Source organism: Sander lucioperca, chromosome 14, assembly GCF_008315115.2.
Source record: "Sander lucioperca isolate FBNREF2018 chromosome 14, SLUC_FBN_1.2, whole genome shotgun sequence".
In the NCBI taxonomy this organism is placed as follows: domain Eukaryota; kingdom Metazoa; phylum Chordata; class Actinopteri; order Perciformes; family Percidae; genus Sander; species Sander lucioperca.
Window position 1 is genome coordinate 22090839 of NC_050186.1, and position 113484 is coordinate 22204322.

Genomic DNA, 113484 nt, shown 5'->3' on the forward strand with positions numbered 1-113484 from the left:
TACAAAGAATGATTTTACTGATGATGTATGTATTATTGGTGTGGTATAATAGTATAATATAGATTCATTTCAGTTCCCATAATGGTGGGTCATAACGCTTTACTTTTTCAGTCATGGCATGCACAGCACAGTTCTTAACTCTCTGTAATGGTGGAGAGATCATCTGCAGTCTGTGCAGCTGGCTGAGTCTTTAGAAGAAGCTTGTATTCACAAGAAGCTGTTTTTATGTGATGAACTGGAGTTTGTTCTTCACTTAAAAATAATTCCAGTCAGACATCATGTGTAGCCTAAATATAAAATATAAAGATGAAAATAATTATGTAATCTGAAGTTGAAAACTGTTTATTTGAATTTATGGCTGATTTTTATTTATCAGTTTTCTTTGAGATGTTCTGTCATTAAAAGTGGTTTAGTGTGTGTGTGTGTGTGTGTGTGTGTGTATGTGTGTGTGTGTGTGTGTGTGTGTGTGTGTGTGTGTGTGGTGAGATTATTGAGGACATTACTGTATCGAGTGAAACATCTAACATTTTTACTACAATTTGCACGGATTATAGTTTTATTCATGAATATTTCTGGAATTATTATTAATAATTATTTTATTCTGAAAAAAAAGAGTTTAGAGTTTATTTGTAGTTTGTTGGAGTTTCGTAATTGTTTCATAACATAAAATGATTTTTCATGAATTCCTCTTTGTTAAAGGTATTTTCGGTTTAAGGGAGCAGTGAGGCTGTTCATTAGGCTGTCACTAAATACATTCTACATGGATTTGATTTCATTTTATTGATCTTAATTTGATGAATACATATGACCAGAGTCATGGATCATCAGCATGTTTTAACAGACCAGCAGATAGTCAGGTCCAATCATCAGGAGTTCAGAGGAGACACCTCAGCACATTTACTCACTACAACATCAATGAAAGCCCTCTTGGATTTGTTGTTTGTTGTCGATATTTTTGATCAGGACTGTTTTCAATCAGCCACACAGAACACAAGAAGAATAAGACACTACTGCACCCCCACAAACTGTAGAGTATCTGATCTGTAGCTGACAGTGACCTCTGACCTCCCACAAGATTTAACACATGTCTGCACATTACATTACATTATATTACATTATATTATATTACATTATATTATATTATATTATATTATATTATATTACATTATATTATATTATATTACATTAGCCTACAGATCATTCTAGAAGATCTGAGCAGCAGAAGGTAGAATACTCCTTTCATATGTGAACAAAGCTGAGAAACCAGAATAAAGTCCCGCATGTCTCCCCCTCCTCTCACACAGGCTGAAATAACAACATTTTACTTTCTCTTTCGTTTATATCTCAGTGGGTCAGTTTCACCAAGTAACGAGTGACGTTGATGCTCAGTCTAAATTCCCATTGGCTCAGATGATGACAGCGCTCTTCCTGGTTTTATCCTCACTTCACCCTGGATCCTTGAACTGGAAGCACGGTGTATGTTCCTCTGGAGAGTCAAACATAGAAGTTGTTAATAAGTCTATCAAAGGTTAGAAGATACAGCTCACAATGAAGACCTTGGTTGTTCTTCTCCTCCTGGGCATCGTGGTACAAGACGCGGCGGCAGGTCAGTTAAGACTTTTTATGGTTAATTGTAAAAAATGCTTCTTGTCTTTATAAACTTCATTCATATTCATGAGTTTACAGTTCTTTTGGTGTGTTAGTTCTAGGACTTCTTTGCAGATTATAGAAATGTTAGAAAGTAACAAACCCATTATCTTAACGTTAATGTTAGTAAATCCTGTCTGTAGCTAAGTCTTTGGTTGGTTAGCCTAAGTTATCTAGGCCTATTTGTTTAGAGCCACAGTTGACTTTTTGTCAAGAACGATTGCCTATTTCTGAAAAAGAGCAGACGTGTATTATTTATTTCGACCATTATTTGATAATATCCGGAGCATTAAGACCAAAACTGTCTGTTCGATCTTAATGTTAAAATGGCGGCATGACTACGCAGAACAGCAGTCCGACACACTGCGAGAAGTCAAATAACAAGTTAAAACAAAGAGTTTCTGCTCCAAAACTAGATTTACTGCACGTGCCAATTTCAATCTTTAAATTGTTTTAACTGTTTTATGTAAAACGTGTGTTGTCGTTAATTTAGTGTTATTAAAATGATGTTTTTCTTACAAATGAGGCTACTTCTTTATATTGAACCTATTCTATTCTGCCACTGTATTTGATCTCCACATCCGGACAGGCTGCTGTGTAGGTTTAGATCAGAGGTGGCGAACCTGTGGCTCTTGAGCCGTATGCGGCTCTTTGCCTGCTCCTGTGAGGCTCTTCCTGTGTGGCTGGGGGCTGTGTCATTGGTTGATTGTTGTTTTTAACTTTTCTGAAACATACAGTATTTCAGATAAGTAAAAAAAAAAGCACATTTGAATGCATCTGCCAATACTGCCAATACATTTACCAATTATTTTAAAATGGAAAATAATGCAGCAGAGTTTTGAGGACAGATTCTGCAACCTGAGGAAAAACAGCGGCCACAGATCACCTTCCTCGTTAACCCTTTCACTGCTGAATCCGATTGTTTGAAAGCCCCTTTAGTGACAGATGAGTGAGAGAGTTGCTTCAAGTGGCCACAATCGAGTTCAAGCAAGACCTGAAAAGGATTGTGGATAACAAAGACTGTCAGGTTTCCCACTGAGTCAATCTAAGTGAGAAAAAAAACTATGAAAACTGCTATGTATTATGACTGTCATCAGATCTGGAAGACACTGTTGCTGTTGTAGTGTGGACGTGCATGTGTTGTGTGGCTTTTTGCTATGGTGCGGTTTTTTTTGTGGCTCTTTATACCTAACTGGTTGGCCACCCCTGGTTTAGATGTTTATTTGGAACCAACCAGTCAGCTGGGGTCGTTGTTTTCCTGCTGTAGCCAAACAACTTCCTGCTTTGTTGATTCAATAGTTCCCATCTTTCACTAATGTAAACTCCATTAGTGACATTGTAACAGGATACAGGACTCATTAATGATCTCAGTCACTTCACACCAAATATATCAACTGTCATCTGGTACCAAATAAAACAGGTTTCCAGATTGAAAAGGAGCAAGGAGAAAATAATAATAATAATAATATATTATATAACCTGGCTCCCTCTCATAATAAATAAATAACAAATATTTAGAGAATAATTTGACAAAATGTGAGCAGAGAATAACATAAATACATAATCAATAACAGCCTTTTGAATTTAAACAGTAAGTTCATATCGTCTGTTGTCTGATCTCTATATTGACTTGAATTATATAATAGGCTATTTAAGATATGTTTTAAGCTTAAAAGTCTTTATATGTGCTCAGGATTAATGTATTTATTTGTTATTTAATTTGTTGATTTTCAATCGTATCCTGAACTTAAAATCGTGAATCGGATCGTGAGTTTAGTGCATCGTTACATCCCTAGTTATATAAAAACTGACATTATTACATTCATATTTTCTTACAGTGACTCACTCTCTGAAGTATTTCTACACCTCGTCTTCTGGAGTCCCAAACTTTCCAGAGTATGTGTCTGTTGGATTGGTTGATGAAGTTGAGATGGTTCACTATGACAGCAACACCAAGAGACAAGAACCCAAACAGGACTGGATGAGCAGAGTCACAGCAGATGATCCTCAGTACTGGCAGACGCAGACTGAGGTCGCTGCGGGTCACCAGCAGACCTTCAAAGCCAACATTGAAGTTGCAAAGCAGCGCTTCAACCAAACTGGAGGTTTGTTTATGTTTCACTTTCTACTGATAAAATGTTGTTTATATTTTCATCCTTTTATTTTAGTAAACATATGTTAACACACACACACACACACACACACACTAGGGATGTAACAGTATAAAAATTTAACCTCACGGTTATAGTGACCAAAATTATCACGGTTTTCGGTATTTTCGCGGTATTTTTAGAAGTGTGTTCAATATGTTCAGAAAGCACTGATAGGCCTACGCAAGCTGAAATTGTTTCAAAAAGTGTAACAATGTTTATTATATTACAAAAATATAGGCAATAGGCTTGTAAAAACTATTGAAAATAGGCTGCTGAAACACCGGCCCACTGTAGGGGGTCCGGTAAGAACTTGAACCACAGATGTCTGACTTTGAGATCCAGGAAGATTTATTTACAACTCCAACATGAAGTTAACTATGAAGTTGGATTTGACGTTACATGTGAAGTTGGATGTGGTTCTGAAATATAAACAAATAATAATGCACATTAATAAGCGTCTGACTTACTATGAACATTATTTACCAAAACTAAATGTTATACCCACCAGCATATAACAAGAAACCATACTAAGAATTACGTTCATTTCTCTGTAATAATTAACATAAATGTAACATATTGCTCAGTAACACAAACTGAGAATAAGCCACATCTATTACAGCACACGTATCCATAACGGAGCAAACAGTGTAATACACCTTTAATAGCTAAGCACATGGCTCCACAGCGCTAGTCTGTTTACTGGTGATTGCATTGCTAGCAAATTGCCCTAACACAACCTGAATATCAACACGTGGCTGCACAAGTAATATTAAACAATCTGCAAATCTATCAGCTATGCAATAAGAAACACAGCAACAGCAATATTATCAAGGCGATAATATATATATATCTCTCTCTCTCTCCAAATAAATGTCATGTCGTACCACGGGCTAAACTTATCCACATCGTAGCAGAACACTTATTGAAATATGAATAAACGTAGCTTTAACGTTTACACAGATAACGAGGCAGTAAAACCCATGACAGTTTAGCAAGCTACAGAATAGTTTTAACTTACGTTCTGGGCTACACACAAGACTTCAACAAGTCCGAAAATGGGAAAGGAATGATAAAGAATAAAAGTCTGTTTACAGCTGCTACATTCTGTCCCCTTCTCCTGTCTGAGCGCGGGTGATTGACTGGAGATCAAAGCGAAGACTCTTGTCACTGATTGGTCAATCATCTCAAGAGAGAGAGCAAGTGTTACTATGGCCTTTTTTACAAGGCTGATAAATGTCCTGAGCGCTGTCATCTCCTTCTTTCCGCCATGATTTCAACTTCAAGAAACGCACTGTAGGCTACGCAGTGCGCCCGCGCGGCAACTTCAGGAGCCTCAGATGAAGCTGGGAAGGATTAAACACGCGGTTTCCACACCGTGGTAATCCACCGTGATAATAATGATATTTTAAATGAAAACGATAATTGTTATCGTCAACATTTTTACCGTGGTTTACCGTTACCAGTAATCGTTACATCCCTAACACACACACACACACACACACACACACACAGATTAAACAGTTTGATGTATTTTCTTGGCTGAAACACAGTCTGACTCAACAGAAACATTACTGAGACTGAGTGGACTGGATGCTGCTATACTACACTGATCCAGTGTTTCTGTCCATCCCATAATAAGCAGCAGAGACCATTACCACTTCATCTCCACTAGATTAGATCAGAATAAGTGGAGTGGAGCGGCCACAGTGAGCTGGTCCAGAAGAACTCTCCTGCAGGAAACCAGTTCATCCCAAACAGTTTGACAAACACACAGCTGATAGAGGAACATTACTGCCTGGTTTCTTAAACTACGGAGCAATTCAATTAAATTTTATTTATAGTATCAAATCATAACAAGAGTTATCTCAAGACACTTTACAGATAGAGTAGGTCTAGACCACACTCTATAATTTACAAAGACCCAACAATTCCAGTAATTCCCCCAAGAGCAAGCATTTAGTGCGACAGGGGCGAGGAAAAACTCCCTTTTAGGAAGAAACCTCAGAAACAACCAGGCTCTTGGTAGGTGGTGTCTGACGGTGCTGGTTGGTGGTGTGATGAACAGTGGCAATAACAGTCACAATAAAGATAATGGAACAGTGACTAGAAATAGTAGTTGTAGTAGTTCATGGCATAGCAGGGCACTGCAGGGCACTACAGGATGTAGCAGGGCATAGCAGGGCGTGCAGCAGGACCATGGTGATAGCTGCAACCATGATTTTGGTGTCACCCTAATCCAAGGAAACATGCTGGGCGAAAAAAACCATAAGGACTCCGGGGAATAAGCTCCCCAGAGCTAGGTTAGTAACAGCAGACCTGTAAACGGGCCACAGGCTGCTTCTGCTGGGTCCTCATATGAGAGGAGGAGCAGGATGTTTTAATGAAGCTGCTGACAGGAGCGCATGCTGAATGTCTCCTTCACATCTCAGGTTTAAAAGGTTCAACAGCACCACTCACTGTACTGACCTCAGTCTGGACATCCCATAATATATATATAGAAATATAGAAGAACTACAGATTAGATCAGAGGTGGCGAACCTGTGGCTCTTGAGCCGTATGCGGCTCTTTGCCTGCTCCTGTGAGGCTCTTCCTGTGTGGCTGGGGGCTGTGTCATTGGTTGATTGTTGTTTTTAACTTTTCTGAAACATACAGTATTTCAGATAAGTAAAAAAAAAAGCACATTTGAATGCATCTGCCAATACTGCCAATACATTTACCAATTATTTTAAAATGGAAAATAATGCAGCAGAGTTTTGAGGACAGATTCTGCAACCTGAGGAAAAACAGCGGCCACAGATCACCTTCCTCGTTAACCCTTTCACTGCTGAATCCGATTGTTTGAAAGCCCCTTTAGTGACAGATGAGTGAGAGAGTTGCTTCAAGTGGCCACAATCGAGTTCAAGCAAGACCTGAAAAGGATTGTGGATAACAAAGACTGTCAGGTTTCCCACTGAGTCAATCTAAGTGAGAAAAAAAACTATGAAAACTGCTATGTATTATGACTGTCATCAGATCTGGAAGACACTGTTGCTGTTGTAGTGTGGACGTGCATGTGTTGTGTGGCTTTTTGCTATGGTGCGGTTTTTTTTGTGGCTCTTTATACCTAACTGGTTGGCCACCCCTGGATTAGATGAACTTTACTGGACCACAGTGTGTCTGTGTCTAATAAACATTTATAGTGCTGAAACAATCAGTCAGTTACTACATCTGGTGATTACAGAATATTGATCCATCATCAACAAGATCATTATAATCAGATCATTATTTTAGTCTTTTATTAAGAAAAAAGTCAGAATATTTTGTAGTTCCAGTTTCTCAAATATGATAATGTTCTGCTTTTCTCTGTTTAATATAATTTAATATGAAATAGAGTTGAGTGTTGATCAGACAGAAGAAACTATTAGAAGATTTCATCTCACACTCTCACAACTTCTGAGCAACAGTTTTCAACATTTCATTTTACATTGTAAACAATTTTTTTAATCCATCAAAAATAATCCTTACATAATCAATAATGACAAGAATACATATTTTAAACACTAAATATTTAGCAGAACTACAGATTAGATTAGATTTAATTGACCACAGTGTGTCTGTGTCGTAATAAACATATAAAGTGATGAAACTATTAGTCAATAATCTATTAGTTGATTACAGAAAAGTCTTTTATTAAAAAGAAATGTGAGAATTTTGCTGCTTTTCTTTGTTTAAATTTGTTTGGTTAATTGATTAATAAAAATAATTCTCTCTCTCTCTCTCTCAGGTGTCCACATTTACCAGAGGATGTACGGCTGTGAATGGGACGATGAGACTGGAGAGGTTAATGGTTTTATGCAAGATGGTTATGATGGAGAAGACTTCATATCATTTGACCTGAAGACAGAGACATTCATCGCTCCAAAACAACAGGCTGTCATCACCAGACACAAGTTGGATCATAACAAAGCTTGGATAGCTCAGCAGAAACACTACCTGACCCAGGAGTGTCCTGAGTGGCTGAAGAAGTATGTGAACTATGGGAGGAGCTCTCTGCTGAGAACAGGTAGAATCACATGACCTGATGGAGTTTAATGGACACAACAATGTTAACATTCTTTTGTTTCTAACCAACAGTAACATTACTATAAATATGGAACAACATATTGATCATATTAACAGTGATTGCTATCATAATCTCATCTCTACGTTCTGTGAATAATTTAAACTAGGTCCTTGTTGTCCTGTGTTGTAGTGTGTTTTTTAGTGGTTGTTTTAATGTAATAATGATGCACGGCAATGTATAGCTGCATAAGCTTTGGGTGGACTCCAGGAAGAATAGCCTATGGCCCCAGCTAATGGAGATCCCAATAAATCAAATCAAATCAAACATATAGAGACCCACTGCGTCACAGTTTACACACGTTTATCTTTCTCTCATGTTCTCACCTCTCTTCATCTCTCTGCCTTCCTTTACTCTATTTTCTCTGTCACTTTCTCCTTCACACTTATCACCACTCTGTTTCTTCATTTTCTCTCTTTCTTTCTGCCGTGTTTCTATCTGTCTGTTTTTCTCTTTGCCTTTCTCTGTCTTTCTCACACCCACTGTCCTCCATTTGTAATCCATCTCAGTTACACTTCAATGAGAATTATTTGCTTTGAATACATATATATAGTGTATGTGTTACTAATATATACATGACATCAAACAGAATGATACTATTGATATAGGCTACAGTAAATATTAATAAAGAACCTCTAAACTGTCTTTGTCTTCACTGTGCAGAGGTTCCCTCAGTGTCTCTCCTCCAGAAGTCTCCCTCCTCTCCAGTCAGCTGCCACGCTACAGGTTTCTACCCTGACAGAGTCTTGATGTTCTGGAGGAAAGATGGAGAGGAGCTTCATGAGGACGTGGACCTCGGAGAGATCCTCCCCAACCACGATGGATCCTTCCAGATGAGTGTTGACCTGGACCTTTCATCAGTCCCAGCTGAAGACTGGAGGAGGTACGACTGTGTGTTTCATCTCTCTGGTGTGGAGGACGACATCATCACCAAACTGGACAAAGCAGAGATCAGGACCAACAGAGGTGAGACTGGAATCAGAAGTGAGGAAGGAAACAAACATCTAGTTTACTCTAACAGTCCTGTAGTTCGTGTATTTTATGTGTTGGATGGGAAGTTTTGTTTCCTTAAATGGTTTTGTTGTCACTTTCTTTTCTTTCTTTTTTTTAAAATATATAACTTTAAGGATTAGGTCATTAAACCAATCTTTACTTTTACAGTAATGTAAACTAAAAGTTTTAAACTGCTTTGGAGAAATGATGGTTGTCCACCACCATGATGTTTGTGCTGTCTGCCCACCGGTTATATAGCTTTGATTTAATGAAAAACCTTCTAACTGCTTCATCTGTTCAGGTTGGGACTATTGTTGTTGTTTTCTGATCAACAGAGAATCCTGACGTGAACACTGACATGACCATCCCCATCATTGCTGTAGTGGTTGTTCTGGCTCTCGTCCTCCTCGCTGTGATCGGAGTCCTAGTTTACAGAAAGAAGAAAGGTGAGAGACTCAAACAGAAAGATTTTCTCATTTCTTTCTCAGTATTTAGATTTTAGACTTAAAATGAATCATTTGATTTTAAAAGTGAAGCGAACTCCAAACTTGAGCAGTAAGTGGTGTGAGGCTCAGTGCATATCATTATGATATGACTAGAAGAGACAAATATATATTTTAGTTAAACGTTCATTAATATTTATGTGTTGATATTTCTTCATATTTGCTTCTATTCTTCATATATAATGTTTAATGTGCGTTTACTTTTAGATAATCCAGTAGTATTTTATTTATTAGCGTTACTGATAATCCACTCAGAGACATTTCTGTCCCTTTAAGTCTGACCGGCAGTTTGATGGCCCTCAACCAACAGCTGAGTGTGGATAGTGTTTGGTTTGGTTTTGGAACTTTAGGAGTGCCATAAAGAAGAATAAATATGTAAAAGAAAGAGAAACTAAAATGTTGAAATATAAAGAGTAATGGGCAAAATAAGTAAATAAAAAGAATTGGAAATATAAAAAAGAAATAAAAGTGTGTGTATGTGGTTATTGGAGCCAGAATTATGATTTTGATATTAACTTATTTTTGTGCATAAACTCATTGATATTGAGAGTAAACCAGACTCATTATGAACTAGTCAGTTGTGTTAATTGATCTTGTTACGTGGCGTATCGTCACAGCCTTCTGACAGTCAGCTGATTGAGGCAGTGATTGTATCAGCTGGTATAGAACAGCTGAGCTCTCATTCACTTTTTCTTCTTTGTTTGTAGCCACACGGTTTTTGACCACTGTACCGCTCAGTACTGCTAAGGGATTGTGAATTTAAGTTTTTTTTTAAATATCTTTAATGTTTTGCTCCGTTGTCAATCCCTGTACGCCAAGGACAGTTTATTATTTGCTGATGGAAAAGAAAGAAATCGTATCAATACGAATTCTGAATGATAAAGGAAAATAAATTTGACAAACAAAAGAAATCCGTGGTTTCTGAGTGATGTTGAAGCCAAGGGACAAGAAAGAGAACAGATCCACTGCGCCTCTAGTGGGAAATATAAAGAGAAATAACTACATATAAAAGAATAATTATAAGCATTTTCTTTTATTTTCACATTAATTTGTTAATTTATTTCCATAGCTGTATATTTATTTATTCATAAATTTTTGGACGTTTGGAAAGTTTTTTTGTACTAGGGAGAGTGGATTAATAAAAACCTTTTTGAGAGATGTGTGCTGAGGATAAACACGTATCACCTTAAAGGTTTACACTCTGGAGCTGCTCTTGGATCCTACAATGACAATAGCATGATGATGTAGTAATAATAATAATAATAATAATAATAATGACTTAATTCAGGACACAAATGGAAGGTCCATAGTACAATAAAAAAAGGACTATTTACCAAAATATAGCAATCAATATATAGTACAATTCATATACATTAATAAAAGTTCAACAACCTTCAGCTGTAATATACAAACAGGAGCACCAATGTCTCCACAGTCTAGATGTTTACCTGATTATTTATGTATAAGACTTGGCAGATCCACTCAGCTATTCTTCAGGCTGCACCATGTGCTGCTTTGGTTTTCCCTGTAGAAACCATAGACTGTATACAGTCTATGGTAGAAACCTGTTGCACTGAAATCTGCCCGGCAACCGATGACATCACAGCCAACTGGAAAAAAAAAAACAGTTCTGTGGCTCCTCCAAATCAACTCTGTTTAGATGTAATGTGCTGTAGGTTATACCACCTACAGTATACAATACCCCAAATACATACTATATATCATTAATATTGCCGTGGTAACATTTTGGGTGTTTTTTTATGGTTATGTAATTAACAGAGCTAAAATCAATGTGGGCTAAAGCTGGTATCATTCTGTTTTCTGAGACTGACATTCTACACATATATTAATAAATAAGGTTTCTTATTAAGGCAGAACAGGTAGGCACACCAACACTACCAAAGATTTGGCTATCACTATACCATCCTGGTTGTTTCAGAAGCAGTTTCATGCCATCATTATACACTACAGTCAGTCTCTGCATGTTCCTCTCCTTCTGGAAGAGAGAAGTGATAGGAAAAGAAGTGAAGTAAGATAAAAACAGAAAGGTAGAAGAGATTTGAGTGACTAGAAGAGGGGATAATATCCACTGCCAAAAATAATAATAATAAAAAATAAATGACTTATTTTTGCTTTTTATTTCAGCCAAATGCCCTCCATCTCCTGACAGCTCTGAGGTCAATGAGAAACTGAATCAAGAGACTTAATCCTAAACCCATCACCCTGAACACAGTGAGTAACTTCATACGGGACATGAACTACTATCAGCTGTTGTTAAACAGAGCTGCCTTAAACTCTGTGAAACCTTCTGGGATTGGTTCTTCATCCACTGGGAAACCTCTGGGACACGTTGGAGCTGTAAAGAACATCTCTGACTTTCTGTTGATTTTCCACAACAAAGGGAAACTGTTTAATAAGAAGTGAAGTCAGATTATTAAGAGAAAGGAACAGATGATTTCAGAAACCTTCACATCAGCAGATAAAGTCTAATATTACCTTAAATATGAACCTTTAAAAAAAAGTGACACTATTTTTTTAAAATGGTGTCAAACCAAATTAAAATAAACAATTGTACAAAATGTTATAACTTACATGACTGAATAGTGGATATATTGGGTCTAAATGATACTGTATTTATGTGGCTTTGTGGAATTAAACTCCAGATATTTTTGGTAAATTATTTTGTTTTCTATTTAATGTAATTTATTTTTAAGTAATAAGTAATTTTTTTGTGTCTTTAGGTTTATGGATACATGTTGCAGTGGATCAATCAGCGGAGCCACGTTCTCCTCCATAAACTGAACTCATCAGTTCTTCATCATCAAATCATAAACTGGTAGAATCAGGGCTGGGATCTAGTTGGAGATGTTCATTGATGGAATACAAAGAAAACTAGTTTGAAAAATGAGTTGAAAAATATTTTCCAAATATGATCAAAATGAAATGATGACATTAAATTATTTGGATCATTTAGTTTAATTTAAAGTGACGTTTCCTCTGATAACATATTTGTTTAAATGTTGGTTAATTTAAATGAGGATGATTATTTTTGAAGAGAAGTAAAAAAAACCGAGATTCAAATCAGTGAAAGCATCCCAGCTCTCTTCATACATGATAAAGATCTGTGTGTCTATCTAAATGAAATCCTCCATAGTTACAGTTTGATACTTCTGCTGTCGGGCTTTTCTGGTTAAATCAATATTAATAACATGTTAACACATTGTTACACATAAACACACGTACATACATTCATCTCCATACATCCACTCCTAGGGTGTGGCAGAGATATGATGATATCAACCTTGAGATAACAGATATTTGTCAGCCTGTAGAGTTTTCTTTACTATTTCTAGTGAGAAAGTCATCCTTTGGTTCTCTGGTTGGATCAGATCACCGGGGGCAACGCTGCAAATCAGTCAGCAACATCAGTCAGCAACACCAGTCAGTCAGTAACATCAGTCAGTCAGCAACATCAGTCAGCAACATCAGTCAGTCAGTAACATCAGTCAGTCAGCAACATCAGTCAGTCAGTAACATCAGTCAGCAACATCAGTCAGTCAGCAACATCAGTCAGCAACATCAGTCAGTCAGTAACATCAGCCAGTCAGCAACATCAGTCAGCAACATCAGTCAGCAACATCAGTCAGCAACATCAGTCAGTCAGCAACATCAGTCAGTCAGCAACATCAGTCAGTCAGCAACATCAGTCAGCAACATCAGTCAGTCAGTAACATCAGTCAGTCAGTAACATCAGTCAGTCAGCAACATCAGTCAGCAACATCAGTCAGTCAGTAACATCAGTCAGTCAGCAACATCAGTCAGCAACATCAGTCAGTCAGTAACATCAGCCAGTCAGCAACATCAGTCAGCAACATCAGTCAGTCAGTAACATCAGCCAGTCAGCAACATCAGTCAGCAACATCAGTCAGCAACATCAGTCAGCAACATCAGTCAGTCAGCAACATCAGTCAGTCAGCAACATCAGTCAGTCAGCAACATCAGTCAGCAACATCAGTCAGTCAGTAACATCAGCCAGTCAGCAACATCAGTCAGTCAGCAACATCAGTCAGCAACATCAGTCAGTCAGCAACATCAGTCAGCAACATCAGTCAGTCAGCAACATCAGTCAGCAACATCCAGAAACATGCTGAGGAGATTAGACACCAGAAATGTCCCAGAGGTGTAAATGTTCTCTATCTGTTTTCCTCCTGGACGGAGTTTTGCATCACTAGTGAATTATATCATAACATGAAATCACAGATAACAATGATAGGTTGGATCAATGTTGCCCGCCCCTCTGCACACACACACACACACACACACACACACACACACACACACACACACACACACACACACACAATGTTAGCTTCAATTCAACATTTATTTTCCAGTTGTGTAAATATTTAGTTTGTTTATTTCTTTAAAACTGAAGATCTTGTTTTGATTCCAACTAGGCTGAAGTAAGAAATAATTTATGTCTTTCAGATTTTTCTTAATTAATCAGGAGTGCGTTGTTGTTTTTGTTTCATAATATCTATCTTTTGATCTGTTTTGAAACATTATTATATTTTAATTTTAGCTGAGATTCTAAAAGGGTTGTGGGATGTTTTCAGTTTCTCAGCTCACTGATAATATTTGTGTAAATATCTTGTGCTAGTATATCGGGACGAGGGACGTTTTCTCTCTTAGTTTTATAAACATAAATAAATTGAAGAGCGATCCCAAAAATCACTTCTTGTGTTGGGTTAAGTAGATGAAGTTGCGTTGCTATTTTATTCATTTTCTATTGATGTTTCAATAAAGTGCCCAATAATCCACATTTCTGTCTTTTTTTGATTCAACTAATTAACTAGTTCAACTAAAGAGCCGAAAGAACAAAATCAATCTCTACAGATAACGTTAGGGGGATTTGACTTTTCACATGACAAGAAAACAAACAAAAGAGGATTTAGTTTGTTTCAGACCTTTTTTTGTGAAACTGTTCTGCGTTCTCTCTCGTATCGCCCTTTTCTAATAAGAAAGGTCTTGGCACAAAATTAAAAATGTTTCTCATAGAAGGCATATAGGCTTATTTATGAAAAATTGTTTTATAAAGTAGAGTAAAATAATCTAACTGTAATGTCATACTGTCATTTGCAATTCTTCATTGTTTTTTTATTTGTTGATTATTTATGTATAAGACTTGGCAGATCCGCTCAGCTATCTTCAGGCTGCACCATGTGCTGCTTTGGTTTCCCCTGTAGAAACCTGTTGCACTGAAATCTGCCCGGCAACCGATGACATCACAGCCAACTGAAAAAAAAACGTCTGTGGCTCCTCCAAATCAACTCTGTTTAGATGTAATGTGCTGTAGGTTATGCCACCTACAGTATAAAATACCCCAAATACATACTACTATATATCATTAATGTTGCCGTGGCAACATTTTGGGTGTTTTTTTTTTTTTTATGGGTATGTAATTAACTGCTAGCATCCTGTGAGCTTCACAGAGAAAACAAACATCCTCACACCTGTAAAGATGAAGTTGTTTAGTTCAAAGGTTAGCTTCATATGTAGCTAAAGAAATGGTTGAAGTAGATTGACCAACAGCATCAGACATTTTGGATCAAAGTCAGTGACCTCAGTTGATCCCTGCTAGATCATCAGTCAGACCATATCTGAATGTTTTTGATTATTGTGCAATTCAAGAACAATATTTTTAAGTTCTATGCAAGAATGTGCATGTAGTTTAGTTTAACTTGTAATTCCATAGCGAGAATTCAGCGTGTGTGAGTTTTATATACCGGTCCAGTTGGCTCTGGTTGATTCATACAGTACTGTGGGATGCAAAGACATCACTTAAAAATGACTAAAATTAAACTATTCAGGTATTACTGAGCATGTTAGTTGTGAATGTGTTAAACTGGTTAGACGTGAGAGGCCTTAGAGTTTTTCTAATCACATATCAGTGTCTGTTGTGTCTATTATATTCTGGTTAAGCCACTTGACTGCACGTTGATGCAGTGCATCAAAGCTTCCTATGGTGGGGGTTGGTTTTTATTGTTTGAGCCGCCCTGGAAAGTCCCTGACTACCAACATGTTTTCTTTCTGTCAGTGAGGCTTTATGGAAAGTTGCCTGGTGATATGTGTCATAAACACCAAAGGTAGGCTAAACTATACTAAATCCTTAAATTCTTAAGTTCAAAGCCTTTATATGGATATGTTTGTTTGTATAGACTCAACTAAATGTGCCATACTATACTGATACAGAGTTTCTCTCCATCCCATTATAACAACCACACTTTATCTCCACTAGCTCAGATGAGAATAAGGCCCTGTTTACACGAAGGGAAGACGCAGATATTTTCCTGCGGTTTGGCCTCTCATTTACACGAAAACCCCGTTTTCATCACAGAAAACGATTATTTCTAAAAACTCTGGCCAAAGTGGAGATTTTGGAAAACTTCGTTTGCATGTAAACTGAGACAAACAAGAGACAAGGCTATAAAGTGGCATTCACCAGTCTTCTCATATTTCTCTCTTCCAGAGCATCATCTACTGTAATCTAAAATATCTCTGTGACTGTCTCATGACCACCTCTCATATTAGTTAAGAACCGTTTTGCTTTAGAAAAACATTATTTAGCATCTCATTTTAGATCATTCCCTCTTTATTTCTGTCCCACTGTACACAGTTGTACTGTTAATATTTACTAACTGCTTCAGGTCTTCTAACAGCACTACACTGACACTGCTACAGTTGATGCTGGTTTAAACAGCAGGACTTGGAGCACTTTCTTTTTACTCTTTGGTAACATTTTGTGACTTAAATGTTCTCACGAGCAGAGCGGAACAGTTCAACTTGTACGGTGATTTTAGATGCTTCAATTAATGATGAAATCTCATGAACACAAACCTCCCCATAAACAGCTTGTGTTCGTCAGGCTAAAACAAGCCATTTACAAGAAATGTGTCCAGTTAAGAGAGTTGGTGATTTTGAACACTTGTATGAGCAAACCTCTTGGAAAACAAGTAAGAGAGATTTAGGATAAAAATAGGAAAATGTTCTTACATGAAGGCCATTGACTGGTTTATTTCTGCTGCTTTTTGACTCTTCAAAACCCTCTGAATGATGCAGTACAAGGTCAATAATGCAACACACAAAACATGATTTTTTGGTTTATACTTTGCTAAATTTAAGAGGACGTTAGCTTTGTTAAATTTTTTTTTTTTAAAAAGCTGGTTTTGCTAAAGTTGTTTCTGTATTTCCAAATGATTATTTCTGCAGTTATGAATAATAAAACAATGAAAGATTTTACTGTAATATATTTTTTTACAGAGACACACTTTAAAAAAAAAAAATTCTGCTCAACAGAGAAACCCGCTGACTTGACCGTCATAATGATCTCTGCTGCAGTGGCAGTGGTTGTTCTCTCTCTCGTCCTCATCGCTGTGATCGGATTCATCATTTACAAAAAGGAGAATGGTGAGAGAACCAAAGATTTCCACATTTGACTTTTCCAGTTCTTCCTTGATGTTAGTCTTGAGTAAATGGTTTATCCAGATTAAAAAGTGAAACGAAAGTGATAAAATAAAATCTAAACAGAAATGTAGAAGGAATTTGATCCAACTTGAGTGAGTAGGAGGAAATCAGTATCCTTGCATTTGCACTTTGACAACTGAAACAATGTCTTTTCTTTTTTACAGTACAACTTGTTTTTATAATATTTGACTTTTTTAGATTTTGAATTGATTTTCAAAAGTGGCTTTCACTGAGTGCTAAAGATGATAACGGATTAATAATTCCTAATTCACAAAAATGTGAAGCAGCCAGCCATGGGATGTTGGGCTCAGAGCCACAGTGCCCCCTGCTGTTTTAGTCACTAACCAGCCATGTCTGCTGATCATCAGCAGCTCTCTCCGGTAGTTTACAAAGTCTGGGTAAATGTTGATACGCTGCCTAAATTCATCAAAATTGTCATTAGATGAGAGTTGATACTCTCATCAAAATTGAAACAAGGGTTAGTTCAAGGCACACCAAAATCTGAAGCAGCTACCAGTGAACAGTATAAGCGCATCATGATAATATGACCCAAGCTTTATGATGTTAAAGAGAAGTATAGGAAAAGAAATGAAGACCTTAACAGAACTGTAAAAGGTATTTGTAACCAGTGTAAGTAAGTGGTAGTGAGTGTTAGATTTAGTGGAGAAGAGATGTTCTGGCATTTGCAACTTTGGCATCTAAAAATCATGTCTTTATATTTCAGCTACATCCTATCAACAAGGTAAGTACAACTTGTTTTGATTGTATTAAAATGTTTGTTCTCTGGATAGATGCTTGTGTATATATATACACTGAGTGCAAAAATTAAACTATCTTTGATTCCTAATTCACCTAAATTTAAAGCAACTATGCCAACCACACATTCAAGTAAGCCTATTTTTTCAGCTACTGCTGTCAGTCACTGCCTTTATTCTGAAGTGAGACTGAAGTGAGAGAAAGGATTCTGTCTACCCTTCACAATAAAGCTCCATGTTAAATTCACCCAGCATTTTGCTAAGAGTAAACTCAATAAAAAACCTATTTCTACCCTTCATAAACCCAACCTTCACCTAACCCTAAAGCTGGGTTTCCACAGGCAGCGTTTTTCAACTAAAACTCCGCTGTCTCGGTCACTATCAGCGGAATTGTGTCACCACAACATGATGCCGACCGTGTAGACGTTTTTCAGACAATGAGTTGTTGGTGTGGATATACGTTTTCTATCAGTTTATATCTGGCCTAACACAACTGTGTGGTAAATGTTCTACTCCAGTCACACACGTTGCTGCTTAAAAAGTTGTGTTTAGTTTAGTTTGAATAATGTTATCTCACTAGCAATAAGCTAGTTGTCATTGCAACAATGCTAACGTTACTACACATAACATTACTGCCAGCAAAATACCCCTGCGAATTAAATCCATACTTCAACGTTAACACTCAAGCCACTAAGCCCTGTTTGGAAATGAACACCTCTGCTGAAGTGTTAAATTCGTTGATGAAAGGTTATATCACGAGACAGCACCGCCGCCATTAAACTCTGACTCTGGCGATATCAACATGCAATATCGCTGACGAAAAAGACAACACTAAAATCTAGTTAAGAAAAACTCTTTATTTGCATTGCCTTCCACCTTTTCCTCTGCCCTAAATTCAGAATCTGCCACATCTGTCAGGTAAATGTGGTAATACAATGTTTTTCTCTAAAGCAGGAGTACACTGTAAGTTAGTAGTAGGACATACAGCGTGGTTGCTAAGTGGTTTGGGGGCCTGCTGTAAGTAATTTAGGGGTACAATGGTTTCTGGAGAAAGCTTCAAGCAGCAATACCACAATCTGCTCGTTCCAAACAGGCACATTTTGAATGGGCACTGTACTAGTAATTATCAAATCCATTTCTGTTCTACTTGATTATTGTTAAAATGATTTTGTGTTTTGTTCTTCTCAGAGTCAGAGACTTCTTCGAGTGCTTCTCATACAGACAGTGTAAACAGCTACACAGCATTGATCAAAAGGTAACTAATGGCTCTGTCTGTCTGAAATATCACCTGTATTAATGCATATTCTGAAAACTTACTATTTTATTGTCTGGACAGTTGCGAGTGAAAGTGTGAAGAGGAGGATGAAGTCCACTTTGTAAGAAATTGGCAACATCTACAAAGTTTCTACACGATCTGTAATCCATACAGAAGGGCCACCTCACCAGCGAAATGGATTGAATATCACTTGTTTTATGTGGTCAAAAAATTGCAGTGCAGTGTGGCAAAAACTTATCAAATGACAATGTGTAATGTGAAAGGTAACACTTGTAGTGACAAGCCCACCGAGAATTAACATCAGTTCATGTTTATGGATAAATTCTGAACCGGAAAAAGGAGCGGTGCCACCACATTCAAAATTTGCAAAGTGATAGATTTAGGGTTGGGAATTTAATAGTAGAGGCTCATCGATTGGAATACAGAGAAAACAATGAGTTAACAAAAACATCACAAATATTCCAGAACATCAAATGAGGATGATCATTTTTAAAGAGAAGTAAAACACGATATTAAAATCAATGAAAGCATCACAGCACTCTTCATACATACATGATCAAGATTTGTGAGTTCATCTAAAATAATCCTCCATAGTTACAGTTTGATACTTCTGCTGTTGGGGTTTTCATGTTTAATCAATATTGGTAACACAAATGTAGATATACACATATGGACACACAAATTTACACGCACATGCATTTCCATCTCCATACATCCACTCCTAGGGTGTGGCAGAGATATGATGATATAAACCTTGAGATAACAGATATTTGTCAGCCAGTAGAGTTTTCTTTACTATTTCTAGTGAGAAAGTCATCCTTTGGTTCTCTGGTTGGATCAGATCACCGGGGGCAACGCTGCAAATCAGAACAATAAATGTTCTCTATCTGTGTTCCTCCTGGTGACTGCAGCTCTTGCCCAGTGACAGATACAATGATAGGTTGGATCAGTTTGCCCACCCCTCTGCACACACACACACACACACACACACACACACACACACACACACACACACACACACACACACAAAATATAAGCATCAGTAGGCTACAGCATTTATTTTCCAGTTGTGTAAATAGTTTGTTTATATATTTCCTTAAAATACAAGTCCCCAAAGGGAAATTTGTTTTACTTATCTGTTTTGAAACGTGATATTTTAATTTTAGCTGAGACTCTAAAATGGGTTGTGGGATGTTTTTGGGCTTCTCGCCTCACTGATAGAAATGTTCTTATAAATATTTTCTGCTAGTATTTTGAGAAAAAATGTTTTCTCTCTTTGTTTTGTAAACATAAAGAAATGTAAAAGTGATATAGCGTATGTTGAATGATGTTGCCTTGCTATTTTGTTTCATTTTCTATCTGTGTTTTGCTTTTCAATAAAGTGCCCAATACAACAATACATACAATTTCGGTCTTTTTGTGATTCCACAAACACATCTGACTATGACTGGAGCTACAATTATATGGATATTCCCTAAGTATTCACTATTGTCACAGAGACTATATTATGTTTATCTGACCTGTAGATGGTAAACTAAAGAGGGGGAATAAATGATTTTGGGGCACTTACAATTCTTTACAGATACTGCAGGGGGAATTGACTTTTCACATGACAAGATAACAAATGGGATGGTTTTGTTTGTTGCAGATCTTTTTTTTGAGAAAGTTTTGCATTCTCTCATTTGTATCTGCTTCCTCTAAAAAGAAAGGTCTTAACACAAGTTCTGAGTTTGATCCTCATAGGAGGCATATAGATGATAGCAGATCAGACTATTGTAAAAGAGAGGCTTAAGACTCAGACATTGATCAGCAGAGAGCAGAAAGAGTTTAAGCCTCAAAAGTCACAAACAATTTAAAACCACGTTTTCTGGATAAAATATGTGATACATATTGATTTGTTTGTGTAATAACCATGAATAATAATGTCTCAGATGTAGAAGTTGGAACAAAAGATCTGAGTTTTCTTATTAAACAGAAACTCTATAATGTTTTATAAAGAGCTTCAGCAACAATAAGTGAGGATGGAAAGAGAGAATAAACAGCACCAAAGCAAGAGCAAAATGAAAACCAGCATCAGGTGTTCAAACATCAACAGAGGTGTTCCATTTCTCTTGTTGAAGCAGTTTTCAGCGTCCACAGCTCCAGATCAGTTCAGGAGCATTCAGCCTGTCACACACAGATCACCTCATCTCATCTTTGGCTTTAAGAAGCTCTCAGGGGCACCTCAGCACATTTACTCACTACAACATCAATGAAAGCACTCTTGGATTTGTTGTTTGTTGTCGATATTTTTGATCAGGACTGTTTTCAATCAGCCACACAGAACACAAGAAGAATAAGACACTACTGCACCCCCACAAACTGTAGAGTATCTGATCTGTAGCTGACAGTGACCTCTGACCTCCCACAAGATTTAATACATGTCTGCACATTACATTATATTACATTACATTACATTACATTACATTACATTACATTATATTACATTACAATACATTACATTACAGATCATTCTAGAAGATCTGAGCAGCAGAAGGTAGAATACTCCTTTCATATGTGAACACAGCTGAGAAACCAGAATAAAGTCCCGCATGTCTCCCCATCCTCTGAAGGCTGAAATAACATCATTCTACTTTCTCTTTCGTTCATAACCTCACTGGGTCAGTTTCACCGAGTAACAAGTGACGTTGATGCTCAGTCTAAATTCCCATTGGTCAGATGAAGGTGATGACAGCGCTCCTCTTGGTTTTATCCTCAGTTGACGCTGGTTCCTCGAGCTGGAAAAATGCTATCTGCTGGTTATCAAACATAGAAATTGTTAATTTTAAAATCTATTAAAGCTTCAGAAGCGACAGCTCACAATGAAGACCTGTCTTGTTCTGCTCCTCCTGGGAGTCATACAGGACGCCGCAGCAGGTCATTTAAGACTTCTTTTTCTTCTTTTGAAGTTGGTTGATTGTAAAAGAACAAATGCTGTATGTCTTTAGTCTACTTCTTTTTATAGTCTTTGATAGTTCCAGCAGGACTTCTTTGCAGATTATAGAAATAGCCTAAATAAAAAGACAAAACCCAAACAAATCCATTATCTTAAAGTTCACGTTAGTAAATCCTGTCCCTGCAACTCTCTCTGATTGATCCCTATAGGTACTGTTAGCTAGTCACTGATGTTTGGCAATACGGGTCAGGGTATTAAAGGAGGCCGATAGCCTTCTGAAAGGGGCAGAACTGTAGGGTATAATATCTCCAATTTTAGGATAGACTAAATACAATAGGTATTTGTACATTAGATTGTTACTGTTTTGTTCACTGAAAAATAAAGATTTGAATTCAAATCCGTAATTTGTTATGAGTTAACTCATACAAAACTAAATATTTGAAGCCATTCATCAGATAATTCCACAGTTTGACTCCACAAACTGAAACATGAATATAGTTGACTGAGTTTAGCTGTTTACAGCTTGAAGATAAATCCTCCATCATATTATCAGCTGATATCATCTTATTGCAGATATATTGGTATCAGTGGATATGTTGGCTGATAACAGGAAACAGTAAACTAGGTCTGAGCTCATTTAGAAACACAGTCATCATTACATAGTTTGTCCACCAGAGAGCACAAGTTGATCTTTAAACTGGGAGATGTTCTGATCAGTGTGGATCTGGGTCACACTCATTATTTATGTCATGTGTCCATATCTATATTTTAAAGACCATCGACTGTTATATCAGATTTTAAAACCAAACTAAAAGTATTGATATCAGTATCAGCCTCAATGATCCAGCATCACCGAGCTCTACTGTTGTTTAAATATTAATCTATTCATTCATTGATTCTGGGACAGATTTGTAAAAGATGTTTTGGTGACTAGAGGAGAATTGTAAAGAAATGTGATGTGTGTTGATTCAGAGAGCAGAGGACAGTGGAGGATTCTGAAACAGACCATCAGAAACTCCCAGACACCTGCAGAAAGTTGACTCTGTTGATCCTGAAAATAATGTAGAATAAAGTTTGAGAGTCAGGACTGAGAGAGAACAAACATCAGTTGATGGTGGAGGAAACATTTTTATGAGATCGCCTTTAAATTCAGAATTTTTTTTACTTATAATTGGTTATCAGAGATATTTAGAGTTAAATTAAAATATAGTTCTAAAGTGAATATATAATATATAAACATAAAGATTAAAATAAGAAACTGAGTCAGATATTTATTTATTGTTATTCCTACATTTAAAATTCCCAAACCCTCTGACAACAACAACATCCAAAATATATAATCCATTCTTACTTGAATATGAAAAATGAAAGCAGCAAGAAAAGAGCAAAGAAACCCATTTCTGAACCGTATAAAGAGAAGTTCTGCAAGTTTTACCTTCAAAAACCTCTCTCCTTAATAATCCCCTGTGGGCCTCATGTGGACTTATTTATAAACGTGCAATAACAGTATATTTTTCTTTTTTGATATTCAATTCAATTCAATTTTATTTATAGTATCAAATCATAACAAGAGTTATCTCAAGACACTTTACAGATAGAGTAGGTCTAGACCACACTCTGTAGTTTACGAAGCCCCAACTATTACAGTGGTTGCCTCAAGAGCAAGCATTAGCAGTAGCTATTGCGACAGTGGCAAGGAAAAACTCCCTTTTTTGTTAGGAAGAAACCTCGGACAGACCCAGACTCTTGGTAGGCGGTGTCTGACGGCACCGGTTGGGGGTGTGATGAATGGTGGCAATAATAGTCATAATAAAGATAGTGGAACAGTGACCACAATGGTAGTCATAGTAGTTCATGTCATAGTAGGGCACAGCAGGGCGTTATGGGGTGTAGTGTGGCACAGCAGCCTGGGTGGACGCGGTTGGACGCAGCAGGACGCAGTCGGGCACTGCGTGGAATCGCAGAGCGTAGCAGGGTGTAGTAGGTCCATAGCGTCAGCTGCACCCAAGACCCCGGTCTAGGTGCCACCCGATTCCAAGGCGATGTTCTGGGTGAAGAAGAAGCAAAGGGACTCCGGGGAGAAAACTCCCCAGAGCTAGGTTAGTAACAGGCATTTCTGGGACTAAGATGCACACAAAAGGAGACAAGTGAAAAGAGAGAAGAGGGAGCGGCTCATTGTGTCCTTGGAAGGAGCTTCCCACAGCAGTCTAGAGTTATAATAGCATAACTAAGAGAGACAGGCTAAAGAGAGGGGCCCTGGACCGGGCTCGTACTCTCCCCTGCCGGAACGGGCTTGTACTTCCTGCCTCCCTCTACTCTACTACGCTGCAACTCCTCACTCCCTAACTGGGTCAAGATTACAACTGGTTGAGATTCTTCTCTAAATGTCCTAAAGGTCCTGATCTACTTTAGATTTCACTTCTTTGACTTCAGACGTTACTACGGGTTTTTAAGTTTTTTTCTAGTTATTTTGAGATGGGATTTGTTTTAAAAATCTAATTATTACATTGTTTATTTTTTTATTTATTTTCTATTTTTTTTTGTTATTTGAGATAGAATACAATTTCAGTTATATTTTTGATAAGAGGACACATCTGTTGTTTTGTAGTTTATATAAAGGAATATTTCCCAGTCATTTATCTGCAGCTCCTTCTGTTAACACATCGTGACAAAATCGTATCCTGGAGTTAAAATCGTGAATCGGATCGTGAGTTTAGTGCATCGTCACATCCCTAGTTATATAAAAACTGACATTATTACATTCATATTTTCTTACAGTGACTCACTCTCTGAAGTATTTCCACACTGGATCTTCTGGAGTCCCAAACTTCCCAGAGTTTGTGGTTGTTGGATTGGTTGATGACATTCCGATAGATCACTATGACAGTAACACCAAGAGAGACGAACCCAAACAGGACTGGATGAGCAGAGTCACAGAAGATGATCCTCAGTACTGGCAGAGGAACACTGACCTCCGTATGGGTGCCCAGCAGGTCTACAAACCCAACATTGAAGTTGCAAAGCAGCGCTTCAACCAAACTGGAGGTTAGTTTATGTTTCACTTTCTACTGATAAAATGTTTATATTTTCATTCTTTTATTTTAGTAAACACGTCTAGGTTTTTTATTGAGTTTACTCTTAGCAAAATGCTGGGTGAATTTAACATGGAGCTTTATTGTGAAGGTTAGACACGGAAGAGCCAGCGTTATGGCAGGGCTTTTTTTTCCGCGGCCTTTAAGTTTTATTCACAGTTTATTATCCAAATGCTGTCCAAACTGCTCCAAATTCCAGACCCCAAGTTCATTGGGTACCCAGGAAAGCAAGCGAGAAGTAGATTGGATGAACGGTTCTCTCTCACACACACACACACACACACACACACACACACACACACACACACACACACACACACACACACACAGATTAAACAGTTTGATGTATTTTCGTGGCTGAAACACACTCCGACTCAACAGAAACATTACTGAGACTGAGTGGACTGGATGCTGCTATACTACACTGATCCAGTGTTTCTGTCCATCCCATAATAAGCAGCAGAGACCATTACCACTTCATCTCCACTAGATTAGATCAGAATAAGTGGAGTGAAGCGGCCACAGTGAGCTGGTCCAGAAGAACTCTCCTGCAGGAACCCAGTTCATCCCAAACAGTTTGACAAACACACAGCTGATAGAGGAACATTACTGCCTGGTTTCTTAAACTACGGAGCAGGGGCCTGTAAACGGGCCACAGGCTGCTTCTGCTGGGTCCTCATATGAGAGGAGGAGCAGGATGTTTTAATGAAGCTGCTGACAGGAGCGCATGCTGAATGTCTCCTTCACATCTCAGCTTTAAAAGGTTCAACAGCACCACTCACTGTACTGACCTCAGTCTGGACATCCCATAATATATATATATATAGAAATATAGAAGAACTACAGATTAGATGAACTTTACTGGACCACAGTGTGTCTGTGTCTAATACACATTTATAGTGCTGAAACAATCAGTCAGTTACTACATCTGGTGATTACAGAATATTGATCGATCATCAACAAGATCATTATAATCAGATCATTATTTTAGTCTTTTATTAAGAAAAAAGTCAAAATATTTTGTAGTTCCAGTTTCTCAAATATGATAATGTTCTTCTTCTCTCTGTTTAATATCATTTAATATGAAATAGAGTTGAGTGTTGATCAGACAGAAGAAACTATTAGATTTCATCTCACACTCTCACAACTTCTGATCAACAGTTTTCAACATTTCATTTCACATTGTAAACATTTATTTAAATGTATCAAAAATACTCCTTACATAATCAATAATGACAAGAATAATTACTTTAAACACTAAATATTTAGCAGAACTACAGAGTAGATTAGATTTAATTGACCACAGTGTGTCTGTGTCGTAATAAACATATAAAGTGATGAAACTATTAGTCAATAATCTATTAGTTGATTACAGAAAATGAACTGACATCAATGTTGATAATCAAATATTTATTTAAGTCTTTTATGAAAAAGAAATGTGAGAATGTTGCTGCTTTTCTGTTTAAATTTGTTTGGTTAATTGATTAATAAAAATAATTGATAATGAAAATAATTATTATTTTGAGTTAACTGTTAACAGATGTCTCTCTCTCTCTCTCTCTCTCTCTCTCAGGTGACCACATTCTCCAGTGGATGTACGGCTGTGAGTGGGATGATGAGACTGGAGAGGTTAATGGTTTTTGGCAGTATGGTTATGATGGAGAAGACTTCATATCATTTGACCTGAAGACAGAGACATGGATCGCTCCAAAACAACAGGCTGTCATCTCCAAACACAAGTTGGACAATAACAAAGCTCGGATAGCCCAGGACAAACACTACCTGACTCAAATTTGTCCGGAGTATCTGAAGAAGTATGTGAACTATGGGAGGAGCTCTCTGCTGAGAACAGGTAGAATCACATGACCTGATGGAGTTTAATGGACACAACAATGTTAACATTTCTTCTTGTGTTTCTAACCAACAGTAACATTACAATAAATATTAAACAACAGAGACCCACTTTGTCTCAGTTTACACACATTTTCTCTCATGTTCTCACTTCTCTTCATCTCTCTGCCTCCCTCTCCTCTTTGCATTTATCACCACTCTTTTCCTCACTTTTTTCTCTCTCTTTCTTTCTGCTTTGTTTCTGTTTGTCTCTCTGTCTCTTTCTGTCTTTCTCACACTCCCTGTCCTCCCTTTTTAATCTATCTCACCTCCCTTTTTTACACATCAGTGAGGTTTATTTGCATTTCATAAAAAATGCATTTACAGGGCTCCAGACTAAGTTTTTGCCTTGGTTGCACTGGTGCGCCTAACTTTTTTATTCAGGTGCACCAGCACAAAATTTAGGTGCACCCAAATTTTTCCTTGCGTCGCCGTTAACGCTGAATGGGGATACACGATATATAGCTCTGTACTTTTTTACCAAGTGGGCTAAATGTTGAGTTTTAAGTCAAAGCCACTTTTCACAAGCTCTTTTATTAAAACAGATTGTGATTAAAATAAAATGCAAAGACAGGGTTTCCTTTACCAGTTTGAAAATATACAGCTGCAACACATTCAGAAAGTTATCTGAAATAAATAGCTTAGGATATATTAAAAAATATATATATCTCTGAGAAAGCTCCTTCACTTGTTTTCAACAACAATAACAGACTGATTAAAAGAGAGAGAGGACGCCCGGATAGCTCAGTTGGTATATATAGAGGTTCGACTGCGACCCTCTCCTGCATGTCATTCCCCCCTCTCTCTCCCCTTCCATGTCTTCAGCTTTCCTATCAAAATAAAGGCCGAAATCTTAAAACAGAGGGAAAGGGGAGTGCGATGGACTGAAGCGTATACTACTCACAGAGTGACGGCTGGCTGGGTCCAGCTGGGTCGAATGCGCTTTGGCGGGTCAGCGGCGTTACACGTCTTGTGTAGGCTATGAAATGTCTGTATCGTCACTGCGCTGCATTTTTATGAACTATGATATTCTGGCCATGGGTCACATCTCTCGCCCAGGTCCAGCAGGCTCCATCTCACGCTATTACTCAACGAATTGAAGTTAGTTGCATTTAATAACTTCTAATGTGTTTTTCGCCGTGGCGGCCGCAATAACAGAGAGTTACCAGCGGAAACACTGGTACCAATACAGGTTTTCCTCTCATACTTAACAATATATAGCTGTGTTAATAACAATTAAAACTGCTGCAGGGGTGCCGTGTGTGAGTGAATGGGGGCGGGGCTGCGCGGAGAGAGATCCAAACACAGGCACGGCTTTACAGAAGGAATGGGTCACGTAACGCAACATTAAACCATATCGATATAAACGACATCGCTTCATTAGTGCAGAGGCAGCGGATGCGAGGACGTTAGGTGCACCGGTGCGACCTAGGAAAAAACGCACCCTTACAAATTTTGGTCGCATGTGCGACCAAAATGGTCGCACTCTAGAGCCCTGATTTAAAATACATTACATCAAAAAGGAAAGATAATATTAATCTCCAGTAAATAATAATAAAGTCTTTGTCTTCACTGTGCAGAGGTTCCCTCAGTGTCTCTCCTCCAGAAGTCTCCCTCCTCTCCAGTCAGCTGCCACGCTACAGGTTTCTACCCTGACAGAGCCATGATGTTCTGGAGGAAAGATGGAGAGGAGCTTCATGAGGACGTGGACCTCGGAGAGATCCTCCCCAACCACGATGGATCCTTCCAGATGAGTGTTGACCTGGACCTTTCATCAGTCCCAGCTGAAGACTGGAGGAGGTACGACTGTGTGTTTCATCTCTCTGGTGTGGAGGACGACATCGTCACCAAACTGGACAAAGCAAAGATCAGGACCAACAGAGGTGAGACTGGAATCAGACGTGAGGAGGGAAACACACATTTAGTTTACTGTAACAGTCCTGTAGTTCATGTATTTTTATGTGTTGGAAGTTTTGTTTCCTTAAATGGTTTTGTTGTAACTTTCATCTAGTTTTTTTTATATATAACTTTAAGGTTTAGATCATTAAACTCCACCTCTGGACCTTGACAAGGGAATCAGCAAATCTTTTAATCATAACCTTTAATGTAAAGTAAAAGTTTTAAACTGCTTTGAAGGAATTATCATTGTCCACTACGATGTTTTTGTGTTCTGCCTGTCCAACGTTTACTTAAGGCCGTTTTATAGTCGTGCGTAGAATCGACGGCGTACCCCCACAGACCCCTCTGCGTCTACACCGGACCCTACGCCGTAGCCTGACGTGCACCTCTCGAAAAATGTAACTACAAGTCGCAGCCACGCGCGTCGCTCGGCCGTGGCTTGGTAGCGTTGCATTTCCCCCGACTCATTTCCTGGTTCTCCTTCTCCATAAACAACATGAAATCAAGGAGAGGGTTAACTTTTTTCTGCTACAGATTTCCCACCGTGGTCAGAAAGCACCGGGGAGACACTTTGTTTCTCTCACTATCACTCTAGAGTCACAACTTGCTCCGAAGACAATTGCCGTCACTCTCTCACTTTCTCCCTCGCTCTATCACCCACTCCCCCCACACACACACACACACACACACACACACGCCGGCTCGAGGCACACACCAACGCACAAGTAAACAAAGAATTTCGCGATTGACCCTCCAGAAACCACACACCCTCTAGCGTTCTGGTGGTGAAATGCACCGCGATGCAAAGAAACGCGCTCAACCCCGACGCAGAACTCCTAAAGGGTCACGACGCCGTAGGAGCGACGCCGTGGAGTTTGCGCACAACCATAAAATGGCTTTTAGCTTTAAATTTGAAGAAAAAGAAAAATTTCAATAATGAAACATACAAAACACTATTTAATTTAAATCCTTGTAAAAGGTTATTTTACAATCTTTTATTGCTGGTTTGTCAGCTTTTTTTCAGACCTTGTCTTAGCTATGTTATTGTGTGACCACAGTTCAGAGATTATAGGCACTGTATTGATCAGTAAATTAGTCAGAATAAAGTTAATTGGCCAAGTATGCTGACATTTAAAAAGGAGTTTGAACATGATTGTCAGAAGCTCTCATTGTGCTAAAAACCAACATTTGGGACAGAAACCAACAAACAGTTAAACAAAGACAAAGCTGGATAGGGATACAGACAGAGATGATAATTTAAATCAACAACAGCAGCAGGACAAACCACCAGACAGTGTCTGTATAGAGGATTGTGGTCTGGTTGATGAAAGGATGTTCTTCTCTTCTAACCTTCTATTGTTGTTTTCTGCTCCACAGAGAAACCCGTTGACATGATCATCCCCATGGTTGCTGCAGGGGTTGTTCTCGCTCTCGTCCTCATCACTGTGATCGGAGTTGTCATTTATAAAAAGAAGAATGGTGAGGAACCAGGGTTAATAGAAACATTGTCTCTCTTTTTTCTCTCTCAGTATTTTAATTTTAGACTTTGACTTGATGTTTTTATCCAGATTGCAAAAGTGAGATACATTTTATTTCCCAGTGACACACCAAAATCTGTTTTCCTAGACTGCATGAGTGCAACATGCCATGAGAGGGATGAGTGAGCTTATAATTTTAAAGTCCTCTGTCACGCACAGATTTATTTATTGACCAGTGGACGAGTGAAGCACAATTTAAAAAGGAATCTTGAATCACTGTAAGACTCAGACACAGTTTTGTGATAATATGATGACAGCATGATGATGTCACGGAGAGATGATAGGAAAATAAATAATCTAAAACAAATGATGGAAAGGACTTATTTCTGAGTTTGAGTGAGTAGAAGAGGGATCATCACTGGAAAGAAGGTGAAAAAGTCATTTTTAACTGTAATAACATTTATAATTTATTTTCTTTTTATTTCAGAAAAACACCCTGTAAGTACAACTTGTTTTTCCTCTATTTTCTCTGACTTTACATCACTCTGTAGATTTAAAATGTTTCTGGATGTTGTGCTGAAGAACTGTTTCCTACAGTGTTAGCTGTCTGTAAAACAGAGAGTCAGTTCAGAGCAGGATGTGGGCTAACAATGTGTTTCTGACCTTACAGATATGGACAACCGTGAGCTCTCAGACAAACTGAATCCAAATACCTAACTCCTAAACCCATCACCCTGCACCCAGTGAGTAGCTTCATACAGGACATGAACTACTATCAGCTGTTGTTAAACAGAGCTGCCTTAAACTCTGTGAAACCTTCTGGGATTGGTTCTTCATCCACTGGGAAACCTCTGGGACACGTTGGAGCTGTAAAGAACATCTCTGACTTTCTGTTGATTCTCCACAACAAAGGTGAAACTGTTTAATAAGAAGTGAAGTCAGATTATTAAGAGAAAGGAACAGATGATTTCAGAAACCTTCACATCAGCAGATAAAGTCTAATATTAAAAATTTAAATATGAACCTTTAGAAAAACAATGAGACCAATTTATTAAAATGGTGTCAAACCAAATTAAAATAAACAATTGTACTTCTAAAAAATATAAATACTTACAAAATGTTAACACTTAAATGACTGAATCATTGATATTTTAGGTCTAAATGATACTGTATTTATGAGTCTTTGTGGAATTAAACTCCAGATATTTTTGTTAAATTATTTTGTTTATTATTTTATGTAGGCCTAATTTATTTTATGTTTGTGTCTTTAGGTTTATGGATACATTTATCAGTGGATCAATCAGCGGAGCCACGTTCTCCTCCATAAACTGAACTCATCAGTTCTTCATCATCAAATCATAAACTGGTAGAATCAGGGCTGGGATCTAGTTGGAGATGCTCTGGTCTAAAATCATCTGGCCAAAGGACTATAGTTGAAAATTAGCCGGCTGGCTAACACTGGCACATTTACAGAAATGTTGATTAATGTGTGTTGTCCTTTATAAAATAAAGAAAGAAAAAAGAATTGATGGAATACAAAGAAAACTAGAACTGCAAGCAGTTATGACGGGGCCCAAGCCACCCACGCCAGTCGCCCCCGACGCCCCGGGGGAGTGCACGAAAGCGGAACCCGAAGCCGGGCGGCGGGGAGGCAAACGTCGCTAAACATCGAGAGGCGCGAGCCGCGACGTCTGCGGTACGTCGCTGTTGCAAACGTAGCGGTCACCAGTTCACCTCCACGCATATACGGACCACCTTTAAGAATTATCTACAATAAACAAACTTCTTACCCCCCTGACCGCAGGAGAGAGCAGAGAGAAATGAGAGAGTGACTGAGAGGGTGGAGGGGGGAGGCAGGTGTGGTGGTTGAAGGAGCAGGGGAGGTGGTCACGTTGCAAACGGCGTCATAGGCGCCGATTTATGTTTTCCTCCGTGGGTGCTTCGTGGGAAATTAAGAATCAATGACACTAACATAACCAATCACGCTATGACAGACTCTCCACTTAGCACCAACTGCAATGTTTAATTGCACGGTATCGGCTCCTATGAATGGTGTTGATTTTGGATTGAAAAAGTGAGAGAAAAGAGTTGCATTTGTCCATTGTGAAGGTTTAGCAACTTTGTCAAGTGGGTTAAGAAGTTTGTTTATTGTAAAAAACCAGGGGAGCACAAAAAAGGAAAAAACAAAATGTAATGGTAGGAGGCAAACATCAGTAAATATTGAGAAGTGTGAGCTGCAAGGTCTGTGGTACATTTCCATTGCAAATACCCCATTAACATTGAGTAAAAGTGCCAAAACTGGTCTACGTTGATTATAGCGCCCCCTAATGGCCGATCTTCGCCAAATTTGGTACAGCGCCTCAGAGCCACATGCCGAACGAGCACCACAAGTTTCGTGTTGATTGCTTTTACTGTGGCAGAGATATTGCATATGCAAATTTCCCATTTAAATGCATTGAGTTATTGGCCAAAACAAATAAACGTTGCTTATAGCGCCCCCTAAAGGCCGATCTTCGCCAAATTTGGTACAGAGCATCATAGTGGCATGTTGAACAAGGATCCCAAGTTCCTTGCTGATAACTTGTAATTTGGCCGAGATATGATATGATACGTGTGTGGTAGCTAGCTATGAAAATTTGTTTGGTCGTCAAATGCGCATACTTTAACATAGCAAAATTCCTTGAATAACTTTTGGTCAGGTCCATCTGGAGATGCTACCTACCAGGTTTCGAGCTGATCCGTCGCACGGCCTAGGACGAGTTCGAAAAAGTTGGTTTTGCGCGTGGGGGACCTCCAGAGGGGTCATGTCAAACAAGAATCTAAAGTTTGGCATTGATAGCGTTTATTTTGGCTGAGATATGGCAAAGTTGGTGTTTTAATCGTTAGCTACACAAATTTGTTCGTGCGTAATATGCGCAATTTTTATCCTATAAAAAATCTTTTTATTAACTTTTTGTCAGGTCGATCTGGAGATGCTACGGTCCAAGTTTCGTGCAGATCGGTCGCACGGTCTAGGAGGAGATCGAAAAAGTAGGTTTTTGATAAAAGTCTAGGCGGAAATGGGCGTGGCCTATATCACGTGATTCAGTTGGATCCAGGGAACACGTGGATATATGGGTTTTAGATGTGCGGTGTACGGTGTGGGAGTTATAGGGCCAAACGCGTTTTTTCTGCCATAGCGCCACCTAGTGGTGGAAGTGGGTCAATTTTTGCGCCTGAGGTCCTTGCGGAGTTTTGGACCATTCCTGTAAATGCCAACCCCCCACCATGTACGGTTTAGGCTGTAGTCGGAGTTTTAGGCGGAGAAGAATAACAATGAAGAGGAAAAATCAGTAGAAAAACAATAGGGTTCTACAGCCCTGCTGTATGAACGGCATAGCTTTGCTATTGCCCGTTCTTACAGACTCGGGCTTGGACCCCTAACTAGTTTGAAAAATGAGTTGAAATCTCTGGTTGGATTAGATTACCGGGGGCAACGCTGCAAATCAGTCAGCAACATCAGTCAGCAACACCAGTCAGCAACATCAGTCAGCAACATCAGTCAGCAACATCAGTCAGTCAGCAACATCAGTCAGCAACATCAGTCAGTCAGCAACATCCAGAAACATGCTGCGCAGATTAGACCCCAGAAATGTCCCGAAGGTGTAAATGTTCTCTGTCTGTGTTCCTCCTGGTGATAAACTGGACTAAACACACACACAAACACACACACAAAATATAAATATGTGTTAAATAAATATAAATATTTTCCAGTTGTGTAAATAGTTAGTTTGTATATTTCCTTAAAACTGAAGATCTTGTTTTGATTCCAACAAAGTAAAAATAATTTATGTCTTTCAGGTTTTTCTTAATTAATCATTAGTGTGTTGTTGTTTTTTTATTTCATAATATCTATCTTTTGATCTGTTTTGAAACATTTTAATTTTAGCTGAGATTATAAAAGGGTTGTGGGATGTTTTCAGCTTCTCAGCTCACTGAAATGTTCTTGTAAATATCTTGTGCTAGTATTTTGGGACGAGGGACGTTTTCTCTCTTAGTTTTGTAAACCGAAAAGCGATGAATGTTGAATGAAGTTGCCTTGCTATTTTTTCATTTTCTATTGGTGTTTTGCTTTTTAATAAAGTGCCCAATACTCCAAATGTCTGTCTTTTTGTGATTTCACATAAACCTCTGTGACTCTAGCTATAATTATATGAATATTGCCTGAGTATCCACTAGTGTCACAGAGACTAAATTAATGTTTGTCTGACCTAAACTAGAGAGCCAGAAGAACAAAATAATTCTTTACAAATAACTAAAGGGGGAAATTGACTTTTCACATGGCAAGAAAACAAATGGTGTAGGGACCCTTGCTACTCGAAAACGTCCACTACGTGGCTGGGTGGATAATTTAACTATTTAAGACGCGTGCACTATGTGAGCCAATGCCAAACATCGCCAGTAAGCATTTATTTTACAACTTAGGCCATTTCGCATACATAGAGTCCATTCATATGTGTAAACATCATACAAAAACACATTAATTCCACTTTTCTTCTTCTCGTAACATACTGCACGTTCAAAAAACTGTTTGCTCCCTTCTCTTCCCCACCTGTGCCCAATTGGCCATTGATTAAATCACCTCTGTCCCAGCCAAATGGACAGCGCCCTGGCTACCCCCAGTGGCGGGAGGATTAACAGCAACAAATAATAAACAAACCCAAATGGCTCTCACACACCGGCCCCTAATTGTTTCTGGCAGAAGACAAAACAATTCATAACTTTAACACAAGGAGCCCCTATATGTGAAACAACTCTACCGATTGAAACATTCAACTTAAAAGAACTCCCCATAGTCCATAAACGAATATTCCTTGGCCTTCCCTTGACCACAGGTAGAACTTCCATTAGTCTGTTGCTTCACAAAGAAGACAAATCTTTGTCACCGGTCTTTCGATTACACTGGTCTTGGTTTTAAGACGGACAGAGCGTACAAGTCCTTTCCTATCAGGAAATGTCTGCAGTATACGTCCAAGTACCCAGGATCCACGGGGTGCTGCTGAATCGACGACAACAACTACATCTCCAAGTACGAAACTTCTTTTCACTTTATTCCATTTTTGTCGTTCTTGCATCAATGGTAAATATTCTTGCGTCCATCGCTTCCAGAAGAGATCAGCTATGTACTGAGCTTGTCTCCATCTCCTTTTAATGTACAGATCTCTTTTTTCAAAGAGTCCAGGTGGAAGAATAGGCTTTCCTTTCATCAACAAAATGTGATTTGGTGTTAATGGCTCAAGATCATTGGGATCTTCAGACAATCTTGTAATAGGACGATCATTAAGTATGGCTTCCACTTCACATAACACAGTGTGAAATCCCTCATCGTCCAAACACTGCTGACGAAGAACGGTGTTCAGAATCTTTTTGACCATACGTATGATCCGTTCCCATACACCACCATGATGGGATCCAGCAGGGGGGTTGAAACTCCATTTTATTCCTTCCTGTGCCAAAGTCCTTTGAATTTTGTCCTGGTCCATTGAAGCTAGAGCTTCCCTGAGCTCTCTTTCAGCTCCTACGAAATTAGTTCCGTTATCTGATCGCATCTTAGAAACTTGTCCTCTACGGCAGATGAATCTTCTCAATGCATTAATACAAGAATCTGTATTAAGTGAGTAAGCGACTTCCAAATGGACTGCTCTACTTGTCATGCAAGTGAAAAGTACTCCGTAGCGCTTTAGGATATTACGACCTCTCTTGACGTCAATTGGCCCAAAATAATCCACACCAACATTTGTAAACGGTGGAAGATCAGGCACAATTCTTTCCGTGGGTAGATCCGCCATTTTTTGCTCACCCACTTTACCTCTGCAACGTCTACAGAAGTAACATCCAGCAATTACTTTCCTCACCGCTGAGTTGGCGTTTGTAATCCAATATTTTTTTCTTAGAGTAGAGAGTACATGATTTCTACCACCATGGCCCAGTTGCTCATGAATATGGCGGAGTAAAAGAGTGGAGATATGTTGTTCTTTGGCTAAAATGAGTGGGTGCTTTGCAGCTTCAGGCATGCACGCTTTGCTTAGCCGTCCTCCAACTCTTAAAAACCCTTCTTCATAAACTGGGTCAAGTTTATAGATGGGGCTCTCTTTCTTTACTTTGGACCTTCCAGATGCTAATGCATCAATTTCGTTGTGAAACCTTTCCCATTGACTGAAACGAACAATCGAGGTCTCGGCTTCAACAAGATCCTCTGCAGACAACTTTTGCTCACCTAAGGTGGCTTTAAATTTCTGCATGCCCACATTGACAGTCAGTTGACTCGTATCATCACTTGACGACAGTAACTGCTTCCTTTCCTTACTTAAAGCAGTCAATATCATTCTTAACTTTAGAATCCAACCTACGGCCAGTTTCAACCTTTTCCAACTGGAAAAGTAAGTGATCAGTTTATGCGTGGCATTCGAGACGTCTTCAATGACCACTGCATTCACTGTGAAGTTCCTTTTAACTTCTGGGTCATCATCAATGTCTGTATCCAAAGTATGTGCTGGCCACTCATTTTCTGCTTTCCACAGAAACCTTGGACTTTCAATCCATCTCCCTTGAATCAGATGTTCAAGTTTGAGTCCCCTAGAGGCGTCATCTGCTGGGTTTTGTGCTGAAGGAACATATCTCCACTGTGCAATATCTGAGGCGTCTCTGATGGTTGCTATTCTGTTTGCAACAAACGTTTTGAACCTTTTATCCTCATTCTTTATGTATTTTAATACTGCTGTACTGTCCGTCCAGAATTGTGATTTCCCCAAAGGAAGCTGTAGCTCTGATCTTAGCATCTTATCCACTTTAACAGCAAGAACTGCACCTGTCAGTTCTAAGCGAGGAATAGTCATTTGTTTTAGTGGAGACACCCTCGCTTTGCCAAGTATGAAAGTAGTATGGACCTCGTTCTTGTTGTTTTGCAACCTGAGGTAAGTAACTGTGCCATGTGCAATCTCACTGGCATCAGAGAAGTGATGCAACTGAGCAGAAGTTATCTGTCCGAAGTCTTCTGGCTTGTAACATCTACTGATCTTGAATCTTTCAACATTTTCAAGATCTTTCCACCACTTGTTCCACCTTTGTCGAAAGGATTGGGGTATTGGATCATCCCAACCGTACTTCAGTCGACATAGGTCTTGCAAAATCATCTTAGCTGGGATTGTGAATGGGGCTAAGAAACCCAAAGGATCATACACAGAACTAATCATAGATAACATTCCACGCCTTGTATGAGGTTGATCTCTGATGTTAAATTTGAACTTGAAGGTGTCAGTTTCGCTGCACCAAAGTAGTCCAAGAGCTCGTTCAACTGGTAACTTGTCTCTGTCCAGATCCAACTCCTTGAAGTGCTTGGATTTCTGTCCTTCTGGAATTTGCAACAACACTTCACGATTGTTACTACTCCATTTCGTGAGATTGAAGCCTCCCAACTTGCAGATAGCAGTAAGGTTTCTGACCATGAGCGTAGCGTCTTCTTTAGAAGGTAAACTCTTCAGAAGGTCATCCACATAGAAATTTCTTGTGACTGTGTCAATTACTTCTGCTGAAAAACGGGTTTGATTGTCGTTAGCGGTTTTTCGCAGAGCATAACATGCACAGCTAGGAGAAGATACAGCTCCAAATAAGTGAACAGTCATACGATACTGCACAAGTTCCTTCTCCAAGTTTCCTTCTGGCCACCACAAAAACCTCAAAAAGTCCATATGTTCATTATCAACCTTGACCTGATGGAACATTGACTGTACGTCCGCCATGATTGACACGGGTTCCTGCCTGAACCTTGTCAAGACTCCTAACAAAGAGCTTGTCAGATTTGGTCCTTGCAGAAGCTCCTTATTCAGCGAAACACCTTTATATTCTGCCCCACAATCAAACACGATGCGCAGATTCCCTTTTTGTGGATGGTACACACCATGGTGAGGGAGATACCAGATTTTTCCCTCAGAGCGCTCCAACTGGCTCTCTGGTACCCGCTCAGCATATCCTTTGTTGATGACGTCAGTAAGGAAATCTGTATATTCCTCGTGAAATGTTTCATCCTTCAGAAGTCTCCTTTTCAAAGCACTGACGCGCTGCTTAGCGACAGAAAAGTTGTTTGGCATGTTTATATGTGGTGTCCTGAAAGGCAGTTTCATCGTGTAGTGGCCATCTTTAAGTTGCACTGAACTTTCCACTATTTCCATAAATTTCTTTTCCTCTCTTGACATTTCCTCTTTGTCATTAAAGAAGTCCTCATTAAAGTCATGATTGTACTGCCTTATCAGCAGCTCTTCCAACCTGTCAACACCAATCCGATTAGCAGTGACAGCAGGGTAGCCATTCTCACACTGCTCTGCACTGTTTCCACGTAGAGGTCCATTAATAACCCATCCCAATAGGGTTCTTACCGCATATGGTCCCTCTCCTTCACTGTTGATCACCTCCCATGGTTCCATTAACCTTGAGGAGTTTGTGCCAATCAGTAAATCGACACCAGCATTGATCCGGGGAATATGTATATCCTTTAGGTAAGACCACTTAGACAACTCTTCTTCGGTGATGATATTATTTGTCGTCACTGGCATTTCCTCTTGTGTGAACATATTAGGAAGCTCGAAAAACTGCTTGCCGGTAAGTTCAGAGATTTCCAAACCTTTGATAATGTTGCTTGGGACAGTGGTGTTATGGCCCATTGTGCGTAGATGAATTTTTGTCCTTTTTCCTTTGATGTTTAATCGTTCCATAAGGCTTTCAGAACAGAAAGTATCTGTACTTCCTGGATCCAGAAATGCATACGTTTGAACAACCTTTGTTCCCTTTGTACACTTAACATTAACAGGTAAAATCGAAAGGATGCCGTTACTGCCTCCGGCCCCTGTATGACCACAGGTAGAGACAGTGTTTCTACCTGCCGACAGTTCCTTAGACTGGCCTTCATCTTTGCTCTTTTGGATTTTCTCGATGTGAAGAATGCTGGGATGCCTTTGTTTACAAACTTTACAAGATATGCGGTTGTTACATTCCTTGCTCATGTGCCCTATGCACAGGCATCCAAAGCAAACTCCCTTTTCTTTTAGAAAGTCCAACTTTTCCCGATGCGTTCTCTGTTTTAACTGTGGACAATGCTCCAATGCATGACCTAGTGCACAATACAAGCAGGAAACGGAGCTTGATGTTGTAGATGATACACTTTGTGTTTGAGTATGAATACTTTTCTTGGTTACGTTCATAATTGATTCCTTAGGCATAAAGACAGCAGTTGCGAAGCTATTTCTTTTGAGTTGTGCCCTTTGCTGTATCTTTGCCTTGTTGTCTCCTTTATTTACAACTTGAGTATCTTGGATATTGCCAAAAATTGGTTCAGAGATGATTTTAACTTGGTACTCGATGAACTTGACGATATCCTTAAAGCCAGATCTACGTCCTTGCCTTTCAGATATTTCACACACAAGTGTTCTCCATTTCTCTCTGAGCTTATAAGGAAGCTTTTGAATTATTGTTTTCATGTTTGCTGGCATATTGAGTTCGTCCAAATATTGCAAATCCTCCATAGCGTTGCAACACTCTCGCAGAAATAATGCATAAGCTTGTAGCCCCTTAGCATCTTCTGCCTTAATAGAAGGCCATCCAACAATTTTGGAAACGTAAGCATCTGCGATCTTTACTTCTTGTCCAAAATGTTTGTGGAGAAGGTCTTTGGCCACTGCATATCCTCTTTCTGGCAGCATGTGCTGGCAACTGCGCACTAGATCTTTAGGCTGCCCCCTAGTGAATTGCTCCAAGTAATACAGACAGTCTCCTTTGTTGTTTGTCTTGACCTCCACACATTGTTCGAAGGCTCTGATGAATGACCTATATTCTAGGGGACTTCCATCAAACACGGGAACTTCTCTGTGAGGCAGCAGCTGTGAGTTCTGCGTCTGTACGAGGGTGGCTGTTATTTCGTTTTGCCTTTGTAACAGACTGTAGAAGTCTCCGGACAGTTGAGGATCACCTTGAAAATGTGGTACTAGATGACCAGAAGGATTTAACTGTTTTTGCCACTGTTTTGTTTGATCAGACCTTTTCCGCTCAAAGCCTGCCTGTTTAGCTGCATTTTCCTTGTCCATTGTTTTTTCCACTGTTGCATGAGCGCTGGCAAGTAATGCATATTTTTCCTGAGAACTGTCCTTTTGCTGTGGGTTGTATTGTTCAGCGTGAGGATTCAGTGCGTTTCCCTTTTCAAAATAGGAACTCATTCCATCTGAATGCGTACTGCCATGACATGAGGTGTTCAACACTGCAAGTTTTGCTGAAGAAGCTGCTATTTCAGTTTCAATTTCAAGTTGTTCTTTTTTCCTTCTTAATTGCTCCGCTTGCTCCTCCAAAGCATGTTTTTCTTGAAGTGCAGCAGCACGTGCCAAGAGTGCAGCCTTTTCTGCCTCTGCTTGAAGCCTTACGGATGACGTTGAAGATTTGCTGCTGTTTGAGACAGTACTTTTCCGACCCGAGCCTTTACTGGAAGCTTTGGATTGGACGTTTGAAATGCTGTCCTGAGGATCCACATCAACACCAAGATTTTCAGCTTGATGGCAACTTTCATTGTAAACCAACCATTTGTTTACGTCAAAAATAAAATCAGTGGCACTGAGCATTTTTACCTTAAACCACATGTCCTGTTTTTTCACCTCGTCTTTAGGTAGTAAACCCATCAACACTTCATGTTTTTCTTTTGCTTCATCACAAAGAGCATTAAACTTTACAAAAGTACCTTTCAACTCTTTTACAAAGCCCTTTTCATTCATCAAACCACTAATTGTATTTTTCAGATTCCATGCTTTTTTAGTTTCACCTTTCTTTCTTGTTGCAGGTTATCAATTTTCCCCAGAAACGCTTTTTCTGTCAGTTTAATACTTCGCTTTTTAACAGAAGGGTCCGAACCTTTAACAGTGGAGTCTATAGCGTCCGAACCACACTGCGGTTCTGTCTCACTTACGAGTTCAGAGTCAAGTTTGAGCTCTTCACTCATAGTCAATCATGCATTTTGCACAGTTCCGTGAAGAAGAAAAAACGCGCTCGGAGCGCGTAAACAGTTAGTACCAATGCATTGGATTTTAAACGCAAAGTTATGTGTGCACACATTTATAATAATGGCCATTCACTGTCTGTAGCGCTACACATACCTTAACGTTGGCCGGCTCGCCGCTGTTGACGTTCCGCTGGCACCGTTCCGAGCCAGGTGAAGAACTATGTGTTGGGGATGAATAGAATATGCCAATGTGCAGCGCAATCCAACGTTGTCCTCAGCGAAGCAACAGCAACAACGGCAAAATCCCCCAACGTCCTCTCAGCGAAGCGACAGCAACAATGGCAAAATCCCCCGACGTCCTCCACGTTTTCCTCCTTTGAGCAGTTTTTTGACTTAAGATGTAGGGACCCTTGCTACTCGAAAACGTCCACTACGTGGCTGGGTGGATAATTTAACTATTTAAGACGCGTGCACTATGTGAGCCAATGCCAAACATCGCCAGTAAGCATTTATTTTACAACTTAGGCCATTTCGCATACATAGAGTCCATTCATATGTGTAAACATCATACAAAAACACATTAATTCCACTTTTCTTCTTCTCGTAACATACTGCACGTTCAAAAAACTGTTTGCTCCCTTCTCTTCCCCACCTGTGCCCAATTGGCCATTGATTAAATCACCTCTATCCCAGCCAAATGGACAGCGCCCTGGCTACCCCCAGTGGCGGGAGGATTAACAGCAACAAATAATAAACAAACCCAAATGGCTCTCACAAATGGGATAACTTTGTTTGTTTCAGACCTTTTTCGTAAAACGTTTTTGCATTCTCTCTCTCGTATCTCCTTTCTCTAATAATATATTAAAATGTGTTTCTCATAGGAGGCATATAATCTTGTTTATGAAAAATAGACCAAAAAAAACCATTTCAAACTATTGATTCCTATTACTTCCAATTTCTTATTGTATGTGTTTTTATTTGATTGTGTATAAGACCACTCTCTCAGCTATGATTCAGGCTGCACATGTGGTGCTTTGGTTTTCCCCTGTAGAAACCATAGACTGTAAATATTATATATTATTATTATATTCATATTTACAATCTGCAGACAGGAAATTCTCCAGTTCTGTGGCTCCTCCAAATCAACTCTATTTTTCTAAATAGATGTAATGTGCTGTAGGTTATACCTACAGTAAAGAATACCCAAAATACATGCTATATATCATTAATATAGCCCTGATAAAAAAGATTTGTGTGTCCAAAAAATAAACTTTGTTTTTCTGTAAAAAAAATAAATGTAGTTATATATTTAACTTCTAGCATCCTGTGAGCTTCATAGAGAAAACAAACATCCTCACACACCTGTAAAGATGAAGTTGATTGACCTTTTTTCATGAAGCCCAAAAATACCTCAAAAACCTGGCAAAACCTGTGGCTGAGTTCTGCATGGAAACAGTTGACATCACAGCTGTAATGACAAAAAAAAAAGTATTTTGTTGCATTACTTACCTATATTATACCTTAAACAATACATTTTATAATAAACCAAACTTAAAAATACACAGTATCTTCAGTATTAAGATGAATGTATTTGTGAGATACTGTAACAACAGTTATCAGTAATATGATAGCTTTAGAAATCTCACCAAACAGGTTTAGTTGCAAGATCTGGAAAGGTTTGGCACATCCTGTATGTTTGTGGTCACATTTCACCAGACGCCCAGCGATATTAAAAACAAGTTCTGTAATGTTCAGACGATGCATCTGAAATGTTTCTGCCACAGCCTCATACAGAAACCAAATGGATTTACTACTTTGAAAGTGTGATGACAAGATCATATTGAAGAACTACTGTATGTTGCTGACAGTAAACAAGGCCAGAGACATGAAGAACTGAAACATATTTTACACATCACCCACGAGTCAACATGTATTATTATAAAGGCTGAAAATGCCGCTGTTTGAAAAAAAATGCATATTCAGTGATATATTGAATTACTCCCATGAGTTTTGTACGTGACACTTTATATCATAAAGCAACATGATGTCAGTCAGGTTAATCATTACAGGACAGAGCAGTGAGTTGAACAACAGTCTTTATTTGGAGCTGTGTCTTGTATATGTAAGATTATTTTAACAGGATGTCTGGCTAACACAAACCACCACTGAACCATGTAAGTATCCACATACACAGTACCTGCATTACATAATATAAAGAACAATAACTAAACAAACAGTCCTAAAAATGTAATGACAATTTGATCCTGTAAAGTTTAGCTTTATGTGTAGCTAAAGAAATGGTTTTAAGTAGCATTTCATGGTCTAGCATTTCATCGATCCAAAATCAGAAATGGTCCACACACTCCCCTACACACTGCTGTAAGACAAAGTTGGGTCTTTCATTTCCAAAATCAAATATTTCAATATATTTTTGAGAAAATATATTGAAATCGTTGCCAAAAGAAAGTTGCATTATTTTGGAAAGGGACGCATCAGCAGACGATATTCAGAGGGTTGAGGTTGATCTGGGTTTAGGGTCAAACTCAGAACATTCCCTTCCTGTAGCGGTGGATCAACTCTGATACGTCTTCCTTACACACCTTTATCCAGCCATCCTCCTGCATGTGGTACACTAGAGAAACACACACAAAGATGAGCACACAAACACACATTATAACTACAAATGTACACAGACAAATATGTAATTTTACCATTTTCAAGTGCTCATAGACCACAGCTTTATATATTTAAGGACCATAACATTCTGTTTTTGCTTAATTAAAAAAAGAGAGATGGGGAAGGACATGCAACAAAGCTCCCTGGCTGAACATGAACTGGGTTGCAATTTTAGTTCATAGGTAGGCTCAATACTTTGACATAATGTTTTTATTTGGCAGTGTTCGTTCATTTCATTTCTCGTTAGTTTTGTGCAGATGACGCTTGTAACAGAGATGAAGTGTGTGGTTGAGGATTGTAGGAGAGCCCTTATTTGTGTATTTGTTTGTTTGTCGTTTGTATTATTTATTTTTGTATTATCATAACTATTAATGTTTTTTATGTCTTCCATGTTTTCGTGTCTGAGGGCCCTCTTGAGAACTACATGATGCATCTCAAGGAGTTTATCCTCAAATTAAAATTAAACAAAAAAAAAAAAAAATATATTAAAAAAATAAAATATATAAATAAACATACTAAACCGTTGAGGATGATAGGAATGTCATTAGTTTTAAAGGTTTGATGATGGTGATAGATTACAAGTCAGATGATTACCGAAGTGATTACACATCCTCCTAAGGGGGACATACTGTAAATGTGTGAACCAAATTTCATGCTAATTCATCCAAAAGTTGTTAAGATATTTCAACAAAATGTAAACCTCATGGTGGAACTATAGGGAAACTCAGAGGATCAATAAAACCAGTAGGATTCATCCTATAGGAAAAACTTCATGGTAAACACCAACCTAGTATAGTTGTTTAGATTTCAGACTGGACCAAATAGGACAGACTGACCCACTTTATACTTTAAAGTGTATATCGCTAGTGTGGCCAAAAAGAATATCTTAAATAGAGACACAAAATAGACTTAAATGCAAAATCTAAAAGAAAACATTCTCAGAGTGTACTCACTGTTGACCACGCCTCCAGAATAGGCGTCCCTGTGTGTGGCGTGAGTGATGCCCCGACGGCCCAGTTCATACGCCTCCTCAACCGTCATGTCTTCCCGGTAACCGCTGTCCATCACACCGTAGGCGAAACTGCTGCCACAGCCGGTAGAGAACATTTGGCCAGAGAGACGCGTCGCATTATCATCCACATAGTACAGACCGGGTCCCTGGGGAGCACACAGTCATTATATGGTCTGTAGGGGAAAGTTTTACATTTAAATGTTTTCATTTACAACTTTTATTTATGGGCCACGGTTTCTGATAAGAATACAGCAGTACTTCTACATAGTGAGGTGTCAATAATACCAGTACTAGTCTTTGTGGGTGTTAAATATCAAGTTTACACCTGACCTGCCTCATTCATGGACTGTCAATCACCACTGAAACCACGCCCCTTTCCAAACGTATATAACTCCGCCCTTCAGGCCTGTGACACTCATTTTCCCGCCAAACAAAGCAGGCAGAACAAAGAGAGGAGACTTTTTCGTTGTGTAACACTTATATTTGGTCACATTGAATGTTATGTCTGAAAGTTTGATGTATTTTGTTTGGTTTATATTAGATTGCAGAGTGAAATCCTGTTTAAAGTTAAGAGAAACACCAAGTACAGATTGTGGAAGCAGTGCAGACTGTGGATGCGTTACTGAAGTCAAGCTGAATCCAACCTAATTTGTTATGATTGATTGTTCAAGGCTATTTAGATCTGTGACATTTTCTTTATATACTTATTTGTTTAGACAAAATCATCCATCCATCCATCCATCCATCCATCCATCCATCCATCCATCCATCCATCCATCCATCCATCCATCCATCCATCTATTATTCACTTGCAACCAGTGTAAACCTTTTCCCTACATTTACAACAATAAAACCTTGGAACGACACTGGATCCTGAGTTTAAATGTGCACACCACATCAGATGTTCAGTGAACCAACACCATCAGCACTTAAGAGTTTTTTCAGTGGGTAATGTTTTTAGATTTAATGAACTGCTTCATCAGTGATAAGATAAGATAGACTTTATTAATCCCACACTGGGAAAATTCCAGTGATGTCTGCAGGGTACGCTTGTATCTTCTAATTTTTTTCAGGATTGTATACTTGACTCTTAAAGAAATTATACTTTGTACTTAAATTTATACTTAAATTATGTAATCATTTTGAGATGGCCAACTGGTGGTTTCAGAACCATATGGTATCGTTTGTGTCATATTGACATTTAGTCCATATTTAAATATGTTTTTGATTTGATATACTGTAAACAATGCAAACATTCCCTCTCTGTTTGAATCACTTGCTTTTGTTAGTTGCAAATTGCTACTTGTTAATTGCTTTTGTTGTAAATGTTTGTTATCTAAATGGTGTCTATGTTTTAGTTTTTACTGACGAAAGCCACGTGAATATAAATAATGTAAATTATCGTCATCGAGCGTCATTAACAGTAATTAGAAATAATGATAACACGCCTGTCATGGTTGTGGTTTTCTTTTGTAGTTTTATTGTGTTAATGTATTCCCTGTTTCCTTGTTGTTTCCTGTCTCATGTGTTTCTGTATTATCTATGTTTTACCATGTGTGTATGTTTTATGCTTATGTTTCCTGTTTTACTTTGTAGTGTCTGTTTCTTTACTTCCTGCCTTGTGTGATTTCCCGCCTCTGTGATTGCCTGTCCTGCCCTGATGTTGTTCATCAGCCCTCATGTCACCTGTCTCTCGTTACTACCCTCGTTACGTTGTGTATTTAGTCTCTGTGCTTTCTTTGTCTCTTGTCAGATCGTCATCTTTTCTTCCTGTTCATTCCCTGCTTTCGCTCCTTCCTGGTCGTTTTGTCCTTCCGTGTCTTCTGTTTTTCTAGTGGATTTTGGATTTTGTTTTTGGTCTTTGTTTTGTCTGCCTGCCCGCCCTTAGGACACCTTCAGTTTGTAAACCTTTTTGCTTAATAAAATCTTTTACTCTACTTGCTGCCTCCTCGTCACTACTCTGCATTTTTGGGTCAAAGCCTCACAAACCCTGACAACACCAGCATCACTTTTTTATAATACAGCCATATTACAGTAACAGGGAAAATAAAACCTCCAAATTACATAAACATCCAGTCCCACCTCTACACTCCCCTGGCTTGTACTGAAAACCACAACATGGTAATGTTTACAGTAAGACTCACGCACACATACACATACACATCCACAACCACACACACAGCTCACCTCTTTGTCCCATCCACAGATCATGCTTCCCATGGAGAGGCCCATGCCTCTGTAACCCAGCATCATGTTACACAGCAGCTTGGAGGCTGCAGCCACAGAGATCCTCTGGTTGTTCCTCAGCCTGTATAGCCTGAATGAAATATTAAAACAAAGTACCAATACATTCATAAGCAAATCACTTGACAAATCAGTCAGTCCTGACCCCTGGACCTCTTTGTGTCACCCAAAAAGAATAAACTGAAGGACAAAAGGGATTGGCCGACAATGGCACAAATATTCAATACACTGAATAACAGACCTGCACTCTTTAGCCAGGAGTCTCTCCCAGTACTGGCAGTCTGCAGCGCTGCCCGACATGGTGCCCAGCAGGTACGGGTTGATCTCTATGACCTTGTTGACATCGTTGGATGCTGCAGAGCCGTGACACATTTGGGAGAAGGAGACATTCAGTGACCAAGATTATAGTTTTATGTGTGTCAACACTATGAAATAGCAACTTGGTTACACTTGTTGCCTTATTTACATTTTTGAGCCCATTTAGCTCGTGGTCCCTAAATTTTACATTTCAAAGCTCCCCACCCCCTTTGAGACCTTTGTTCTTAAAGATGATGGGAGTGTTTTTTATATGATGTACAGCAGGTTGGTCAATATGACTCTAAGTCATGTCACTCTATAACTCCTCTTTACAGAAGCAAATAGTCTGTCAGAATAAACTTTTCCCACATTTCGCCCAATATTCTGTTTAGTGCCATCTTTTCTAATATTTTCCAGGTCAAATAAAAAAATGTCCATACTTTTAGGCATGCGCATTTACCTAAATAACGGCCAGCTGAGGCTCTGGAGTCCACAGCCACGATGACTCCGTGTCTGAACTTGAAGGCCAGGGTGGTCGTACCGTGGTTCAGGTCTATGGACACACCTCCTTCACGGTTGCAGGATTTGAGAAACCCGGAAGGCTAAAAGAAATCAAAGAAGGGATCTCAGTGGGACGCAAGATGCGTAATAGCCATGGTAATAGCACTGTGTGTGTGTGTGTGTGTGTGTGTGTGTGTGTGTGTGTGTGTGTGTGTGTGTGTGTGTGTTTGCGTGCGTGTTTGAGTGAGAACACGAGTGAAATATCTATCACATTCTAATATCCTTTGACAATAACTCGGGATAGTTAAGATAAATGCATGATATAAAGTTTCATAAGACGCAAACCTGCACCACACTGAGAACCACAGACGCGTAAAAGAACTTGGACCACCGCGTCGGACGCGTCATGCGTGTGGCGAGTATACCGGATAAGATTCAGTGCAGTTGCTTACCAAAATTTGGTGAAATAATACTCACGTCTACACCCAGAGGAACAGCAAATTCTTGAGTTTTGGTCCCGAAACTATAGTGGTTGGTTCGGTCGAAGAGATGCGTCTGTCCTGCCGGAAGAATCTGCCCCCGGAGTTCAGAATAAGGCTTAAAACCTGTTACTTGTAAAAGAGCCATTATGTATCAAAGTGTACTAACTATATTCTAAATATATTCTATACTTTAGGGTTAAGGTTTCCAAAATGACGAAGGCGACTAACAAAGCGTCAAGGATAATTTCCTTGTACGTGACGCGAAGAATTCGAAAGTGAAAGGGTTTCAATTAAAAACTAGTTCATTGTCCTGCCCTCTGAAAAAAATAACATTTAAAATAAGTCAGCAACACAAAATGTGTGCGCAACTATTATTCAATATATCTGGCTGTTTAGTAACTTAAAAAGTTAATTGATCAAAATAAAAAATAACCAAGACTCCGTAAATAAAAAAAAAGATGGCTCAAAACCCGCATAAACCAATACACCAATAGGAGAGCACTATATTTGTCTCGTCATCAGTTTCTAAGCGGAAAAGCATCACTCAGGTTTGGGAAAGCCAGCAGAGGTTTGCATAGTTCATCATTATAGAAATACACAATCTAATGCAGTTCAGTTAATGACAAGTTAACGACGTATTATGACATATAAATTAACATATGCAGCCGCTTATAAGCCTTTCTGTTTATTGGGTCTGTTATCATCAGCTGTTTGGGGCCATCACATATTACAGTTAGTAAATAATTAGACTACAAAACATGAAAATAAATTAAGCAACAGGGGTCAAATAGAATTTAATTCAATGATCTTCCTTTATTTTTTTATTCCATATTGTAAAAACATTTTACAGTCAGTATCGCCTAGCAGTGTCTCTGCTTACTGTAGTAACCCGTTAAGTATTTCTAAACTATTTCACATCACAGTGAAGCATAGCAGCAGAGTAGAAACCATGATTACATTGTTAATCACATGTCTGAGATGTTTCACTACTTATATATAAAAACTGGTGATTGAAAATGTAATCAAATTAAAGACAATTTCATTTTGCTGCTAATTGCTGTGGTGTTATATGGTGTGATTCTGCGTCGTGGCTCAGGCTGTATCCATCCGCTGCATGGACTCCTGCACAACCTCCAGCTTTAAGCGGACTACTTTCTCTGTCAGAACCGGTGTTGTGCCTGGACGGTATTTGTATTTAGTTTTCCTAGGAGAGAGGGAGAGATAGATAGATATATTTGACAAATGTGGAGTTAACCCATGTTTGACACTGAATCAGAAAACCTAGGCACTATAAATATACTGCTGTGTCTTTACATGGGTGAAGCTTGATCAATTAAAGTTTGGTTTTATAGACAGATGTATATATTAATGGAGGTTTCAATCTTGACATTCAGTTGTGTTTAAAGTGGTTACTTGTTTAAAAATTAGGTCACAATTCAGCACATACAAAGTTAATGCATAGTCCCACTGCCAGGGACAGACTAAAGATATTTACTACTCACTGAGAAGGACATTTGATTTGCAGACATGTTTTGACATCCTACATCCTAAAGTCCTACTCATGCTGGCCTACCTGTTGTCTTTGTACTCTGAAACCTGGTAGGGTCTGATGTAGTCCACTCCTTGTCTGGTGATGACGCAGATGTCGATGTTGTTGCCTGAGCCGAGGTCACTCATGATGCCCGCGTGGATGGCAAGACGCACCAGCTCCTTCGCCTCCTCCAGCTGAGACAGTTAAGAGGAATCAGGGAAATGAAGGAGAGAGGGACAAACAGCGACATACAGAACATGAAGGAGAAGGGGCACTCATCATTTTTAAAATCCACCTGCAGTGATTTCCCAATGCCTACACAATCTGTCAGTTTTTTATTTGGTAATAGATCCAATTCAAATGGAGGAGAACAAATTATTTTTTAAAACATTTTCTCAACTGTTTACATAATCTAGAAGCTTATTTGACCAACAGCCCTGCCACATTCATTCAATTAAAGATGCCAAAAAGTACATGGAATAATTTTTTGATTATGTCTAAATGATCACGACTAATGTTCATTATTATTATGTGGCGTACCTCCATGTCGGCTTTGAACCCATCCTCTAGAATCCCGAGAGCAGCCAGATCACCAGATCCTGCATGGACACAAAGTGAAGTCAAGCAAAACACACTGGATGTAGTCTGAGTGAATAAAATGCATAACTGCAGCTAATTAAAATGTATAATTTATACTGGTAAAATGTAGAATAATAAAGTCATAACCTCTTTCATATAACACAGAACATGTTTTGATATGATCTGGCATTGATAGTTCATCTATATAAAGTATTTTATGTATTTTATACACAAAATAACACATTTTAACATTACGAACGAGGCTCAGGTGGTAATAGCCAACATGATGCATCACAGAAACTTCAACAACAAAGAATCTAAAAAATATATGTCACAGTAACAGTGCTGCCAACACTTACAAAATAGAGTTAAGTCACATACCCATTGAAAGGTAAGGCACCTTATTTACACTCCCATAAGGCCCCACAGTGTACAGGTGGTTCCCAGTGCAATCTACTCCTCCCAGTATAAGATTGGCACCAATTTGGCCACGATACCTGAGGGGGTGCAAAGATCAAAACAGGGGAAGCCTGATTAACACCACAGTTATTTTAATGGACTGTGAGTTACATGTTTCATTAATTCACACCTCTAGATACAGGTACATGTGCGTGTGCAACACAAACCTGTACAACATATCCTGTAGTATGTTGACGGCCATGACGACACGAGGGTTCCTCCCGCTGTTCAGAGAGAAGATGGTAAGGTTGGAGGAGAGAAGATCTGTGGTCTTCTCTGTATCTGCTGCTGTACCTGCTCCACAACAACTACGGAGAGAAAAAACGAAAAATGTATTTGTAAGTCAGAGAGGGAAAGATTAATGAGAAGAGAAGGAGAGAAAAGTTAAATGATGGTTTCTTTCTTGAGCCACTATTTCCCTTCAACAAGAAAATCCATCATACAAAGGACAGATCGACGAATTTCTTCTTACACATCAGCCTCAACAGCCCAGAATGCAATGCAACCACAACTTGCAACTTGGGCAATCTGTCATCGGCAGCATGTTACTTTGTTTAAGTCTCTCTTCAGTAGATTTTGAACATAAAGTTACCACAGGACTGTTTACTTTCCAGCCATAACTGTTCTTATGTGGCAACCCTTAGTACTTAATACAACATCACTGTAGGGCATTCTGGCATATGTAGGAAATCACAAGTAAAGGAGGCAGTTTATGGTGAAATGTGCAGTGCACCAAAAAGAAAATTGCACTTAATTGCAAAACAAGTGGAATTGCATTGGACATCATTGACTGATTATGATGAGAATATTTTAAAGCTAGCTTTCTCCGCTCATGGTTGCAGTGTGCCGTGTATTAGACTTACTATATATTTGGAGCAATGTAATGGATCTTTGCGCACATCTTGTCGGCCACCACTTCACTGGAGGTAGCTCTTGTGTCTGCTCCCAGCACCACCCCATCCTGCACACACACACACACACACACACACACACACACACACACACACACACACACATGAATTGGGATATTAGTTTATTGCGCACATTTTATACAGCTACCCTTTGGTTGCCTTTGGGCAAGGCATTAAAATCGCAGTTGCTCCAGTGTGAAAATGTGTGGAATGGACATTCATTGCATTTGTTTTTATCAAAGTTATGCATTGTGGCAATGCAGGTGTGAACAGGGACTTTATAAAAAACTTTCCCTGTTGTGTTCAGTGATGCACTGATGGAAGATAAAAGAAAAAACAATGTAAAGAATCTAATTTATAGTTCATGGACTAAAGTAACTGTTTTGGTTCATTCATGTTTTAACAGTGCGGTTTAAACAGCTTTATACTCACCTTGAACACCACTCCTGCTATGGTGGTGCCTGTTTTCATAGGTTTAGGTGTCTGTCCTCCATCAAAAAGACCCTCTAATGCAGCATTTCTACAAAGATGGACAGAGAGAGAGGGAGGAGGGGGTAACAGGGGGTCAACTAATCAATATTATAGACACAATAGACTAGAGAACACATCATCACTATATTGATTCACTGATCAAAGTGATAAACAACCAGGAAAAAGTTACTTTCGCTTTTGATCCCGGTGAAAGCTTAGTGTAACCAACAATTTGATTGATTTTTTTTCATTATTGATACAGTCTGCTGTTGAGAAAACATACAAAGAAGCTCATACCTTGACGTGTTGTCGAAATTAAACCCAGCTGCAGGAGTTTCGAAGACATTTGATAGCGCCATACCGGGTCTGACTGCGGCTTCTCTGCGCGTCTCAATGCGCCTGAGGTCGCTGTTCTGAGCGTCGCCTCTCCTTCTTCTCTTTCGGTTTTGGAGTGAAAATGGAGAAACGCTGCACGGACTCACAAGTCAAAGGAGTCAGCACAGGGGTGAGTAAATCCGGACCGGTTCACTTATATTTATCTACTGAAGCAGCACCAAAGATATTAAGCGAAAACTGATCGATAATTTATTTCACGGATGAACAGGTGATGATGTACGTGAATAGTAACCAAACACAAAGTGAAAGACATCGACTGGACATTTCACGTGTTTTATTATCAGTAGGCCTATATTGATTACATGTAAGCTCTGAAGTTTAATTTTTACATTTCTATAAAAGTATCGACTGGCTACACTTTCATTTTCAGTTAATATCCTCTTTAAAACAATTCCTTCTCAGAACTCTAAATCCCAGAATTCATAGCTTTGTTCAGTCTGCTGAATGGACACGAAGCCATAAGCAATAATACATGTCTGTAATGCTGTATAACTTAGTGTTGTACTTGTTTGGCTTAATACATCTACACACCAACAACCACACTCTGTTGTCTCCTCCTCCCGCAGACCACCATCCTGGCTGCTACTTTTGATGGAGGGGTCGTGATTGGGTCAGATTCCAGGGCTTCCATTGGAGGGTGAGGGTGTTGTGACATTACACTGAAGTTGCCTCGTTGTTGAAGACATTAAGAAGAGGGACTGCTTTATAACATTCATGATACAAAATAAAATCTACAAATTCAAGTTGATACACAGGAACAACACTCTGAAATAGGGGGATGTGTTGAACAATGTATTATACGGATAGGCTACTTTTTACTTCTACTACACAATTCAGAGGGAAATATTGTACTTTTTTCGTTTTTTGACAGCTAGTTACTTTACAAATTACGATTTTGCATAAATACAGTAACATGCAGTAAGCTTATAAAATATAATACATAAAGGTGTATAAACTGTAATGTATAAACTACCTAACGGTATATAAAGCAATTAAAATAAACTCCAGCTCAACTTACATCAGTAAAATGCTGCTTACATATTGATACGACAGGAATAATCCGATTATAAACTACATAAAATTATAACAGTTATAGGGGACATTTGTCTACTTTTAAGTTTGAAACACTGAGTACATTTTGAATACTTTTACTTATTTAACATTTAATACAGGACTCTTAAGCTTGCATTCAGTGTTGGAAACAAGGACATTTAAAAGTGTTCATTCAGAAATCTTAACCTGAATGAGAGAGTTGTGTATTATTTGGCTGAATGGTGAATAGTCAGTAACTACATTATTGGTTTGGAAGCATGTGCAGGACCTTAATATATTATGATGATGAGCTTATTGTCTTAATGATAGCACTTCTAGTCAGAGCTGGTCAGAGCTCCAAATATATATGTAGTCTATCTGAAAAGTCTCTCTGCACTATGGCTATGTTCATCCTCTCTTTGTCTCTCTTTTCAGGGAATATGTATCATCTAAGACAATCAACAAGGTGATTCAGGTTCATGACCGGATCTTCAGCTGCATGGCTGGCTCACTCGCAGATGCTCAGGCCGTCACCAAGGCTGCAAAGTTCCACCTGTCCTTCCACAGGTGCCGAACACTTACATGAATACATTGGCACATATTAGCACGCACACACAGACAGATATGTTCATCTCATTTTTACATCACATTGAAATAAGGTTTTATTAATCCCACTGGTTATTTGCGTTATTTTCATTCTTCCATGACTTCTAGGCGAAGACAGTTATACACAGTTGCGTGCATGCAAACTAACACATACCCTGCATGCTTTAACAGTCTCAGACACACACACACACACACACACACACACACACACACACACACACACAATAATTTGAGAATCCAAAAACAACACATAATAGATTCAAAGTCTATTTTACTTTTAACAGGACACACTTACAAATGTGATCTTTCTTTCTCGATTCCCTCCTAATCCATAGTGTCCAGATGGAGACCCCTCCACTGGTGATAGCAGCAGCCTCGGTGCTAAAAGAACTGTGTTACAAAAACAAAGACGAGCTGCAGGCCGGCTTCATCACAGCAGGCTGGGACAGGAAGAAAGGACCACAGGTAGGTAGTGGTTGTGAAGACAGTCCAACACACTCCACCTTTCAGCATATAGCTGCATTACTGATTATCTCCATCCTTCTCCAGGTGTACGTCGTGTCTCTAGGCGGGATGTTAATCAGTCAGCCAGTTACCATCGGTGGCTCAGGCAGCACTTACATCTACGGCTATGTTGACGCAAAATACAAACCTAACATGAGCAAAGAGGAATGCCTACAGTTTGCAACTAATGGTACTTTTGTATTATTTTACTTATGTAGCCTACCCAAACCTAAATAACTTTGTACCTCTTTTGTCAGGAAGTTTATATCAGGATTTGAGAATATTTGTTTGGGGAAATTGGTTTGTGATTCTCCCAAACTTAATGATTATGTACAAGAGTGTAGCAGAAAATGAGAAAAAATGTGCACAATGATACGCCTCTTACTCAGTCTTCAGCAGCATACAGAGATTTCTCAGTTGTAAACTGAAATGAGCGGTTGGATTTATTTTCCGTGAGCAGAGTTTAGACTTTAATCAGAAGAGGAGGTTATTCAGTATTCAAGGATCTGCAGTGTTGTATACTAGGCTACACCTTTTTTATTACAAGAAGGCTTTTATTTGCACTTAAGGAAAGATAACATTGTTGTTGACTCAGTAGTTGTAGTTGTAGCTGTATAAATGTTACAAACTTAATGTCTGTGGTTGTTTATCTCCTGCTTTTTGTTCCTATCTTCCTCCTCTCCTCTGTCCCTGTGCTCACAGCTCTTGCTCTGGCCATGGGCAGAGACAATGTCAGCGGGGGTGTGGCTCACCTGGTGGTGGTCACGGAGACCGGGGTGGAGCATGTGGTTGTTCCTGGTGACAAGCTGCCTAAGTTCCATAATGAATAAAATAAAATTTGGATTTTAAAAAAAAGTAGTTTTTTGAAATCCTTGAGCTACAATTTAATCACTAATTTGCTTTGTATAGGACTGGGGTGTTATAGAATATACAAACGCACACCTAAAACACAAGTCAGACACATGAAAGATAAGTGAGTTACTGCTAACGGGAAACTTGTGAATGTGGAAATAGTTGTGTAAAAACGTTTGCATCTTAGATGCAGACTAGGTTATACAAAATCTATACCAAACTACAAAACTACTATTACAGCTCTTAATAGATAAATATTTCCATTATAAGATTATCTCTGCTTTGTTCTGGGTCCAAATTACGTTTTGTGTGGGTTTTTTTGAATGTGTGACAATATGTGAAATAAAAATTAAAAATTCCAAAACCTCATCTTTCTTCCTCTCTCTTTTTTTATTTGACCTCTTTGCTTCAAAATAAAGGCTTTTCATGGATTTGTGATGTGTTCTGTAAATTACTGTATTTGCCCCATCATTCTTGAAGGGTTTTAAAATGTAATAGTGCATGCTGTATGCAGTCTATTTAGTGTCGGGACAATTGAATGACTTTGTGGTCCACGCAATTAAACAGTTATGCCACCACAGAGTGGACAATCTAGCCTGACAAGGCTATAGACTGATTTTGAAATGTGCGCACTTTTCAGTGAAACGTTTGAAATAGCCTACTGGTGAAGAGCTGGTTGAAGAGGAGGGACAATGTAACTTTCAATTTCGATTTAATTCAGGAAAACATGGAGTCCGTCTGATGTCTGACCAAAGTCGTCGAAACAGTTTTAGATTTTTAAAGAAGGGTTTCGACAACGAGAAAACTTTATAAAATAAAACCAGTACTGCTCGGCTCGACTGAACCTTTCGGTTTCCGTCCCTGGCAGACAGAAACGGCCATTGTTGTTACCGGAGTCTCAGCAGAGCATCAGCATGTTGAAAGAAACGGGGCCCGAGTGGTTGTCTGAGGAGGTGAAAACCGGAGTAAGTACAATTTGAAATGTTTGAGACAGTTGGTGGTCTGTATGTGCACAGTTCTGAAAACCTGTGGATTGGGCTAAGTTAAATACGGAATTGACAGGTGTGTGTGTATGTATGTGTGTGAGTGTGGAAGTGTGTGTCTGTGTATGCGTGTGTGCGTGGAATGAATTATAAATAGTAATTGTTTTTATCTGTGTCCGTAGACGACCATCATTGCCATAGAGTTTGATGGAGGGGTCGTGCTGGGGTCTGATTCTCGAGTGTCTGCAGGGTAAGTTTGTGCGTGCGTGTGTATTCATGCTCTGCAGTGTCTCTATCTGCATAGTTGACACCAGGGATTATTTAGCTTCTCATGCATAATGACCCCGATATCCTCCCACCTCTATAGCTTTCCTTACATGCAGAATATCTTGCTTTTTTGGATTAGATTAGATACATTTTCTTACTTTATTGTCATTGCACAGAAGTGCAGAAGGGTAGAGAAATAAGCATAAATAGTGATAATATATAAATAAACTAAAAATGAATGTGCTAAGATGTAAATACACTAAGATATATAAAGAATGAAAAACCCACAATCACACTCGCTCTCCCTCTCCATTCCTCCATCCAGGTCCTCAGTGGTGAACAGGGTGATGAACAAGCTGTCTCCCCTCCATGACAAGATCTACTGTGCTCTGTCGGGCTCTGCAGCAGACGCTCAGACCATCGCTGAGATGGTCAACTACCAGCTCGACGTCCACAGGTAAATACACACTCAAAGAAGAGCCCATACAGTGAGCAAGGACTATTTTACAGTTTATGCATTCATATAATTGCTCAGCTAATAGTGTCCCTTAATGGTGTAAAGATGGTTCCTGAGAAATTCTGAATATAATATAAAAACTCCACTGAGTGAAATGTTTTGACTTTAAAAGTTTAACATTCATCAACAAGTTTCAGCTACTGGCATCTTAAATGTAAAGTTATCAGTATTATATAAGCCTGTGCAAGTGAAACTACAATGCACAAGGTGTTTTTCTCTCTCTTTTTATGGGAGACACTGTATCCTGTTACTGTTAAAATATGCCTCCGTGGCCGGAGGCATTATATTCTCAGTTGTCCATCCGCCGTCCCATTCTTGTAAACGCAATATCTCAGGAACCCCTGGAGAGAAATTCTTCAAATTTGGCACAAACGTCCACCTGAAATCATGGATGAACTGATTAGATTTTGTTGGTCGGAGATCAAGGTCACTGTCACCTCACAAAATGTGTTTTTGCCCATAACTCAAGATTTCCTACACTTATTATGACAATTCTTAAAGTGCCCATATTATGAAAAAATCACTTTTTCTGGGATTTGGGGTGTTATTTTGTGTCTCTGGTGCTTCCACACACATACAAACTTTGAAAAAAATCCATCCATGCTGTTTAGAGTGAGATACAGTTTCTGAATGTGTCCTGCCTTCAGTCTCTGGGTGAGCTGTTCAAAATCGGCACGGCTTGTGACGTCACAAGCCGAAACGAGCAGGCTAACCGCAACCATTAGCTTTTAGCGTTAGCATGCTAACGCTAATGCTAACGCTAGCATGCTAACGCTAGCATGCTACCTCATTCTCAATAGCAAAGCACTGCTACAACACACACAAGTTCACCATAATCTACAAAAGAACTACTTACATGTGTGCCCTCATTTAGAAGTCTCCCAGCTAATCCTGACTTGTAACTGACCGAAGTTGTAGAAACAGCCTGTCTTTTACTGTCTATGGAGCTAGCTAGCTGACATAATCTACCATGATCTATCTGAGCTACTGGGCATGGTGCGAGTGCAATCAAAGATAGTACAGAAGAAGAACAAGAAAAGAGGTCTCACTCTGTAGCTAAAACAGAGACCAGCTGAAAAGAGGATCTGCAGCAGTGAGAGAGAGCGGTGCAGTACAATAAAAATATGGTGTTTTTTGAAAATTAAACCATGTAAAACTATTCTGGTACAACCTTAAAATACAATTATGAACCTGAAAATGAGCATAATATGGCTGCTTTAACACAAAATGTCTAATAGGGTAAAATGATTAAGTGATGACATTTCATATACAAAAGGTCAAAGGTCAACATGTGACATCATAATGCAAAAATTATGTTCTGGCCATGATATATGATACTGAATTAAATCTTTCGTGCCCACCTTGAAACTGTGGTGATTGTATAGAGGTTGCCAGGTTGAAGATGTGTGTGCAGCATCCACGTTTAGCCAAAAAATACACTTTTTTTTTTTTTGTATTCCTTCAAAGTTTTCACTTCATATATTATGAGTCTGGGCAGACATGAATGTAACGGCAACGTAATTGGTTGGCAGAGGCATACAAACACTAAGTAGTAAGTCTAGTCTTTTCTGTTTTCCTCTGTCAGTCTTGAGATAGACGAGGATCCCCAGGTTCGCTCAGCTGCCACTCTAGTGAGGAACATCTCGTACAAGTACAAGGAGGAGCTGTCGGCACATCTCATCGTGGCCGGCTGGGACAGGAAAAATAAAGGACAGGTCAGTAGACATGCTGTTGGCTGCAGACTGGATTAAAAATAATGTTACAAGTAGGAGTATGCATGAGCACCCAAACCAAAAAGGGCTGGTGCTGAGCCAAAAGTGAGAAGATCATGAAATAAACAAATAGCTTGCACACTGTAGGGTGTAGGGTACACCTAGGTGATGTTTTGAGAACAACTGCTCCTAATCAGATTAAAGATGACACTGCTGGCATCTTGAACGTCTCTTTTTTTTGGTTTATGTCATCTGAAAGATTATTAGAAAGATAAAGTTTATAATGTCAAAATGAATGTCTTTAACTTCTGCTAAAGTGACCTTGATGTTGATAAAAGATTGTAGACGTGGTCTTGTTGCTGCTGGAGGCTTTGAATAAAAGATCTTATCTAACAAACACACTTGATGTTATTGGTGTTCATACAGAATGAATGACATTATGGTCTGTCTGTCTGATCTGTCCCCGTACCCTTTGACCTCTCCCAGGTGTTTGCAACCCTGAATGGTCTCCTGACAAGACAACCTTTTGCAGTCGGGGGCTCTGGCAGCTCATATGTTTATGGGTTTGTTGATGCTGAATATCGAAAGGGCATGAACAAGGAGGAGTGCCAGCAGTTTGTTGTCAACAGTAAGTGTTTTTTTTTGTCAGATATATTGTGTATCTCGTACTAGCTGCTGAATAGAGCTAACTATTCTATAATTGTATGTTATATAAAGTATTTTTTCCTATTAGAACTTTCCTCACCTTTCTCACCCCTTCTCTTATTGTCTTTCTCTCTCTTGTAGCTCTCTCTTTGGCAATGAACCGTGATGGCTCCAGTGGCGGCGTGGCCTATATTGTCTCCATTGATGAACACGGCACAGAGGAGAAAGTCATTCTAGGGAATGACTTACCAACCTTCTTTGATCAGTGATACACATGTAGTTTTTTTTTCATCCCTATTTTGCTAAGCCACTGTTGTGCAGGTTACAATTAGATATTTGTTTTGCTCCCAATAGTCATTATTGCACACGCTTTTTGGTTCAGCTGTCAACTAATACAGCTTATAACCTAAAAATTAAGAATACTTTGACTAATAATTCTATTTACGAAAATGCATTGTTCTATGATTCCCAAAGCTATTTCAAGTGTAACATTAGGTAGCCTTGGTGTGTGTATACTGTAATTTAAAAGCTGCTCACACCCTCAGATCATCAGATAAAGCTGATTACGTTTGTGGCTCATCATTAGGGACTTTGAAATATAACAAAGAAGAAGGTTATCTCACCAGAGGGATGACAGAAAACATTTTGTTAGCTCTGTCCCTTCACCAAGTTCAGGACAGCTATACAGAGGTAGACATGGAAATTGCCCCTGTGTCTGTCGAATGGTCTCTAGCCATCAGGTCATTTCCTTCTCTTAAACTTGTTGCAAGACTCATTTTTCAGTCCATACGGCTCCAGTTTGTGTTTTAATGGTCCTGAGTGGCAAAGTAAATGAAAGTAAATGCACCTTCCTTTCACAAAACCTGAAGAACCCCCATAGACTGTATATTAACAGTCTATGAGAATCCCTGCCGTTCCTTTATCCTCACTAGTCCCACAGAACACTCCCACACTTTCTCTAACAGCAGCTGTTGTCTGTCAGGTATTCAGTCTGGCAACATATCAGCAAAAAGTGAAAGTCAAATTTGTTGCACAACCAGAAGATTATGTCACCCTTTTTTCTGCACGACAAGAGTGTTTTAGGATTAAGATGCTTATTGATGGTTTGTCACCTGCAGGATTTGCCTGAACATAAGTAAAAGCATGATTAAATTGACATACATTTTGTATGAATGGACACTAGCATATCAAAACATGATTTAATGTCAAAAATAATTAAAGGCCATGTGTTGAAAGATTCACTTTTTGGTTTCTCACTTTACAATGAACTACGCTGTTTTTTATGAGAATGCTGACACTTGATGTTATAACAGCAGTTTTCATCCAGGTGGTTAGTTAGGAGGAAGAACAAGATGATGACGTTACAAATAATTCTTAAACTAAGGGATTCACATGTGTAACCACTCAGTTTAGGACTCCTGAATTGTCCTAATTCAAAGTTTAGTTCTGTGCGGTTCAGGGAAACCCCTGGTTTTGCCGGAAAATGAAACTGAAAGTGGATGAAAACTACAACACTGGTCTCGCGGCGACAGAGCAGGTCACACGAGGACGAGTGTTGCTGGGAAATGGCAGGCAATACAACTTCAGTAACCCGCAGAACAGTTGCTTTAATTTTAGCATTTTGCGTCGACCTTTCCTTGTTTTACGCATCGGGATGTGTAGTGACGCACAGCGTGTTTGGACATCTTGCGCGTCTCTGGGTTTCTGCGGCTCTCCGGTGTTTGGCACTCACTGCTGTAACTCTGCTCATCCTCGGAGACCTCAGCCCGTTGCTGGTTCGTGTTATAACGGCGCACAGTCTGCTGCCCGCGGTGTTTGAGACCGGAGCCAAAGCTCTCTACCATGAGGAGACACAATGTGGCATGTTGGCGGATATGCGCTGCTGGCTCATGTGTACCGGAGCGTCGCTGGCCGGTGCATTGTTTTGGGAAATCATCTTCCCGGACACCGACGATGCGGCCGCCGGTAAAGAGAAGAAGCAGAAAGCCAGAGTGCTGTTTATGAGGGTCCTCTACCTGTACAAACCCGACTATCTGCTGCTGCTTGGAGGGCTTCTGTTCCTCACGCTGGCTGTTTTGTGTAAGTACAGCAGAGGATGATGATGATGATGATGATGATCATGATGATGATGATGATGATGAATTCAATAGTAAATAGATGTTAAGGAAATGGAAGATTCATTATGGTAAATTATCAACAACACAATTGAAAGCACTGTCAAGTTCATTATTTGCATTTTTCTTTTTACATTTGAGTCTCAATATTGGAATACAAACTCCATCCTTAAAATAGTTGCTTTACTTGTGTTTTGCTATTTAAGAAACATGTACATATTTTGCTTTTATTCATATCTCTATTTGTCTTTGTTCTGTTTACTTAACTTTGTTCTATTTATTATTTTTTTATGCACACTGCTGAAGAGCTGCTAAACAGATTGTCATTGTACTCTACATGAGCACAAAGACAATAAAGATCTATCTATCATCACAATGATGACAACCATATGGCTGATGTATTTTCATCTCTCTGTGTGTATCTGATTATGTACCTGTGTGTCTCTTCTCAGGTCAAATGTTCATCCCTTTCTACACTGGGAGAGTCATTGACATCCTCAGCAGTCAGTACCAACCAAATGAATTCATATCTGCGCTCCTCTTCATGGGCCTGTACTCTCTGGGAAGGTATGGGGTAATGTTTTTTACCTTCACATTCATCCTCCAGCATGTGTCTGTGGCCGACAGGTACTATCTAACTGACTCTCTCTTTGATTGATTTATCAGCTCTGTGAGTGCAGGCTGCAGAGGGGGTCTCCTACTTTGTGCCATCAGTGGCTACACATGCAGAGTGAAAGTCAAGCTGTTTGGGGCTTTGACCAAACAGGAAATTGGATTCTTTGAGACCACAAAGACAGGTAAGACTCTTATTATATAACATGCAAATACACTGTATTCATAATGACAAGGAAGGTCAGATTGGACAGTATACTGTAGATCAAACTAAACAACAATACAGAACAAGACAAGACAAGATAAACTAAAAAAAGACAGATTATAGCAGGACATACGAGGATGTAACAGGACAAAACATACTGGACACATATTCATTTTTTTTGTGTAGGTGAAATTACTTCCAGGTTGTCTAAAGACACCACCTTGATGGGAAGAACAGTGGCTCTGAACGTCAATGTGCTGCTGAGGACATTCATCAAGACACTGGGCATGATCTCCCTGATGATGAATCTTTCATGGAAGCTCACATTCCTCGTATTAATGGAGACGCCTATCACTGGCCTCATTCAGAACATCTATGACACACACTACCAGGTAAAAGGCAGATTATATATTATTATATACAATATATATGTTATCCATTACAAAGAAACTATTTTTTGGCATTTAACTGATTAAACAATCCTTCATTTAAAGTGATTTTGCATATAGATCCTTATGTTTTTCAAAAGTCAAATGGCGCTCAGAAAGAGAAAACTAATATTTAAACAATTGTTGTGCCTATCTTCTGTGACTCTAATGCCAATAGTTTTTTTAGACCTTTAATCAGATTAAAATGTTTTTTTTTTCCTGCCCCCAATGTACAGGGCTCGGGTTTGCCCTTACTTATATGAAAAATTAGCTGAGGTAGTAAGATAGAAAAATAAAAGAATTGTCCTTTTTATTCCTTCCTCAGCGGCTAACCCTGGCAGTGCAGGACTCAATGGCCCTGGCTAATGAAGTCGCAAATGAGGTATTGTCTGGTATTCATGTGGTCCGGAGCTTTAACACAGAAAAACATGAGGCCCGTCGCTATGATGACCGCTTGATGGACACACACAATATCAAGACCCGTCGGGACACTGTCAGGGCTGTTTACCTACTCACACGAAGGGTGAGAAGTTTGTAATTTTGTTTTTGCTAATTCATGGAGCCTAGTGTAAATCATATCATTGTTTATAATCCCATTTAACAGTTGTTGTTCCCCGGTGTGTGCATGTGTGTCTATAGATGACAGGGTTGGGCATGCAGGTATTTATGTTATACTACGGCAGGCTGTTCATCCGGAGTGGACAGATGACAACTGGCAACCTGGTTTCCTTCATCCTCTACCAATCAGACCTCGGAGACAACATCAGGGTATGCAACTGCTGGGTTTTAATAAGCACACACATACACTTTACTCATTGTTAAAAGATAATAGAAAGAAGAAAAAAATCCTTTGAGATTGCTTTCAAAAGAAGAGTAATGTATGGAGCTTTCATGTTCTCAGGAAGGATATCCTATTGGCTCATAGCTTTTAAGCAAACAGGCATACCGTGCCTGTCCTACACTTTTCTAAACACATGAGTGCTTGCAAAAATATTTCCATTTACCATACTGCAACTCTGACTCTATAAATTAAGTAATCAGTTTTATGACTGCCATCTTCCAGACAATCGCCTACATCTTTGGCGACATGCTGAACTCGGTAGGGGCTGCTGGGAAAGTGTTTGAGTACTTGGACCGAAAACCTCAGGTCAGCACGGAGGGAACACTCAAACCTGATCAGCTGACGGGACACGTCAGCTTCCGCCATCTCAATTTTGCCTATCCTGCGTCCCCAAACAAAACAGTGCTGCAGGTGAGGTCTGACCGGCAGGTAGACAAGAGTAATTCTCTGTTTGAATTTGGACATTTCATGAAACAAAGTTTGAAAAGAATATTGGAAACTATAGAAAGTGACAAACAAAATGGCATTATTTAACAGATTTTCCCTCCCAAGTATTTACAGCTACCTATGAACTATATATGTATAGTAAACTACAGACACAAAATTATCTGTGTTCATTGTTATCTTCTTGTTTCAGGACTTTTCTTTGGAGCTGAAGTCAGGTCAGATGACGGCACTGGTGGGTCCATCTGGAAAAGGAAAAAGCACCTGTGCGAGTCTGCTTGAGCGATTCTATGAGCAGCAGAGTGGAGAAATCCTATTGGACAATGAACCACTGAAATGTTATGACCACCGTTTCCTCCACAAGAAGGTAATTAATTGTTACTGCTTTTTCGGATGATGCACACCACTCTCTTCTTCCGCTCTCGTCTGTTATCTGTGTTTAAATTGTTTTTCAAATAGTCAAACAGTCCTACGGGGAGAAATCTATGTTGAAAGCAGCATAGATAACAATTTTAGACAATTTAGACCAGAATGTAGTTTAACGATCATTACTTACTGAGTAATGGACCTGATGGCGATGATGGCCCAGACTTACTGGAAGAACTTACACTGTTAGAAAATCCATAGGAATCCGGGCTAATATACTGTGTTAATATGAAGGAATTTTCTGTAATGATTTTTCACAGGTGTTTTACCATATTTAGATTTTTTAACAGAAATGTCCGTTAAAGGTACAGAGCATATACTGTTTTACAGAAGTTTTTTGGATTAACAGGAGTGTCTGTAAACTTAACAGAAAAGGTATTGGTAATTTTTTGCCAGGAAATTATCGGTTTTTCTATGGATGTTTTTCTTACAGTGTGGGGTATACACAGTAGAAAAATGCATTATGTTCATGGCTTTTCTTTGGGAGCTAATAAGTGAGATAATAATATTATTTAATTAAGACCATCAAGCTATAGTAGTAGTTGTATTATATTCATTATATATCTAAATGTGTCCGAAGATTTGAGTGTGAATTTTGCTTTTCTATGTATAACATGAGTCATTCATTCAGTCACGCTGATGAGAGTGTGTTTAACAGATTGCAGTGGTGAGCCAGGGCCCTGTGCTCTTCTCCGGCTCCATCAGAGACAACATCGCCTACGGGCTTGATGAATGCTCATTGGATGAGATCCAGGAAGCGGCACGCAAAGCCAACGCCCATGACTTTATTAAGCAGCTGGAAAAAGGCTACGATACAGGTAAAGTTTTAACCCTTTGTGCTGTTTTACATGTCTGAATGCCTGTATAGAAACCTGCTTTGCAAGATGTTTTACTTTTTATTTAGTTATCTGAAACATTTATGTAGATTCAATTTGTGCATAATAAAGGCTAAATATAGGACTTGGGGTCTCATCATACCTCTAGTACTTGAGTTTTGAATTCCTCGTATCTTTCTGCATCATACCTTGAACACCAATCTTTTATGATTTTATAATATCCATTTCTCAGAGGTGGGTGAGCGTGGCGGCCAGTTATCCGAGAGCGAGAAGCAGAGGATCGCCATTGCTCGAGCTCTGGTCAGACAGCCACAGGTCCTCATTCTGGATGAAATAACCAGCTCTCTGGACTCAGAGAGTGAAAACAAGGTAATTAGTCACAACTTTTAACACAGTGGAATAGTGAGTTAAATGTGGATGATGACCCGAAGACTCTTTATCACCAGAGGGGAATACATTCTGAATGGTTGTCTGCAGGTGTTCACCTGTGGCCTCAAAAATAGTTGTTAGTATTTAATAAATAAAGGATGTGCTGCACACGTGTAGACATGTGCTCACACATCATTCATTGCTCAGTTAATCAAGAATTGAGAATTGCCCTCATAAAACCAAGCAATATAAAGTACATGCTTTCCTTAGAGTTTCCAGGAGGATAATCAAGACCTGGTGAACACAAATTAAATTACCATGTTTTTATTGCTTAGAGCTCAAAGCTCGAGAAGGAACACAACTTGCTTCAGAAAAGATTAATGTGCTGTGCTTCCTTTAAAAGTGTGTCCACCTAGCTCCAAAGCATTTATGCTACATGTCAACATTGATATTGCCGAATTAGGCCTACATGTGGGATAGTTACAGAGGAATTGTGCAGGCCAATTGTCTTTCACTGCTTAAGTCGAACAGCAAACTATATACAGTATTTTATGACCAATCTTGAAGAAATGTGATATAATCCATCTGATAAGTAACATAATTTGTTGACTTCTTGGTCACTAGTCTTGCATGCATGCAAGACTAGTGTACTGACAGTCGTATTCATTCTCAGTAAATGTATTGCGTCCCTTATTTTTGCAATTTTAGTCCTTCAAACGAGCACTATAGTATTTATATGTTTCTGAACGAGCTACTGAAGTGCAAAGCTACATATGTAGGTCTGGAGAAATTATGTAACTCCTTGTTTACTCTTTTCTTCTTTTATATATCCCTTTATGTAGCCTATCGAAATTAAATCTTAATGATTCTTCTGAAATAATAAATATTTCTATAAATTTGACTCTGCACAGATTCAGCAGGCCCTGGCTAGTTGTCCCAACCAGACCCTGCTGGTGATCGCTCACAAGCTGAAGACCATCGAGAGGGCAGATCAGATCGTTGTGATCGGTGACGGCAGAGTTGAGGAGCGAGGGACTCACCAGGAGCTGATGGACAGGAAGGGGAGCTACTACAAACTGAGAGAGCAGCTCTTCACCGAGGGAAACTCACCACAGTGACACGCTGCTGTCAGTGAGCTGATGCTGCAGCGCGATGTTTTCTGTGAGAGAAATGTTCTGCTGTGCTGCACGTGTTGGACAGCAGGACCAGCTAACCTGATAAAAATGGGAGCTGGAGTTTATGTAAATATTTTTTTTTTTATAAATAGGTATATTGAAAATGAAAGAATATGGATGAATGTTTGTTTATTTCCAGAAATGTATGTATTCTGTGACATGTGCTAAAAAGTACCTTCTTAAGTTTAGAAGTATACTTCTGTTCTTATTTATTTAGCTGATGGTTGGAATTACATTAGATATTGTAAATTAACAAAATTAAATTAAATGTACAACTGACATGATGATGGATATATGTCCACTATATATATATATATATATATTCCATTTCATGTCCTTGTTTTTGGTAAAGATGAATAAAAGTTTGACAGCACACAGTTGACGCCGTAAACCTTCATTGATGATCAGAGGGGCCAAAGGTTGCCTCATGTGTATTTCCCAAATAAAAGATTGATCAACAGCATCTGACATTGTAGATCATAGTCGATGACCTCAGTTGATCCCTGCTTGATTATGTTTTTCAAGCCTTGTGCCACATATTTATTAAGTCTTTTCACCAAACACATTCATAGGACAAATTAAAATGCAATTAAAGAGCAATATTTTATGTTGTATGCAAGAATTTGCATGTAGTTTAGCTTTTATTTCCACTGTGAGAATTCAGAGTGTGTGAGTTTTATATACAGGCCCAGTTGGCTCGGTGAGATTCATACAGTACTGTGGGATGCAAAGACATCACTTAAAAATGACTCAAATTAAACTACTCCATGTTAAATTGCAAATGTGTTAAACTGGTTAGACGTGAGAGGCCTTTGAGTTTTTCTAATCACATATCAGTGTCTGTTGTGTCTATTATATTCTGGTTAAGCCACTTGACTGCACGTTGATGCAGTGCATCAAAGCTTCCTATGGTGGGGGTTGGTTTTTATTGTTTGAGCCTCCCTGGAAAGTCCCTGACTACCAATATGTTTTCTTTCTGTCAGTGAGGCTTTATGGAAAGTTGCCTGGTGATATGTGTCATAAACACCAAAGGTACAGTGAAGTGATATGCGGCATTATGTCAGAACACCAACCCCCTCTATCGAGAACACAGCATGTCACGATTTTGTCAAGATGCCTGTGCTGCCACAAAATGGTGACTGAAGTCACGTGACACAGATGAGTTAGTTAGAGTTGTAAATATGGAGACATGAAAAGTAGACCCAAACAGCAGGACACTTTGGCATTAGTATGTTACACTAAAACAGCTGTATTATTTATCAATACATTTAAAACATTTACATTTCAAGAAATGTTTGTCCCTATACTTTGCTTGCATGGCCTGTCTCCTAACTTTAGATGAACTTATTTTCATGTTTTAACATTTAATGAAGGAGTACATGCTTCTCTATGGGTAAAATGTTTACTGTTGGTACTTTTAAAAATCACCTGGATGAATTAATACAAATTTGTGGTGGTCCAGCTGAAAAAACTAAAACAAATCTATTCATCATTGTTCTTAAAAAAACGGACAGTTTGGAGATAGAATCCGGCACGGTGACTCATCAGGAAACTTGTTAGCTTGCTTTCTATCAGCAGTTGTGTGCCAACGGCAGATTTCAAAGGCATATGCCAACAGTTGCCGCCATCTTAGGGTGAGACCTTTAAAAACCTGAACACAAAATGGCTGACAGCGTGCATAGAAAGTTAGAAAATGTAAGGTGATAAAGCAAATAAAAGATCATTCAAATGACTGTTGCTGTATCTCTGTGGTGTAATAGAAACGACTCGTCATCCTCAAACCTCAGTGTGCAGCTATACCTTTATGTGTGTGTGTGTGTGTGTGTGTGTGTCTTTGGATGTGTGTATGTGGTGAGAAGCTTTTGCCTAACCAGTTCAGCACCATATCTGCCAAGCTGGAAAGTCGCTTCTATCTTTCTTTCACTTTCTTTCTTCACTGTATTGTGTAATCAGAGGCAGCCTGACTCAGCCAAACCACGGCAAAGCCCAAGGTCTTGTGACTGAAAGCATTCTGGTTTTACCTCTCTACCTTTCTGCAGCGTTCTGGTGATTATTTTCAGCAGTCGTCACAGTGATATAGTTGATATGATACAAAACACCTGCCACACAGCCTGATGTATGGCAAAAACTGGGCCGTATATACATGTTCCTCTGTAATGACTTCGTTACCATTTAGGTATTTGACTGATGACCCCATCAGAGCAGAGCAACAGTTTGTAGTTTGGTTTTGGTTTGGTAGTCTTCACTGAGGATACTTTAACAGAACAAGTGGCTGTTGATAAAGATTTAATGATGTTTGTGTTAATCAAACTTGTGCCCTTTTTACAGGATATATTTTCCTTCCAACAGGCCCTGTAGAATATTTTAGATCAGGTTTTTATCCTGCAAATATTCAGTGGTGGGAGAAGTATTCAGATCCTTTACTTAAGCAATAATACTGATACAACAGTGTGGAAATACTCCAAGGGGTCACAAGCAAAAAGGTTGGAAACAGAGGCAATTCTAGGATCAGACCTTTAGGGGGGCTCAACCCCTAATGAGAATGTGACACAGATACAGTGCCTTGCAAAAGTGTTGTTTATTATTATAATTTTTAGGGGGGCTGAGATGAAATTAAAGCCTGGTTCACACGGGACGATTTTAAAATTGTCGGCCGATTTTCCAATCCTGAGAGACCCCACACACGGCGATAAAAAATCACAGGTCTAACAGTTTTGGTCGTACAGTGTGTGGTGAGCAGCACACGGCAAAATTAACACATCACACACGAACCGATTTGACTCCCGAGCATTCCCAGGTCAGACGGGAAATCTCGCAAAATCCCTCGAGATCAAACGTGACTTCAGAGTAAACAATCATGGCGGATGAAGAGGATGCAGTGGCGATAGTTTGTAGTTTGTTTTTAACCGAAAAAAAAAAAAACGTTATCAAAAGAAAAGGCGATGGTCAAAGAAGTGGAAACAACGCGAGCATGGACTATACTTGCTATACTTATCTCCGACGTCCACCGGACTTTCTGGTGCGCCATGCTGCCGGCTCTTTTGATTTTGTTTCCCGGTGCTTTCCTCGCCGCCTCGTCACCTCGCTTTCTGATTGGCTACACGCCACAGTCCACAGGCTGCGTGCTCGTTTGTCCCCGGGGGACACCACACACGAGGAGAAATCGGGCCAAAACAATCCAACATGTTGGATATCCCCGATTTGAGATCGGAGCGGTCCCGACGTCCTTCCGAGCAGAGAGCAGTCTTAACACACCACACACGGCAGGAATATCTGATCAGATTATTTTACGATAATCGGAGCATCCTTAAGATTGTCGGAAGGGGTGAATCGGGGCTAAAATCGGCCTAATTATCCTGCCGTGTGAACCAGGCTTTAGGGGTGCTTGAGCCCCCCTAAAAAGGGTCTAAAATCGCCCATGGTTGGAAATCACTAGTCTAATCTTTAACCATTTATTGTAATTTATGAACTGATTATTTGTTTTTTATGTAAAATATGTGTATCTGTTAAATAACTAGTAACCATATCTGTAGCTGTAATGTAGTAAAAAGTGTAATATTTATCTCAGAAATGTAGTGGAGTAGAAGTATAAAGCAGCATAAACAACTTTTCATTTTAAACCTATTGTATATTTAGTATTGTATTTTCTGCCCCTGAAACACTTTGGTTGGTATAAGAGAAAGAGTCACTTGAGAGATTAGCTTCACTGTAACATAATACTTGCTTCACTTCTCCTCCTTAAATCAAAAGTAATGAAGGAACTGATGCAGCATAAAGCACAACAGAAATGACACTGATGTAGCTTCTTCTCCACACTTCATCTCATTTAGTTTGACAGATGTTTGACAGATGAGTTTAAATAGCTTATAGAATAAAATAGACAGGGGACCCATATTGCTAGATAAAGTCTCAAAACCTCATGTGCAATTATTAATCTAGGAGAATAAAGCCAATCAGATAAATTATATGATAATATTCTGGATATACTGTTTAGTTTGAGGTCAAAATAACTATACATCAACAGTATGCAGCCATTTTAAACTGAGCAGGGATATCTTTTGTATTGCTTTACAGTCAGGTAAACCCCAACTTTCTTTTTGTAAATCCCCTAACTTCCCCTGGGGAGTGTGGCAGTTGCAACATTTATTGCAGCACAAATTACTGCGGTTTCCTCAGTTAATGATAAAGACAAAGCATTCAATCAAACACATGATCACATGATCAGTTGAGGGAAGTCCCACCTTATGAACGAAGGTAATACTAAAACACTGATCTGGTGTCAGTTTTAGACTTCGGAGAACAAATATGGGCAAACAGAAACTGATCTTCTGTCGGCTAATAAAAAAACATGTCAACCCTGAGCTGTGATCAAGCCTTTAAAGCAGAGTAACAGCGCTCCAGTGGTTGTAGTCGGCACTTTCACCAACAGCCATGTGATTTCTTGGAAATGGTCTGTTTGGTAGATTGGTAAAAGTTAGGGGATTCTCAGAAGGCAGCAAAAGGTGGAACCATTGATCTTGACTGCCATCTAGTGACAGCAACAAAACACTAATAATAATAAAAAGCATCCCTGACACATAAACCACCATGGGTTGTGAAGTGGTTATGGGTTAGGGTTATCAGTGTTATGTAGCAGTATTTTCAGTTCTTTGAACAGTGTAGGTTTTGTGTTGTGGGAGATCTTGTGATGTGTGCCAACATGGGAAACCACAAGCTTCAGCTTGTAACAGATACTGTAGGTGACAGTGAAGAGCCACATGAATGTTGATAAAGAGATCAATTCCTCTGGTTAAAGACTCACTATTGTTGTTTATTTTAGCTCGTACGGGTCACCAGACATACTGTATAAGATCTGTATATTTTAGCAGAAGGTTTAAAATACAGAGACGGTATTACCTTGTTCTTTTTATTCTCGTATTTTATCTGATTTTAATTTTTTAATCGTTTTTAACTGCTCTTTAATGTTTTATGTAAAGCACTTTGAATTGCCCTGTTGCTGAAATGTGCTATGCAAATAAAGCTGCCTTGCCTTGCCTTGCCTTAGACTCTTCCACAGGGACAGAAAACTGTCAGCTTGAGGGAATGGTATGAATTTCAGCTACAAGACAGTCTCTCTCACCACCACACTGTGTTATGAATAAATTAAAATTTTAACGGTGATTCAGAGGTTTACGCTTATACCGGGACAGTCAGTCAGTGTGTCAGGAGCAATATGGTGGGAGGGTGACATAATTTACTACAAACAGAGTTGTGATGAACAGCAGTAGTAAGAGCAACAGCACCCCCAGTGCTTATCTCAGGCACTTTCACCATGCAACCAGACAATCATGTGATTTCCTGGAACTCCTCTGTCTGGTGATCTGGCTCTTTTGCAAAAGAAATTAATAAAAGATCTCGAGTGCCCCCAAGTGGGATAACATAAGAAATTGATTAAATGTATTTATTGAATACATTATTGAACCCCCCCCCCCCCCCACACACACACACACACACACAGACACACACACTTTCAAATTCCTTTTTATCCCCTATTTTAAACAATAAAGAAAGTAAAGGACATATTTTTTTCTTATAAATAGTGAAGTGCTATTCTTTCTGGAATAATTTATCATTGATTGATGATCAACTGAATTATTTCCTGGATTTTGTATCACAATAGTCCCTAAATGTATGTAGAAATGCAGGAAATGGGATTCACATTGAAAACATTTTTGTCAGAGGATCCCGGCCCAGACCCGTTTTGTGTCCTCCCCCCACTTTTCAAACTAAAGTTATACCCTTGATTGAATCAGTGGTATTAGAACAATCAAAATATAAACCTCTCTGTAGGCCTACCTACAGAAATACCGTCCATTGCAAACCCATTTTTGCAACGGAAAGCAGGTCCTATGTTTGTGAGTTTTTATTTTATTTATTTTTTAAGATTATATTTTGGGGCTTTTCGCTTTAGTTGATAGTGGATAGACAGGAAAGGGGGAGAGAAAGAGAGGGGATGACAAGCAGCAAGCAGGTCGGATTTGAACCGGGGCCGCTGCAAAGGACTCAGCCTTCATGGGGCGCACGCTCTTCCTGGGTAAGCTAGAGGCCACCCCCCTATGTTTGTGAGTGTGTGTCTGTGTGTCAGTGTGTGTGTGTGTGTGTGTGTGTGTGTGTGCGTGTGTGTGTGTGTGTGTGTGAGAACAGGAAAGCACTTTGAGTAGGCCTAAAGTAGTCTACAGCTATATAAATGCAGTCCACATTGCACATGCATAAAATGATGCATCAGATGTCTAAATTATGTCAATTTTATGTAATACAAATTCCACGCAACTTACCAACGTCCTCAAAAGTCTGTGCTTACCATCCATTGTTTTGATTGAGAGACCCCTAGTGGCAGAAAGTTACATATTGTAGCCTACGTTTAAATTACGTCCCCCTTCCATTTAGCGTGGATGTTTATTCCTTTTAGTCACTGTTTGTGTTGGCCTACTATTTTCTTTTCCCTTGTCCCCCTGTACTTCTGTAAAGCGGCCTTAGGTTTCATGAAATGCGCTATATAAGTTACAACAATCTCTTAATGCTTTGGCTTGTGACACAGTGAGTGATAGGCCTACCGGTTTAGTTTACGATACATCCAAAGTACACTAAGTTACCATATGCAACACTTGAAATGCAACGATGCATCTGTAACGTATTCTCTCATTGTAAATGAATGATTTTCTGTCTGAGCAAAATATTCATCATAACTATAAGACCTCCCGGTAACACTAACTAAGCAATACAGCGGGCAATACAGTACCGTAAAGAAAAGACCTTTACGACAGCAGGTGTGGTAAAAACACTACCACTTTTGTCCAAAGCGGCCGCTAGAATCAACACAAACGGAAAGTTACATATAGCCACTTTAAAATCCATGTCTTTGTGGGTGCTCCATTCAAGGGGGTAAGCCAGCTTCCACAAAGCGTACCTCCTATGGCGCCATTTTGATGCTACCTAGCACTCACCCGACGTTAGCATTTTATTGACTGCCATTCATTTTGAAATCATTTTGACAGCGAATAACTTTACATCTGAAGCGTTTAAAGACTTTATTTGTCCATTGTTTATTTCTAAAGAAACATGACAATGTATAAAAGGCTCCATTACCTTGTATCTCACGTTATGGCTCCGTAGCAGACGTTTTTGTAAAAATAGGCTAACGATTGTGTCATAACCATGCGGCTTACTGTCACATAGTAGAGGAATTACCGTATAGTACAGGAGAAACTCGCAGGCAGTTTCGACTTACATTAGCTGTTTAAGTTTAATTACTAATGTTAACTAGCATTTTAGTTAACAATAATTAGTCTGTGTCTATGTTATCTTCTTACATATACCTACGCTCTCTGTCTCTGCAAGATTGGGAATGATTGAGATTTCTCTTGGCACAGCTACCAGAAGACTTACAACTTTCAAACAGGTTGCTCAGGTCACATCTACCTCGGCAAGCTCAGTTGGAGCTTGCGCCCTCACCGGAAAAGTGCTTCTAATATACTTCACTGGTCTCCGTTGAAAACAACGGCGTCACTTTGTCCATTTATTTTATAAATATTCGAATTGTCTTCTGCATCATTTAATACACATTCCCCAAATCTTTGTTTGGTTTGACAGATTGACTTTGGAAACTTTGGGATCTCCCCTAGAATATAAAATAAGGTTCTGTGGATATGAACAGAGATTGGCTGCACAGAATGTGTTTTTATTGAATGTAAGTATATAGCTCTTTGCAGACTTTTAATGTAATTTCAATTCATTTGACTTTACAGTATGTACATGTTTGTGTGTATGTATTTAATAACTTGTGATTTACATTCTGTTATTTAACAGAAGGGTAATATAGAGTACCCGATGGTGTGGGTAGACGCCACAAGAAACCACAGACTGGTAAGTGAGATAAAGCTGCTGTGAACTCATTGGACCAAATCATCCCCCAAACAAAGACGTAACACGACCTGTACACATCACCTGTAGAGGACTATACCAGGAATGATTGATTGATGATTGATTGATTGATTGATTGATTGATTGATAAAATCAGTGTAAAAAGTAAGTGTAATTTTGTACTAAAAACACATAAGTAAGTTGTAAAATAATGTTGTAAAATCTAATCTGCAATAATAATAAGTCATGTTTTTATTAGTTCTGTAACGGCCACATGGTGAGAAATAATAACATGTTGAACTAATGAAACTTAGTTTAAAAAGAGGACTAAACTATTATAGGCCACTTTTAGTATTCATTCAGTTGCTTTGATTACAAAGCCCTACACTAACAGCACTGATGCAGTCTAAATTACGTTTATATAATTTATTAATTGCATGCAACATTTCATAACATTTTTCACTTCAACTAAAAACTTTAACAATCTACATATATAATTTACTGTGAAAAATACAAAAAGATTGGTTGAAGTTCCACTCAGTGGCCACCAGATGGAGACATAACACAACATATTTCAATAACCTTAAGGGCAGTTAGCCTGGAGTGGCCAATAGATGGCACATTAAAATAGTAATCGAGCCTGGTAACTTACTGAATTTTGATCTTACACTTTTCTGCTGAAAATTACAATATTATAATACAATAAGTATTCTTATAGAACCATTTTTGGCGGTCAGTATAATCTATACCATCTGGGCAGCTGTTCTTACCTCATGCTACAGTATTACTAGCTAGGACTTATCCCCAATAACAAGATCATCCTTAATTAAAAGCTATCTTAATTCCAGTAGAAGGTTCAGATAATCTTTTTTCTCGGAAGCAGTATTTTACACCGTCGGCTAAATCCTGTTCTAATCAACAGCAGGTTGGTGCACCTGGTTCATATTTTATTTTAAGGATTTTCATCCTAAAAAAGACTGCTGCATCATATACAGGGAATTAGGCTACTTCCTCTATACTAACATTGACTAGTTAGTGACAGTACATAAATACAACCTCAAATCAGCTTAAAACACTACTGTTAAAATATAAAATATACTCCTGAACAGTTGTACAAGATATTTGTTATGATTACATTTTAAGAAAAAAAACTTTGCTACATATTCATATGAATATATTACTTTCTTTTCCACGCACCTGGTTTAAGACCTGGGGTGATTGAACTCTTGAGGCTTCTGTATCTTTTTATCCATCAGATTAAGACCTAACATTTTAGACAGGCGTTTGGCTGACCCGAATTTTAATTGTGTATTATTATGTATAATGTTCTCTGCCAACATGTCATTGTGAAGCACTGTGTGACTTTTATCTGTTACTTACATATACACATACATACACACGTATATGAACACAAATATGTATATATAGTACATAAGATTTCAATGCAAGCATCCTAATATATGGTTCATTAACTAAAAGGTGTGTGTGTGTGTGTGTGTGTGTGTGTGTGTGGGGGGGGGTCTGCTGCTCTTCTAAGATGTGTGCAGTGTGCACTGTTTTGTCTATATTTGTTCTCCCAAGATCTGACTCTAGGCATTTGTAAATTTTCTTGTTAATCTGAGTGTAAATCATTTCATAATGAATGAATAATGAATGAATGAAAAACATGAATTAATTCACAAAATGACTCAGATCTGTTGAAAAATGTGAAACTATTCTGTTCAAAATAACTATTCTGTTTGCAAAGAGCAGTCACTCCTTCCGTATCATCTCACCTTTGCTCTTGTATCTTTCAAACAAAAACAAATTAACCAGTCTGTATATAGACTTTCAACCAGTTACAGACTTTGAATGGTTTCCTCCTTGATGTTTTGCACATTGTCCTGCAGAAAGAGATAAACAGGAGGAGCCCAGCTGAGCCCAGCTGTTTTGCATGAACAGTTTTCTCTCTCTCTCTCTCTCTCTCTCTCTCTCTCTCTCTCTCTTTTCGCTGTCTTGCACTTCCTTGCGTCTCTCCTTTTTTTCTTACCTTTTATTTTTTCCACTTTCTTTTTTTTTGATGCCATTGTGGATATTATTGGCATAAAAACTTCATATGCTCAATATTTTGACCAAAAACTTGAAACAACATTAGACACCCTTCTAACAAAACTACAAGGGCTCAGAGACATATGTTCCAAAAGAGATTACACATATGGGAATTAGGAAACATGTTAATCATAATCTTATTTCATGCCACTGATCATCTTTGTTGTTTTTATCTGTACCAGTATTAAGCATTTCATGTCCTGTAGCTGGTTTGTGTGGTGCACAGTTGCTGTCTAAATGCAATCACATTATAAATACATTGTGCATACTTAATTCACTGGCAACAGCATTGATAACCTTTTTATTTTATAGATCTGCTCTCTCCACCAAGTTAACCTTCTGGAGGAGAAGGCCCACCTCCATTGACATGGAAATCCCTCACCTCCTAGTTCTGATCCCTTTTTTGAGAGTATAATGAAGTGTTCCTACTCAGATTCACACATTTACAACTCATTTTGCATGACTGCATAATTAAGCAGCGGCTGTTTTCCTAGACTGAGATAGTTACCTACTTGGAACCATGCTGCCCATGAGCTTTGGTTTTCAAAATAGATCTCCACTCTTCATCTCTATCTATCTCATATTGCCTGATAAGAAGCATAATTTCTAAATCACATTAAGCAGAGAAAAGGGAGCAGAGAAACAGGATCAAACTTCAAACTTCAAATGCCTTTTATAGTAAGATACATTGTGTCTAACAGTAACATTAACAAAAGACAACTTTAACTGTGCTTTTCTACTAATTTATGGCACATTGCCCATCTCTTATTTATAGCCCAAAACAGGATATTACCACTGTTCTGCAAATGCAAACAGCATCAGGCAATGTCCACTTTAGCAAGCAATTTATTTGTTACCAAACCTTTTCTTAAAACACAAACACATATGGGAGAGGTGCCCTGTTGGCATTATTTTATCTGTGTAGTCACATTATAATGAGGTATCAAGTAATGTGACCTTTGATATTTTTTTAAATACTACATAATACTCAGGGGTGTTGGACTGGGGGGAAATATAGGACAGAGTATACAGGGCCCTCATGTGAGAAGGGCCCTGGAATGAATACCCATGGATACGGGGAGGGGTGCAGAGAATGTACATGGTGCAGAATTTTGGGCTACTGCATGTCTCTTATAATACTATATGGTACCAAGTATACAGGGCCGCTTTTACTACAAATGCAGTCACTATGCTGTAATGTTCTTTGGAAGATTAGATAAGTCACAAAAATAAATATAGCTGCTGTTTTAGAGGAAAAGGAGACTTTCATAATAAAATGGGAAAATGGAAATGTGTTTTTCTGACTCAATATTATTATAAACGCAAAGTGGAAAAAGAGAAAGTATAGATTTTTGCACAACATAATGAAGAACAATACAGATGTGTTTTTGAATACAGGCTTTGCGAAGAAAACAAAAATGGATGTAAATGAAATAGCTGGGATTGGAAAGATCAACATGCTGGTGCCAAATACTGTGATTCAATGTACAAAACAATTTCATGAACTGCAATAATGTGAGTATAGCACTGTTGATAGTGAGTGTGTGGGTGTGCATCTGTGTGGGTGACATGAAAGTCTGCATTCTTGCAATTGACAATTTTACAGAGAAAATGTGCTGTTCAAGAGACGGCAGCACATACTGAATAGGAATGATGCACAGTGCTCTTCTGTATTTGAAAACTGCATGCTTGCATCAGTTGTCAAAGGGACTGTTGTTGCTAAGGAAGACTTGCCCACCATAGTAAGAGGAAGTATACAATGTGACACACAGAATATATTTATTTTTGTCACACACACCAGGCTTATGAAAACATCATAAAAGCAATCTGTGATCCTGGAGTTTGGCTGTCAATGCTGAACCAGTAGACTACAGTAGATTTGTAAAACTCTGGTAACCTATTATTCAGGAGGATCGAGGCGTTGTGAGGGAGAGAGCTTCCTTGGTAACCATTTCTGGACTGATTGTCATCATGTGACAGGTTGATGCAGCCAAGCCTGAAAAAAACCTGAGAGAGAGACACACACAGGGAGGGAGAGAGAGAGAGAGAGAGCATGATGAGTCAGAGTAGGCTGATTCTGATGTAATCCACCAACCCCTCCCTTCTTCCAGTACCCTTCCAACATGGCTGTTGGTAGATAGGCCGGAGCCTGGCGCCCTACAAAATATAGCAACATACCGCTAACACAACTTATTGTGCATTTAATCTAGTTTCAGATCAGCAATGTTTGGCTCGCCTAAACTTTTGGTTCATGGTAATCATAGGCCTACTTCTATCTTTTTTAGAACATCATAATAGAAATAGAGAATCAAAAATTAGAAAAAAACATATTTATATCTTAATGTCCTTTAAGACAAATATATATGTAACTATACATTCAATCCTATTCAGTTATAATTAAATTCATATATTAGAAATACTTTACATTTTCCCATAGGAAGCCTGAAACTTAGATTTTCATTGGCAACGAACGAAATAGTTGTATTTGACAATATATAACTTGAAACTTGAAATTTCTACGGTGCATCATGTTACCTTAAAATTACTACACAACAGCTGTTTATTGCTGTGTGAAATATAGGCTATGCCATACATATCCAACAATAATTAAGTTTGTATAAAAAGAAAATCACAGGTAGAAGTCACAGAATCTAAGACATAAGACATTAAAAGTGCAAGTTAAGATATGAGGATAAAATATATAGCCTAACATAATAAAATGTGAAATAAGGAAATATAAATTTGGAGAAGACAGTAATTGTAAATGAGTAAGCTAAATGTAAACATGAATGTAGTAGGCTAGGCTATATGTAGTCTATATGCATAATGAGAAGAAATATGGAGCTCAAGAGTTCAGAAGTTTTATGGCCATATGAAGTTGTCCCTGAGCCTGGAGGTGCGTGACCGGATGCTTTTTGTGTCTATTGCTTTATACAGTAAGTGAGCCAAGTCTCACTAGCAAATGAAAACATAAAAATGACCTAGGCCTATCAGATTAACTCAGTCAAATGACAGCTTTGTTGGTTAAGTTTTCAAAGTTAATTAAATGATAAATATTTAGTTTTTTAATAAGGCATTTAAATGAGAGATTTCAACATTTTGAGATTACACCAATGTGTGGTTCATTAGAAATGTAGCCTATGTTGAGATTTCCATCACAGTCTATAGTCTACCTGCATTCACGGACAGCTGCTCTTGTTATTGTGTGTTTCATGCACACAACCTGAGGCCAACGTTCCTGCTTTAATTTGGAAACCAACGCTCGTCAGCTCGTCTGCAGCTGCAGCTGCAGCTGAATCCCACCTCCTTTCCAGGGAGCACGGCATTCATCATATGAAAAAAACGCGAAGCTGCTCTTTGATCAGCCTCTTGCATTCTGCATTGTTGGCAAAGCGTCTTCATGGCAGGGACGCATGCGCAATGCTTCGTGTTGGTTGCAACATAACTGAGCTCGACGGCAATCGTCATCTGGAGAAACCCGACATTTCTAACACTTTTGGGACAAACTGAGAAACTACACATCAGATGTTAAGGATTATGCGACCATACACGGAGTACAATAGAGGAAGTTTGGGAAATAGCACAATAAATCATACAAAACTCGTTTTCGTCACGTGGTCAAGCCTGACCAATCGGAGCAAGCCAAATGCAGCGGAAAGTATGCTCTTTGTTCGGATATTTTGGCAACTTTATTCCTAAATCTGAGCTTAATACTTTGTATAAAGCACAGGGTGGGCATATGGAGGTGACGTTTTTATGAGAAAGGACTCGCTGTGGATACGTTTTATTGCGTTTTTTTGTGGGATGCCACGTGTCGAAGTTTTGATAAACCGTGTGCTCAGCCTTATTTATCACATGACTCCCCTCCCCCACCCAGCGCAGGGAATGGGGAAGAAGGCGGACATGTTGGAGGGAAATGTGTTGGTTAAAAAGTATCGAGGTGGAAGACAAGAAGATTTATTCAAGAAAGGCTTCGCATTATTTTTGGATTTACCAGTCGACATTTGTATTTATTTTGAATTCAAGGTTTTTATGTCATACTTAAAAAAAAAAAAAAAGTATTTATTTTGTCTTTTGGATAATTAACTTTCCCTTTGTTCCGTTATGTTGTTACAGCATAACGTTTTTGAAAACTTTAATAGGCTATTTAATATTGCAGCGACCTAGTTTTATTTTACATAGTTTATTTGAGTGACATTGTGGGGTATTTGTAACCTTGGTGTGGGGGATGGGCGCATGTGGTTAGGTAACCATTTTGTGTGGTTGTTGAATTTGTAGATCGTTAGTCGTTTTTAAAGATCAGAAGTTTTGTAAAGACTTACTAATTCTGTTCTTGTGTGTTTTTATAGTTTTGGGTTAATCTATTTTAAGAACTTTCAAAGGCCAGGTATGGTATTTGAATTTTAAAATCTGTACCATACAAGATTAACTGACGTTTCGATTTCCTAATGCTTTAATTAATGTGATATTTAGATTGTCTTTTTAGTTTTGGTTGGGCAAAAGCAGTGTCAACGTTACTTTGATCAAATGTAATCTGAGGTCAGTGAGGAAAACTGCTGTGTCATTCAGTGATTAGTTCTTATGACCCTGTCTAGGTGTGGTCGTTTATTATTCCTTCAAGTAAATAAGCTGAGCCTCGTCGTTTTACACGCAGTTAGAATTGTTAGCGTGGACTTTATCCTCCCCAACGTTACAGCTTTGGTGTTTGTGAGCCATGGAGGCCTTGTTTGGCTGTGTCCTCTAAAATAGTGCCTTTTACTCCAGCAGATGAACGCTACTTATTTAACTTGTGTTTGTACGCCAAACATGTAGCCTTTTCTATGTTTGAGATGATGTTTTACCTTGCCAGTTGTAAATAATTCTATTATAATAGTCTATGTCATTGTACTTAAAGATGGCGGCTGTGGGCCTCTTCTGAAAGTGCGTGCGGATATTCTGGTAAGCAGAGAGCTCGTGGGGGCTTGGGAGAGGCTCTTGAGGGGTACGCGTGACCCGCTCGAAGAACCAATAGGCGTCTTGGTATTTACCCTGGAAGCCCGCGTTACAACCTTATTGACCAATCCCCGCCGTCGCTTTGCACACGTTGACGTAATGTAATATGATAAGAGGGGTGGCAGTTTCGGTGCCCTCGTATTTTGTAAAGGATTAAATGGAGGAGCCAGTTACAGACAGCATTTCTGTATACTGAATATGCTGGGCCAATAGTATTGTGCAATTTCCTTGACGGACAGCCAAAACTTGCGAATAGGTTGGCCCGAAAGATTGTCAGTGAAGTCTCAGTATCTAGGGGTGTGGTGACTTTGACGGACATAGTACGTAGCGAATAGGAACTCAGAGGGCGTGGACAGTCTGAGGTGGTTTATCCAATAGGGTGAATGGTAGGTCTATAAAACAACGGGTGTAGGCGCATCGTCGCCATTTCAGCGAAGCAGATTAAAGGAGTTCACCGTGGCGGGGAGCGGAGAAAACTGACGAACAGAGACGGATCCAGGTCCAGGTCCGAGTCTAGCTAAAAACTGAATCCGGATCCATCCTGATGGATATGGCAGTTAACCCGCTCCTTGACAGGTATCTACCGGTAAAATTGACTCTCAGCTTTCCATCAGAGGGAATATTGTAAACATTTCTCATGAGTTTTTGTTTCAAAATATCGTTGCTGACAGCCTGTGTTTGCTGTAATACAAATGGAAGAGGGAAACGGACAGCGAATGTGCTGCAGGAAGAAGTTGTCGCGTTGTTAAAGGGATTAGAAGAGAAATTCATGTTGAGGAAATAAAATGTGTTTGTGGTTTGTAAAAAGCTGCGACTGTTCGCACTATGCCGGCGCCATCTTCAGAGCGCCTCTGCCGTTGGCCGCCCTCTCCCGCTGCCTGGCAGTTGCTGCTAGCTTCGCTAGCATTAGCGTCAGACGCGAGCTTTCACCTTTAACAATAGCTCGACCGGCGTGTCTTGTTTATTCGTTGTTATAGTGGAATAAACATTTGTATGTTAACTTAACAACATAGTTGGAAGTAAATTTTTATTAACGTTATGTAGCTATGCCGGCGGCTAACAATAACATACCACACCACAGCTGACGACCATGAGCTAAGATACAGTACGCCAGATAACGTTAAGAGTCAGAGGTTCGCGCTTGCGACGGTTATTTGTGTGTGCTTAGCTTTGTTTGTTATTGTATCCATGTGACGGACAGGGGTTGTTGTGATCACTGGTACAACGACATTGCATTAACGTTACATGGGTTAACGCAGCTATCCATGCGTCCCGGGTGTTTCAGTTGGTTGCTTGGTTACACTGCTAAATGTCACTTAGCCCAAGCTAGGTAGCAACTGTTCATTCATTTATTTATATATATATATATATATATATATATATATATATATATATATATATATATATATATATATATATATATATATAAGTAATTTATAACGGAACTCCACTGTACTTAAGTATCAATAGCCTTGTTTTTTTTTTTCTTGGGCACCAAACCCAATTTTACACATAATAATTTGTTTATCCGTTATACAGCTAACATAAAACATGTTTTTGTTTAGTGTTGTTAATGTTGTACATGATTATTTCCCTTTAAATAATAAAGTACACTAACTGTCAAATGTGTTTCCAAAAGTTGTATCATTCAAAACGAATTGCCTTATTTTAAACAGAGTTAGATTGAACAAATTGACTGAATATGTATTTTTGTATTTTTAAAATAGCCATTTCTGCATACCTAATGTAACATTTCAACTGCATTGGCAGCTATGTTTACCCTTTTAATTGTCTTCTAAATTTTGTACAGTAGGGTGGATTAGTTACCATTAAGGTATACACCCGCCCCCATGGGGCCCCTTACTTACAGCATGATGCAAACACAGTAATACTTGCACACTTTGCATCAGTGTTTCAATGTTAGATAGGCTTTTAGTGTACAGACAAAACTATTGTGTTATGAACTTGCAAGGATACTTTGACAATGTAAACAATAAAACCGGCGCTAAGTACCATCAGTGTTAGGAAATGATTTACCGGCAGATGACCCCTACTTGCTCTTCGAACCACTTGTTTTGCATTGTCAGGTCAGCGGAGATGTGCTATGGTGAGTTCATGTTATTGACGGAGGGAGTGCTGTTATTTATGAAAAAAGGGAAATGCAATTTGTGAATGCAGTGGTAGCACACAAGAAGAACATAGCAGCAGCCAGGAGCAGTGTCTGACAGTAGGGTTCAAATAATTTAATAGCTTTTACGGACACCAGCCAAATGGCTAGTGACTGTTCAAATTTTAACAGCCACTCAATAGATTACCATTGTTTTAGGCGGGGAACTGAGTGAAGCAAATCTACCAGCCACTTGCGTATATTTTACCAGCATTTGGCTGTGTTAAATTTGAACCCTGTTTGGCATCCTGGAGTATTTGCAGCACTCCCAGCAATTCTGATGTCTAAAATGAAGTGGAATGGGGAATATTTATATACATGTTTTTAAGAGATGTTAACAAAGGCATGCAGGCTTAGGGTTTGACTTTAGAAATCTTAGCATTGTTGAAAAGGGAGCAGTCTTCTCACAATAGTGTAAAACTCCACCCTGGGAAGTTTAAATTGCATAGGAAAAACATCTTTTAGTCCTAGGAAGATGGAGACTGGTGTTGTACCAAACACCATTCTCCATCTTCCTAGGACTAAAAGATGTTTTTATGCATATTTTTACTCCTTAACAACAGACCAGGTGACCATGTAGATATGCTGGAAGTGTCTTGTGTTATATCTGTGGTGTTAAAACATCCAACTGCAGCTGATAAGTTACCAGGAACTCAATCTGCTGCTGATTTAGGCTAGCACAGCCATGTTCCCAGTTATAGAGCAGTCAAAGGCCAATGGCAGCCCCTGACTCATTCACTCTTGCTTGCGCTCCCTGTGGAGACTATTAACTATCAGTTGCAGGGGCCAACATACATTACCTGCCAGTACTCCTGAGTGACTACATTTGGGTGTGTACAACACAGCAGTGTGTTTTACTTAGGAGTCAGAGATCATTACTAATAGATATTTCTGTTGGAAAAATACAGTCCAGTCATTCTTGTAACATGCCAGCTAAAACATCCGCAATCCTTTTTTGACATATTTTTTTCTACATGGAAATAGGGTGAAGTTTCTGTCTGTAATCAGTGCTGTTTACGTCCAGTAAAGAGGAGGAAGTGGTAGTCATGGCTGTTCTGCTGGGACTGGAATTTTGCGGGAGTAAATTCCAAGTCAGCCTGTTGTGTGACTGTGTGCCTTGTAAAGGGGATTTAAACGATACTGTATTCATATAAGCGGGCTTAATCAAGTTTGATAGGATAATATAAAATGTATGCCAACAAGAGGACACTATTATGTCAGGATGACATAATTAGATGATTAGTTTTCATATTAATCTCAGGATTTATGGGACTGAATTTACGGCATCATTTTTTCTGCTAATACTGGGAGAATAGAACCATTGCACTTCATATGGTTTTTTTGGAGGAGTTAAAAGTTATGGATGCATTGAAATAGAGTCCATAAGCAAATTAAGTCTTCTGTCGCCACTCCTGCAAATGAAGGCAGTGGACCTGGCTCCCTTTTTAATTAAACAACATAAAGACAGAATAGTAGTTTTTGCTGTTTCGAGTCAACAATATGATGATTTTGTTGCGTTGCAGAGTAAACCTTGTTTAGCTTGGGAGGCTAGCAAATAAATATAGTATACATTTTCTAACCACATGTCGACTATGGCCTTAATCTAACAACTTCTGACAACTGCCAAATAGTTAATTGGTCTTTCAACTGCTCTCTACAGCTCCCATGTCGGGCTTGACGTTGGCATAATGGGAGTCACAACCATGGACCAGGGTTCTGGCGCAGCCGGAAAACGCATCAGAAAACCTTCACTGCTCTATGAGGGCTTTGAGAGTCCTGGGATGCCCCCCCTCAGTCATATGACCCCTTCGGGGCCCCCACAGCCCCCAGTGAGGGACCCCAGCCGACAGGGGAGGATGACCAACCAACTTCAGTTCCTACAGAAAGTCTTGCTCAAGTCTTTGTGGAGACACCACTTTGCCTGGCCCTTTCATGAACCTGTGGATGCAGCCAAGCTCAACCTACCTGTGAGTGTGAATACAAGAAATTGTACATTATCTTTCTTCTGTCTATAGGAGGGACCAACCTTATTTCCCAGAAACAACCATATGAAATAACATGCAAAAGGTCATGTGTCACCATCACTGTTAGTAATAAAACATTTAGATTCCATACATTTCACATCATCAGTCCTACTAGCTTATAGTTTTTTTTTATTTTATAAATCTATTTCATTTTTGGATGTCTCTTCCTATTGTGTCTCACTTGTCTCTGTCTCCCTCCAGGACTATCATAAGATCATCAAAATTCCCATGGATATGGGCACCATTAAGAAGAGACTAGAAAATAACTACTACCGCTGTGCCAGTGAGTGCATGCAGGACTTCAACACCATGTTTACCAATTGCTACATTTATAACAAGGTAAGTGTGTGTGTGTGTGTGTGTCCGTGTGTCCGTCTGTCTGAGAAAGTGTGAGCCTAAGACATCCTGACAAGATGATGTTTCATGCCAGCCACTATTAGTAGCCTGGACATATGGTGAACGTGCTAATTTTCATATGATTTTTTATAAAAATAGTAATAAAAGAAAAAAACATCCCATGGAAATCAAATAAAACCAGTGACATATGCTTAACCTTAACATGAAATGTTCAGATACAAAATGCTGTGAAAGTGAAGCCATCATTTTTTACTTTTTTAAGTGTGTTATTGACTTTGACTGCTAAAAACATCTTTCTACTGTTGTAACCACTTTGCTAAAATGTCCTCCTCTGCAGCCTACAGATGACATAGTCCTGATGGCTCAGTCTCTGGAGAAGGCTTTCCTGCAGAAAGTGGCTCAGATGCCCCAGGAGGAACTAGAGCTGGCTGCTCCCCCTCCACGGATCAAACCAACCAAACCTGGCAAAAAAGGCAGAGGAAATGCAAGTGAGTACTGGCTGCAGTCAGGCTAATACAGACATGTCAAGTCTGCAATCATCATACATGCAGTACAAACATACTCTCTCTAAATGCAAATGCATGTATGAGCACAACCTGTTTTACTAAATATTTGTTTTTCTGAATCCTTGCCCTCTCTCTGCCAGTCTCTGGAGGTGTGACTACAGCTCATCAGGTCCCAGCTGTTTCCCAGTCAGCGTACTCCCCTCCCACCCCGGAAACACCTGACTCCATCCTCTCCACCCCCCCACAGACACACGTGACCAAGAGTCTGCCCCTTATTCTTACAACTGAACAAAGCATCCCTACAATCGCTGGTCTGCCTCCAACACAGCCCACCGCGAAGGTAATTTATGCACTAAACAGGTTTTGTTTAGTTAAAATGTAAAACAGTATTTTGAAAAAAATAATAATGAAGACCACAGACTAAACACCATTCTCCGGCTCACCCTCTCTTGGTCTCACAGAAAAAGGGTGTGAAGAGGAAAGCAGACACAACCACCCCAACCACTGTAGCCATGCCCATCATGAGCACCATGGCCGTCAGCGGCATCAGCATGGGGCTAGGCGGTGGGCACGACTCCCCGCTAACCCTCACTTCTTTGGGGGTGGACCACAACTCCAGTCTGGGGATGAACCAAGGCCATAACCTCAGCCAGGGCATGAGCTTGGGTATGGGCATGGGTATGGGCATGGGTATGGGCTGTGGAACAATGATGATGGGTACCAAAGCGGGGGGTGGCAGGAGAGGAGTGAGTGGACGAGCCATCAAGCCTCCCAAGAAGGATTTACCAGATTCCATGGTGCCACCGCCGGTGCGTCGCAGCAAGCTGAACCCCCAGCTGCGCTACTGCAACGGGGTCCTGAAGGACCTTCTGTCAAAGAAGCATGCAGGGTATGCCTGGCCATTCTACAAGCCTGTCGATGCCTCGTTGCTCGGTCTTCACGACTACCACGACATCATAAAGCAGCCCATGGACCTCAGCACCATCAAGGTACTTGCTTTAGGAATACACGCACAACTGTCAACATTTGTCAGAACAGAGGAGCAGGGTGTTATCTGTTCTCCGGTCTTGCTGCACTGAATTGAAGCAAGTATAGAATGAAAACAGGGTAGACTGACATATTGTTATACCTACCATGGATGTTAAGGTTAGCCATATATACTTACTATGTACATCTTATGTAGCCCTCCTTCACTTTCTTTTCAGGTATATTTTCTCTGATTGAGAATGAGTGTTTACTTTAAGGTGTGGCCTAGTTTTAATGTGCCAAATTAATTCAAATTGGTAGTTCCAGTGACACCAGACAATGGGGCAGACACCTTTGCTTTGTTTTTCTAAAACAGTATGTGACTAAAATCTCTAATTCTCTCATTGTTTTTAGCGGAAGATGGATGGCAGAGAATATCGTGACGCCCAGCAGTTCTCTGCTGATGTCAGGCTGATGTTCTCAAACTGCTACAAGTACAACCCCCCTGATCATGATGTGGTTGGCATGGCCAGAAAACTGCAGGTAATGTACCTAGTCCAGTGATACAATTTATTATAGTTTTTTGCAAAAGGATTATTGAATTCTACTGCTAGTGTCTCCTGTTCTTGTTTTTAAACTGGTTCACTTACATGCTGCTTAACCCTTTTAGGATGTCTTTGAGTTCTGCTTTGCTAAGATGCCAGACGAGCCTCCAAGACCCCCTAGCTCCTCGTCTTCTTCCTCCTCCTCTTCATCGTCATCTGAGAGTGAGCTCAGCAGTGAAAGTGAGGAGAGCGAGAGCAGCCCCAGCTCTGACTCTGAGGAGGAGAGGGCAAACCGACTGGCAGAGCTGCAGGAACAGGTTTGTACTACAGTGTTTGCACAATTTCTATTATGTTATCTGCTATATTTGTTCCTCAGGATTTAATTCACACATCTGTCTTTCTTTTTCCCTTCAGCTAAAAGCGGTACATGAGCAGCTTACAGCACTCTCACAGGGCCCCATCGTCAAACCTAAGAAAAAGAAAGAGAAGAAGGACAAGAAAAAAAAGAAAAAGGTAGAAAAAGAGAAGCATCGGAAAATAGAGGAAGAGGTGACACCTGTTAGACCGCCCAAGACCCCCAAGATCACCAAGACTCCAAAACCCAAGACCAACCGAGGAACGCCTGGTCCTGTAGTGCCGGTCAAGAAGGCACCGAGCAAGAAAAACAACAAGAGCAAGTGAGTACTCTTCACTATTTGTCCAATGGGTATGTGGTGCATGCTGAGATTGTAGTGTAAAATAAGTATTGTAAGTAAAATAATGTACATTATGTAGTTCAGTTTTAGTTTGCAGCAGAAATCACAAGGCATTTTTGAAAACAGAGACAAGAAAACAAGACAAAAAAAGACCGTAACGTGTAATAAAAAGTTTGAAGTATACTGCTGCTGACATCAAAAGACATCAGTATCCTTAAAAAGAACATTCTTTGTCAGTCCATATGTCCCATTTAAGTTTGTGGTCGACAAATCACATCATGCATTGCTTCCTAGCAGTTTCTAATGCTCTTGTGATTTTCCTAATCACATTGTGACCATCGTCAGTCATCTTTTAACAGTCTCTCCCTCCATGTCCTTCTCTCCATCAGAACCAAAAAGGGCGCCATGACGTTTAGCATGCCTCCGCCGGTCCCCGAGCCCATAGTGAGTCATTACGACTCCGATGAAGAGGAGGAGACGGCACCAATGTCATACGATGAGAAGCGTCAACTCAGCCTGGACATCAACAAGCTGCCCGGCGAGAAGCTGGGCCGCGTTGTTTATATCATCCAATCACGCGAGCCCTCGCTCAGAGACACCAACCCGGAGGAAATCGAGATAGATTTTGAGACCCTGAAGCCATCAACGCTGCGGGAGCTGGAGAGATACGTCATGACGTGTCTGAGGAAGAAACCTCGAAAGCCATATGGTTAGTAGAAGAGACCTTATAATAATTTTAATAAAAAAGTTTTATGCCAGTTATGCAAATTAGTTTTTACCTTTTTTTTTTTTTTTTTTTTGGATGAAAATCTATCTTTAATAGAGCTTTGTGGTCTTGGGGATTTGTAGGTCTTTGATAATGTAGTACAGTAGCCCCCACCTCATGGATATTGTTATTGTCGGTTTGTTTGCAGCAAGTAAAAACAACATTGCTGGCAAATCTCGGGAAGAGATCACTCTGGAGAAACAGATGGAGCTGGAGAGGAGGCTGATGGACGTCAGCGGTCAGCTCAACTCTGGGAAGAAGCCTGCTAAGACCAAACGTAAGTCCTCTGTACTGCTGTCTGTAAGAGTTAGTCTTGATATAAATGGGGATTAAAAGCTTCCACATTCTCAAAAATAAACTGCAAGATGATGGATATCTCGGAAATCTGTAACGTTTTGCACAAAATTGAATGGCTGGTGTTTTTTGTTGTTTATTTGTTCGACATTTAATTGCAAGCTCTTTATTTTTTTACTCAGGGATTGTTTTGGTCCATGTACAAAATTACTCTGAAGTAATTTGTAAAAGATCAAAAAAGAATATATTTTAAAGACATTTCGATACATATAGATCCAAGCTTAATACATGTGTTGTATCGTCAGCTTTTTTGTTTTTATAAGATAAGTGCAGCATCCTACTGTTGTGATATTGAGAGATTAAATGTTCCAAGTTGCGTTGTCTAAAAATTGCTGTCTTATCTCCAGCAGAGAAACCGGCAACAGAGCAACACAACCAGCCGTCGCGTCTCAGCGCCAGTAGCTCCTCCTCAGACTCCTCTTCATCCTCCTCTTCCTCCTCATCCTCAGACACAAGCGAATCAGACTCTGGCTGAGAGGCCCGGGGTGTGCGTATGCAAGGGTCATGTTAGGGACCCTCGGGTGTTTTCGCTTCCCACCGAGTGGACTGAGCTGCATAGAGCGACTGACGATGACGCTGCAGAAGGGATCAGAGAGACCAGCACTAGGCAGAACTGGTCCAACTCAGCACGCGTCAAACCAAGAAAGAGAGATGGGGCTTTCCCTGCGCTCAGCTCATTCATCCAATCCTGTCCTGGACACAAACGTTGAGAATGGATGGAAAACTGGAGATTCTTTGAAGTCCTGCTGTTCTCTGGAGAACTGGCCTTGTTGGGCAGAGCGAGGGATGCTCCATCTCCTGCAAAACAAAAAAAGAGGAGATAAGCGACGCATGCGTTGGAGGGATAAGGGTGCTAGAGCCAGAATCTGTCTTATTTCTGGAGATAATTTCCCTTCTTCTTGTGCTCCCTGTCTTTATGCTGTATAGATAAGGTGTACAGTTATATAAATATCTATTTTTCTTTTATAAAGAAGCATTTTATGGAGCTAATTTATTCCCTTATGCTGGGAAAGATGAACAGGTGCGGGCGGAGTTTTAGTTTTTGTTTAGTTTTTTTCATGAGTTTCAAAGAGGGGTAGTGAGGAAGCATGTGTGTGTGTGTGCGTGCGTGCGTGCGTGTGTGTGTGTGAGTGAGTGAATGGGTCACGTATGTGTTTGCATGTGTGAGATCCTCATAGTTTGACGCAGGCGTTAAAAATCAGTGTGCACGCAGAAGCACCTTGGTTCAGTAGAATACAGAATGCATGCAATACAGAGGAGCTGACAAACATCTGCATACTCGTGTACTACTTTACTGCATCGTGTACTCCTGTACTTGTCTGAAAGGGTTGGCCACTGTACAGAAATGTGACAGTTACACATCAGTTTATACAAACATATATCCGTTCCCATGTGTGCTGTCTTTTTTTTTTTTTTTTTTTTCTTTTTTTTTTTTTTCCATCCATCTCAATTTCTCTGTAAACATGTTGCTTTTTTTCTTCTTGTGACCAATCTGCTAATAAATTGTGAGGACGTGTCTTGTCAACTCACCCGTGCCCAAATCACATCTTTGTTCTTTTGATTTCTTTTGGGGTTGAGGTTCACATCGACTTATGTCACAAAACATCTGAATTTGAAGTTGCAAGAAAAGGTTTTGCTGGTTCTTCAATGTAGGTGGAGCATTTTGAGTTGATTTTTGGGACATCTCCTCTTAGCACCATAGTGTCACAAAAGCAGAACTGCTTTGTCTTTATAATAATTTGGCCTTTGAGATCTATGGCAGCTTCCACGTTTTATTTTCTGTATTAACTGAGGTTTGTGTAAGAGTAAGTTTACTTATTTGTGTGATTTTAACACCAGTAGTAATAGCAGGTTGGGAGGTTCTCAGCAGCAACGTTAGATTGTTTACGGTGAGATTTTTCTCTTATTTAGCCTCTTCTGCAGTTAAACAACCATCTTTATTTTTAGAAAAGCAACGTGGCTAGTGAAAACGTGAAAGTGGCTTTATGAATTTTGGGATCCAGCAGCCAGTTTAGACAAAAATATATTAGAGGTTAATGTTAGTAATAACAATGTTTGTTTGCTGGTACGACTAAACAATTTTGTGATTTAGGTAAGGTGTGTTATTTTTGTCCTTTTTAAAATCGCCTGTGGCTTGAGATTGGAGTATTGTATGTTTTAAACTTGATTATTTATTTAGATGGAATTTGAATGGAAAGTTTTTTTCACAATACTGAAAGTAATGTAATTGAAGTCTATTCAAATATGCACAGATTAAGTGTCCGGATTGTAAAAGTGTACATATTTACAGTTTCAATCATTGAGCATGTTTTTGTTTTTCCTTCAGTAACTTAGTTGAGCTTTTTTTGTTCAGCAAAGTTTTTGGAGGCTTCTGTTATAAAACAAAATACTCCAGTTGTCAGTCTTACTTTTCTGAAGTTTGTCAGAAATCTAAATGCCTCTGTACTTGACTCCATTTCATCTGAACATCTGTACATAAATAAACTGAGACATGTTCATCTTTTCACTGACTGGAGGGAATTTCATTTACAGATTTTAAGAACATACTGAACTTGTGCAAATCTAAGAACGAGGATGTTTTAAAAATGTGGTTTTCTATTTCAAGGGACACAGTAATTCACCTTTGTTTATACAATTCATTTCATTCATAACTAGCAGTGACTCTTCTATGATGTCAATTGTTTCTTCAGAAAGCCTAAAATGATGTTTAGATAAATGTAAAAGCTCGTACAATCGTTTAAAATGCTGTAAGTATTCATGCCTACAGTGACTGATAAAGCTTGGATGGTTCCTTCAACTTCACTTCCCCTCATCCCCCCCCCCCCCCCCCATTATTTCAGTGAAGAAAGAACCGGTTTCCAACACCCCCCCCCCCATCTCTGTCTCTGTTGTTGGTAAAATAAGACACAATGATGTCACACCTGATCCTTCCTGTAATTCCTGCACAGCCCGTCCTGACCTTCCCCCATTTGTTCCAGGACTGCTGTCACATACAGTACCTGCGTGGCAGGTGGGAGATCCCAGAGATTGATGGATGGCTATTGGAGCAGAAGAAAACAAAGAAAATGCAGATCAAACGTGCTGCAGAATCATGCTGTTTTCTAACAGACTTGCAGTGATTAAAAAGAGAAAGCCTGCACTTCACCTTTTCATGGGCATTTTATATTCATAGTTAGATTGGTTTATTTGATAGAGACCATGCATATTTATAAACATTGTTGTATAAAAAACACCATGTAAATATGCCAGAATTAGTAAAAGTAACTACTTTTCATCTGCAGACCCTAGGCAGGTGACATAAGACTAACATAGAGACAGCCAGCAGTCATACAGCACTCATTCACTATACATTATCTATCTATCTATCTATCTATCTATCTATCATTAAAGGGTACACATAATGGTGACATATACATTGACAAAACCAACAAACAAACAAAAACACATAATGACAAAGACATTATTCATCCACCTCTATACTGCATTCAGTTTAACAGTGAAAGCGATGAAATGTGTGACAGTTCAAAGTGAGTGCATCTCTGGTTTTCTAGGAGCCAGTGTTTTAAGTGAGTTTTAAAGGTGTTGATGTAGGACACACTCTTATTGGTGATGTATCATTATAGGATTGTTGCGCAGAATTGCCATATCGTGATATTATCGGTACAGTAAGCCATTCATTGTATGGTGAGTGCTTACTTTCCATAAAATCCTATTCCAAGATAATACTGTGCAAATCAGATGACACAAAGTCAGAAAAATTCATTTCTAAGCAAGAAGATGAGCAAAAACAAAACATATGTATTAATAAAACAAACTCGCCATGATGATACATTTTGCTTTTAAATAGTGATGAACAGCTAATTTAGAAGAAGAAACGTTTAAAAGATATAGCTGGCAAGCGAGCATTGTAATCAGATCCGCATTATGCCCTCTGGTGGTCACAGTGCGCTACTGCAGTGCCTTGTGTCAAGTTAGACACAGCTACATAGTGATACTTCCGGTGAACACTTTCAAAATAAAAAGAAAAGCGAAAGCTTTAGTTACGCACTGTGTCCACCGGAGGGCAGTGTTTACATGTGATTGGATTATACAGGGTTACAAAGGTCGTCTTTAACCCAGTCCAAGCGCTAAAGCAGACACAATAGCATATTAAGACTTCTGTTTGTTGTATATGATATATTTATAGAAGAGTATGGAGTTTAGAAATGATAAAACTCCACCATAAAAGGGAAACTACAGCGTTTGTGTTATGTATAATCATGAGTTTGTATGCCCTCTTGTGACTCCAATGAGTAACGACAACATTACTCTAAAATAAGGCAGACTCACTCACATCTATGGACTCTTCCATCAACAACAACAACAACAACAATAACAACAACAAGTTTAATCAACTAGTATACATAAGCATGCATTATATATGAGGACTTATTTTCCTACTTAGTCACAATGAGTTGTGAGCCGCCATGCGACAAAGTAACAGCAAAAAATGTGAGTCCGGTAACAAACACCAGAGGCCCGTTTCAGAAAGCAGGTTTAGTGAAAACTAAGTTTCCCATCTCAGAGTAAATCTACTCAGAGTTCAGAGTTAGACTCAGAGTTTGTTAAACCTCCTTCCTGAAACTGGTCCCAGACCTGTTTCTCAGAGTCAGATTATCATCATTGACGTTATATAATTCTTTCAAATAGTGAAATCGGCTCCAGGAACACTTAAAGTCTTTAATGGTGTAGCTTTCTTGCTAGATGTCTGGTTGTAACCATAACCTCTTGTTATTGTAAGGTGATGTTAACGTTAATCAATCAGAGTGCCCAACACAACACAGCTGTCTTTAAAAGTCAGAAATGAGTAAAATATATTCATGACTGAAAGAAACAGTCAGGTTTGTTAATACATTTCAGTTCCATCTCCATGTAGTGTCTACCAATGTGTAGGTTAGTGTTTTCCATATATCTATGAGTGTTTTAATAATCACGAGGCTCTCTACCGGCCTAACAAGTAACTACACCACTACCATCAAAGCTAGAAACAATGACGTAGTGGAACGTCCGGTAAACCCTTTTCAAAATAAAACTTACAGTAGGCGTAAAAAACGAGCTGTGTTCGCGATTAATGATTTTCACAGATGAGGTTGTCGTTACATATTATATAATTCACCATGTTGCAGTGCACGTGTATACATAAATGCAGAAAATCTGCGTGAGTCAAATTTAGTAATAGCACGAGAGGTAACAAACTGAGGCTAATCTAGGGCTTCCTAAAGGAAACGAACCCATCATGGCGGCTGCCACAAGGCTTATATCAAGGTTGACACTGGTCACTGGTACGTTTATATTTTACCACGCATCATTCAGGGTCAGTGTGTATAGCCCAGGTTAATAAACACAAAGGGGGAAAGCGATCGGGATGTTTGTTTTTGCAGAATATTGTCTTAAACGTTTGTCGTCGATCAGTCAGCTTCCCCGTTTAAACCAACTACTACTTGCTAAAGTACTAATGTTAACTCTTTAGTAACCTTGTAAAAGATTGGTAAAGTCATGTTTGTTCCTACTGACTCACAACTAGTGACCAACCATTTGGGTTTTAACGTTAAACGCATCAAGTTAAATCTTAGCAATGATCCATACAGGTGGGACTACTTTTTTTGTGAATATTTTCTAGTTTCTTCACTCTTCTGTGACATTACACTGAATTTCTTTGGGTTGTAGAAAAAACAAGAAACTGATCAAAAAAGTAGTCCCACCTGTATGGATCAGGTCCGATTCATTTCAATAATTTGAAAGTAGTGAAAGTAAAACTTATGATGTCACTTTGGCTCTAAATTATATATAATATTAATTACAGCTTATATATATATATATATATATATATATATATATATATATATATATATATATATATATATATATATATATATATATAAATAAATGTCTGGAAAAAGTGGAACATGTGAGTCTAAATCTGCAATTGTCTTGTTTTGTCTGACTAGCAGCAGTCCAACCATAGACTGTATATTAATATTATATTAATTATATTAATATTAACAGTCTATGAGTCCAGCACCCTAGATATTCACTTCTATAATAATCTATAACACAGCGACGCAGCAACCAGTTACTGATTCTGTTTAATAAAAGACTAAATAGTCAAATGACTACATTAATTTTATAAATGATTAATTTACTGCAGCTCTAATGCAAATGATAAAGCTTTTGTCCTCTTCTATTTCAACAGCAGACAATGAAAGCTAATGCTTTTTGGGATAAAAAAAAATTGTATTCATTTGAGTTTTGGTCACCGGAAGTTCAGTTTGCATTGAGGCAGAATAACAACACAGATACAGTACAAAGACACATAATGGATCAGTATAATTAAATTCAATTCAATTTTATTTATAGTATCAAATCATAACAAGAGTTATCTCAAGACACTTTACAGATAGAGTAGGTCTAGACCACAGAGACCCACTAGACCCAACAATTCCAGTGATTAATTATAGTTAAAACAATAAATGTTGAAGACTTAAGGAAAGACATGCAAATGGATGTTCCTTGCACATGGAGGGCTTGTCAAATGGAGAAAAGATTACCTCCATTGACCTGCTTCCTAACAAATATATCCAAAGAGGAACTCCTGGCACTCAGTCTTTCCTCTGAAACAGGGAATTCCTCATGAATTCATGACACATGCTACAATGTTTTGGTCAACCCCCCAGGAGGAGGCAGTGGGATTGGACGGGCGGTGTGTCAGCGCTTCGCCTCCGAGGGCGCCTCCGTGGTGGTCGCTGACATCAGCGAGGAGTCGGCCAATGAGACCCTGGGGAGCCTGCCGAGTGACCTCAGAGGGCAGGCACACAGGGCGGCTGTGGTGGACGTGTCGTCAAAAGAGAGCGTAAAGAAGCTGATCACAAGTATACAGGTGTGTGGGACAGACAGAACATTCAGTTCATAAGACTCTGTACCTTTGGAGACAAGAGCCTTCAGTGTTGCATCCCCATCCCTCTGGAACACCCTCCCTGCAGATATTCAAAATGCTACATCCCTGGACATTTAAAAAAAAAACTCCTGAAACACCTCCTGTTTACCACAGCCTACATCCTCCCTTAGTATAGCCACAGTAATTCTGTAAGGTGTCCTTAGGTTTCATGAAAGGCGCTATATAAATAAAAGTTATTATTATAAGCCCTATTCACACGGGACAGGTATTACCAGGGGACCTTATGTATTATTTTGTGCGGCACATTCACAAGGGATAAGTGAAGTCTGTACTTTAATTTACTGACATTATTCCCTACATTTGACCCACAGCCAGTACAACTCTGAATCAGAGAGATGCCGATTCGCACGGGACTAATATTATTACACATTCTCAGTGTTTCCGGAAATTCTGTAGATAATTCGCTGTGAATTTTTACTAGACAAACTACAGACGTGGCAGATTGGCATTGGATTCTGATCACAGACGACCAGGGCTGCAACTAAAGATCATTTTCGTTGTCGATTGTTTTCTCGATTAATCGATTAGTTGTTTGGTCAGAAAATGGTCAAATAAACACACTCAAAGACACTGATCAGTTTCTTGTTTTTTCTACAACCCAAAGAAATTCAGTGTAATGTCACAGAAGAGTGAAGAAACTAGAAAATATTCACATTTAAGAAGCTGGAATCAGAGAATTTTGACTTTGTTTTTTTTCATAAAAAAAATTACTCAAACCGATTAATTGATTATCAAAATAGTTGCCGATTAATTTAATAGAATAGACTTTATTGTCATTGTACAAGCTTATGTACAACCAAATTTGCAGTAATAGTTGACAACTAATTGATTAATCAAATAATCTTTGAAGCTCTACAGATCTCTGCAATTATTATACATTGCCCCAGGTTATACTAGTCCCTTGCGAATAGGGCTTCTGTATAATCTGCAATATTTTCTGAGAAATACATACTTTTTACTCTTGATATGTTAAAATGCTGCAGGGACTATTACATATTTTCTTCCCCCCCGCTCTAACTTTTCTATTCCCTCCCTCTGCAGACTCAGTACTTTCAGCCTCCCTCAGTGTGTGTGAACGCAGCTGGCATCACCCAGGACGACTTCCTGCTCAACATGGACGAGGATCACTTTGACAAAGTCATCCAGGTCAACCTGAAGGTATGCAGCCGGGACACCAGGGGCCCGAACCACCACGCTGAGAGTGTAGTGGGTTATCCAGCTGTCTTTGACTCAACTCTGGTTTTCTGGTATCATGAAGCTGGCTTGCTTTTAACTGAGGTAGATCACCATGGGATCTATCACCTATGCTGCAGGTTAACTTCAGAGAATCAGATCAAAACCTGTCGATAGATAGATAGATAGATAGATAGATAGATAGATAGATAGATAGCACTTTATTGTCCGTAGACACGGAAATTTGTCTTGCAATACAAGCTCCAACAATTACAACACAACAATCTAAAGACAAAAAGCTAAAAACATAAAGGCATCAAAAAATAAAAACATAAATAGATAAATAATTAATATGAGGGGGGCCCTGCCCTGCAAGAGTGGTCTTAAATAGCCATAAATATAATAATATATAATATATAATAAATGGAGGGGAACTATCACTTCTTTGCCCTCCTATGTTGATTCAGCAGAGATATTGACAGAGGAACAAATGAGTGTTTATATTTGTTCTTCCTCCCGGACAGCCAATCAGATCACTGGAAACATTGAGGCATTCACACAGGAACTAAAGTCAACACTTTAGTTCCTGTCAGGATCCTACCTGACAGGAACTAAAGTGTTGACTTTACAATGAAGTCACAAATATTAAAGAGCAGTAGATATTTCTATAGGTCAGTATAATCATTTTGATATTCCATAGAGCTTTAAAAAACCATGCAGGCATATTTTGTGACACTAAATATAATGATGACAATGAAAGCTGTTCCTTCCTATCAGTCTTGATGCTTTTAAACTCTTTTTTTTTTTTTTTTCCATCACTGCAGCTCAGAATAAGATGAGGCGACTTTGTAATGAGAAGTGGAGATAAAAAGTAAACTCTGTTGTTTTTTATTAAAAATCAAAAAGACAAACACTGTTAATTAGCTCCCATAATTATGAATGCAGTATTGATCAGATAGACCTCTTCTCCGCTCTGCTTTGGCAGCAGAAACACATAATTTTTCAAGTTGTGCTTCTGCATTGCATAATTATAATAGCGTGTTCATCATCAAAAAGTCCTGGCTCAACCTGCATCTCTGTCTTTCTTTTATGTAAAATACTGAAAGTTAGCACTGCATATGAAATGAAAACGAGAGAACAGAACGGTGTGAAGTGGTTTATTGAGTCATCTTTTCTTTTGCATCTCTCCCAGGGTTCATTCTTGGTCATTCAGGCTGTTGCTCAGGCTCTGGTTGCCTGTGGAGCACCCAAAGGATCCATCGTTACTGTGGGCAGCATCGTGGGAAAGGTGAGATACCAGCAGGCACACGGCCTCTATTTTACAGTTTTAATATTTAGCTGAAGCTCTAATGTTTTTATCCAGAAAGGCGGTGTGATAGTGGGATTGTCCCCAACTGTTAAAGTTAGTGGTATTAACCTTTACTTACCAACATTTCTCAGAGCATAAGATACAAGAACAACCAGATATCCTTCAAGGATATATTTTTATTCTAAAACAACACAATATGAATGTCAAAGTTGGTTTGAAAGCCACACATTTCAGGAGCTGCTAAATTAGTTGTTCAGTCCTTTGTGAAAGGATCTGGTGGCTGATTTGAATTCCGGCTGTTACCTAAAAAATCTACAGTGATACAGCACTTAATGCACTGAATCCTTGTGTCTGCGTGGTTAATGTTTGTAGGTGGGAAACATTGGACAGGCAAATTACGCTGCCTCTAAAGCAGGAGTGGAGGGTTTAACAAGGACCGCTGCCAAAGAGCTCAGCAGGTGAGAAGAGTCCGATGCAACACTAACACATCAGAGTCAAAGTATTTGGAATACAACAAAGATTTACTTTTCCTTCTCTTTTCCTCCAGGTTTGGGATTCGGTGTAATTGTGTGCTGCCAGGTTTCATATCGACTCCGATGACGGATAAAGTTCCAGAGAAGGTTATTAGCAAGGTACAGCACGCACAAGGGTACACACAGATACAGTAAAGGCGCTGACACACCAACCCGATTATCGGCCGTCGGACAGTCTGGCGAGGTCGGTGACTCGAGTCTGTTCGGTGTGTTCCGTGCCGTCGTCACTCGGAGCCGTCGGCTTTAATTTGGGCCGATTTGACTTGTTGAATCGGAAGGCGGGCAGTTGGACTCAATGACCAATCTGATTGGTGGAGTGCTACCCCGGAAATGACGAGCAGGATGAGCGTGACTAGAGTCTCTCAAAATCTGACGAAAATCTTTCAAACTGACCTTTGTCGATCTGAAATGAAGACAGATTCAGCAACTGCATGACCTATTTCTCGCTTGTTTGTTTTCAGAAACACGTTTCGGTGAACTATTTTCGTAAAATACGAGATTGTATTCCGAACGAGCCGCCATTATGGTCTGGCTTTGAAATTCGGGAGAAGCCAGACCCACGTGACGCGTTCGTCCAATCAGCTGCCGGTTTTCATTTTTTTTGGGAAACAATACAGATTAGCGCCGCCTGCTGTTATGGAGACGTATTACGCCGCGCGCACATGCTGAACGTACGCTCAAGTCAGCGTCGCTTCGATGTGTTCGATGTGCACAGACCAACTCGGGGACTGACTGCCTTTTCTGCCGACGGTCGGCCGTCGGGTTGGTGTGTCAGAGCCTTAACACTTCATCTATCAGGAGTGAAAACATGACTCGGGTCTAAACTGCTGCAGTTTGACCACTATATACCATGCTGTGTGATTGATATTTTGTGCATTTTGATAAGTAAAGCCATTTCAATAAATTTCAATATGTACCAAACACAAATTATAATAAGTTTATTTGATATAGCACCTTTTACAGACAGTCACAACGTGCGTCACATGATAAACATTTGTAAAAATACAGTACAAATCCAACAAAAATAATTATTGAATGACCAATGAAAATCATTTCAACGATTTAAAACCTAAAACCCAAAGTTTACACACAATAATGTACAATCCAATAGATAATAAACAAGGGAAAAAAGAAAATAATTATTGAATGACCAATGATAATCATTTCAAGATTTAAGCAGGTAAGGCAACATGGAAATTACTGGGTGTGAATTAAAGTCAAAGTAAAATGTTTTCATTTCTAAAAAGCTTTACAACAGTAAACACCAATTTAACAAACCAATTTTGTTTATTATTTTAGATTAAAATTCCATTACTTTTAACTCCCTACAAATATTATTATTTATACATAACCGTTTATAGAGCACTTTGCAAGACGGATTGATTTTTGTTGCAGCAGATGTATCAACAACAACAAAATGGTGAAAACAAGAGTTTTGCCTTCAGTATAAACTAGCTCTCAAATGGAAAGCTGCTGACTGGGAGTTCAGTGGATTAACCTGAGACACTGAAAAAGACAAGTTGCTGTTTTTTTTCATGAATCTTTAAGCAGCACAAATTAACCTTTGTTCTGTCTGCAGAAGTCTTGGCGGTGGAGATCTTTAAGCCACAACAAATAAAACTAAGACCTTCTGCGTTGCTAAATATTACCAAGTGTCTGTGAGGTTTTTTGGGGGGATTTGGTTGATTTGACCCGTTTAATATAATCTCCAACCAAATAAAACCTTTGACAGATGACCCTGACGCTCCGTTCTTGTCATCAAACAGTGCTGTCCTCCTTCGCTCTGTTCAGTGTCAGGTTTTTTTGTGTTTCAGATGAAGTCCTTGGTGCCTCTGGGGAGAATGGGTGAACCTACAGGTCAGTGAAGACGCATGTTTAACATCACTCTGATTTGTTTTCACTGCAGTCCTTTATTCTCCATTTTAGATAGATATTTATAATGCACTGACTTTAAATGAACTGTTTTAAGCTCCTAACATAACTAGAATCTAAACTTATAAAGCCGTTTGTTTGTGGGTCTTTCTTAGGGCGTTTTCACACCTAGTCCGTTTCAGCCCTCCATGAGAACTCAGAACTATTAGTCAGCATTCTTTACGCATATGTGGACACTTCTAAGGGACTCAGACCCATCCGAAACGAACCAAACTCCGACCTCCTGGGGAAGTGGTCTGAGTACGGTTTGCTTCAATTCAGCGTTGCGTTTCTTTTCATCTGTATATTGTGAACACAATACACCTTAGGTTTGCTTTGCCCTTTTGCCTTTTGCTAATATAATTTAGCCCTATGGCCCCATCAGAGCTGAAGTTGACCAGTAAGAGAACTGAGTCCTCTTTCACGTAAACTGACAATGTGAACACAAAAAGAACTGAGTCCCTTTTCTGTTAGTTCACTTTTTGGTCCACTTTAAGAGGACTGAGTTTGGTTCGTTTAAAGAGGACTATATGTGAAAACACCCTTATTGTAGCAGCTAAAAAAGATTTTCCTACTGGACACAAAACACGTTGAAATATTATTTCCTTTCTCTTCATTACTTCTCCACACCTTTTGATCCTTGTCATCTCCCTTCAGTGTTTGTCCTGTACAGTGAAATTATGTAAATGGACATGGATTGTACGTTGTCTACATGTGTGTCTGGCATGCTCAGTTTGTAAAACCTGATTACACTGTTGACTTGTCCTTTTTGTTCTCCTCCAGAGGTTGCTGATGTTTGTGCCTTTCTAGCTTCAGATGATTCTCGATACATCACCGGAGCCAGTGTTGAAGTGACAGGTACAGTGTGATTAAATTCTCTGACAGTAGCTTTGGAGAAATAATTTCATTTATTTTCAACATGCTCAAACTGTGTCTGTGTCTTTTTTTTAGGAGGACTTTTCATTGGATAAATCTGATGAAGACCAATGGGAGGCCAGTTCCTTCGTTGTTAACTTAATTGTTCAATGATCCTACGTTTGTATTCGACATACAACATGTTATATACTGTGCGAAGCCACTTTTGTTTGCCAATAAACACGTGTTTGTAATATTTCTGTGCAGAATTTTGTATTTTAATTTGAAAGTTCAACATTAAAACTATTTGACTCAACCCTTGAGATGTCTGTAAAGCCCTACACTTTCTTTCCTGACCCATCCTAACTCCACTCAGAGGGCAGATAAAAATCAAGGTAAATAGACATATAATTGTACTGAACCGGGCAGGTTCAATAATAAAAACAACATAAATCTTAGAAACATAAATTATTAAAAAAAATAATTTATGATGTTTTTATGACTTTTTCAACAGACTATGACTTTTTACGACATACTTTATTATGACTTTTGTTATGACATACTAACTATACTATAAATTCTATGACATTTTTGTCTTTTTTTGACATATAAAAGTCAGTATAGTGAGTTTTTTTGGTATACTGATTTTTCAACATACTATACTATGACTTTTTACATTTCATTTTTCGACGTACTATGACTTTTTATGACTTTTTCAAGATACTATACAATTTTTATGACTTTTGACATACAATTACTTTTTATGACTTTTTTTGACAGTTACTATGACTTTTATATGACTTGTTCGACGTACTATACTATGACATTTTTTAAACATACTGTAGGATGACTTTTTTATGACATACTATACTATGACATTTGATATGACATTTTAATGACTTTATGACACAATACTGTGACACTTTTTATGACTTTTTTTGCCATACTATACTATTACTTTTTTATGACTTTTTCAGACACAATACTAGTAGTTTTAATGACTTCGACATACTTATACTATGACTTTTTACATGACTTTTTCAACACACTATACTATGACTTATTGACTTTTTTCAACATACTATGACTTTTTTTGACATATATAACTTTTTATGACTTTTTCGACATATACTACGACTATATGAATCTCTCGACATACCATAGAAAGAATTTTTCTACATATAATTTTTTTTTTTTGACATACTATACTATAACTTTTTAAGGCTTTTATTTGACATACTATACTATTAATTTTGAAGGTTTTTTTTTTACATACTATAATATAACTTTTTATAACTTTTTCGACATATACTACAACTATATGAATCTCTCGACATACCATAGTAAGAATTTTTATAGACTTTTTCTACATACAATGCTATGACTTTTTATGACTTTCAACATACTATACTATGGCTTTTTATGTCATTTTCAACATACTATACTATAACATTTTTTTCGACATACTATACTGTAACTTTTTAAGGCTTTTATTTGACATACTATACTATTAATTTTCAAGTTTTTTTTTTACATACTATAATATGAATTTTATGACTTTTTCAACAAACTATACTATAGACATTTTGTGGCTTTTTTCGATGACTTTTTTAGAAATACTATACTATGACCTTTATTCAAATAACAAGTTATACAAATTGTACAGTTTGTTACAAAAGTCATAAAAAGTCATAGTATGGGATGTCATAAAAAGTCATACTATAGTATGGGGAAAAAAAGCCATAAAAAGTCATAGTATAGTATGTCAAAAAAGGCATAAAAATGAATAGTATAGTATATCGAAAAAAGTGATAAAAAGTCATAGTATAGTATTTCATAAAAAACACAATGTCATAGCATATCATGAAAATGTCATAAGAACGCATTATATAGTATTTTAAAAAAAAGTCATAGTGAAGTATCTCCAGAAAAGCCATAAAGAGTATTGTACATTACACGTCATTTAGCGGACACTTTTATCCAAAGCGACTTACAATTGCTATATATGTCAGATGTCACACTCCTCTCGAGCAACTAGGGGTTAAGTGTCTTGCTCAGGGACACGTTGGTTGATATATCGCATTAGGATTCGAACCCAGGTCTCACACACCAAAGGTATGTGTCATATCCACTGCACCATCACCACCCACACTATATTGTACGTATTGTATAGTGTGTCAAAACAGGTCATAGTAAGGAATGTCGAAAAAAGTGATACAAAATTCAGTATAGCATGTCAAAATAAAGTCATAGTATAATATGTCGAAAAAAAGTCATAGTGTAGTAGGTCGAAAAAACGTCATATTATAGTATGTGGAAAAAAGTCATAGCATAGTATGTAGAAAAATTATGAAAAAAGTCATAGTATAGTATGTCGAAAAAAGTCATAGAATAGTATGTCGAAAAAAGTCATAGTATAGTATATCGAAACGTTAGGAAAAAAGTCATAGTATAGTATGTAGAAAAATTATGAAAAAAGTAATGTATAGTATGTCGAAAAAGTCATAAAGAAGTCATAGTATAGTAAGTTGAAAAAAGTCATAAAAAGTCATAGTATAGCATGTTGGAAAAAGTCATAGTATAGTATGTCGAAGAAATATGGAAAAAGTCATAGAATAGTATATCGAAAAAATATGAAAAAAGTCATAGCCTCCCTTCCTCTCACTGGAAGTCAGTTAGTATACCAGAGGCATGAAACAAAAAAAAAAAAAGTCAAAGTATTGAAAAAAAAAAGACACTATTTAGGTTGGTATACCAGGGGCACAAAAGTTTAGTTGGTGTACCAAGGGCACGAAAGTTTAGTTGGTGTACCAAGGGCACGAAAGTTTAGTTGGTGTACCAGGGGCACAAAACACTGGCCCAGGCGGATGGAGGGGTTTAGCCTGGAAAGGGGTGCTTAATTTCGGGTACACAGGTTCACCTGGTGCGCAGGGTTCCTGGAGGGCTAGTATGTAGAAAAAATATGAAAAAGTCATAGTATAGTATGTCGAAAAAATATGGAAAAAGTCATGTATAGTATGTCGAAAAAATATGAAAAAAGTCATAGTATAGTATGTAGAAAAATTATGAAAAAAGTCATGTATAGTATGTCGAAAAAGTCATATAAAAGTCATAGTATAGTATGTCGAAAAAAAAGTCATAGTATAGTATGTAGAAAAATTATGAAAAAAATCATGTATGTCGAAAAAGTCATATAAAAGTCATAGTATAGCATGTCGGAAAAAGTCATAGTATAGTATGTCGAAAAAAAGTCATAGTATAGTATGTCAAAAAAATATGGAAAAAGTCATAGCCTCCCTTCCTCTCACTGTAAGTCAGTTAGTATACCGGGGGCATGAAACAAAAAAAGTCAAAGTATTGAAACACTTCGAAAAAAAAGACAAAATATTTAGGTTGGTATACCAGGGGCACGAAAGTTTAGTTGGTGTACCAGGGGCACGAAACATTGGCCCAGACGGAGCAAGGGGTTTAGTCCGGAAAGGGGTGTTTAATTTCAGGTACACAGGTTCGCCTGGTGTGCAGGGTTCCTGGAGGGCTAGTATGTAGAAAAAATATGAAAAAAGTCATAGTATAGCATGTCAAAAAAATATGAAAAAGTCATAGTATAGTATGTCGAAAAAATATGAATAAAGTCACAGAATGTTGAAAAAAGTCATAGTATAGTATGTCGAAAAAAAGTCATAGATTAGTATGTCAAAAAAAGTCATAGTATAGTACGTCGAAAAATTCTGAAAAAAGTCATAGTATAGTATGTAGAAAAATTATGAAAGCAGTCATAGTATAGTATGTCGAAAAAAAGTCATAGTATACTATGACTTATTTCGACATTCTAAGACTTTTTTCATGTTTTTCCGACCTACCATATGACTTTTTTTGACATACAATACTATGACTTTTTTCATATTTTTTCGACATACTAAACTATGACTTTTTTCGACATACTGTACCAAGCCTTTTTTTTGAGAAACTATACTATGACTTTTTTTTTTATAATTTTTCTACATACTATGACTCTTTTCATATTTTTTCGGCATAATATACTATGACTTTTTCACGTTTTCGATTTTTCAACATACTATACTATGACTTTTTCATATTTTTTTTCGATATACTATACTATGACTTTTTTCATATTTTTTCGACTTACTAAAACTAAACTATGACGTTTTTTCACAATTTTTCTACATACTATGACTTTTTATAGCTTTTTTGGACATACTATACTATGGCTTTCTATGACATAATACACACGTAATAAACTATGACTCTTTATCACTTTATTCGACATACTATACTATTCATTTTTATGGCTTTTTTTCGACATAGTATACAATGACCTTAATTCGACTATGATACTGTACTATGACTTTTTTTGACATACTATACTTTACTTTTTTCAATATACTATACTTTTTTCAACATACTATACTATTACTTTTTTATATCTTTTAACATATTATACTATGACTTTTCATGGCTTTTCTCCGACAATGACCTAAATTCGACATACTATACTATTTGTGACAGTGCAGGGAATTAAAGGACCCAAATGCAGAGAAAGGCAGGCAGGCAGGAGAAGGTTTGAGCTCGATGATTTATTGACACAAAAGGCAGAGTTCAACCCAACAAAAGGGATCCAAAAAGGCAAAAACTAAAGTCCAAGATAATGAAAAAACCAACAATGGGATCTCAAAAACCGGGAGCACAGAGACTGGACAAAACACAGGGAAAACTCACAGGAAGAAAAGTCCACAGGGAAGATTTAAAAAAACAGGTACACTGACTGCAACAAACTGACAGGATACAAACACGAACAACAATCTGACAAGAGACAAAGGGAACACAGAGGCTAAATAAACTAGGTAACGAGCAAACACGGGACAGGTGACACCAGGGCTGGGGAACAGGTGGAGCACATTAGACAATCACACAGGCGGGAAAACACAAGACAGGAAGTAAGACTAGACAACACGAGGGAGAAAACAGGAACTTCAAAATAAAACAGAAAACAAAAACATACACTACTAGAATAATACACAATCAAAATATACACAATAGGGAACAGAAATATACAGCATCAATATACAAAACAGGAAACATACAGAAATATGCAAACAGGCAACAGAAATATAAACAACCCCAACAGAAATATCCATAACCACAACACTGTTACTTTCTTATGACTTTTATCACCATATTATACTATGACTTTCTATTGCTTTTTTCAACATACTATGCTATGACTTTTTATGACATACTATACTATGACTTTTTATGGTTTTCTTCGACATACTTTACTATGACTTTTTTTCAACATACTATACTATGACTTTTTTTACACATACTATACTATGACCCTTTTTTTGACATACTAAACTATGCTATACTATGACTTTCTGCGGCTTTCATGACATACTATACACCATGACTTTTCCATGACTTTTTTTATTTACTATACCATGACTTTTTATTGTCATACTATACTATGACTCTTTATGACGTTTTTTGAAATACCATACTATTAATTGTTATGTTTTTTTTTTTCGACATACTATACTATGACACTTTTTCGAAATACTATACTATGACTTTTTTTGACATACTATACTTTGACTTTTTTTCCTCATACTATACTTAGCCTTTTTATTACATGCTATACTATGACCTTTTTTTGATTTTTTCTGACATACCATGCTATGACTTTTTTCTGCCTTTTTTCGACATACTATACTATGACTTTTTTATGGCTTTTTTCGCCATACTATATTATTAATTTTATGGCTTTTTCGACATACTATACTATGACGTTTTATGGCTTTTTTCGACAGACTATACTATGATTTTTTATGACTTTTTCAACACACTATACTATCATTTTGTTTCGACTTACTATACTATGACTTCTTTATTACTCTTTTCAACATACTACATTTTGACTTTTTTTTTTACATAAAGTAGGCCTATTATGACATTCTGTGGCTTTTATGAAATACTATATCATGACTTTTTCTGGCTTTATTTGACATACTATACTATGACTTTTTCGACATACTATACTATGACGTTTTATGTTTTTTTTCGACAGACTATACTATGATTGTTTTATGACTTTTATTGACATCAGGCAGCACAGTGGCTCAGTGGTTAGCACTTCTGCCTCACAGCAAGAAGGTTCTTGGTTCGAATCCAGGTCATTCCAAACCTCCCTGTGTGGAGTTTGCATGTTCTGCCCGTGTTTGTGTGGGTTTGCTCCGGTTTCTTCCCACCACAAAGACATGCATGCTAGGTAATTAGGACTACAGTTGAAAATTATGCGACTGGTTAACACTGGTGCATTTACAGAAATGTTGTTTAATGTGCATTGTCCTAATCAAATAAGAAACTTACAGACATACTATACTCTGAATTTTTATGACTTTTTTCAACATACTATACTATGACTTTTTTTTCGAAATACTATACTATGACTTTTTTTGGACATACTATACTTTGACTTTATATGTTTTTTTTCGACATACTATACTATACTGTTTTTTTCGACATACTATACTATGACTTTTTTTCCTCATACTATACCATGACTTTTGTGACTTTTTTCCACATGCTATACTGCCTTTTTGTTACATGCTATACTATGATATGCCTATTATGACGTTCTGTGGCTTTTATGAAATACTATATCATGACTTTTTCTGGCTTTATTCGACATACTATACTATGACTTTTTCGACATAATATACTATGACGTTTTATGTTTTTTTCGACAGACTATACTATGATTGATTTATGACTTTTATCAACATACTATACTATGAATTTTTATGACTTTTTTCAACACACTATACTATGACTTTTTTCCACATACTATACTATGACTTTTTTTTTTCCGAAATACTATACTATGACTTTTTTTTGACATACTATACTTTGACATTATATGTTTTTTTTTGACATACTATACTATGACTTTTTTTGGACATACTATACTATGACTTTTTTTATTGTTTTTTCCCTCATACTATACCATGACTTTTGTGACTTTTTTCCACATGCTATACTTAGCCTTTTTATTACATGCTATACTATGACCTTTTTTTGACTTTTTCGACATACTATACTATGACTTTTTTTATGGCTTTTTCAACATACAATACTATGACTTTTTTTCAACATACTATGCTATGACTTTTTATCACTTTTTTCGACATACTATATTATGACGTTTTATGGCTTTTTTCGACAGACTATACTATGATTTTTTATGACTTTTTCAACACACTATACTATCATTTTGTTTCGACTTACTATACTATGACTTTTTTATTACTCTTTTCAACATACTACATTTTGACTTTTAATTATGTTTTTTTTTCGACATACTATACTATGACTTTTTTTTTCGAAATACTATACTATGACTTTTTTTGACAGACTATACTTTGACTTTATATGGTTTTTTTCGACATACTATACTATGACTTTTGTGACTTTTTTCCACATGCTATACTTAGCCTTTTTATTACGTGCTATACTATGACCTTTTTTTGACTTTTTCTGACATACTATACTATGACTTTTTTCGACATACTATACTATGACTTTTTTATGGCTTTTTTCGCCATACTATATTATTAATTTTATGGCTTTTTTCGACAGACTATACTATGATTTTTTATGACTTTTTCAACACACTATACTATCATTTTGTTTCGTTTTACTATACTATGACTTCTTTATTACTCTTTTCAACATACTACATTTTGACTTTTTTTTTTTACATACTGTAGGCCTATTATGACGTTCTGTGGCTTTTATGAAATATATCATGACTTTTTCTGGCTTTATTCAACATACTATACTATGACTTTTTCGACATACTATACTATGACGTTTTATGTTTTTTTCGACAGACTATACTATGATTGTTTTATGACTTTTATCAACATACTATACTATGAATTTTTATGACTTTTTTCAACACACTATACTATGACTTTTTTCAACATACTATACTATGACTTTTTTTTTTCGAAATACTATACTATGACTTTTATTGACATACTATACTTTGACTTTATATGTTTTTTTTTGACATACTATACTATGACTTTTTTTCCTCATACTATACCATAACTTTTGTGACTTTTTTCCACATGCTATACTTAGCCTTTTTGTTACATGCTATACTATGACCTTTTTTTGACTTTTTCCGACATACCATGCTATGACTTTTTTCTGCCTTTTTTTGACATACTATACTATGACTTTTTTCAACATACTATACTATGACTTTTTTTATGGCTTTTTCAACATACAATACTATGACTTTTTTTCAACATACTATGCTATGGCTTTTTTAATACTCTTTTCAACATACTACATTTTGACTTCTTTTTTTTACATACTATAGGCCTATTATGACGTTCTGTGGCTTTTTTGAAATACTATATCATGACTTTTTCTGGCTTTATTCGACATATTATACTATGACTTTTTCGACATACTATACTATGAATTCTTATGACTTTTTTCAACACACTATACTATGACTTTTTTATCACTTTTTTTTTTACATACTGTATTATGACTTTTTATCACTTTTTCGACATAGTATACAATGACCTTTATTCAACATACTATACTATTACTTTTTTATGACTTTTATCAACAATCTACACTATGACTTTTTATGGCTTTTTTCGACATAATATACCATGACTTTTTATGACTTTTTTTACGACATACTGTAGTATGTCTTTTTAAGGCTTTTTTCAACATACTATACTATTCTTTTTTGGCTTTTTTTTGACATACTATACTATGACGTTTTATGTTTTTTTTCGACATACTATACTATGACTTTTCATGGCTTTTTTCGACATACTATACTATGACTTTTGATTGATTTTTTATGGGGTTTTCAACTATACTTTGACGTTTTATGACTTTTTTTACGACATACTGTAGTTTGTCTTTTTAAGGCTTTTTTCAACATACTATACTATTCTTTTTTGGCTTTTTTCGACATACTATACTATGACGTTTTATGACATTTTTTCAATATACTATACTATGAACTTTTTTTGACATACTATACTATGACTTTTTTTCGACATAATATACTATGACTTTTTATTACTTTTTTCGACATAGTATATTATTATTTGTATGGCTTTTTTCGACATACTATACTATGACTTTTTTATCACTTTTTTCAACATACTATATTATGACTTTGTATGACTTTTTTCAGCATACTATACTATGACTTTATCACTTATTTCAACATACTATATTATGACTTTTTAATGACTTTTTTTCAATATACTATACTATGAACTTTTTTCAACATACTATATTTTGACTTTTTTTTTACATACTATACTATGACCTTTTTCGACATAATATACTATGACTTTTTATGATTTTTTTGACATACTATACTATGAATTTTTATGACTTTTGACATACTATTCTAAGACCTTTTTTAAGACTTTTCTCTGCATACTATACTATAACTTTCATGACCTTTTCGACATAATATACTATGGCTTTTTTAATGACTTTTTTTTAACATACTATTCTAAGACTTTTTATGACTTTTCAACATACGATGCTATGACTTTTTCGTCACACTTTACCATGACTTTTTATGTCTTTTATATGACACACTATATTATGACTTTCTATGGCTTTTTTCAACATACTATACTAGGAGTTTTATAACTTTTTTCAATATACTTTTTTGGACATAGTATACTATGACTTTTTATGACATTTTAATGACATTCTATTATATGACTTTTATGACTTTTCAACATACTATACTATAACTTTTATATGACTTTTTTTTAGATACTTTTTTTTTAGACATTTATACTATGACTTTTTATGACTTTATTTAACATACCATACTTTTTCCGACATACTATATATGACTTTTTATGACATTCATATTACATGCTATA

At 38.3% G+C, this 113484-nt stretch overlaps 8 protein-coding genes and 4 long non-coding RNA genes across 18 annotated transcripts; 8 read left to right on the forward strand and 4 right to left on the reverse strand.

Moving 5' to 3' along the window:
• Window positions 1-1455: 1455 nt before the first annotated feature.
• On the forward strand, window positions 1456-30331 carry LOC116047053. The gene is made up of 8 exons (XM_031295552.2): window positions 1456-1606; window positions 3486-3752; window positions 7564-7842; window positions 8563-8865; window positions 24664-24930; window positions 26551-26829; window positions 28448-28750; window positions 30144-30331. Exons 1-8 carry the CDS (start codon window positions 1549-1551, stop codon window positions 30314-30316), a joined length of 1929 nt encoding a protein of 642 aa, XP_031151412.1. The 5' UTR covers window positions 1456-1548; the 3' UTR covers window positions 30317-30331.
• On the reverse strand, window positions 12448-18357 carry LOC116047060. Of its 2 annotated transcripts, XR_004104304.2 has the most exons (3): window positions 18322-18357; window positions 15675-15678; window positions 12448-12771 (listed from the first exon to the last, which is right to left on the reverse strand). It is a non-coding gene; the product is annotated as an uncharacterized LOC116047060 (long non-coding RNA). The 2 variants fall into 2 exon arrangements; XR_004104303.2 differs by lacking the exons at window positions 15675-15678; window positions 18322-18357 and adding an exon at window positions 13316-13381.
• Window positions 19736-33946, reverse strand: LOC116047062. The gene is made up of 4 exons (XR_004104306.2): window positions 33768-33946; window positions 24207-24216; window positions 23497-23500; window positions 19736-19776 (listed from the first exon to the last, which is right to left on the reverse strand). It is a non-coding gene; the product is annotated as an uncharacterized LOC116047062 (long non-coding RNA).
• LOC116047063 lies at window positions 30766-31651 on the forward strand. The gene is made up of 2 exons (XR_004104307.2): window positions 30766-30987; window positions 31516-31651. It is a non-coding gene; the product is annotated as an uncharacterized LOC116047063 (long non-coding RNA).
• Window positions 33947-43334: 9388 nt separating the features above from the next.
• psmb8a (proteasome 20S subunit beta 8A) lies at window positions 43335-48852 on the reverse strand. Its single transcript, XM_031295554.2, has 6 exons — window positions 48463-48852; window positions 47945-48086; window positions 47429-47540; window positions 47131-47260; window positions 44885-45089; window positions 43335-43887 (listed from the first exon to the last, which is right to left on the reverse strand). The coding sequence occupies exons 1-6, from the start codon at window positions 48610-48612 to the stop codon at window positions 43799-43801; spliced, it is 828 nt and encodes a 275-aa protein (XP_031151414.1). The 5' UTR covers window positions 48613-48852; the 3' UTR covers window positions 43335-43798.
• Window positions 48853-49303: 451 nt separating this feature from the next.
• Window positions 49304-52978, reverse strand: psmb13a (proteasome 20S subunit beta 13a). Its single transcript, XM_031295555.2, has 8 exons — window positions 52716-52978; window positions 52380-52467; window positions 51900-51997; window positions 51204-51344; window positions 50959-51074; window positions 50539-50597; window positions 50041-50192; window positions 49304-49671 (listed from the first exon to the last, which is right to left on the reverse strand). Exons 1-8 carry the CDS (start codon window positions 52775-52777, stop codon window positions 49560-49562), a joined length of 828 nt encoding a protein of 275 aa, XP_031151415.1. The 5' UTR covers window positions 52778-52978; the 3' UTR covers window positions 49304-49559.
• On the forward strand, window positions 52674-55802 carry psmb12 (proteasome 20S subunit beta 12). The gene is made up of 6 exons (XM_031295557.2): window positions 52674-52923; window positions 53381-53451; window positions 54282-54413; window positions 54788-54917; window positions 55002-55146; window positions 55659-55802. Exons 1-6 carry the CDS (start codon window positions 52876-52878, stop codon window positions 55784-55786), a joined length of 654 nt encoding a protein of 217 aa, XP_031151417.1. The 5' UTR covers window positions 52674-52875; the 3' UTR covers window positions 55787-55802.
• Window positions 55803-56471: 669 nt separating this feature from the next.
• psmb9a (proteasome 20S subunit beta 9a) lies at window positions 56472-61099 on the forward strand. The gene is made up of 6 exons (XM_031295558.2): window positions 56472-56773; window positions 56974-57041; window positions 57384-57515; window positions 59161-59290; window positions 59774-59915; window positions 60074-61099. Exons 1-6 carry the CDS (start codon window positions 56723-56725, stop codon window positions 60199-60201), a joined length of 651 nt encoding a protein of 216 aa, XP_031151418.1. The 5' UTR covers window positions 56472-56722; the 3' UTR covers window positions 60202-61099.
• Window positions 61100-61470: 371 nt separating this feature from the next.
• Window positions 61471-68148, forward strand: tap2a (transporter associated with antigen processing, subunit type a). The gene is made up of 11 exons (XM_031295551.2): window positions 61471-62011; window positions 62499-62613; window positions 62713-62843; window positions 63050-63255; window positions 63617-63814; window positions 63931-64059; window positions 64355-64543; window positions 64770-64943; window positions 65661-65820; window positions 66071-66207; window positions 67119-68148. The coding sequence occupies exons 1-11, from the start codon at window positions 61498-61500 to the stop codon at window positions 67323-67325; spliced, it is 2160 nt and encodes a 719-aa protein (XP_031151411.1). The 5' UTR covers window positions 61471-61497; the 3' UTR covers window positions 67326-68148.
• Window positions 68149-80758: 12610 nt separating this feature from the next.
• brd2a (bromodomain containing 2a) lies at window positions 80759-93244 on the forward strand. 5 transcript variants are annotated; one of them, XM_031295550.2, is made up of 12 exons: window positions 80759-82937; window positions 86189-86495; window positions 86754-86891; window positions 87247-87397; window positions 87556-87755; window positions 87877-88404; window positions 88796-88924; window positions 89052-89243; window positions 89341-89603; window positions 90011-90330; window positions 90536-90664; window positions 91092-93244. In XM_031295550.2, exons 1-12 carry the CDS (start codon window positions 82906-82908, stop codon window positions 91214-91216), a joined length of 2514 nt encoding a protein of 837 aa, XP_031151410.1. In that variant the 5' UTR covers window positions 80759-82905; the 3' UTR covers window positions 91217-93244. The 5 variants fall into 5 exon arrangements, with proteins under 5 accessions (XP_031151410.1, XP_031151406.1, XP_031151407.1 ...); XM_031295546.2 differs by having other exon boundaries at window positions 80759-81395; window positions 91089-93244; XM_031295547.2 differs by having other exon boundaries at window positions 80759-81395.
• A 2543-nt stretch (window positions 93245-95787) lies between these two features.
• Window positions 95788-103782, forward strand: hsd17b8 (hydroxysteroid (17-beta) dehydrogenase 8). Of its 2 annotated transcripts, XM_031295556.2 has the most exons (9): window positions 95790-96062; window positions 97455-97657; window positions 98777-98893; window positions 100101-100196; window positions 100590-100675; window positions 100765-100849; window positions 102565-102607; window positions 103445-103519; window positions 103613-103782. In XM_031295556.2, the coding sequence occupies exons 1-9, from the start codon at window positions 96017-96019 to the stop codon at window positions 103630-103632; spliced, it is 771 nt and encodes a 256-aa protein (XP_031151416.1). In that variant the 5' UTR covers window positions 95790-96016; the 3' UTR covers window positions 103633-103782. The 2 variants fall into 2 exon arrangements, with proteins under 2 accessions (XP_035847252.1, XP_031151416.1); XM_035991359.1 differs by lacking the exon at window positions 103613-103782 and having other exon boundaries at window positions 95788-96062; window positions 100765-100863; window positions 102562-102607; window positions 103445-103506.
• Window positions 103783-106165: 2383 nt separating this feature from the next.
• Window positions 106166-106969, forward strand: LOC118493049. The gene is made up of 3 exons (XR_004894988.1): window positions 106166-106227; window positions 106291-106293; window positions 106866-106969. It is a non-coding gene; the product is annotated as an uncharacterized LOC118493049 (long non-coding RNA).
• Window positions 106970-113484: the final 6515 nt, after the last annotated feature.

Bases quoted from the DNA above. Each gene is read 5' to 3' on its own strand.
- psmb8a (XM_031295554.2), bottom strand. From the start codon at position 48,612: ATGGCTCTTTTACAAGTAACAGGTTTTAAGCCTTATTCTGAACTCCGG. The intron at 45,090-47,130 runs GTGAGCTGTGTG...TGTGCTCCCCAG, and splicing joins TCTGTGGATGGGACAAAGAG to GGACCCGGTCTGTACTATGT. The intron at 43,888-44,884 runs GTGAGTACACTC...GTGTTTCTCTAG, and splicing joins TTCTGGAGGCGTGGTCAACA to TGTACCACATGCAGGAGGAT.
- tap2a (XM_031295551.2), top strand. From the start codon at position 61,498: ATGGCAGGCAATACAACTTCAGTAACCCGCAGAACAGTTGCTTTAATT. The intron at 62,614-62,712 runs GTATGGGGTAAT...TTGATTTATCAG, and splicing joins GGCCTGTACTCTCTGGGAAG to CTCTGTGAGTGCAGGCTGCA. The intron at 62,844-63,049 runs GTAAGACTCTTA...TTTTTTGTGTAG, and splicing joins CTTTGAGACCACAAAGACAG to GTGAAATTACTTCCAGGTTG.
- psmb12 (XM_031295557.2), top strand. From the start codon at position 52,876: ATGGAGAAACGCTGCACGGACTCACAAGTCAAAGGAGTCAGCACAGGG. The intron at 52,924-53,380 runs GTGAGTAAATCC...CTCCTCCCGCAG, and splicing joins TCAAAGGAGTCAGCACAGGG to ACCACCATCCTGGCTGCTAC. The intron at 54,918-55,001 runs GTAGGTAGTGGT...ATCCTTCTCCAG, and splicing joins ACAGGAAGAAAGGACCACAG to GTGTACGTCGTGTCTCTAGG.
- LOC116047053 (XM_031295552.2), top strand. From the start codon at position 1,549: ATGAAGACCTTGGTTGTTCTTCTCCTCCTGGGCATCGTGGTACAAGAC. The intron at 24,931-26,550 runs GTTAGTTTATGT...TCTCTCTCTCAG, and splicing joins GCGCTTCAACCAAACTGGAG to GTGACCACATTCTCCAGTGG. The intron at 28,751-30,143 runs GTGAGACTGGAA...TCTGCTCCACAG, and splicing joins AAAGATCAGGACCAACAGAG to AGAAACCCGTTGACATGATC.
- psmb9a (XM_031295558.2), top strand. From the start codon at position 56,723: ATGTTGAAAGAAACGGGGCCCGAGTGGTTGTCTGAGGAGGTGAAAACC. The intron at 56,774-56,973 runs GTAAGTACAATT...CTGTGTCCGTAG, and splicing joins CTGAGGAGGTGAAAACCGGA to ACGACCATCATTGCCATAGA. The intron at 57,516-59,160 runs GTAAATACACAC...TTCCTCTGTCAG, and splicing joins TACCAGCTCGACGTCCACAG to TCTTGAGATAGACGAGGATC.
- hsd17b8 (XM_031295556.2), top strand. From the start codon at position 96,017: ATGGCGGCTGCCACAAGGCTTATATCAAGGTTGACACTGGTCACTG. The intron at 100,197-100,589 runs GTGAGATACCAG...TAATGTTTGTAG, and splicing joins TGGGCAGCATCGTGGGAAAG to GTGGGAAACATTGGACAGGC. The intron at 103,520-103,612 runs GTACAGTGTGAT...TCTTTTTTTTAG, and splicing joins AGCCAGTGTTGAAGTGACAG to GAGGACTTTTCATTGGATAA.
- brd2a (XM_031295546.2), top strand. From the start codon at position 81,286: ATGTGTTGGTTAAAAAGTATCGAGGTGGAAGACAAGAAGATTTATTCA. The intron at 86,496-86,753 runs GTGAGTGTGAAT...GTCTCCCTCCAG, and splicing joins CAGCCAAGCTCAACCTACCT to GACTATCATAAGATCATCAA. The intron at 90,665-91,088 runs GTAAGTCCTCTG...TCTTATCTCCAG, and splicing joins GAAGCCTGCTAAGACCAAAC to CAGAGAAACCGGCAACAGAG.
- psmb13a (XM_031295555.2), bottom strand. From the start codon at position 52,777: ATGGCGCTATCAAATGTCTTCGAAACTCCTGCAGCTGGGTTTAATTTC. The intron at 52,468-52,715 runs GTATGAGCTTCT...CCATCTTTGTAG, and splicing joins AATTTCGACAACACGTCAAG to AAATGCTGCATTAGAGGGTC. The intron at 49,672-50,040 runs GTAGGCCAGCAT...CCTCTCTCCTAG, and splicing joins TCAGAGTACAAAGACAACAG to GAAAACTAAATACAAATACC.